Source organism: Ceratotherium simum, chromosome X (assembly GCF_057802395.1).
Source record: "Ceratotherium simum simum isolate JZ-2026a chromosome X, ASM5780239v1, whole genome shotgun sequence".
Lineage (NCBI taxonomy): Eukaryota > Metazoa > Chordata > Mammalia > Perissodactyla > Rhinocerotidae > Ceratotherium > Ceratotherium simum.
In genome coordinates, this window is record NC_141940.1 from 1,437,629 (window position 1) to 1,572,822 (window position 135,194).

The 135,194-nt window shown below is 53.6% G+C and overlaps 9 protein-coding genes across 23 annotated transcripts in view; 5 read left to right on the top strand and 4 right to left on the bottom strand.

Annotated features, from left to right (window-relative positions):
- Positions 1–17,288: 17,288 nt before the first annotated feature.
- On the bottom strand, positions 17,289–40,536 carry IKBKG (inhibitor of nuclear factor kappa B kinase regulatory subunit gamma). Of its 5 annotated transcripts, none has more exons than XM_087427451.1 (10): positions 40,253–40,536; positions 36,257–36,458; positions 32,426–32,637; positions 27,198–27,316; positions 24,406–24,558; positions 23,493–23,589; positions 22,227–22,370; positions 21,807–21,949; positions 21,535–21,596; positions 17,289–21,330 (listed from the first exon to the last, which is right to left on the bottom strand). In XM_087427451.1, exons 2-10 carry the CDS (start codon positions 36,441–36,443, stop codon positions 21,188–21,190), a joined length of 1,260 nt encoding a protein of 419 aa, XP_087283577.1. In that variant the 5' UTR covers positions 36,444–36,458; positions 40,253–40,536; the 3' UTR covers positions 17,289–21,187. The 5 variants fall into 5 exon arrangements, with proteins under 5 accessions (XP_087283577.1, XP_087283578.1, XP_004443408.1 ...); XM_087427452.1 differs by lacking the exon at positions 40,253–40,536 and adding an exon at positions 40,208–40,229; XM_004443351.3 differs by lacking the exon at positions 40,253–40,536 and adding an exon at positions 39,959–40,157.
- On the top strand, positions 40,472–56,628 carry G6PD (glucose-6-phosphate dehydrogenase). Of its 2 annotated transcripts, none has more exons than XM_014797509.2 (13): positions 40,472–40,675; positions 41,545–41,672; positions 50,652–50,689; positions 50,780–50,888; positions 51,607–51,824; positions 53,546–53,704; positions 53,825–53,950; positions 54,329–54,422; positions 54,805–54,991; positions 55,214–55,449; positions 55,527–55,603; positions 55,691–55,783; positions 55,873–56,628. In XM_014797509.2, exons 1-13 carry the CDS (start codon positions 40,564–40,566, stop codon positions 55,961–55,963), a joined length of 1,668 nt encoding a protein of 555 aa, XP_014652995.1. In that variant the 5' UTR covers positions 40,472–40,563; the 3' UTR covers positions 55,964–56,628. The 2 variants fall into 2 exon arrangements, with proteins under 2 accessions (XP_014652995.1, XP_004443407.1); XM_004443350.3 differs by lacking the exon at positions 40,472–40,675 and adding an exon at positions 40,818–40,942.
- A 5,560-nt stretch (positions 56,629–62,188) lies between these two features.
- Positions 62,189–74,462, top strand: FAM3A (FAM3 metabolism regulating signaling molecule A). 3 transcript variants are annotated; one of them, XR_015550648.1, is made up of 12 exons: positions 62,189–62,521; positions 62,619–62,688; positions 64,253–64,366; positions 64,967–64,990; positions 67,186–67,309; positions 67,439–67,497; positions 68,007–68,057; positions 68,391–68,475; positions 68,551–68,677; positions 69,559–69,822; positions 73,345–73,507; positions 73,884–74,462. XR_015550648.1 is itself a non-coding variant. In XM_014797517.2 (10 exons), exons 2-10 carry the CDS (start codon positions 62,676–62,678, stop codon positions 69,652–69,654), a joined length of 693 nt encoding a protein of 230 aa, XP_014653003.1. In that variant the 5' UTR covers positions 62,189–62,521; positions 62,619–62,675; the 3' UTR covers positions 69,655–70,344. The 3 variants fall into 3 exon arrangements, 2 of the variants coding, with proteins under 2 accessions (XP_014653003.1, XP_004443406.2); XM_014797517.2 differs by lacking the exons at positions 73,345–73,507; positions 73,884–74,462 and having other exon boundaries at positions 69,559–70,344; XM_004443349.3 differs by lacking the exons at positions 73,345–73,507; positions 73,884–74,462 and having other exon boundaries at positions 62,193–62,289; positions 69,559–70,344.
- A 1,733-nt stretch (positions 74,463–76,195) lies between these two features.
- Positions 76,196–80,315, top strand: SLC10A3 (solute carrier family 10 member 3). 4 transcript variants are annotated; one of them, XM_087427060.1, is made up of 3 exons: positions 76,245–76,552; positions 78,510–79,910; positions 80,235–80,315. In XM_087427060.1, the coding sequence occupies exons 2-3, from the start codon at positions 78,648–78,650 to the stop codon at positions 80,259–80,261; spliced, it is 1,290 nt and encodes a 429-aa protein (XP_087283186.1). In that variant the 5' UTR covers positions 76,245–76,552; positions 78,510–78,647; the 3' UTR covers positions 80,262–80,315. The 4 variants fall into 4 exon arrangements, with proteins under 4 accessions (XP_014652996.1, XP_087283186.1, XP_014652997.1 ...); XM_014797510.2 differs by lacking the exon at positions 76,245–76,552 and adding an exon at positions 76,196–76,237 and having other exon boundaries at positions 78,510–80,315; XM_014797511.2 differs by having other exon boundaries at positions 78,510–80,315.
- A 595-nt stretch (positions 80,316–80,910) lies between these two features.
- Positions 80,911–82,051, top strand: UBL4A (ubiquitin like 4A). Of its 2 annotated transcripts, none has more exons than XM_087427061.1 (4): positions 80,911–81,030; positions 81,217–81,400; positions 81,537–81,751; positions 81,867–82,051. In XM_087427061.1, exons 1-4 carry the CDS (start codon positions 80,983–80,985, stop codon positions 81,975–81,977), a joined length of 558 nt encoding a protein of 185 aa, XP_087283187.1. In that variant the 5' UTR covers positions 80,911–80,982; the 3' UTR covers positions 81,978–82,051. The 2 variants fall into 2 exon arrangements, with proteins under 2 accessions (XP_087283187.1, XP_087283188.1); XM_087427062.1 differs by having other exon boundaries at positions 81,217–81,322.
- An 8,800-nt stretch (positions 82,052–90,851) lies between these two features.
- On the top strand, positions 90,852–92,413 carry LAGE3 (L antigen family member 3). The gene is made up of 3 exons (XM_004443357.3): positions 90,852–91,396; positions 91,719–91,847; positions 92,092–92,413. The coding sequence occupies exons 1-3, from the start codon at positions 91,188–91,190 to the stop codon at positions 92,204–92,206; spliced, it is 453 nt and encodes a 150-aa protein (XP_004443414.1). The 5' UTR covers positions 90,852–91,187; the 3' UTR covers positions 92,207–92,413.
- Positions 92,414–96,189: 3,776 nt separating this feature from the next.
- Positions 96,190–111,844, bottom strand: PLXNA3 (plexin A3). 4 transcript variants are annotated; one of them, XM_087427627.1, is made up of 34 exons: positions 111,615–111,842; positions 109,210–109,833; positions 108,268–108,807; positions 107,508–107,690; positions 106,537–106,665; positions 106,366–106,466; positions 105,922–106,045; positions 105,679–105,835; positions 105,501–105,600; positions 105,222–105,336; positions 104,855–105,055; positions 104,586–104,682; positions 104,247–104,437; positions 104,021–104,166; positions 103,832–103,952; positions 103,586–103,722; positions 103,322–103,492; positions 103,074–103,167; positions 102,751–102,990; positions 102,533–102,676; positions 102,220–102,454; positions 101,984–102,126; positions 101,645–101,901; positions 101,452–101,518; positions 101,215–101,361; positions 100,971–101,130; positions 100,713–100,816; positions 100,377–100,473; positions 99,921–100,111; positions 99,445–99,614; positions 98,687–98,899; positions 98,314–98,464; positions 97,196–97,304; positions 96,191–96,556 (listed from the first exon to the last, which is right to left on the bottom strand). In XM_087427627.1, the coding sequence occupies exons 2-33, from the start codon at positions 109,804–109,806 to the stop codon at positions 97,209–97,211; spliced, it is 5,619 nt and encodes a 1,872-aa protein (XP_087283753.1). In that variant the 5' UTR covers positions 109,807–109,833; positions 111,615–111,842; the 3' UTR covers positions 96,191–96,556; positions 97,196–97,208. The 4 variants fall into 4 exon arrangements, 3 of the variants coding, with proteins under 3 accessions (XP_004443401.1, XP_087283753.1, XP_014653020.1); XM_004443344.3 differs by having other exon boundaries at positions 96,190–97,304; XM_014797534.2 differs by lacking the exons at positions 96,191–96,556; positions 97,196–97,304 and having other exon boundaries at positions 98,125–98,464.
- Positions 111,845–124,561: 12,717 nt separating this feature from the next.
- On the bottom strand, positions 124,562–131,905 carry FAM50A (family with sequence similarity 50 member A). The gene is made up of 13 exons (XM_004443343.3): positions 131,746–131,905; positions 130,207–130,291; positions 130,019–130,118; positions 129,634–129,779; positions 127,085–127,161; positions 126,907–126,973; positions 126,666–126,727; positions 126,291–126,367; positions 125,869–125,923; positions 125,604–125,652; positions 125,435–125,505; positions 125,218–125,328; positions 124,562–125,044 (listed from the first exon to the last, which is right to left on the bottom strand). Exons 1-13 carry the CDS (start codon positions 131,854–131,856, stop codon positions 125,036–125,038), a joined length of 1,020 nt encoding a protein of 339 aa, XP_004443400.1. The 5' UTR covers positions 131,857–131,905; the 3' UTR covers positions 124,562–125,035.
- Positions 131,906–132,724: 819 nt separating this feature from the next.
- The window catches only part of GDI1 (GDP dissociation inhibitor 1), a 6,083-nt gene continuing 3,613 nt past the window's right edge, over positions 132,725–135,194 (bottom strand). The window contains exons 7-11 of the mRNA XM_014797532.2: positions 135,046–135,145; positions 134,432–134,603; positions 134,006–134,150; positions 133,827–133,881; positions 132,725–133,737 (exon numbers count right to left, since the gene is read on the bottom strand). Coding sequence (XP_014653018.1) covers positions 133,585–133,737; positions 133,827–133,881; positions 134,006–134,150; positions 134,432–134,603; positions 135,046–135,145 — 625 coding nt within the window. The 3' untranslated portion in view covers positions 132,725–133,584. The remainder of the gene's footprint in view (positions 133,738–133,826; positions 133,882–134,005; positions 134,151–134,431; positions 134,604–135,045; positions 135,146–135,194) is intronic.

Sequence of the window (135,194 nt, forward strand, 5' to 3'; positions counted from 1 at the left end):
TCTCCACAGGCTTGGGTGCTGCTTCCCTCTGCACCACCTGCACTACTGCCCCCAGGTTATCTGGGGGTTCTGGCAGCACTGCTGCCGGGACCCCTGGGTTCACAGATGTCACTGCCACTGCCAGGGGACCAGGGTCTTATATTCAGCCCCCACTGCTGGTAGAGCCTGTGTAAGGGTGCCACCACTGGGGGCTGGGTCACAGGTTCTCCTGTGGCTCCTGAAGCCTCAGGTCAAAGGTGCCGCCTGTCACTGCTGGGGAAGGGGTAGAGGCTGAGCCATGAGCACCGCTGCTGCTCCTGCAGCCTCTGGTCACCAGAACATGCTGGTGTGCTTCTTGAAACCTCAGGTCTGGGCACCACCACTCCTGCCAGGAGCATCTGCCTTTTGGATTGCCACCACTGGTGGAGAGGGAGGGGGCTGCTCCCCTAGTTCCACTGCCTCCTGGAGGTCCAGTATACCCACCTCCATATTTATACATATATGGATCTCTCAGGTGTTCTTTTGTGCTGTTCAGAGAGTCCTTTGTTGGTAAATGGATGTCCTACTGGTTGTAACATAGAGGGGAGAGACAAATGGAATAACTCACTTTGCCATGACGCTGACACCACTCCCTGGAAAATTCCTACATATGGAAATTAAGCAACACACCCCTGAACAACCAATGGGTCAAAGGAGAAATCAAAAATATCTCGAGACACACAAAAGTGGAAACACAATATAGCAAAACTTATGGGATGCAACAAAAGCAGCTCTAAGAGGTAAGCTCTTAGCAATAAATGCCTACATTAAGAAAAAAGAAAGATATTAAATTAAAAAACCTAACTCTACAACTCAAGGAACTAGAAAAAGAAGAGCAAACTAAATCCAAAGTTAGCAGAAGGAAGGAAATAAAGATCAGATCAGAAATAAATGAAAAAGAGACTAGAAAAACAATAGAAAAGATCAACAAAACTAAGAGTTAGTTTTTTGGGGTTTTATTGTTTGTTTTGTTTTTTTGTTTGTTTGTTTGTTTGTTGTTGTTGTTGTTTTTGGTGAGGAAGATTCTCCCTGAGCTAACATCTGTTGCCAATCTTCCTCTTTTTGCTTGAGGAAGGTTGTCTCTGAGCTAACATCTGTGCCAATCTTCCTCCACTTTGTATATGGACACCACCACAGCATGGCTTGATGAGCAGTGTGTAGGTCCACGCCTGGAATCCAAACCCACGAACCCCAGGCCACCAAAGTGGAGCACACAAACTTAACCGCTACTCCACCGGGCCAGCCCTAAGAGTTATTTTTTTGAAAATATAAACAAAATTGACAAACCTTTAGGTAGAATTACCAAGAAAAAAATAGAGAGAGCTCAAACAAATAAAATCAGAAATGGAAGAGGAGACGTTACAACTGATATCACAGAAATACAAAAATCATAAGAGACTACTATGAACAATTATATGCCAACAAACTAGATAACCTAGAAGAAAGGGATAAATTTGTAGAAACACACAACCTACCAAGACTAGATCATGAAATAGAAAAGCCATTCAAGACCAACAATGAGTAAGGATGCAAACTGGTGCAACCTCAATGGAAAACAGTATGGAGATTCCTCAAAAATTAAAAATAGAAATACCTTATGATCCAGCTATCCCACTACTGGGTATCTACCCAAGGAACCTGAAATCAACAATCCAAAGAGGTTTATGCACCCCTATGTTCATTGCAGCATTATTCACTATAGCCAAGACATGGATGCAACCCAAGTGTCCCTCAACAGATGATTGGATAAAGAAGATGTGGTATATATACACCATGGAATACTACTCAGCCATAAAAAAGACAAAATTGTCCCATTTGCAACAACATGGATGGACCTGGAAGGTATTATGTTGAGCGAAATAAGCCAGAAAGAGAAAGACAAACACTGCATGATTTCACTCATATGCAGAAGATAAACCAACACACAGACAGATAGAACTGTTTGGTGGTTACCAGGGGCAAGGGGGATGGAGGGTGGGCACGAGGGGTGAAGGGATGCATTTATATGGTGACTGAAAAACAATAATGTACAACAAAAATTTCACAATAAAAAAAGAAAAAATAAAACAAAGACAAATAATAATAATAATAATAATAAGAGTAATGAGTAAGGAAATTGAATCGGTAATCAAAAACCTCCCAACACAGAAAAGCCCAGGACAAGATGGTTTCACTGGTGAATTTTTCCAAACATTTAAAGAAGAATTAATGTAAAGCCTTCTTAACCTCTTCCAAAAAATTTAAGAGGGCAGAACAACCCCAAACTGTTTTATGAGGCCAGAATTCCCTCGATACCAAAGCCTTATAAGGACACTACAATAAAGGAAAATTACAGGCCAATAGTGCCGATGAACATAGATGGAAAAATCCCCAATAAAATACTAGCAAACTGAATTCAATAGTGCATTAAAAGGATCATACACCATAACCTAGTGGGATTTATCCCTGGGATGCAAGGATGGTTGAACATACATAAAGCAATCAATGTGATATACCACATTAACAAATTGAAAGAAAAAACTCCATGATCATCTCAATGGATACAGAAGAAGCATTTGACAAAAATCAACATCCTTTCATGATAAAAAAATCTCAAAAATTAGATATAGATGGAATGTCGCTCAACATAATAAAGAGTATATATGGTAAGCCCACAGCTAGTATCATACTGAATGATGAAAGGTTGAAAGCTTGCCCTCTAAGATCAGGGAACAAGACAAGGATGCCCACTCCTACCATTTCTATTCCACATAGTACTGGAAGTCCTAGTCAGAGCAATTAGGCAAGAAAAAGAAATAAAAGGCATCCCAATCACAAAGGAAGAAGTAAAATTATCTCTCATTGCAGATGACATGATCTTATATATAGATAACCCTCAAGACTCCACCAAGAAACTGTTAGAACTAATAAATCAATTCAGTAATGTTGCAAGATACAAAATCAACATTAACAAATCAGTTACATTTCTATACACTAACAACATACTATCCAAAAAAGAAATTAAGTAAACAAACGCACTTACAATCACATCAGAACAATGAAATACTTAGAATTAAATTTAACTGAGGTGCAATGGTGAAAAACTGAAAGCTATCCCTCTAAGAACAGGAACCAGACAAGGATGCCCACTGTCACCACTCCTATTTAACATAGTACTGGAAGTCCTAGCCAGAGCAATCAGGCAAGAGAAAGAAATAAAAGGGATCCAAATTGGAAAGGAAGAAGTGAAACTGTCACTATTTGCAGATGACATGATTTTATATATAGAAAACCCTAAAGAATCCACCAGAAAACTTTTAGAAGTAATAAACGAATATGGTAAAGTGGCAGGATACAAAATCAACATACAAAAATCAGTGGCATTTCTATACACTAACAATGAAGTAGCAGAAAGAGAAATTAACAATACCATCCCATTTACAATTGCAACAAAAAGAATAAAATACCTGGGAATAAACTTAACCAAAGATGTGAAAGATCTGCACACCGAAAACTATAAAACATTGCTGAAAGAAATTGAAGAAGACACAAAGAAATGGAAAGATATTCCGTGATCTTGGATTGGAAGAATTAACATAGTTAAGATTTCCATACTTCCTAAAGCAATCTGTAGATTTAATGCAATCCCTATCAAAGTTCCAACAACATTTTTCACATAAATAGAACAAAGAATCCTAAAATTTATATGGAACAACAAAAGACCCCAAATAGCTAAAGCAATCCTGAGAAAAAAGAACAAAGCTGGAGGTATCACACTCCCTGATTTCAAAATATACTACAAAGCTATAGTCACCAAAACAGCATGGTACTGGCACAAAAACAGACACACAGATCAATGGAATAGAATCGAAAGCCCAGAAACAAACCCACACATCTATGGACAGCTAATCTTTGACAAAGGAGCCAAGAACATACAATGGAGAAAAGAAAGTCTCTTCAACAAATGGTGTTGGATAAACTGGATAGCCACATGCAAAAAAATGAAAGTAGACCCTTACCTTACACCATACACAAAAATTAACTCAACATGGATTAAAGACTTGAATGTAAGACCTGAAACTATGAAACTTCTAGAAGAAAACATAGGCAGTACGCTCTTCGACATCGGTCTTAACAACATCTTTTCAAGCACCATGTCTGACCGGGCAAGAGAAACAATAGAAAAAATAAACAAATGGGACTACATCAAACTAAAAAGCTTCTGCACAGCAAAGGAAACCATCAACAAAACGAAAAGACAACCTAACAATTGGGAGAAGATATTTGCAAACCATACATCTGATAAGGGCTTAATCTCCAAAATATATAAAGAACTCATGCATCTCAACAACAGAAAAACTAACAACCCAATTAAAAAATGGGCAAAAGACCTGAACAGACATTTCTCCAAAGAAGATATACAGATGGCCAACAGACACATGAAAAGATGTTCAAAATCATTAACTATCAGGGAAATGCAAATCAAAACTACAATGAGATATCACCTCACGCCCGTCAGAATGGCTATAATTAACAAGACGGGAAACAACATATGTTGGAGAGGATGTGCAGAGAAGGGAACTCTCATACACTGCTGGTGGGAGTGCAAACTGGTTCAGCCACTATGGAAAACAGTATGGAGATTCCTCAAAAAATCAAGGATAGAACTACCATATGATCCAGCTATTCCACTGCTGGGTATTTATCCAAAGAACTTGAAAACACCATTGCATAAAGATACATGCACCCCTGTGTTCATTGCAGCGTTATTCACAATAGCCAAGACTTGGAAGCAACCTAAGTGCCCATCAAGGGACGAATGGATAAAGAAGATGTGGTATATATACACAATGGAATACTACTCAGCCATAAGAAATGATGAAATCCAGCCATTTGTGACAACATGAATGGACATTTCGGGTATTATGCAAAGCGAAATAAGTCAGAGGGAGAAGGTCAAATACCATACGATTTCCTTCATTAAGTAGTAGATAATAACAACAATAAACAAACACATAGAGACAGAGATTGGATTGGTGGTTACCAGAGTGGAAGGGGGGAGGGTGAAAGGGATAATTGGGCACATGTGTGTGGTGATGGGTTGTGATTGGTATTTGGGTGGTGAACATGATGTAATCTATGCAGAAATAGAAGTATAATGATGTACACCTGAAATTTATACAATGTTATAAACCAATGTTACTGCAATAAATAAAAAAGTAAAAAATAAATAAATAAAATAATAAAAATAAATTTAACTGAGATGAAAGATCTGTACACTGAAAACTATAAAACATTGATGAAAGAAACTGAAGAAGACAAAAATAAATGGAAAGATATCCTGTGTTTATGGATTGGAAGAAGTAATATTGTTAAAATGTCCACACTACCCAAAGTGATCTACAGATTCAAAGCAATCTCTATCAAAATTCCAATGGCATTTTTCACCAAAACAGAAAAAAGCAATCCTAAAATTCATATGGAACCACAAAAGACCCCAAATAGCTAAAGCAATCTTGAGCAAGAAGAACAAAGCTGAAGGCATCACACTTCCCTATTTCAAATTATATAACAAAGCTATAGCAATCAAAATAGTATGTAGTTCTGATGTAAAAACAGGCACATAGACCCATGGAAAAGAACGGAGAGCCCAGAATAAGTTCATGCATATATGGTCAACTAATCTTTGACAAGGGTGCCAAGAATATACAATGGGGAAAGAATAGTCTTTTCAATAAATGTTGTTGGGAACTGGAGATCCACAATCAAAAGAATGAAATTAGACCCATATCTTACACCATATACAAAAATCAACTCAAAATGGATTAAAAACTTAATCTTAAGACCTGAAATTGTAAAACTCCTAGAAAAAAACTTAGAGAGAAAGCTCTTTGACATTGGTCTTGGCAATGATTTCTTGAAGATGATACCAAAAGCGCAGGCAATAAAAGGAAAAATAGACAAGTGGGACTACATTAAACTAAAAAGCTTCTGTATCGCAAAGGAAACGATCAACAAAATGAAAAGGCAACCTACAGAATAGGAGAAAATATTTACAAACCCCTATATCTGCTAAGGGGTAAATATCCAAAATATGTAAGGAACTCACACAACTCAAGATCAAACAAACAAATGACCCCATTAAAAAATTGTCAAATGACCTTAATAGACATTCCTCCAAAGAAGACATACAAATGGCCAAAAGGTACATGAAAAGGTGCTCAACATCACTAATCATCAGGGAAATGCAAATCAAAACCACAATGAGATATCACCTCACACCTGTGAGGATGGCTATTATTTCAAAAAGAAAAAATAAGTTTTGGTGATGATGTGGAGAAAAGGGAACCCTGGTACACTGTGTTGGTGGGAATGTAAATTGGTGTAGCCACTATGGTAAACAGTATGAGGTTCCTCGAAAAATTAAAACTAGAACTACCCTGCGATCTAGGTATCCCACTTCTGGTGATTTATCCAAAGGAATTGAAATCAGGGGCTCCCCTGCTCATTGCAGCATTATTCACAATAGCCAAGATACGGAAATAACCTAAATGTCCGAATGCATAAAGAAAATGTGGTATGTGTATGCAATGGAATATTATTCAGCCTTAAAAAGAAGGAAATCCTGCCGTTTGCAACAACATGGATGGACCTGGAGGTATTATGCTAAGTGAAATAAGCCACATACAGAAAGACTAATACTGTCTGATCTCACTTATATGTGGAATCTAAAATAGTCAAACTCATAGAAGCAGAGAGTAGAACGGTAGTTGCCAGGGCCTGGCAGGAGGGGGAAATGGGGAGACGATGATTAAAGGGTACAAAGTTTCAGTTATGTAAGACAAATAAATTCTGGAGATCTATACAGCACAGTGCCTATAGCTAACAATACTGTGTTGTATACTTAAAATTTGCTCAGACAGTAGATCTTATGTTAAGTGTTCTTAACACACACACACACAAATAATAACAATAATAATGATGATGATGATGAAGACAGGAGGAAATTTTATGGCATAGATGGTCGTGATGGTTTCCTGGGTGTATACTTACCCTCAAACTCACCGAGTTGTGTGCATTAAATATGGACAGCTTCTTATATGTTGGTCACACCTCAATAAGTGGTTTTTTTAAAAGGCAATAGGAGAAAGAGAAGGAGGGGGAGAAGACGACAAAGAATTGTTACACGGCAATAGGTAACTGAAACAATAGCAAAACTATAAAGAAAAGAAAAAAAATTAACATAAAAGATCAGAGTGGTGGTTACCTCTAGGGAGGAGGGAGAGAGTCATGATTTGGAAAGGATACAAGGGGCTTTCTGGAGCTATGGCAATGTTTTATTTCTTGCCTTGAGTGATGTTTACACTGGTGTTTACTTTATAATAATGTATTAAGCTGTACATTTATGTTTTGTGCCCCGGCTGTATATATGTATATTTCACAGTAAAAGGCTTAAGAAAGATTCAGCCAAGCCATTGTGTATATCTCTAGTTCATTATTTTCACTGCTGTATAATATTCCATTAAATGATAGATAACACAAGAGAAAAAACAGACAACCTGATAGCACAATTAGACCTGGCATAGCTGAAAATCAGAGATAACCCAGTTGGTTATTGCCTCCCTTCCTCTGCCCAGCCCCCATTCTCAAACAGAGGCAGGCTGAAGTTTTTACCTTCAGCAGAAAGTCATGGAGGGGAAGGTAAAGCCGGGTAAGGAAGAGGCACATGACCTTGTCTCAGGAAGCAAGACAGAGGAGGTGTCTCCCCAGTATCCTCCCAGCCCAGTCTCCCCAGATCAAGTCAGTAAAACAAGTCCCCAACTAACTGAGAGATTCCCAGAGTTACTGCCACTGTGCTGGAAGTCCCAGCCAGCCACTGGACCCAGAATCTTCTCCATCAACGCTTATGCCAGAGCAAAACCTGCCACTAGATGGCACAAAACTCCTTGCAGGATCAGGACAGGTTTGGATGGCCCAGTAGGCTTGCCCCATTCATGTCATTAATCCCACAATGACACAATTTCACATTCTACGTGAGGGAATTTCTTGGAAGCTACCTATTACTTTATGGCAGTGTTGTACTGCTCCAGCTTATCTATTCTACCGCTGATGGGCATTTGGATAGTTTCCTGCCCTTGACTATTATAAACAATACTGCTATTTCATTGTTTAATTAGATCTTTCATTTCTTTCAGCAATGTTTGGTAGTTTTCAGCACACAAGTCTTGCACCTCCTTGGCTAAATTTATTTGTTTATTTCATTTCCTCTTTTATATATACTCCAATTACATTTTAAAAAGTAGTTGGTCACCTAGAAACACAGACTGTATTACAGTTTTTCTGTCCCCCATAGTGCCTTGCTAAATACACCTTTGTTGACTGACTCTTTAAACTCACAAGTAAAGATTTAGTATGCTGTAAAATGTAAACTCACGGGTAAAAATGTTTGCTCTTTCAATCAACATAGATCATGGCAACACCACTTCATTCCTGAATGCGAACATAATGGATACTAGAGAATTTGTTTTAAAGCAGCATTTTGAACAGCATTCACTTAAATTCTTAGTGGACTCCAATCTTCTTCCACTGCGCGTCTTACAGCAGTTTGGCTCTACTTGCTCTGACACCCCAGGCTGGTAACAATTAGTGAGGAGAGCTGCAGGCAATTTCTCTTCTTCTCCAATAACAACTTCTGACAAAGGAAAGAGAAAGGATGAAAAGAGAGAGAAAAAGAGAAGAAAGTAAAAGGGGTGGAGCCCTAATGACATCTATTGATTAATAAACATAATATTTACTACTTAAAGTGCCTGTCAGGGCCGGCCCCGTGGCTTAGCGGTTAAGTGCTCGCGCTCTGCTGCTGGCGGCCCGGGTTCGGATCCTGTGCGCGCACCGACGCACCACTTCTCCGGCCATGCTGAGGCCGCATCCCACATACAGCAACTAGAGGGATGTGCAGCTATGACATGCAACTGTCTACTGGGGCTTTGGGGGAAAAATCAATAAATAAATAAAAATAATAAATTAAAAAAAAATAATAAAAGTAAAAAAAAAAAGTGCCTGTCATATAAAACAGAGCTCCAGAAATGCAAGGTAACGTTTTTAAAAGTAAGGCTCAGCTAATTACTGTCTATTCAGCTCTGTTACACCAAAGAATGATTAACGCGCTACATGAAAACATATATTCAAGTGATATACTCTATGGAATAAACTCTAAGAGGCTTTGGAACTAAGAGGAGGTACGAAAAGAATATCAGGGAATCCTAGAACAAAGCTTCTCACCCCAGGACTAACCTTCGTCAGGTTACAGCCTGTCTGAGCCTCAGTTTCTTCCCCCATGAAATGAAGAGCTCATCGACTCTATGGTCTCTAAAGTTCCCTTCCAAATCCATAATTCTTTCCACGGGTTCAACGGGAAAAGCAGGGATAAAGCAGAACGAGATGAAGAACACTTTGACTGAACACATGGTCAGTTCTGGTATAGCCCTTGTTTTGAAAATACAAATTTGTTCCAATGCAATTGACATATTAGGGAACAACTTAAGCATAATTCAATTTTCGCATTTGCTTATGAGAAACACTAGATGAATGCAGAAACCTGTACTGAGCTGAACCAGTCAGTGCAGGACCACACAGAAGGTACGAATGTCCGCCTGCTTGCCCCGTTCACCGCGTGCACTCTGAGCCCCAGCCGCCCGCGTGCTCTTAGACTTCAGATCCCCTTGCTTTCACTAATTCTCAAGCTGCAGCCCTTCCACTGCCAAGTCCACAAGCAAACTTCAGGTCTTTGTCAAGGTAAAGTGCCATCTTTGTTGGAGGATTTATGTATTTTAACCATTTAACATATGTTAAATTGTGCTACCGTTTTTATTAGGTTCCCATCTTTTTTTATGTGTCGCAGAGTTTTTGAGTATTGTCTTCCTAACCCCATTCTTCCCATAAGCCTTGTGGGTTTTACTGCAGAAGGATTTTTAGGAATGCATATATCATGCTGTAGCAGAGCTGCCTGTATTACTGTTCGGGAAAATTTAATCAATAACCAATTTATTTTTTCAAAGATCATAGATGGGCAGAATTCCAGCAAGTGTGCTTAAGCATTAAATCAAAGTCAGAGAACAGTTGTTTTTTCTCCAAGGTGTATCCGTTGAGTAGGTAGTTCCCCAACCAGAGACCAGAGCTGAAGCTGGAAGGAGATCATTCACCTTGAAAGAGTGAACAAAAACTTGGTTTTGTCAAGAAATAAAAAGGCATTAAGGTTACCTGTCTCCATGTAGCTTCTAAAATCTGACCTTGATTCTGGCAGAAAACCTCGGCATGTGTCACTGTAAGTGCCACCTTTACAATAACAGGATGTTCAACAGCTACTCGATGCCAACCAGGAAGGAATTTGCAGCAAAAAAAAACATCATTTCTGCAATATAGTATAGTCGTAACAGTGCAGTAGAAACCTTTGACGAAGTCTTTAGAAACACTCGCTCCTGATTCTTGATAAACTCACTGAAATAAAAGAGGTTATACATGTTTCCTGGTTCCCATGCACACTTTTTTTTTTATTGTGGTAAAAAGCACATATTATAAAATGTACCATCTTAATCATTTTTAAGTGTACATTCAGTACAAAGTAAGTTGGCAGCTGGGTCCTCCTGACACAACCCCATGGTCTATGCGAGTTTCTCATTTTCTTTCACAATAAGAGGTTTCAGGTTTACCCTGAGCACCTCCTGCCTCAGACTTGACATCAGCCATTTCTCCAGGGAGCCCTGTTCCTTTAAGTGGGGTGGGAGATATTGAGGGACCACAGTCTTAATCCTAGCTGCGACTGGGTTGTCATTGCTTCTAGGCTTTTTCAGGAGACAGAAAAAGGAAATCTGTCTTTTTTAGAAAGAAAAAAATAAATCAAGTTCATGCTGATATTTCCAATTCAGATCTAAAATTACCCAGTTTTTACTTCTTGGACATATATTAAGTCACTTTTTATAGTTTCCTATTCCCTGCAGATATTTTCAAGCCTTTGTTCTTTAAACTTTCTAAGTTCAGTTGCTCTGTCATCAAGGCCTGGTGGACCCCGGGTCTGGAGCCTTCCTGTCTCAGGGCACCTGTCCTGCTCAGGGCACCTCTTCTCATTGACCACTTGGTTGTTTTTTACTGCTTGTTGTCGCTAAGAAGTTTTTTGTGGGGATTTTTTGGGCCATAGGACGGCATTCTCCAGAAAAGAATTGTGTTTGCTTTTGCCAAGCACCTAATGGTACTATTATGCGGTGAGTTATGCCATAGACTGAATGTTCCTGTCCCCTTGAAATTCGTATGTTGAATCCTAACCCCCAACGTGATGGTATTTGGAGATGGGGCCTTTGGGAGGTGATTAGTTCATGAGGGTGGAACCCTCATGAATGGGATTAGTGCCCTTATGAAAGAGACCCAAGAGAGGTCCTCAACCCTCCCACCATGTGAGGACACAGTGAGAAGATGGCAGTCTATGAACCAACAAGCAGGCTCTCACCAGACACCAAATCTGTCAGCACTCTGTGAGAAATAAATGCCTGCTGTTTATAAGCCACTCCATCTGTGCTATTCTGTTACAGCAGCCCGAACAGATTAAGACAATTTGTGTCTCCCAAAAAGAGATGTTGAAGACCTAAGCCCTGTTGCCTGTAAATGTGACCTTATTTGGAAATAGAATCTCTCCAGATGTAATAAAGTTACAATGAGGTCACACTAGATTAGGGTGGCCCTAATCCACTGACTGGTGTCCTGATAAAAAAACAAAACAGAGACATAGAGACACACAGGGAGGAGAAGGCCACGTGAAGATGGAGGCAGAGATGTAGTGATGTGTCTAGAAGCCAAGGAACACCAAGGACTGCCAGCAGCACCAGAAGCTGGCAGAGAGGCCTGGGACAGCTTCTCCCTCAGAGTCTCCAGAAAAATCCAATCCTGCCCACACCTTGATCTCGGACTTCCGGCCTCCAGCACTGGGAGAGAATAAATCTCTATTGTTTTAAGCTGCCCAGTCTGTTGTTAGCGCAGCTCTAGAAAACCAGGGCTGGGGTGAGGTGGGATTACTTTGGGTTTCCCCTTCAGAGCCCAGGCTTACTTTGGGGGGCTTCCTATCCAATGGCCCACACTTCGGAAAGGCTTTGGGCCTTGACTGCTATCTTCCTTGCCTTCAGTTCCACAAGCAAACCCAAGTTTCCCCAGGTTCACCAGCATCCTTGGGACAGAAGCAGCCTCAGTGGTCTGCTTCTCAGACTGCCACTTCCTCTTCGAGTTTGTTCTTTGTTGGTTCTCAGTTGCTTTAACAGAGTTTTAAAATATTTAATCTATCATTTTAGTTATTATCAGCAGAAATATTTGTTTGAATACTACTACCCACAATTATAGAAACAGATGGCTTGTTCTGCAATACTCCCAGACACTGGGAGAAGCCTCAGTTTTGCTCTAGCAGACATTCATCCATGCGGCTCTGCAGGATGAGACATCAATCCCTACCCCGCCTCCGGGCCTGAGATGCTTGGAAGCAGTGGAACCAGTGGAATTCATGGAACAGTGTGATCCCTAAGTCCCCCTGCTCCCGGACCTGCCAGTACCTACCACACTTGCCCTGAGCTCTGTTCCTCCGAGGATGCAGTAGTGTCAGTGGCTGCCTGCCCCCTCTGAACACATGTCCCCCTCTTTGGGGGTTTGCCTCAAAATGACTCGAGAGAAAGCAGCGTCAGGGAAAGGATAGAGTGGCCTCTCCCATTCCCTCCCTCCAAGTCTGCTGCCTTGTAGTTGGTGCGAACAGCACCGGCTGCCTGTCCAAAGGCCCTGTCAAACAGAGTACTGGGAGAGGGGCAAATGTTTTTCTCTATCTATCTTCATTTGCATTTTCAAAGGAGCCTACAGGAGACTGCACAGGGCTCTTAGACAACATTTTTTATAACAGCTTTATTGAAATATAACTCACATATCATATGATTCACATCTAAAGTGTACAATTCAGTGGGTTTTAGAATATTCATAGATTTGTGCAACCATCACCACAACCAATTTCAAAACATTTTTATCATCCCTAAAAGAAACCCTGTATCCATTAGCAATCACCTCCCAATTCCCCCAATTCCTCCAGCCTAGCAACCACCAATTGACTTTCCTTAGACAAATTTTAAACCTTCATTCAGAGTAATTATCTAGGGGAAAATGCAGTTTCTGGCACAGCCTAAGCTGGAATTGTTTTTACGATTTTTCCCTTCTACCTTGGGTCAGTGTGTGGCATGCATCATCTCATTAGTAACTTTGCAGCTCAAAGATGACATTCTGCCCATTTTACAGATGAGGAAACTATGGCTCCAAGAGGTTAAGGGGCTGAGCCATGACTTTTCTGTAGGACTCCAGAGTTTGCATTCTTGCCTATACAAGAACAACATGATCTACCCATCCACGTTCCAGAAAAATAAAAAATACAGATGCTTATAAGAAGTCCCCCCACGTTAGTCACCATGGTTCCTAAAATAGGTTTTCAGTGTTATCATCTCTACCACATTAGTACAGTCATTTCTGTCAAGTACCATTTATGGTGCCGGGGTGATGTCTGCAGAAATATGGACAGAGGAACCTGATCAAGCTTTAAGGCATGCTCGTGCCTTCTATAAATGCACACTGAGCAGTGCTCTGTGCTGAGCATTGTTCTAGTAGATTCTGCCTGACTGAGATGGACAAGGCCTCTGCTCTCCCTCTAGTGGAGAGAGATAGAAAACAAACCAGGAAAGATATGGAATTCAGACAGGGCAGTGGATTTAGGATGGCAACTTGAGATGAAGGAGGTGATTTTTGTGTGAGGAAGATCAGGCCTGAGATAACATCCACTGCCAATCTTTCTCTTTTTGCTAAGGAAGATTGGCCCTGAGCTAACATCTATGCCCATCTTCCTCCATTTTGTATGTGGGACACTGCTGCAGCGTGTCTTGATGAGCAGCACATAGGTCCACATCCAGGATCCAAACCTATGAACCCCAGGCCGCTGAAATAGAGTGTGTGAACTTAACCACTACGTCAACAGGCCGGCCCCAGAGGGAGGTGATGCTTAAACTTCAAGCTGAATGACAAAAAGAAACCAGCCATGCAAAGATTCGCGTAAAGGGCATTCCCCTCAGAAGGGCCAGCAAGGACAAGGGCCTTAAGACACACGAGCAGTCTGTGTTCTAGAACTGCAAGAACTCTTGGCAGGAGAGAACTGCAGGAACACTTCATTCAACCCCTGGCACTCCGAGACTTGACCAAACTTTAACATGGCTTCTAGCAGCCTAAGGTCACGGCCCTGGGACGACCCAGCCCCCTTTTGAGTTCCTGTCTGAGAAAACAGGGCTGGCAAAAGAATTTACTGTTTGTTCCAGCCAACACTTGACACAGGGCCCCCACCTCCCTTACTTAGAGCATTTACCAAAAAGGGCTCCCACTGTGAATACTTCCTCTCCCACTTTGAGATGTCTGTGTAACTCCTACAACCCAGGAGAGTCTTGCTCAAGGACCTGAGAACCATTCCTTTGAAATGGAATCCTCAGGAAGGATAGGGCCTCAGTCTCCCAGTCTCTATGCAGGATGGAATCCTAACTTCCATAATGGCCAGCAGCAGACACGGCTGGCCTCATGCATTTACACTGACCACCCTCTGTGAGTTTTCTCTGAGCCCCTACTCACTCCCTCTGTCTGTTTAAAACTCCCGCCACCTCTGCGCAAATTGGAACGGAGCCCAGCTCTTTCCCCTGCTGTCGGGAGTTACCGAATAAACTCTGTTCTCACCACTCTAACTAACGTGCAGCTGTGTTTCTCTTTGACCACATGTCCTATGCTGCTGACACACTGAGAGAAATGAGGACTGAGGGGGGATGGGGAGTTAGTGTTTAATGGGGACAGAGTTTCACTTTGGGAAGATGAAAAGTTCTGGGAACGGATGGTGGGGATGGCTGCACAACAATGTGAATGTGCTTAATGCCACTGAATGGTACACTCAAAAATGGTTAAGGTGGTCAATTTTATGTATCATGTATTTTACTACAATTTCTTTAAAAAAACAAACATACCCACATCACAAAGTGTTTGGAGAACAGCTTTGAAAATAAAAATTTAAGATCAGCTTAAAAAATGCATTACCAGTTTGGAATTGCTTTTAGGTTTACACAGTGAGTCACAGTTATCCTTGAACTTGCTTTGGGAGCTCAAGGGCCAGCACATCATGGGTGGGCAGCAATCAAGACAACTCGACAGAGCCTTCTCTCTGGTTAGACAGGCATGGGCGTTTCACTTGGGCAGGCTAGGGATTAATGTCAGTGTGTGTGTGTGTGTGTGTGGTTTGTTTTGACCAACACAGTACAATCCCTGGGGATGTGCTCATATAAACCAAACTGTTAGGAACATAAGTTGCTGTTAGCGCCCACCAATGACTGGAAAATGGAAGCATTTATGTGACAAAAGACTGTGTTTGTCACAAATCCATAAGTTGTGTTACCACACTCAAGAATAAGGCTTAGGATCCTTTCTTTACTTCTTCCTGATTTTCTAAAGCAGCGGCTCCTCATCCCTGAATGAAACACAGGGTCGGCCACGCCTGTGGTCAGCAGAGCAGCCAATCTAGCCAAGAGCACTGAGACCTCTGCCATGGAGGACTGTGTTTGTCACACCTATGTCAGCCCGAAAGACCCCATAGAATCTTATGAAATAACTTTTGCTTGCCATCCTATGTTCAGTTGGCTGGATTTAATCGCTCCTGAACGTCAGGGCTCCTGGGGAAAGTCCAAGCATAGGTCCATGTGAGGCTGTCTGGCTGAGCATATCTTCTCATCACGTTTCTGAATATCAAGACACTCCTCCTAACCTCAATGGGACTAAAGAAGTCTTTGCAAATAAATGAGAAAACTCAGTAAAGGCCTGGGACAGCATGCCCCAAGTAATGCATACATAAATATGACCCTGTCTGGGACTGCAACTGAGTCCCGTCCACCATGGGGGCCTACCCAGACCAGGTCACGGACACTGCAATAACATGCTCGAAATTTTACACACCTTAACTTTTGGACCCCACCTCATGGTGCAGTGCATGGTTCAGATGTCTGCTTTGGGGGCTTGTGGTTTCTACCTCAGCCACTGCATTCCAGCTCTGCCTTGGGCAAGACTGTTAAAGAGCCACCTTGCCCACAGCTTCACCCTCACTACGGAATGAGAAGCTATGGTAAGTGCGGAGGCCATGGACACCATGAGGCAGCCACACCCCCATACTGCCTACATCCTGCCAAGTGCTGCTGCCACAATCCTACTTGATTTCCTCTTCCTCTTCATCCACCGTGGACGAAAAGTGAGCAAACTACAGCCAGCTCTCAGTAGCTACTCAAATGGAAGTCAAATCTTTGATGTTCCCATTTTACAGATGAGGAGACTGAGGCTCAGAAAGGTAAAGTCACCAGCCCACCATCAAACAGCAGATGGGCCCAGGAAGACCTCCTCCAGCACACCTGCCTCCTCTGCCAAGGTGTTGCCCACTGCTGCTCTCTGCACCTCGGCAAAGCATGTGCAGGGATGCCTCAGTTCTTTCCCTTCAGACTGGCTATGTCCCGCCGCAGGGCCTAGTCCTCAGCCAAGGAAGCCAGCTCAGCACTGTTGCTTTTCTAACGCAGCAATGATCAGCTGGCAATTGAAGGCCTCCTATTCAGAATGTAGGCTGGGGCTGCAGCTGTGATTTCTAGTGGAAAAGAACAGACTCACTGTTTCAGGCCTCCTGTAAAACATGGCTCGGCTACCCACGAGTTATGAATTGAAAGGGCCCCCCCATAGAAGGTATGTGAGTGTTCTACTCCCCAGTGCCTCAGAATGTGACCTTATTTGGAGACAGGGTCTTCACAGAGGTGATCAAGTTATAATGAGGTCATTAGGGTGAGCCCTAATCTAATCTGACAGATGTCCTTATCAAAAGAGGACATGTGGACACAGACACACAGAGGGAAGATGATGAGAAGACAGGGGGAAGACAGCCATCTATAAGCCAAGGAGAGAGGCCTGGAACACATCCTTCCCTCAGCCCTCAGAAGGAACCAACCCTGCCCACACCTCGATCTTGCACTTCTGGCCTCCAGAACTGGCAGACGGTCCGTTTCTGTTGCTTGAGCTGCCCAGTCTGTGGTGCCTTGTCACAGCAGCCCCAGCAAATACACCAGAGAAGCATAGAGAAGGCCCCTTGCACCCTTCATGACCAACAGTCATACAACAGTGCGGTCTTTTCCCAGCCATTAGTGCAGACAAAACCTCAGAGCTGCATTCACATCAGGCAGACTTTGCAGTAACATATATTTTCTATGTATCAAAGTAATACATGCAAATTATAGGCACTTACAAAATACATAAATACATAAGGGATACTTGTAATCACTCACATCCATCCAAATGGTAGCAGGATGTGCACCTATAGCTTTTACTTTTTTATTGGGCATCACACTTTGTACACAATTTTGTCTACTGGCTTTTTCACACCAACATGCTACAGAGGGTGTTCCATGTGACAGAGGTTCACAACACCAGCTGAGCAGGCCCACATGGTCCAGAAATGCAGCCTCTTATTTCACCATGGTCTTTGGCGGCTACAAGTGATGGTACAACGGGCTGAGGATGCCTCCCAAGTGCTTGTTCCAGCCTGCCAAACTGGCCCCCAGGAAGGGGCAATATCACAGGCCTGTCCCCTGCACCTTGCCAGCAGGCCACAGAAGTCATTTGTTGCTATCTCGACATCACTTTTTGTTCAGTTTGGGTCTGTCTGGTTTTAGTTACCAGCAAGGGAGAAATGCTTTCTTACTGTGCTTATTTTATTGGTCATCCAGATTTCTCTTAAGCATTGACCAGCAGGTAACAGAAGGGGCGCATGTGTGAGCAACCAGGAATGACACAGGTTTCGGCAGGATATGCTTCTAGCTGTCTGTCTCTACCACTCAAACCCAGGCTCATGAAGATCAAGGGGCCACAGCTAATAAGACAGGCAGGCTGCTTCCCTCATGGGAGGAATCCAACCACTTGTTCCGGAAGCCCAACCTAGGTAAAGCCTGAAAGGAAGAAAGCAGAATCCCTCACATGTGGGCGAATGGCCTGGTTTAAAATAAAGACCTTGGGGTCTTATGTACAGCTGGACCCTACAGAATGCTACAAGAAGGAAGGAGGCAGGTAGCAAGGACACCCAGACTCCAGAAAGGGAAGGTTCAAAAGAGCAGTGGTTCCCAGCCAATGCCTGGTCCCATGCCCAGACCCTGACTCAGCTGGTCCAGGGCCCAGGCAGGAACGTCTGTAAAGCTCCCGGCTGCTGCTGCTGTGTGGCCTGCATGGTGCTACTGCCAGGAGCCTGAGGAAAGTACCCCGGAAAGAGAACATCCGCTCTCTCACCACTCCTGAGTCTCACCTTCTTTCTTTCTTTCTTTTTTTTGTGAGGAAGATCGGCCCTGAGCTAACATCCATGCCAATCCTCCTCTTTCTGCTGAGGAAGACTGGCCCTAGGCTAACATCTGTGCCCATCTTCCTCCACTTTATGTGGGATGCCGCCACAGCATGGCCGGACAAGCAATGCATCGGTATGCGCCCGGGATCCGAAACCAGGCTGTCAGCAGCAGAGTGCGCACACTTAACCGCTATGCCATGGGGCCGGCCCCTTACATTCTTTCTTTCAATCTCCTTTCAGAAGAGGGAGCTAGTCAGAGACGGGCTCCTACATGCCTTTGTTCACCCTCTTAGAAGCACCAAGCCCATCCCTACACAGCCAGCAGCCGCTACGGAGGGTGCAGGTGGTCCAGTGGTTCTGTCCTACTACAACCTACCCCCTTCTCCTGCCCACATCTGCTGGCCCCGGCAGCAGTGTCCAGCTGGAGACAAGACGTCTGAAAGAACAACAGTCTCCATGCCTGCAAGGGCCTGTCCCACACCAAACTCCAGCTTTCCCCACCACAGAGCGCCATGTGCCTCTGCAGCTCAGCGGCCACCATCACCCCAGGGAACAAGCCCCTGACCAGAGCTGCACGTCCTAAAGACATCTGCCTTCGACTGCATTTGCCCTAATCTGTGGGCTCCAGAAGAGGCCCCCATGCTGGGTTAAATGGTGGCCCCAAAAGATATGCACACGTTCTAACTCCCAGGACTTGTGATTGTGACCTTATTTGGAAAAAGGGTCTTTGTGGATGTAACGAAGGTAAGAATCTCAAGATGAGCTCATCTTGGATGATACAGGTGGGCCCTAAATCCAATGACTGATGTCCTTACAAGAGACAGAAGAGAAGACAGTAAGGTGAAGAGAAACGGCCACGTAACCATGGAGGCAGAGACTGGAGTGCTGTGTCTACCAGCCAAGGAACACCAAGGACAACCACTGGAAGCTGGGAGAGAGGCCTGGAACAGATTCTCCCTCAGAGCCTCCAGAAAGAACCAACCCTGCCCACACCTTGATTTCAGACTTCTGGTCTCCAGAATCGTAAAAGAATGAATTCCTGTTGTTTTAAGCCACCAAGCTCGTGGCCATTTGTTTCAGCAGCCATAGGAAACTAATACACCCCCTAAAAACTGAAAGTGCTCTTGTAGAAAAATTGTAGGATTGGGATAGAAATGTAGCATCCATGAGCGGAGAGCCTGTCCGTGCCTTTTAACATTTTCCCGAAGTACAATCTGCAATTAGACACCTGGGCTTCAGAAAATGGAAAAGTCGCTCCCACCCTGCAGATGCCAAGAAAGCCCCCAGCCCAGGCTTGTTTTCAGTCCCAATACTAGACTTCCACCCTAATACTGCTCAGCTCTCTCACTGCCAAATAGCAGGAAGTCCCGTGACAAGACCCAGGGCTGGCTTCGCAATACCCCATTCCCAACCTGGGAAGCTGGGAGGAGGGCGGGGGGAAGGCCAGGCCACTGAGGAGTAACCAAGGGGCCTGTGTGGCCTTCTCCCTCCACTTCCAATGTCCTCTCCTCACTACAAGTGCACAGTGAATGCCCATGGCTCTGACATCCTAGGAAATATTCAGTGTCTTGCAGAACAACAAGGAAGAGTCCTCTGGTGTTTGTAATCTGCCAATTGCTGCCAAGTGGCTCCTGTTCGCAAGGCCAGGGCATCACAATCTTCTGGAATGTTATGAAGGATGGCCACCACCACTCACACTGGGCGATCACGTTCTTGCAGTGTTAGGAAGAGGAAAGGAAAAGTGTAAGTGCGGGAAGCAGCCCTCCATCACACCCCGGGGCAGTCTCAACAACTCCAACCCCAAAGCAGTTTCTCCCAAAGGTGGATAAATGTGATAACACAAAGGTAACAAACCGAGCAAGACCCAGACACCCAGCCCAAAGGCCCAGCAGGAAAAGATCATCGCAACTTCCATCACACGCAAGAGCAGATCCCACTCATGACCAAAGAGCTCCTGTAAACTGAGCAACAAAAGATGAACACTCCAATAGAAAAACGGGCAAAAAATACAAATAAGCTGTTCACACCAAAAGAACTGAAAGGATCCTTCAAGCTTTGAAAAGATGCTCAAGCTCAGTCTTCTAATAGAGAATCGCAGGGCTGGTGGATGGCAAGGCTATGGGGAGCAAGGTGGGCGGGAAACCACACATGGGGGGCAAGGGGGCCTGGCATCATCTACCCTGTTGGCAGATGCTCAATGGTGCTGTTTCTAAGAACCTAACCCAAAGATACACATGATCGATGCACAAGGATTTTCACGATAGCGTTATTAATGACAGTAAAAAGATTGGCAACAACCCACATGTCCATCAGTAACCAACTGGTTTAATCCACAGTGGTGCAGCCCCCACGTGGAAAACTACGCAGCCCATGAGAGCGCAGGCGCCGCAGTGGGGTGGGAGGAGGGGCCCCTACACATCTCGCCGGGGAGGCAGTTCTCTCTGAGAGCCCCGGCCTTGATTCTTGACTTCCCCAGTGGAGGTGGAAGAAAAGGGAGCCCCAGGGACAAGAGGTTCAAGGAGACAGAACAAACAAAAAGAGCAAAGCGTCAGGCCTAGCTGGGGCTCCACGTACCCTAAAAGAGGTGAACCAACAGACAGGGGAGCTGAAGCATAGGGCCCAGCAGCTAGTTTTTGGGGCTCAAAGAAGTGGCCTGCTCTTTGTCACTTAGCCCACTATTCAGTACTCGGTGGGTGGGAAATGAAAGCACAGATGGCACTGTCCCGGGCTGGTCACCGGCAGGCGGCCCTACTCAATGCACTCCATGACGTGTATCTGCAGAGTGTCCATGTCAGGAGCCTGGTACTGGCACTTGGGGCAACAGAAGTCGGGCGGCTCCTCAGGGGGGCTTCTCCTCTGGCTGGGCAGGGCCAGGTGAAAGGAGTGGTGAGCTGGGGAAAGAGCGCAGGCACAGAAAGAAAGTCCTGACACTGGAGGCAACTACCAGGCTCCCTGCCACGAGCTCCTCCCCTTTCCCCACACCCCTTACCGATGGGGAGGGGTGGTGAGTGCAAGCTCCCACCGAGCTCCCTCCCTCGTCACAGAATCCTTCTTCCAGCGCCCTGCCCTCCCCCCTCCTCCTGCAGCTCACTTACCTGGGGCAGGGGCCAAGGGGGGCTGGGGGACCTCTACATGCCGCTTCCTCATATCTTCAATCCTTAGAGAAGAGAAACCGTCCGATCAATATGTGTGAGTCAAGGTCTGGGTACACAAAGCTGGTGGAAGGACAGGGGCAGAAGGAGGGGAGCAAGAGGGCCAGCTCACCCTACCCGAACAAACCAGGAACACTCAGTCTCCTGTAGCTACTACTGGAAACCCCCCCAGTACCCAGCCCTGCTCCTTGTGGGGCACACACTCTGAGGCCCACCTGGCTGACTCCTGACAGCTGGCCTTCAACCTGCTGTACTCCCTCTGCAGCTGCTCCAGCTGCTCTTGCAGGCACTCCTTCTTCTCAGCCAGCTTCTCCCGGGCCTGCCTCTCTGCCTGGAAGTCCGCCTTGTAGATATCCGCCTGGCAAAGCCAAGAGAGGGGACATGCCCGCCATCCAACAGCCACTCATTAGACACTCCGTGCTGGGCACCAGAGAACAGGGCAGAGCCTGCTCCTGCCCTCCCAGAACCCACGGTGCAGAGTCACCCCACGTGCACTGAGAGCTCAAGGAACAGCACAAGGGACTCGAAAAGCTTCCAAGAAGCCACTGCAAAATGACACCAGAGACACAGCAGGTCCCAGCACCAGTGGGCCCAGTCTGCTCACCCACATGCAGGCCACAGAGGACAGCCCTCACCTGGGCCTTCAGCACCGGAACGGTCTCCATCACAATCTTGTGCTGCTCAGCCTCTTCCTTCAGTTTGTCAATCACTTCCTGTTTGGCAACCAGGGCCTCCTCGGCCTGCTGGAGCTGCTGCTTAAGATCGTCCAGCTGCATTCCCTGGAGATGGACAAGGGGGAGATGACAGACCCCAAGCTGGCGCAGAGTGGGGGTCAGGCTGCCCTCAGGTCAGCTGCCATTCCAGGTGAGAGCTGAGAAGAACGAAAGATCAACCCCGGCTGGCCAGCGCTAGGGCGATGCTGACCACAAGACATCAGTGTTTGCAGAGTACTGCAAAGGCAGAGGCTGGAGGGGACCTCTGAGGTCATGTGACACAGCCTCCCACTCAAGCTGACATGCCCTTCCCAGATTCCCCAGCTAGACAGCCCTCCTCCAACCCTTCAAGGGACAGGGGCCACACTCCCCCTGAGACCACCACTCCACTCTGAGCTGGTCTCCTGCAATAACACCGTACCACATGCCCGCTAAGCCAAGACCCATCGGTCCTTCCGCTCTGCCACCTGGTCAAAGGTCTGCTGGTCCCCCCCACACACACACAGATGTGCGCACACACAGACATTACAAACACATGCACATACAGAGACACATACAGATGCACACAAACAGACGCCCACACATGCCACCAAGTCTTCCCTCTGGAAATCAAAAGGCCGCGGTTTTGTAACTAACTTTTCCTCGTGTGACCTGTTTTCAGGCTTTACCCTTATAAGTCTCCCCTGGGTACGTTGACATTTAATGACATCCTTCTTAAAATGTGATTGCTAGAAACTGCACCCAGTACAGGTCTGATGAGGACAAACAAGAAAAGGGCTCCCAGCCACCTTCGACACTGCTGGAAACGGAAACATTCCCAGGGCTTACCTTGGCTCGGGGAAATACAAGCCAGGAGCCAAGCTGGTGATGGCTGGCAGGAAGGACCGGCCATGGAGCAAGCATGTCCCAAGCCCACAGAGGGAACATCCAGAGGCCCAGCCCAGCTGACTGTAGGCAGCAAGCAGCACAGCCCGAGCGTCCCAGCTCCCTGCAGCCTGCCCTGAGCCGTCACACTGCGGCCTTGACAAAGCTCTCGGAGAAGTCGAATACCCCTCCCCAAAAGCCAATTCTGTCAAGTCTTCAGGTAGGGCCTTGAGTCCTAACATCCCCAAATTTGGGGGAGTTAAGGAGAGGAACCAGGGCAAGATCAGTCCTAGACAGGCCCAGGGACGTCCCTGCCATACTCACTCGGTTCCGCTCACTGCTCACCATGCTGCTCTTGATGTGGTTATCATACTCTTGGAAAAGCTGGTGATAGGCCACCTGTAGCTGAGCCAGCTTCCGCCTAAGAAAAAGGAGCTTTCGCTGAAGAAACCACCTTGTCCTGGTCCAGCCACAGCTTTTCCTGCTTTCAACTCCACCCTCTTCCTGCTTGTTATGTCTACAGATAGGAGTGGTGCTTCCAGGGTGCATCTGGGCCTTAAAGGCCAGCAGTTGTGAGGCAGGCTTTGCTCAATAGTTACTATCATTTTCCTTAAAGCTAACATTTTTAAAAGTACAAAAAGAAATGTTTATAATAAAATACAACTGTCTTGCACTCTTCAAAAAAGTCAAGTTCAGGGGCTGGCCCAGTGGCGCAAGTGGTTAAGTGCGTGCGCTCCGCTGCGGCAGCCCGGGGTTCACCGGTTTGGATCCCGGGCGTACACCGACGCACCACTTGGCAAGCCATGCTGTGGTGGCGTCCCATATAAAGTGGAGGAAGATAGGCACGGATGTTAGCACAGGGCCGGTCTTCCTCAGCAAAAAGAAGAGGAGGATGGGCAGATGTTAGCACACGGCTGATCCTCCTCGCAAAAAGAAAAAAAAGTCAAGTTCATGAAAAACATTGAAAGGCAGGACGACTGTTCTACATTAGAGGAGACTCAAAAGGCACACCAATGAAAAGAATGCAGGATCCTGGACCGGATGCTGTTAACATGTGGGCCAAATGATGGAATCTGAATGTGGACTGGAGAATGGATAATATTATCATATCAAATATGGATCATTTGGGTGTGACAATGGTAAGGGACAGCCAGTCCCTAGAAGGGCTCCCCCAAACGCAGAAAGCCACTGATGGCCCCCTGGTCTCCATCCCTCCCAGTGTCAGGAACCCACTCACTTCTCCTCCGAGGCGGCCTGGCGCTCCATGCGCAGGGCGGCCTCCATGCTCTGGGTCTGCATGCGCAGCTGGTCCACCTGCACGTTGTGCTGCTGCTGCAGCGCCTCCCGCTCGCTCTCTAGCTGCCGGGCCTGCTCACTGGCTGCCCGGGCCCTGGCACAGGGGAAGAGGAAGGTCACAGCAGGGCCCAGGCAGGAGCAGGGTGTGCTAGGCACCGCCCACCGTGCTCACAGGATCCCTGCCATGCTGAGAAGGACTGGCAGCAGAAGGAAGGCAGAGCCAGAGAGCGCTAGAATCGCAGCAGTCCGCAGGAGAGGACAGGCGCGGGGAGAAGGCGTGGTTCAGAATGTCCTGTCAACGCAGAGCCAAAGCACTGTGAGAAAGGTGGAGGCCACCAGCTGTCCGGGTGGAGGCGCCGTCACCGGAGACAGGGACAACCACAGGGCACGAGGTTGGGGGTGACGTGTTCATGTCACCACAGGTGCCCGGCAGGCTACCAAGTGCAGGTGGCAAGGAGACCTGGGGCTCGGCTTCAGTCCAATGACACCCATTAGGGAAGCCCCTTCCAAGGTGAAGGAGATGGCCCCAGAAGAGGACACTGCTGGTACCAGGGGAGAGAAGCCCCCAGGAACCACCCACTGGGTTCTAAGAGGTGGTTGCTGGGGGCCCCGGCCAGAGCAGTCTCAGTGGAGGGGGTCAGGAGAGACTGGGAGGACAGGAAGTGGAGGCAGTCAACAAAGACAAGCCTTTCTAGAAGATCTGGGAATAGGAGTGGGGTCAGTGTGCTCAGGCAACTCTTTCCCTCCCGGTTGCTGTCCTAGAAGCAGAAAAGAGGCAGCTGGCCCACCTCAATGACTCAGCTGGAGTCCCAAACGCCCACACCTGAAAGAGGAGCCTCCCACCTGCCTGCCTGGGTGACAGCAATGGCCTTGGCAGGGAATTCCTCTTTCCCTCTACACTCCCGCTGAAACAGCTCATCTCTTCTCCCTCAATCTTCCGATCCAGGCCCGTAGCAGCCTACGGCCCCCATCTCCCATCTCCACACTCGTATCTCCCCACAGCTCCCTAAATCTCCAATTTCAGGCACCAGCCATGTCATCCTGCTGTCTCGAGGCCTTCCATGATCCCAACCACAGGTGTTTCTGGGTGGGGGGGTTACTGGGCATTTTCACTGGTCTCACTGTTTCTCCGCACTTGTCCAAATACGTTGAACACATATCCATCTGTGATCCGACAAAAGTTAGGTGCTGTCATCATCATCACCAGATGGAAATGCTGCCTGCCAGGGGCCCTGGAACAAGGGGAAGGGCCACTCCGACATGCCAGGTCTGGGGCTCAGAGAGCAGCCATGTGTATGGAGTTTGAAGCTGTTTAAATGGCCACACTGAATGATCTGAGATGCAAGCAAGATTTTGTGCCCCAAGCTGCCCAGCTTGGCATTACATGCTTGACCACATGGAGGAGGGATGAGAAAGGAGGTAGCCCAGGAGCCTACAACTGCCGGAGTAAACACCCGGGCAGGGTCATTAACTGACCAAAGTTGGCTGCAAAACTGCACTGACAGCACCACGCCTCCAGGAGCTTCTTTTACATGCACAGAAAAAAGATAGGCAGGAAATACACCAAATTGTCCTAAAAATTACACGTGATTTTGGAAACATGGCAGTACACAAGAGTACGCGGTGGGAAGACACCAGAATGCGACGAGCCAGAGACAACCAGGCTCAGCCTTTTGACGCCTTTCCTCGCAGTCCGTTCTCTAGATGGAAGCACGTTCGCGCCGTCTCACATATCGCTCTGATAAGGGGAAGGGGCGTCTAAAACGTTATTTAGACCCATTGGAAAACTCCTGCCTGCTCCTCTAGCCTTCTTCAGGAAGGCGTCTCTGACACCACCCAGTACACCCTGATCACCTCCTGCACTGGGGGAGCTGGTGACACCCCTTTCGGCTGGACCCATCTTTCTGGAGGGCAGCCGCTGGGCGGCATGAGAACCGCAGAAACATCCGTGCCCTTTGACCCAATGACGCCACTTCCAGGAACCCCACCTTTGCAGAAAAGAGTGACTGGCAGGCCTGAGGCTGCTAGGTTCGGAAGGGTCCGCTTGCAAGGTTGGCCCTTGGGAGTGGGTGGCACCTGGACGGTGGGCTGGTCCGAGTCCCCTACGCCACCATGACGCTTTCCTTACTGCTAAGGGTGGTCCCTGCGCCTGGACTTTTGCAGAACAGGATGGTTTACGGGGAGCACCTGCTTTCCTCCAGTAGTCGGGAAGTGTGGTGCGTGCCTGGCAGAGGGGGCCCTGCGTGACCAGCTCCCAATCAAACCCGGGGCACTGAGTCTTGAGTAGGTTCCCTGGGTCTCCAGTGACGCACATGTCACTGCTAGAGAAGGGAGAGCACTCGGTGGGCCCCCTCCTGGGAGGGGCCTAAGGCCTGGGGTTCTCCCCGCCCCGACCTGTGTCTTCTGTCCTCATGGGTCCCAGCGTGTGCCCTTTCCCTGTAGTAAATCTCAGCTGTGAGGGCACTGGGAGTGCTTCCCGAGATCACTGGGAATCACGGGTGTGCTCGTGGGGCCCCCCCGAAATGCCCCCTAAGAGAATCATCCAAATTCCAGCAAAAGGTCAGAGAGTCCAGAAGCACCGCTGGGACCCAGGTCCTAGCTGCCCAGCCCACAGCTCCTCTAAGCACCTGCTGCCCCAATGCCCCCGCGTGCTCATGCGCCACGTCCTCCAGTCTTCCCTCTCACAGAGAAACCCCCAGAGGCCTCCAGGGTGGGCTTTCTCTACCCACTCACCTGCCCTCCAAAGCCTGCCGCTCCTTGGTGGCGGCCTCCAAGCGACTCTGGCTCTCTTGGAGCTCCCCCAGCAAGGACGTCACCTGGGCTTTCACTGAGGCCTTGTCTTCGGCCATCTGCTGCATGAAAAAAAGCCACTTCCTGTCAGCAATGCTTTCTCACCAGCTGCCCACCCCTGGCAGCCGCAAGCCCCAGGACAGCCTGCAAGGGCCAAGACATGTCACCCTGAGGGCTTCTCTTCTGCCCTCAGCATCCCCACTCATCTCACCTACGGAAGCTTCCCTATCCTAGCAAGGCAACTGAGGCAGTGGAAACAAATAGAGTCCCATGAGCCCACACTCCCAAGCCCCTCCTTATCCCTGCAGATGGGACAACATGAGACCCAGGAGCACAGAGGTGCCTCAAGTCTCATGAGGCTGATGACCAGGCTGTGAGGGCTGAGCCGAACAGGAATCTCCCGGCCCCTCTGAGACTCGGTGCCAAGGGAGGCGAGACTCAAAGACAGCAACAAAAATACATGCTCCATTCCACAGGCCTGGGGCCACTAGAAGGTGAGCTAGATTGACCCTGTTTCCTGAAGACCTCCACCAGTGACAAAATTCCAGAGTTGTCCAAACTCCCCATCACCTGGTCTCCCTCATCAAACTGTCCAGACCCAGGTCCCTCACAACCTCAGGCTGCTCAACCCAGGGTTGAACCTCAGTTGCCGGCACCCCCGACCCCTCTACAGTAACCCCTCCATAGTAACTGCCACTCGTGCCCTCTACAGCCCTGCCCTGCGTTCCTGCACGCGCGTGCGCACACACACACCCGCCTGCCACTCCCTCCCCTCTCCTTTGCAACTGCTGTCCCAAGAACGCGGCTCTTCTCCATCTACGTGCACATGCATGGTGATCTGATCTGGTCTCAAGGCTTTCGATACCCCCTACAGGCTGCTATCTTCCAAATTCATACCACCAGGACAGACTTCTCTCCCGAACCCTAACTTAGCTATTCAATTGCCTGCCCAGTATCTCCACGTCTGTGCCTCACAGCAGATCCTGTCGGCTAGTGCCCACCCTGGTCAGAGCCCCATGCCAGGCCGCTGCCATGGGCTTCCACTGGGGCTCCCCCCTCCACTCCTGCACCTGTAGGAATTTCCTGGGGTTGCCATAAAGGACCACAAAGTGGGGGGCTTAAGACAACAGAAATGTACTGTCTCCCAGTTCTGGAGGCCACGAGTCCAAGAGTAAGGTGTCAGCAGGGTTGGTCCTTCTGAGGGGTCTGGGGGGAAATCTGTTCCAGGCCACTGTCCTGGATTCTGGAGGCTGCCAGCAGTCCTTGGTGTTTCTTGGCTTATAGACATGTCACCCCAATCTCTGCCTTCATCATGTTGCCATCTTCCCTGTGTGTCTGTTTCTCTTCTTATGAGGACACCAGTCATTGGATTTAGGCCCCTCCCACTCCAGTAGGACCTCATCTTTACTTGATGCCATTTGCAAAGACCCTATCTCCAACTCAGGTCCCATCCACAGGTACCGGGGGTTAGGACGTGGACATTTATTTTGGGGGGACACAATTCAACTCATAACTCCCCTCCTACACTCTGTACTCTACAGGAAGCCAGATAACGTCTCACACCAGCACAGCACCCTCCCACAGTTCCTGTCACACTCAGGACCAAAGCCAAATCCTCCCACTGGCCTATTAAGCCCACACGAGCAGCCCCTGCGACCCTGCCCTCATCAGCCCCCACCCACTCAGCCCCAGCCATGTTTGCCTCTTTGGTGTTCCCTGCACATGACAGGCATGCTCCTTCCTCTGAACCTCTGCACGTGCTTTCCCCGCCCTCAAAACGTGCCTGCCCCACATACCCACATGGCTCACCCCTCACTGTCTTCTGGTCCCTACTCAACGGCCGCTCAGGGAGGCCTTCCCCATCTAACCTTCCCTGTTAGATCAACAGCTCCACTTGGGCATCTAGTAGTCCTCTCAAAACTAAGCTCTCCAACACTGCACTCCTGCGAGTCCCCCAAAGCCAGGGCCACCCACAGCCTTCCTTATTGTCAGCTAATGGCCAATCCATCCTCCAGTTATCGGGACAAAAACCTCGGAGTCCTTCTTGACTCCTCCCTTCCCCCCCCCAGCTCATATCTAATCCATCAGGAAATCCTGTCAAAATGTATCCCAGAATCTATTTGATGACACTAAGCAATTAATGTTAACTATTTCAGGTGTGAGAGTGGTATTGTAGCTATGTTTTTTTAAATCTTTTCTATTTATTTTATTTATTTTTGTGTGTGTGTGAGGAGATCAGCCCTGTGCTAACATCTGCCAATCATCCTCTTTTTTTTTTTGCTGAGGAAGACTGGCCCTGGGCTAACATCCGTGCCCATCTTCCTCCACTTTATATGGGACGCCGCCACAGCATGGCTTGCCAAGCAGTGCGTCGGTGCACGCCCGGGATCCGAACCGGTGAACCCCAGGCAGCCACAGTGGAGCACGCTCACTTAACCGCTTGCGCCACCGGGCTGGCCCCTAAATCTTTTCTTAGAGATGCATACTGAAACATTGTCAGATGAAATTATATGGTGTCTGGGATTTGCTTCAAAATAATGGGGGAACTCCTAGGTATGTACCCAAAAGAAATGAAAACACATGTCCACACACGATGCTCACAGCAGCATCACTCCTAACAGCCAAAGAGTGGAAACGACCTAAGTGGCCATCAACTGAAGAATGGATAAACAAAGGCAGTCTCTCCCCACACAGGAACATCCTTCGGGCACGGAAAGGAATGGAGTGCTTGTACACGCTACAATAGGCACGAACCTCAAAAACATTACGCTGAGTGAAAGAAGCCAGATACGAGGGCCACACACTGTATGATTCCATTCACATCAAATGTCTGAAGAGACAAATCCAGAGATAGCAAGCAGATGAGTGGGTGCCGGGGGCTGGGGAGTGACGGCTAATGGGGATAGGGTTTCTTTTTGGGTGATGACAACGCTTGGGAACGAGATAGAGGTGATGGTTGTACAACTCTCTGAATATACTAAAAAACATTGAATTAAGGCTGACTTTACGGTATGTGACTTTTATCTCAGTAGAGCTGTTAAAAAAATTCTTCCTTGTGGCTCTCCCAGTTTCTCCAGTGATGGCATTCAGGTTGTTCCCAGGTTTCTGCTGGGGTGAGCATCTTACTCCATCTCCTGTTGTCAACGTACAAGAGTTTCTCTTAGGTACATGCCTGGGGTGAAACTGCTGAGTCGGGAGTAACCTGAATGTTCAACTTTAGGAGAAAATGCCAGTTTTCCAAAATAGTGGCACCAACTGACGTGGCCACCAGCAACATGAAGCCACTCCAATACCTGCTACTGTCAGACTTATCAGCTAGAAACAGGGCTATGGCAGTGGCCCTGATCACTCCTGTGAAACCAGCATCCCATCATGTGAGCATGGGGCAGGCAGATAGGGTACTCCCGGGACTGCGCCGGGCGGCCGCTCTGACGGCCTTCTGCAAAGAGCAGCTCTCTCCTTCTCACTTCTGCACTGAGGACACCAGTTCAGGATTGCAGTGGCTTTAATGGGGGCCCCCAAAATTTATGTCCATGTCCTAACCCCCACTACCTGGGAATGGGACCTGATTTGGAGATAGGGTCTTTGCAGATGTAATCAAGTTAAGATGAGGTCGTACTGGAGGGGGGTGGGCCCTGATCCAACGACTGGTGAGAACTACGAAAGAAATCAGCACAGAACAACTTCAGCTCAACTCCATCCAAATCCCTGCACTCCGAGACTTGACCAAACTTTAACATGGCTTCTAGGAGCCTAAGGTCACGGCCCTGGGACGACCCAGCCCCCTTTTGAGTTCCTGTCTGAGAAAACAGGGCTGGCAAAAGAATTTACTGTTTGTTCCAGCCAACACTTGACACAGGGGCCCCACCTCCCTTACTTAGAGCATTTACCAAAAAGGGCTCCCACTGTGAATACTTCCTCTCCCACTTTGAGATGTCTGTGTAACTCCTACAACCCAGGAGAGTCTTGCTCAAGGACCTGAGAACCATTCCTTTGAAATGGAATCCTCAGGAAGGATAGGGCCTCAGTCTCCCAGTCTCTATGCAGGATGGAATCCTAACTTCCATAATGGCCAGCGGCAGACACGGCTGGCCTCATGCATTTACACTGACCACCCTCTGTGAGTTTTCTCTGAGCCCCTACTCACTCCCTCTGTCTGTTTAAAACGCCCGCCACCTCTGCGCAAATTGGAACGGAGCTCAGCTCTTTCCCCTGCTGTCGGGAGTTACCGAATAAACTCTGTTCTCACCACTCTAACTAACGTGCAGCTGCGTTTCTCTTTGACACTGGCATCTTTATAAGAAGAGGGGAGACAACAGACAAATAGGGAGAAGGCAATGTGACAACAGTGGCAGAGATGGAGTGATACAGTTACAAGCCAAGAAACGCCAAGGACTGCCAGCCACCACCCGAGGCTGAGAGAGAGGCCTGGGACAGCTTCTCCCTCAGAGTCCTCAGAACGAACCAACCTTGCCAACATCTTGCTCTTGGACTTCTCGCCTCCAGAACTGGGAGATAATACATTTCTGTAGCTTAAAGCCACCCAGTTTGGAGTACTTTGTTATGGTAGCCCCAGGAACTTACAGTTCCCCGAGTGCCCTGCCAGGCATGCTGACAGCGTGATTTGTGGTGGGGCCTCGGGCCGCACACATCAGCCTGACCTCCATGGGACCAAGACTGAGTAACTAAGGTCAGGCACGCGGGCGTTCCAGGCCCACAGGACCCACCCCCAGTAAAGACCCTGGACACCGCGGCTCCAGGGGAGCTCCCCTGGTGGCAGTACTCCGTGAGTGCTGTCACACATCGCTGCTGGGAGAAATTGTGCTGCTGCACGACTCCACTGGCAGGGGACCTGGAAGATCCTGCCTCATCTCTCCCGGACCCACCCTACGGACGCTCCTTTTATCTTTGCTGATTTCAACCCGTATCCTTTCACTGTAATTAACCAGAACCACCATAACCACGAGGATAACTGCTTTTCTGAGTTCTGGGAGTCCTCCTAGTGAAGCAGCAAGCCTGAGGGTGCTCTTGGGGACCTGTGACCACGGGTTCCCTCTGGGAACACTGGTGTTCCTGTGGGTTTTCAGAACGCAGGTGGCTGGTAGCACAGGTGGCCAGAGCCCCCAGCTCACCCGCTCCTGGGAAAGGGTCCTCCTTGCCCCCCTGGCTACCTGCTGGCATCTCTTCAGGTGCTCCACCTCCTTCAGGACCTGCTCCCTCTGCCTCCTCAGGTCAAGCTTCTCCATGCTCAGTCTCTCCACCAGTTTTCTGGCCTCCTGGAATTTCTGCATGAGGAACTCCTTCTCCTCCCTCTGGCTGCTTTGGAAACGCTGCAGCTCCTCACAGCGCTCCCGCAGCATCTGGTTGCTCTGCCGGATGGCATCTGGCGGCAGAGGAGACAGCAGAGGGGAGGTGAGCCCTGGCAGCCGGCCCAACAGCCCCTCCCTGGGCCGTCATGTCGCCCTCCCCATAATACCACGAGGCCTCTTACACAGAGAGATGGCTTTGAAACACTTAATCTTATTTCAGGAAACACTTTCAAAATCAATTATGCTACTGATATGCCTCTAAATTTCTCCAACGAGATACTAAACACATCAGCTTCACTTAAAAGTGTGTGCCAAGGGGCCAGCCCAGTGGCACAAGCCGTTAAGTGCACACGCTCCGCTGTGGCGGCCCAGGGTTTGCAGGTTTGGATCCCGGGCGCGCACCGATGCACTGCTTGGCAAGCCATGCTGTGGCGGCGTCACATATCAAAAGTAAAGGAAGATGGGCACATACGTTAGCTCAGGGCCAATTTTCCTCAGCAAAAAAAGAGGAGGATTGGCATCGGATGTTAGCTCAGGACTGATCTTCCTCGCAAAAAAAAAAAAATGAGCGGCAAACGCCACTTTCTTTTTAAGTGACTCTGGAACTCATTTGTATTCTGGTCGGGTCAAAGGCTGCCTGCCCTGGGGCGCTGACTTCAAGATCAGGATGTCCTAACCTACCTGCGACTGGGAGGACAGCCACTGGGGCACACTTCCCTGTGGCATTGCTGGCTGCAGCCTGGGAGGGCCGCAAGGCTTGCAGTGAGCCAGTCAGTCACCTCTGGGAGCCTCACCATCCTAATCTGCATGTTCGACAGGGACGATCCCACCCATCTCACAGGAGGACGAGGCTTAAGCAAAAAAGCAGACAAAGGGCCAGATGCACGACACGAACTCAAGAAACAGCTGGTCCTCCTGTCACCAGGCTGAAGGCTGAGTGTTTACAAATGCCAGGCAGTCAGCAGAGGCCGAGGAAAGGAGAGCCACATGCCCAGGGGAGACCCCAGGCAGAAGACTGTCGGGGGTGACAAAACCAATCAGTGACATGCAAAGGTTCTAGCAACTACAGAGCTGCATAAGACGGGGGCAAAACCCTCACCTAGCTGACAGGGCCTGCTGCCGGCCCATTCTTTCACAAAAACTGCAGTGGTTTCTGAGCCTGGCTCCAAAGCTGCCTAAGCCACCTTATGCATTCTACCGTCCCCGTATGACTCCACCCCTGCAAGGGAGGGGTGCTGAGCGCAGGCCCTGGACAGGGGCCCTCCTGCCTCCGGCACACAGTTCCCCCACTGACCCCCACCTGTCGCAATCCTGCCCAGCCCCTGCCCAGCCCCTGCGCAACACTCAGCTCACATGCAACTTCTTTTTTTACTGAAGTTAAATTCACATAACATCAAATTCATCATTTTAACTATTTTAAAGTATACGGTCATTCAGTGGTTTTAGTGTATTTACAAAGCTAAATACCCATGACCTCTATCTAGTTCCAGAACATTTCCATCACCCCCAAAAGAAACCCCATACCCACTGGCAGTCACTTCTCCACTGCCCCCAGCCCCTGGCGTCCACTCATCTGTTTCTCTCTCTGGACTTGCCTTTCCTGGTCATGTCACATAAATGGACTCCTACACTAAGTACCTGCAACTTCTTCCATGAAGTTCCCCCACAAACATTGCAAGCAAAGTCTATGTCCTTCCTCTTGCCCCCTCCCCCATGAACAGAGTCATGAGCATTGTGGGGGCAGACACCTTCAGGGCACCAGGGTTTTGACCCAGGGCCTGACACACAGTATCCGTTTAGCAGAAACATGTGGAGCCGACAGGCTGTGCAAGCGCAGGTCAGGTGGCACAGGTGGAGGCCATGCAGCTTGAGGCCTCCACCTGCCGCTGGAGCCCAAGCCCCCTGGGGGGAGCCAGGGGTGCCATGGTCCTTGTGCAGCCGGCCTGACACCCACTTGCCCGAGTCCCCCTTGCCAGAGCACTCTCCTGGGGATGAGTGGAAGCCACATACACAGCTGTAGAGGGTAAGCTGTATCCCCACCCCCTAACCTGGCTGCCAGTCCCATGTGGCCCCAACACAGCAAGACATCTGGGGACACTGTTGGCTCTCATAACTGGAGGGGTGCTATTGGCATCCAGTGGGAAGAGGCCAAGGATGCTGCTCAACACCTTGCAAGGCCCAGGACAGCCCCAAAATGTCTGAGCATTGAAGGGAAGGATCCTGCCCTAAAGGCAGGCGGGTCTTGTGGGCTCTCTGTGCTCGATGCAGGGCCAGCCCTTCAGGAGACCAAGCACCCCCTGGTGACAAGTTGACCCCTTCCACCCTGGAAGGGAAGGTGACTCGTCTTGACAGGAAAAAGAGACACATATTCCAGGCATGGGTTTGGTCCCTGCCTGCAGAGCCTCAGCCAGCACCACTCTCTGAGGTCTACAGAGCATATGACTCATCAGTGTAGGGCCCCATGTAACATCCTGTCACACCAGGGGATACACCGTCCAGCAAAGGAGGTGAGGGAGCTGCCCCATGACTGTGGCCTCCAGTGGTTGTGTCACATGCCAACCCATCGGCCCACTAGGACAGGAGATGGCTGACTGAAAACAACTGAAGTACCAGCTTGAGGGTGAGTCCTCCAGGATACGGTGTACTCGGAGGCCGTGACCTTTGTTAAGCCCTGACTTCCTGACAGGAACCAAGGAATGAAACAAAAGGGGCCACATGCCCCACCACTCCCCAAGACCCACATGCGGAGTCTCTGCCGCCCCTCCCTGCTGGGCTCCGTGGTCTAGAAGGTCCCCACAGCAGAAATGCGAGAGTCTCACTGAATTAGAAGCTAGGAGTGCCACCTGGGCACCTGGGGCTCCTTGTACCAAAGGAGCAGCAGGCTAGAGGAGGAGCCCGGGGGGCATGATCACGAAGTGGGTTCAGCAGGGGCGGGGGCGGGGGGGCGCTGTCCCAGGTGGGGCAGGCAGGAATGTGCCACATTCCACGGCAGCCATGGGCAGGCAAAGTGCAATGGCCACTGGGACCTAGAGAAGCTGCCCTGGATCCAGGTGAGGACGTGCAGGGTGAGTGAGCAGCGCTGTGATGGAGACAGGGATGGGACGGCCAGGAAAGTACTCGACCCCCAGCCCCCTGGGGGGGGGGAGGCGCTGCTGGAGGATGGCCCTTACCTGGGGTCTCCTCAGTGAGCCACCTGGCCCAGGGTGGCCCGCACCTCCCCCTTTCCCAAAGCACCCACAGACCCTTCCCAAGGCAGGCCACGCCCTCTGCCAGGATAGCCAGGGCTTAATGACTGATCAGAGCAGAGACACGAAGGCCCGGTCGTGTTGGCCCAACTTGGGACAACTCAGAAGGGTCATTCCAGATCCAGAGCTCCCTGTAGGTCGGCCTGCACTGCAGCCCAGCTTCTCCCTCCCCCCACCCCTGGTTCTTCCCTGTCCTTCCCTTCCCTTCCCCAATGTTGGTCCTGAGCACAAACTTCCTGCATGCTAATCTGTATCTCAGGGTCCACTTCTAAGGAACACCACCAGAAACAAAGAGGGAGGGTGGACGAGTTTGAATCACTAGCTGGCGCTCAGGCACATGCCCACCCTAGACCCAAGAAACACAGAGGCGCAAGTGAGTGGAATAAGCCTTCCCTCTAGCAGGGCTAGGTCGCCTGGCTTTTTGTTGCCCATACCCCGTCCTCCTCACCTCGGAGCTCTTGATTCTCCTCCAGACAACGCTGGAAGGTCTCGGGAGTGCCCTGCTCTGAAGGCAGGTGGAGCATGGCCGGCTTCCCCAGAGAAGACTCTTCACCGAGCACGTCCTGGTCCCCTGTCGGGCCGCCACTGGGCTGCACCATCTCACACAGCTGACTCTTCCAGGGGGGCCTGCTCATCCAACAAGTCAGGGTCTGGAAGAGAAAGACAGCAGAGGTGTAACACAAGACCCATGCAGAATTCTGTTACCCTGCAGGACAAGGAGTGTAGACTGTGCAGGAGTTCTGGGGCCACACTTTAAGCAGGATGCCAAGCGTTTGGTCGAGTGTAATAGGATGCTAAAATGGGCTTTTTGGTCTAACAGGTGGCACATGCTCCCATTCCAAAGGGAGGTGCAGGCCCATACGTGGGACTCGGAAAGGCCATGGTTCAGCACTGGGTATAAACTCTGCCTAGCACCTATCTCTGGGCTGTAAGCTAAAGGTAAACATTTCACCAGAGGGAGGAGTGTGCTGATATTCCCACCTCCTACACACCTCCAAACAAGAGTGGTGAAGGTTGTTGGCCCCTCACCTAGTGTAATGTTGAATGGTGGCCCCCAACAAGATACGTCTACTTCCTAACCCCTAGAACCTGTGAATGCAACCTTATTTGGATAAACGGTCTTTGGAGATGTAATTAAATGAGGATCTTGAGATGAGACCATCCTGGAGTAGGGTGGGCCCTAAATGCAATGACAAGTGTCCTCATAAGAGATGGAAGAGGAGATCCAGACACAGAGAAGGCCACGTGAAAACAGAGGCAGATACTGGAGGGATGTGGCCACAAGCCGAGGAACACCTGGGGCCCCCAGAAGCTGGAAGAAGCAGGAAGGGTCCTCCCTTAGAGCCTCCAGAGGGAGCACAGCTCTGCCAACACCTTGATTTCAAACTTCTGGCCTCCAGCACTGGGAAAGGAGAAATTTCTATTGTTTTAAGCCCCCAGCTTGTGGTCATCTCTTACAGCAGCCCTAAGAAATTAATAGATCTAGTCAGAGGGGCTTTGAAGAGACCACGCAGAATCTGATGAGTGTTCCCTGGAACTGGGGGGCCGAAGGGGACATCTAGTATCTGACATGTGCTAAGTAATCTGAAAGTGAGAGCTGGCCTCACAGACTAAGACAGCAGAGCAGAGAGACAGGCTGAGCTGTTTGCGTTCTCTTCTGAACTAGAATAGAGGCAGCCCACGTGGGACAGCACCAGCCTAGAGCCCTTTTAAATCCCACCCAAGAAGACTAACTACCTGGAGGAGGTGGCCAATCCAAATACAAGTTTCCAGGAGCAGGCCTGAGCTGAGGAAGGAGACTTGAACACTGAATAAACTTGGACATTTGACTATGACACTGATCCTCAACACCCCACTAACCCATCAGCAGTATTTAACCAACCACTGACCCCTCCCTCAGCTTACAGAACAGCCCACTCTCCTGGTTTTCCTCCTACTTCACTGGCTGCTCCTGCAGTGGATCCTCCTCATCAACACATCCCTTCACGTTGTGGTGCTCCAGGGCTCTGTTCTGGGATCTCTTCTCTAACTACAGTCACTCCAGGACTAATTCCATCCAGCCTCACGGCTTTAACCCCCATTCTAATGCTGATGATGCCCTAAAATTAGACCTGTTTCCTGGACTCCAGACTCACGTATCAGACTCAACATCTCCACCTGGGCATCTAGTAGTCCTCTTAAAACTAACCTCTCCAACACTGCACTCCTGCAAGTCCCCCAAAGCCAGAACCACCCACAGCCTACCTTACTGTCAGCTGATGGCCAATCCATCCTCCAGTTATCAGGACAAAAACCTCGGAGTCCTTCTTGACTCCTCCCTCCCTCCCTCCGTCCATCCCCCTCTCCCTCTCTCCCTCTCTCCCTCTCTCCTTCTCTCTCAGCTCACATCTAATCCATCAGGAAATCCTGTCAAAATGTATCCCAGGGGCCAGCCCTGTGGCTTAGCGGTTAAGTGCGTGCGCTCTGCTGCTGGGCTGCTGGCAGCCCAGGTTCAGATCCCGGGGGCGCACCAACCCACCGCTTCTCCGGCCATGCTGAGGCCGAGTCCCACATGCAGCAACTAGAAGGATATGCAGCTATGACATGCAACTATCTACTGAGGATTTGGGGGGAAAAATAAAGTTTAAAAAAATGTTAAAATGTATCCCAGAATCTATTTGATGACACTAAACAATTAATGTTAACTATTTCAGGTGTGAGAGTGGTATTTTAGCTATGATTTTTTAAATATTTTCTTAGAGATGCATACTGAAACACTGTCAGGTGGTGTCTGAAATTCACTTCAAAATAATGGGGGAACTCCTAGGTATCTATGCAAAAGAAATGAAAACACATGTCTACACATGAATGCTCACAGCAGCGTTACTCATAACAGCCAAAGAGTGGAAACAACCCAAATGTCCATCAACTGAGGAATAAACAAAATCTACTACATTCACATGCTACAACATGGACAAACATTGCAAAGAGAGAAACAATTCACAAAAGACCACACAGTGTGTAATTCCATTTATATGAAATGTCCAGAATAGGAAAATTATCTATAGAGACAGAAAGATTAGTGGATGCTTAGAGCTGGGGGAGACGGGGTGATGTGGGTGATAGCTACAGGGTACGGAGTTTCTTTTTAGAGTGATGAAAATGTTCTGGAATTAGTAGTGATGGTTGCACAACTCCGTGAATACACTAAAAACCAGTGAATTGTACACTTTAAATGGGTGAATTGTGTGGTATGTGAATTATATCTCAATAAAATTATTATTGAAAATAATAATGGGAGACAATTGTGAGGGATATAAATTAAAATTAGCCATGAGTTGGTAACTGTTGAAGCCCGGAGGTGGCTCCACGGGATTTACCATACTAGTCTTTCTACTTTTGTGCATCTTTGTAAATTTTCATAATAAAATGCTCAAAGCACCATCAACTCTCACCTGGATTACTGCAATAACCTCCTAACAGGTCACCCTGCTCCTATCCTTGCCTACTACAGTCTGTTCTCCCCACCGAGGCCAGAACAATAAGCCTAAAAGGTAATTATGATCACGTCCCTCCTCTACTCAGATCCATACCATGGTTCCTCATTGTCCTCCATGTAAAAGCCAGTCTCTGACGGCCTACAAGGCCCTGCACCATCTGGTCCCCCATTGCTTCCTCTCCAAGTATTCTCCCCTTGCTCACTCTGCTCCAGCTTTTCCTCCAATGTGCCACGACGGCCCATTCATCCTCAAGTCACAGAAATGGTATGAGATTGGGTAGACATTAATCGTTTTGCAAAGTGAGCAAACTGAGGCACATGAGGTAAGATACTTAGCTGCCAACCTATATTTGAGGCCTTTCTAAAGAACTTAACAACCTCAAATACAATCAAGTTTGATGAAGAGAAAATATCTTCGAACTAGAAGAGTCACCCACGAAATAGGGGTGTGATCAGACTCCACAGCGGCGGCGGAGGGAGAGGCAGGAACAGTCCTGCTCACCGCCAAAGAAACCTGATCCTGCATCGTCCCGCCTTGGCCGGTGCTCTAGATGCGGGCGGCAGAAATGGGCGGGGGCCCAAAAGGAGAGAAAAGCGTGGACGTCCGGGAGAGTCTCAGAGGCGGTGGAACGCCCACTGATGGTACCCTGCCTTCGGGGAAGAGGACCACACCTGTCAGCAGAATCGGTCCGACGTGAGAAGGACAGAAGCGACAGGCCGCGAGCGCTCCTCGGGCCCCGTCCCTCCGAGAAAGTCCCAGTTCCGCGGTCGCCTTTCCCTCCTCCCGCTGCCGAAATCCCCACTTCCTGCTTCCGGTGTCGTACTGTGGGATCCGGAAGTAAAACAGGGAAGCCCCGCCCCCGCCCATGAGGCCCGCGAGAAGTACTAGGGAGGCTGCTCCAGAGGGAAGCCCGAGCCCACCAGTCTCGGTCGGCCCGCAGGACGCTCCCCAGTGATATCCACCACCTGCTACTTTTCGGGGCGTCACGACCCACACTGCCCCTTGTCCCTCGGTCTACAGCATCCAGCCTCCGCGTGCTCGGCTGCCTCGGCCCCGCAAGGGGAGGAGCCACGACGAGGCTGCCCAACAGGGCCGGTCTGACCCGAGCGGGCGACCGTCCAGTGCGAGGGCGGGGCTCAGATGGCCCCGCCTATAGCCTGGGTCGAGGAGGCGTGGCCACGCTGCCAGCGGAAGTGGAGCCTTCCGCGAGGGTGTAGGGCCGTCTGGGGCCTGCGAGAAAGCCGGCCTGTAGGGGCGGGGCTGAGCCGAGCCGGTGATGGGGACTCGGGCGAACGGCGCGGAGCTGCACGCGGACCCGCGACGCATCCGGGACGCGGCTCAGCGGCGGCGTGTACAGCAGGCGGCCCGCGGCCGGGCGGCCGTTGCAGGTGCCCAAGAGGCGGGGCGAGCCAAGGGCGGGGGGGCCTCGCGCGGGGGCCAGCCTGGGATGCGCGCGCACTTGCCTGCTCCCTCACCGGGCCCCGCCCCTGGAGGGAGGGACCTGTGGGGGCACCGCCCGCGCGCCTCGCCTGAGGCGGGTCGGCTGAGACCAGGCGCCCGCCCCCGCTGATTAAGTGGGCCGGCGGGGCGCAGCCCCCGGAAACGGCTGAAACTCCGGGGCTGCGAGTGCGACGGGCGGCGGCGGTAAGGTGCAGGTAAGGGAGTGGGCGGGCGCCGCGCCGGCGGAGGGAGGGGTGTGCGGCACCTTAGGCCCTTTGATTTGCCGTGCTTGGGAGCGGGGGCAAAACCGAGACGGCCTTAACCGATCCCACTGACCCCCCTGCATCCCTGCCGCTGGAGCCCTGAGGAGACTGAGACCGCGAGAGGACTTGCCAGGGTCTCAGGCTGGCAGAAAGAGAGCTGGAGATGCACTCCATCATCTGCACGGTCTAACATGCTCCAGCTCATTGTGGAGTTTCTGCCTGAGTCCGGGGTGCGATGGACCTAGGCAGGTCGTGCGATGTCCAGCAGGGTTTTGCTTGGTCCCTCAGAATTGAGGCTCTAGCTGGAATCCACTAGGGCTTTGGGCAATTTTGTATTGTACACCGTGAAAGAAGGCTGCTTGGGGAGTATGGCTGAAGCCCAGAGCCAGCAGTTTCTTACTTCCCAACCATCCTGCTCCCTGGCCATTCACAGCGAGTGGTTTCAATAATCAGGCGTTAGCTGGGTGAGAGCCCAAAGGACTCCTCGAGAAAGGGGCCATCTTCTCAATGCTCTGATGTTCTTGTGCCTTGTCAATGAGCCTTTCTTCCACCAGAGAGCATCATGGCAGAACAGGTGGCCCTGAGCCGGACCCAGGTGTGCGGGATCCTGCGGGAAGAGCTGTACCAAGGTGATGCCTTCCATCAGTCCGATACACATATCTTCATCATCATGGGTGCATCGGTGAGTCTCCCCGAGGCCCATCATCTTAAAACCCACACTTAGAGCATGACATTGCTTAAGGTCCCTTCCTGCTCAATGCCTGGGCTTTCCCAACTGACTGTTGTTGGGCCACGTGGGCTCTGCTTGGTTGGGCTCTCCGTCTTGCTCCTGCCTGTGTGCCACTATCATCCCAGCACCATACGGTATATACACGTTAGGAGGCATTTCTGAAGTCCATGCACAGCCATTGACTGTATACATTAATAGGACAGCCATTGACTGTCCTGGAGCTGGGAAGTCCTTCTCCACGGGGAACACTGAAATGCAAACAGGGAGTCTAGTCATTCTGTGAGTGTTTTTCTCAAACCTGTTTGTGACTTGACAGATGTCACACAGTGAGTTAGTTCCAGAGGCAGGTTCTGAGGCCCGATCTCCACCTTGTTTCTCTCTACCACATCAAGTTCCCTGGGGACAAACACTCGACCTTTCTTTGAGCATTGTCTCTTTGCCCCATTTTGCTCTGATAGAGTAGAAGCACAGTGACGGTTTGTGATGGCAAGTGGGCACAGGAGAGGGAGAGTGGGTCCTAGTCAAGCCATGACCCTCAGACTAAAGCGCTTCCTGGCGTACCGTGTGGAAACGAGATCTGCCAGGTGGCCAGACATGTGCAGGGGCTGCTGAGATGAGCTGCCAGGGTTTCATCTTGAAGAAAAGTGGTCTCTTCTCACTTTTAACCCTAGACATGACCAAGAACCTGCTAACCATTGTATAATCACCTCTGCCAGTAACTTACTGTGTAATCTTGAGCAAGAGTTCCACCAAAGTTAGAGAGTTCTTGACAGGGCAGGTCTTATCTCTCTGTGCCTACCACAGCACAGTCCCTTCAGCTCTGGAGGAACTTGGTTCTTTGTTCATATATCATAACCTGCCACCACCCTTTGCAGAGTCTACTCCCTGGAAACTTTGGGATTCTGATCCAAACTTGGAAAAGGAGAGCCAGAATGCAGAGCAGGAGGCAGTACAGGGTAGAAGGACTCTGCCAGTAGGAGGGAAGGGAGGGCTGCCCCAAGCAGTGTCTTCTGATGCCCTGTACCCAGGAGGAGCAGACAGGGGACACGCTTGGCCTCTACCCTGGCCTCAGCCGCATCCCCTTGGAGGAGCCATACCTCTGTTGGCCACAGACCTTAACACCTAGGACTCTGAACATTAGGTCCTTTGTCCAAGAAATAGGTTGGTAGAGAAAGTAACTCAGGATTATTTTTCCTCCTTCCCCCGTCTCCATGCCAGCCTATCACAGGATGCCCCTACAGAGCATGCCAGGCCACAAGAAATGGCATGTGACTCCAGGCCCTCAACTCTTAAGTGCCCCATTGAGAGCATCCAAGCTTGCTGTGTGACCTAGGGCAAGTGTCTTCCCTTCTCTGAACCTCAGTGTTTCCATAGCAAACCAGGGCTTTTGAAACAAGTGCCGAAGGTCCTCGGGCTCTACCAAGCTGATTCTGTGAGTCCTCACTGCCTTTGCCTGTGGCCAGCTTGGGGTTGGGCAACTTTGTTTCTTTGCAATGAGTAGGGTTTCCCTTTGCTCTCCTTTGCTCTGGAGTGACAACCGGAGGCTTCCAGAGCAGAAATGGGAAGTGCTGCTCCAGCAGGGTCGAGTGGGGGAGAGCAAGGGTTCTCTGAAGAAGAGCCTCCTTGTTTGTTTTTCCCTTCTACTCCAGGGGGCTGGAGAGGGTGGGCCGCCCACGCTCAGGCAGCACCTAGAACAGCTCCCACAGTCTGGCCTCCACTGCCTCACTGTCTCCTTCGTCTGGGTAGGAGGTGGGCAGAGTGGTGCTGGGGGCGCACTGTACCAGAACCTGCTGCTCTGGGAGACCAGTGAGGTCTCTCTTCCTCCATCCAACAAATGCTGACCAAGTGCCTCCCCTGCAGCACAGCGAGCATGGGCCCTGCCCTCTTCTTGGGGCCTCTGTGGTGGGGGCCAGGACCCAAGGTGAGTTAGCCTAAGAAGAGTTCAGAGTGGCCCATGTGACAGAAGACGCAGACAGGATCCTGTGTCCCCAGCCCCCCAGCACACAGGTCTCATGAAGAGGGCCTGCAGAGAGGCCTGCAGAGCCAAGGCCGGCGGGGAGCACACCACACAAAGGGAAGAGCAGACACAGAGCCCCAAGTGGGGCAGGCTGGGCCCACATGGCCATTCTCTGCCCCTTCCTCCTCCTCCTCCACTTACCCAACCCTCAGCGGCACGCCCAGCTTCCTTCCTCAGGGCCTCCTGATGCTGGCTCACAGAGTTACCCAATGGGCTTTGAGCTGACCTCTGTTCCCCCTGCTATGTGGCCACTTCCCCCCTCCTTAGGACTCCCACCCCCAGCCAGGAAGGGAGTGGAGGTACTTACTATCCTAGTCCAGAAAGCTTTGGAATGAAGGAAACCGGTTTCTCCTTACAGACCAGCATGGGGGGAGGAACCTTGGGCCTGGCAGATCATGTCCTCCCCCATCTGATAGGACTCGGCCAGCGGGCTCAGCGACTCTCCCCACCTCAGGGAGTGGAGAGAGGAATAGGAGTGAGAGAAAGAGAGACCAGGACTGGGAGTCCACTGGGCAGGATTGACTCCCTGCAGGGTCCTCAGTGAGCCCCTCACCTCTCTGGGCTTCAGTCTCCCCATCTGGGCCACAAGGGCTATGGGCTCGATGGGTGCTCAGGCCCCATCCTGATGATGGGCCTGTGAAGGGATGGCCTGGCAGCCCCAGGCCCTCCCTCTCCTCCGGACGTTTCTGGGCTGCCTTCCCCCTTGGGCTGATAAGATTCTTGCTGTGTCATGATGACATTGGCACTCCCCCAAAGGCCTGGTGATTCGTAAGCCCCAGGGTGTAGGAGGGAGGCCCTTTTCTTGGTTTTACACCCGAGCCTACCTCAGCAGACCCTAGGTTCTCTCGGTCCAGTGGCCGGGAGCCAGCTGGGTCCCAGCCAGGGCCTAGACTCCATCCTGGGAGGCTGGGCGGATCCTTGACACGAGTGACCCTAGGGGGACTAGGGTGGCCCACCCCTGCTGGGCCTCCAGTTGGCAGCCAGCCTCTTGAGCTCTTAGCCACATTCTCCGCCTTAAAACCCTCATAGATGTCGGCAGTGGTTTGGGCTTATAAAACTGGAGACTGAGGTCAATCCTGGGTAGCAACAGGCAGGTGGTTGCCCAGGTCCCTTTGCCCCAGCTGAGCTAGAGACTGGTGGCTGGAGATCTTAATCGGATCCTGCTTCTCACACTAGGTCACCACGTGTTCCTGGACAACTTCCCCTGCTGGTCCTCTGGCAAAAAGGGCGTTGGGAAAGATGAGAGGCTTCCAGCCACATCTCACCAAGAGCCCCTGGAATCGCCCCCACCCCCACACATGGCCTGCTTAGATTTGGTCCATGTCTTCCCACATTCCTTCTTTCAAAGAAGTCCAGCCCAGGCCAGGAGGGCAGGCTGCCCCCAGCCCCAGGAGAGCAACTCGCCCCACTTCCCCATGGGAGGGAGTGGCCGCCGAGCACCCCCCCACACTTCCTGGGTCCTACCTCGCCTCTCCCTTGGGTGACTTGGAGCCCAGCAGACTGCTGATGGCAGGGGCAGAGCTGAACGAGGCGAGCTGGTTCTATTGCTAGTTAATCCCAAAGTGAGCAGCAAGAACAAACAGCTTGAGCTGTGGGGCCCCGTGACTTGGCAGACAGGATACTAGTCCCCTGCCACCAATCCATGGCACTCAGTCTGTCCTGACCCTCACAGCCTGCTGGAATTTGACCGTAAGCAAACATTACCTGCCACAGGGAAGGCTGGGAGGTGTTTGCAGGCTGTGGTTTTGATTGTTTCTCCTGGGAGCTAGTCCCTAGCCAGCTGGTCCTCTCTGGAGCATGTAGGACCAACACTGAGCCAAGGTGACATGAGCAGAGTCCCCCTCCTGCCCCGCTGATGGAAGAAGCCAGAGGTGGGCATTGATGATTCGCCATGAGGAGTGCCTCGGTGGGGCTATTGGGCGCTGAGGGACATGGAGGGGGAGCTCGCAGCCCAGGCTGAGGGTTGGAGCTGGAACTTGAAGGACCAGTGAGGGCAGCCATCTGATGCGGCTGTTGCAGTGGTTCACGTGGAAGGTGCCAGTTACGTAGGGAGCCACTGCAGAGTGCTTGGGAGATCAGTTGTGAGCAGTGGGCAAACATGGGCGGGGTACCAACATAGGGAACCCTAGTTTGGGAACCACCCACTTTTAGTGTTTGGGGTCCCAGTGGGGCCTGGAGATGATCAGTAGACACCCATCTATATGGGCTTGATGCTCTGCGAAGTCTGGGCTGGAACAAACACTTGGAGGTTTCCGAATGCAGGTCCCCACCTGAACCTGTGGGTGGAGGTTGTGTTACCCAAGGAGATTGGAGGTGAAGCAAAGAACAGGAGGAACACAAATATTCAAGGCGCCGGGCATCCCTGAGCTCCCATGGAGCCTGCAGTCTCTGAGATGCCCACCCCCACCCAGAGTCCCGGGAGCCGTGTGTCCCACCGTGTGTGTGTGTGTGTGTGTGTGTGTGTGTGTGTGTCCTTCCTAACTGCCTGGGGAACCGGTCAGTGGCTTCCATTTTACAATGGTTCATAGAAGTGAACTTATCCAATGATTACATTGCTTCTAAAAGGTAATTTTGCATTGAATATTCAGGTCCTTATCCCCGGAGTTGGTTTTTCTGCCTGGGACAAGCTCAGATCGGGCAGCCTGGGATATTCTCTCCTCTCTGATTGGCAACACTGGGTGGCGTGTCCCCCACTCTAAATACAGGGTGGGCAGATGTAAGGCACCCTGCTCCAGGCTGCTTCTGGAGGTGCTCGAGCGGTTCTTGCCCCTTCCTCTTCCACCCGGAGTGGAGAATTTCTTTGTCAAGATGTTGTGGTGGCTCCGGCACCTGGACTGGAGCTTGAGGAGCAGGGACCCTGTGATTCTTTCTGGTGAGTCTTCTGTCACACTGGGGACTGGCCATATCACTGTTCCAAGTTGCTGGATGTTCACATCCTGGCTTTTATTTTGGAAAACGTCACACATACAAAGCCAACAGAATATCATGGTGAAGGCCCACTGCTCATCGCCCGGCCCCCACAACACCCTGCCATCTTGTTTTACCAGCTCCCCACCCTCTGCTCCATTATTGGTTTTTTCAGTCTTTTTTTATTAGGCAAAATTGGAACACTTTGAAATGCACAAATCTGAACTGTACAATTGGTTACACACCTTTATCACAATACAGGGCGTTTCCACCTCCCCAGGAAGTTTGTGGATGGCCTTCCCAGTCAATCCGCCCCTGCTCCAGGCAGCCACTCATAGTTTCTTTCACAACAGATCAGTTGTGCCTGTGCTAGAGCTTCGTTTAAATGAACTCAGAGGGCTGGCCCCATGGCTTAGCGGTTAAGTGCGCATGCTCCACTGCTGGGCGGCCCGGGGTTCAGATCCTCGGCGCGCACCGACGCACCGCTTTTCCAGCCATGCTGAGGCCGCGTCCCACATACAGCAACTAGAACGATGTGCAACTATGACATACAACTATCTACTGGGGCTTTGGGGGAAAATAAATAAATAAATAAAATTATAAATGAACTCAGAGTATTTAGTCTTGTGTCTGGGTTTTTGGCTCAGCATAGTGTTTGTGAGATTGGCCTGTGTTGGGTGGGTTGCCAGCTGAGTCCTTGATGTCACTGAATAGTATCCTGTTGTGTGAATAGACAGCTTGTCCATCCAGCTGTTGATGGTTCCAGTGTTTGGGTCGATGCCAGCCTGGGGCTGTTGTGAGCTAAGGGCCAGGAGTAGTCACACCCCACAGCCTCTCCAGCACTTGAGGTCAGTCTGTCAGATTCCAGCCATTCCAGTGGGTGTGAAGTGATACCTCATTGTGGTTTAATTTGTATTTTCCTGGCCATTGATGATCTTGAACATTTTCTCATGTGTCTTTTAGCCACTCATTTCCTTGTGAAGTATCTGGTCAAGTCCCTTACCCATTTCTAATTGGGTTGTTTTCTTATTTTGTTGTAGGAATGGCTTATGTATTCTGGATACAGAGAAATTTGGTGAATATTTTCTCCTAGTCTGTGGCTTGTCTATTCATTTTCTTAATAGTGTCTTATAATGAACAGGAGTTTTTAATTTTGATGAAGCCTTAATCAGTTTTTCTGGTTATTGCGTTCTGTGCCCTGCCTAAGAAATCTTTGCCTATTCCTATCTATTGATTTTTTTAATCTAGCAACCTTGCTAAACTCTCATTAATTGTAATAATTTGTCCGTTGCTTGGTTTGAGGTGGTTTTGTTTTTTCTTTTTTTTTTTTTTTTATTGTGAGGAGATCAGCCCTGTGCTAACATCCGCCAATCCTCCTCTTTTTTTGCTGAGGAAGACGGCCCTGGGCTAACATTTGTGCCCATCTTCCTCCACTTTATATGGGACGCTGCCACAGCATGGCTTGCCAAGCAGTGCGTCGGTGCGCACCCGGGATCCGAACCAGCGAACCCCGGGCCGCCGCAGCGGAGCGCGCACACTTAACCGCTTGCGCCACCGGGCCGGCCCCGAGGTGGTTTTCTTTTAATAGACAGACTGTCACCTACAAATAATGCTGGCTTTTTCTCTTACTTTCTGATCCTCGCACAGTTTCGGTCTCCTGCCTGCTGCGCTGGCCAGGGCCTCAGTGGAGCGTTGACTAAAGAGCCAAGAGCAGTCATTCTCCTCTTGCTCCTGAGTGTTTAGAGGGGATTCTTTGGACATTTCTCTACCGTATACGATATTAGGTGCTCTGTATCAAGTGAAGGAAGCTCCCTTTTATTCCTTATTTGATAAGAGTTTTGTTTTGTTTTTTTGGGGGAGGAAGATTGGCCCTGAGATAAAACCGGTTGCCAATCTTCCTCTTTTTGCTTGAGGAAGATTGGCCCAGAGCTAACATCTGTGCACATCATCCTCTATTTTGTATGTGGGACACCGCCACAGCATGGCTTGATGAGCGGTGTCTGTCCACACCCAGGACCCGAACCTGCAAACCCCCAGAAGCAGGGGGTGCTGAACTTTAACCACTACACCACTGGGTGCCCCCTGATAAGAGTTCTTATCATGATAGATGTTGAATTCTCTGGAACACTTTATCTACATTTGGGGAGTTTAGCAAGATTGCTAGATTTTAAAAAAATCAGTAGATAGGAGTAGACAAATATTTCTTATAGCTTTTTTCCTTTGATCTGTAAATGTGGTGAATTTCAATGATTTTTTGCTTTTTAATGTCAAACCAACTTTTTGTTTCCGGGATGATCCCAACTTGGTTCTGACATATTACATTTTTTTTTTTTAAAGATTTTATTTATTTATTTTTTCCCCCCAAAGCCCCAGTAGATAGCTGTGTGTCACAGCTGCACATCCTTCTAGTTGCTGTATGTGGGACGCGGCCTCAGCATGGCCAGAGAAGCAGCGCGTCGGTGCGAGCCCGGGATCCGAACCTGGGTCGCCAGCAGTGGAGCGCGCTCACTTAACCACCAAGCCACGGGGCCGGCCCTGACATATTACATTTTTAACATTGCAGGATTAGGTTTGCTGATGTTTTCTGCAGGAGTTTTGCATCTGCATCTCTGTATGTGAAGGAGATGGGCTGGGGGCTCCCGTGGGCCTTTCTTGTAGGTGTCAGTCCCCAGGTCCTGCAGGCCCATCAAGTGGCTTGGCAAGTGTTCCCCTTCTGTTTGCAGGCTAAGATTGCCTCAGACTGGAGCTCTCTCTTCCTGGCATTTTGATAGAACCCCCTGGCGAAGCTTTCTGTGCCGGGGTTGGGGTTGTCTTGATGAGAAGGTTTGTGGCTGCATTCCGATTTCCTTAGTGCCTGTTGCCCATTGAGTTCCCTCACTGCATTTTGGTAGGATGGATTTTTCTAGAAACTTGTCCATTTCATCTAAGTTGTCAGACGTGGAATAAGGTTGTCCATAAAACTCTCTTCTGTGTTTCCTGACAGTAATTTTGTCCACTGCACTCCTAATTCTTGGTGCCTTTTTAGAAAGCAATCTTGCCAGAGGATTGTCTGTTTTTATTAGTCTTTTTCAAACACCAACTTTTGGCTTTGTTGGTCTTTTCTTTTGGTTTGTTTTCCATTTTATTGGTTTTTATTTTTCGTTATTTCCTGCCTTGTCATTTGTTTGGCTTTAAAATTCTGCTGTCCTTTTTCTAACTTCTTTTTTTTTTGTGAGGGAGATCAGCCCTGAGCTAACATCCATGCTAATCCTCCTCTTTTTGCTGAGGAAGACCAGCTCTGAGCTAACATCTATTGCCAATCCTCCTTTTTTTTCTCCCCAAAGCCCCAGTAGATAGTTGTATGTCATAGTTGCACATCCTTCTAGTTGCTGTATGTGGGATGTGGCCTCAGCATGGCCGGAGAAGCAGTGTGTCGGTGCGGGCCCGGGATCCGAACCCGGGCTGCCAGCATTGGAGCGCGCGCACTTAACCACCAAGCCACGGAGCCAGCCCTAACTTCTTAAACTGAATGTGTAGCAGCTTCCTTTCAAGCCATTCTTGTTTGCTAATGTGAGTGTTGAAGGCCACATTTCACGAGTTTTGATCTGTGCTCCTTCCATTGCCATTCAGTTCTAGTGAAGTGAGTTCTCAGGTTTTTTTCTTTAGCCCGTGAGCTGTTCAGAAGCGAGCTTTTTGGTTTGGGTTTGGTCCCACCTGCTTGCACTGAGACCAGAGCCTGCGGGTCTGTGTGACCGTGGGGCAGGTGGGTTGCTCGCAGTGCCTCCTGGGCAGTCCGAGGTCCGCTCACCTCCAGGTGGCTCCTGCGATGCACAGGCACTGTCAGCTCAGGGTCAGGGTGAAGGGCTAGTGCAGGCTCTAGTTCAAGTTCCTCTGGCTACATACAAGGGCAAGACAGGTATGCTTCTGGCTGAGTGGTGACCCTGAGCGACTGCCCGGGACTCCAGTGGGGGTACAGTCTAGGTCATGTCCCTAGCTTCTGTTAACCCCACCTGTTCCCTCTACCACAGGGCGACCTGGCCAAGAAGAAGATCTACCCCACCCTCTGGTAAGCGCGTCCCCCCCACTGCCCCACTAGCCCTCAGCCTCCCTGTCCTCCCCACCTTGGCCACAGCCGTGCTCTGTGCTCTACCCTCAGGTGGCTGTTCCGGGATGGCCTTCTGCCTGAAGACACCTTCATCGTGGGCTATGCCCGCTCCCGCCTCACGGTGGCTGATATCCGCAAGCAGAGCGAGCCCTTCTTCAAAGTGAGTGGCTTCAAAATGGGGGGTCTCTACAGGGTACATCCCCCCATCCCATCACGGCTTGCCCTTCCCTGCTCCCGCTCTGCACTGCCTGGCCCTTCTCCCCACCATGACAACCGCCTGGGGCCACTCGCACCCCAGCACTTCTCATCCTTACCCTCCCCAAAGCCACCCACACCACCCTGCCGAACTGGCACGGAGAACTCTGCCCCTCCTGCGCCTGCCAATACCTTGATGACTGGAGGAGCGCAGGGCAGGGTGCGGGGACCCTGCCGGCCTGAAACCCCTGTTGCCCAGCACCACCCCCCTGACCTGGACTCACCAGTTCCTCCCCGCTGTACCCTGTGGCCTCTCCACCCCAGTAATCCTACAGAGCTGTGTCTCCTCAGCACACCAGTTTGTTGCAATGACTTTAGGGAGAGAGCTTTCTCCAGGGTGTTTCTCCCAGGTCACAGTTTAGCGAAATCTGACTTCTGTCTTAGGGCATGAGGTCCCGGGGGTGACCATGCCAGTCATGGGCCCAACCTGGGACTGCTGGGCTCCCTCTCCCCCAGTGCTCGTGCTGCCTCAGTCTCCCCCCATGAGTGTGCAAAACTGATGAGATGGGGGTGAACCCAGTGTGGGGCTAGGATGGCTGGCTCCCGGGGGAGCATGCCCAGGCTGTGGAGATGAGAGAGGGAAGGCGAGCAGGGCCCAACATCCCCGTGTCCGTCTTTCCCAGGCCACCCCTGAGGAGAAGCCCAAGCTGGAGGAGTTCTTTGCCCGCAACTCCTATGTGGCTGGCCAGTACGATGACTCAGCCTCCTACAAGAGCCTCAACAGCCACATGAACGCCCTCCACCAGGGACTGCAGGCCAACCGCCTCTTCTACCTGGCTTTGCCCCCCAGCGTCTATGAGGCCGTCACCAAGAACATCCACGAGACCTGCATGAGCCAGACGTAAGGCTTGTCTTTTGCCCTCCCTTCCTGTCTCCTAGGTGTGCCCAGCCCTGGGCTGACCTGCCCTGCTAGCTGTCCAGAGCCCCCAGGGCAAACTGGTCTAAGGAGTCTGAAAAAGAGGGATATCCTCTGTTTGTTCTCTATTTAAATTAGCTCTCCAAAGATGGGACTAGAGTATAAATATGGTGGCTTTCTACCAGCCTGTCCGGAAAATGCTTCCACATGTATCTACTATCCAAATCCTCGTGCAGACCTGCACTGTCTATCTCACTAGAAGGCAAACTGACCCTGCCAGCAGTCCCCACCAGCACCACAAGGTGGCAGTGTTGCTCCATGAAACTCTCCCTGCGGGTTGCTTATTCTCCGGCTTTTTTTGTTTGCTTTTTGTGAGGAAGATCCTCCCTGAGCTAACATCCATGCCAATCCTCCTCTTTTTGCTGAGGAAGACCAGCCCTGAGCTAACATCTATTGCCGATCCTCCTACCTTTTTTCCCCCTTTCTCCCCAAAGCCCCAGTAGATAGTTGTATGTCGTAGTTGCACATCCCTCTAGTTGCCTATGTGGGACGCCGCTCAGCATGGCCAGAGAAGTGGTGCGTCGGTGCGCACCCGGGATCCAAACCCAGGCTGCCAGTAGCGGAGCATGCGCACTCAACCGCTAAGCCACGGAGCCGGCCTCTCTCTGGCTTTTCAGCGTTTCCCAAGGTTCCCTCCATGACCATGAGGTGGTGGTGTTGCTCCGCGAGAATACTGCTGCCTGTGATGCAGCGGCTCTGGCACTCCGTTGTTTTCCCAAAGCCACAGCCATCCCGGTTTCACTTTGTTCTGGTTTTGAATGCAGAATGCCCTGTTAACTCTCCAGGGGGAATAGCAAAGAAAGAGACCCTTTCGGGCCGGCCCCGTGGCTTAGCGGTTAAGCGTGCGTGCTCCGCTGCTGGCGGCCCGGGTTCGGATCCCGGGCGCGCACCGATGCACCACTTCTCCGGCCATGCTGAGGCCGCGTCCCACATACAGCAGCTGGAAGCATGTGCAGCAAAGACATACAACTATCTACTGGGGCTTTGGGGGAAAAAATAAATTAATTAATTAATTTAAAAAAAAAAGAGACCTTTTCTCATTTTTATAATTTTATTTATTTATTTTTTTTTCCCCCAAAGCCCCAGTAGATAGTTGTATGTCTTTGCTGCACATGCTTCCAGCTGCTGTATGTGGGACGCGGCCTCAGCATGGCCGGAGAAGTGGTGCATCGGTGCGCGCCCGGGATCCGAACCCGGGCCGCCAGCAGCGGAGCACGCACGCTTAACCGCTAAGCCACGGGGCCGGCCCCATCTCTCATTTTTAAACCCACAGAGGTAGCTGTGCCCTGACGTCCTCTCCCTCTGCTCCCCCACTAGCTCCTAGGCCACTCCCAACCCACTGGAGACCCAGCCTTGGGCAGGAAGGGGGCGGGGCCCCTGGGGCCTGCCAGCAGTGCCTCTTCCAGTCTCCTGCCAGCGGGTCAGGCGGGAAGGCTTCCAGGGGAGTTTTGAGCATGGCATTGAGGGCTGAGGAGGACAGGCAGAGGGACGGGCCAGCAGAACTTTGCTGGGTCACTTCAGAATGCAGAGAGGGGACGGAGAGGCTCTTCCCCGACTCCCTGAGGAGGGGGCGCGGGAGGTGACGAGGTTCTGGCCCCTGCTCCCCAGGGAGGGTGTGGGGATGACATGGCTCTGGGCTCCCACAGAGGCTGGAACCGCATCATCGTGGAGAAGCCCTTCGGGAGGGACCTGCAAAGCTCTGACCAGCTGTCCAACCACATCTCTTCCCTGTTCCGTGAGGACCAGATCTACCGCATTGATCACTACCTGGGAAAGGAGATGGTCCAGAATCTCATGGTGCTGAGGTGCAGACCGGGCGATGAGGTGGAGGGGGACCAGGTCACGGGCAGACACTAGGGGGCCCAGCCTGCCCTGCTGCTGCCCCCTCGGATGCGGCACCAGCCTCTGCCCTGCCCCTCCCGCAGGTTTGCAAACAGGATCTTCGGCCCCATCTGGAACCGGGACAACATCGCCTGCGTCATCCTCACTTTCAAGGAGCCCTTTGGCACTGAGGGTCGCGGCGGCTACTTTGATGAATTTGGGATCATCCGGTGAGAGCCCATCTCCCCTTCCTGGGAGGCCAGCACGGACATGGGATGTAATCCTGCCACGCTGCAGGGTCACCCCTCTCTGTTCTGGGGGGTTCCTCCTCCCACCTCAGGGTTCAAAGTCTGTAGCTGGAGTGTCTGAGCAGTCGGTGGTGGCTATGAAGAGAGGGATCACTGGCTCCTTCCTTGCCTTGAGGGGACGTGGCAGACACTGGGGATCAGGAAGCAAGTCTTCGTAGCTTGTTGCTAGAAAGCCCTGTTTGAGGCCCTGAGCCACTAGAACCTGACCAACGGGGAGGGGGGCTAAGGTGAGCTCACTCCTTGCTCCTTCTTCCCAACCTGGAAGCCCCTGACCCGAGTTCCATCTGCTTCCCCTGTCAGGGACGTGATGCAGAACCACCTCCTGCAGATGTTGTGTCTGGTGGCCATGGAGAAGCCTGCCTCCACCGACTCGGATGACGTCCGTGATGAGAAGGTGGGTGGAGGTGTGCCTCCTGGTCCCTGCCACTAGCCACAGTGACCAGCCCTGAGCATGGGGTGCTTTGAGCTGGAAGTCAGAAGCCCAAGATGTGACATCCCAGGACTGACAGTGGCTGCTGTGTGACCAAGGGTAAACCCGTTGCCTCTCTAGGCCTCAGCTTCTCCTTCAGAAAATAATGCAGAGGGGGGCCGAGCCTTCGGCAGAGTGAGCAAAGCTCACTGCACAGCTCTTCCTGTCTGTGCAGGCCAGCCACCCCTCCAGGAAGCCCACCCTGCTGGGGCACGTGGCTTCCTCACACCCGCCGCGCTCGGCCCCACACGTGGGCCGCTCCACCTCGTTACCCAAGGGGCCCTTCCCTGCCCCGGCTCTCTCCCAGGTCAAGGTGTTGAAATGTATCTCAGAGGTGCAGGCGGACCACGTGGTCCTGGGTCAGTACGTGGGGAACCCCAGCGGAGAGGGCGAGGCCACCAAAGGGTACCTGGATGACCCCACAGTGCCCCGTGGGTCCACCACTGCCACCTTTGCGGCTGTCGTCCTCTATGTGGAGAACGAGCGGTGGGATGGTAGGTGACGCCTCCAGGCCTGGCAGGCAAGGCTGGTGTGCCCTCATGGAGCCCTTTTCCCTAGGGTCCAACCTGGGACGCTGCAGGGGGGAGGCCCAGCAGGGGTGGCATATGCACATGCATGCACGCACGCACACTTGCACACTCTCCCCTCGCTCCGTCACACACGCAGCCTGGGCCACCAGCAGAGCGGGTCCTAAGGCTACCTTGCCCCACCCCCAGGGGTGCCCTTCATCCTGCGCTGTGGCAAAGCCCTGAATGAGCGCAAGGCAGAGGTGCGGCTGCAGTTCCGCGACGTGGCTGGTGACATCTTCCAGCAGCAGTGCAAGCGCAACGAGCTGGTGATCCGTGTGCAGCCCAACGAGGCTGTGTACACCAAGATGATGACCAAGAAGCCCGGCATGTTTTTCAACCCTGAGGAGTCAGAGCTGGACCTGACGTACGGCAACAGATACAAGGTGGGCGCCGGCCCCAGGGTTGGGAGTGGCGTGGGTGGCAGCGGCATCAGTGTCAGTGACAGCCCTCCCCCCTGCAGAACGTGAAGCTCCCCGACGCCTACGAGCGCCTCATCCTGGACGTGTTCTGTGGGAGCCAGATGCACTTTGTGCGCAGGTGAGGGGCACCGCTGGGGCAGGCTCCTCCCTCCCTCCGTCCCTTCGTGTCCCCACACCCTGCCAAAGCCACATGGTGTCCCCTCAGCGACGAGCTCCGGGAGGCCTGGCGGATCTTCACACCACTGCTGCACAAGATCGAGCGTGAGAAGCTCACACCGATCCCCTACATTTATGGCAGGTGAGGGGCGGGGCAGGGTGGGCAGGATCAGGGGGGCCCTGGGATCCAGGGACTTCCTCACATCTCCCCTCTGCCTGTTACTCTCCCAGCCGAGGCCCTGCAGAGGCAGACGACCTGATGAAGAGAGTGGGCTTCCAGTATGAGGGCACCTACAAGTGGGTGAACCCCCACAAGCTCTGAGCCCTGGGCCCTTATCCCCACCCCTCTTGGCCCTGTCTGTCTCTGTCCTGCCCACCTTCCTGCCACCCAACCCCACATCAGGAGGACTTCAGGACCATAGGCCTCAGCATCACATTCCCAGCCCCAGGCTCGGGCCACCCCGCCCACCCCGTGCCACTGCTGCCCTGGGCCCGGCTACATTCCTCAACCACCAAACACTTGAGACCCGTGCCGTGACTGTCCCCAGCCACCACTGGCCCTGCCTGAGCCAGCTTCTGTCCATGGGACTGAGCCCCAACGGAAGGAAGGAGAAGAGTGGCCCTCTTGTCTGTTCTAAGGTCCTCGGCCTAGGACAGGAGTTAGGGACGACAAGGAGGAACAGTGGGTGGGCAAGCTCCTTGGAACTTGGGGGAAGGGGGTGAGCACATCGCACCAGCCTCAGTGCCACTCGACATTCCTGGTCACCTGCTGGAAGGGACTTCTGTGCTGCCAAGCAATCCCCTGTGTCTCCGGCCCCCTGAACGTCCCTCTGCCCCACCAGTTCCCCTCACCACCCCATCTGCACTCCATGCCCACCCCACCTCACCCCAAGCACAGGTGGTCCCCTCGCTGCTGGAAAAGCAGAAGCAGCCGGTGGGACACCCCACCTCAGCCCCTGCCATTAAATCCACAAAGAGACCTGCCTATCCCCTTGTTGTGTCCTTCCTGCCACCTGTGACCATGGAGGAGTGTGCCTGCACCTGAGGCCAGCTCACCTGGTGGAGGGCCTGTGGCCATCTGCCTCCCTGGGGACCCATCCCTCACGCCCTCCCCTTCACCCACTTTCCTCCACAGGGGGCCAGGAGCCAGGGTATCCTTCACTCCTCGACCTCACATCCCAGCCGCCCCGAGTGCCCCTTGCATCCGTGCCCTGCTCCATGTGATTTCATCACGAAACCAGCTTGGGGTACGAGGACAGGTCGTGTTTATTTTCGCTTTCCAGTTTATTTTCACCTTCCACCCAAATGCTTGCACTGCACTTACTGCCCACATGGGCCTCAGCTGGGTCACTTCACCGTTGACACACACTGCCAGTCCACAGAAGCGAGAAGCATTTAGGAAGGAGAGACGACAGGATTTTGTGACTGATGTTGGCTGCTGAGGAGGGCAGAGTCCAGGGTGGCACCACGGCCTGGCCCCTCCTCTGAGGCAGGCAGCTGGAGTTCTGAGGTCTCAGAGTCTGCTTGTATTCATTCCCTGGGGCTGCCGTGATGAGGCACTGCACACTGAGAGGCTCCAGAAGACAAATTGGTTCTCCTCTACCAGTTCTGGAGGCCAGAAGTCAAGGTGGGGCAGCAGTGCCCTCCCTCCGAAGGTGCTAGGGGAGGATCCTTGTCTCCCAGCTTCGGGTGGCAGCCAGCATGCTTGGCCTTCCTTGGCGTGTTAGTCACGTCACTCCAGTCTCTGTCTTCACGAGGCCTTCTCCCTGTGTGGGTCTGTCTCCCTCTGTTTTCTCTTCTTGTAAGGACACCAGTCATACTGGATTAGGGGCCCACTCTACTCCAGTGTGACCTCAACCTAACTTAGCTTGATTACCTCTACAAACACCCTATTTCCAAATAAGGCCACTTTCTGAGGTTCCAGGTGGACACAGATTTGGGGGGACACTGTTCAATCCGGTACACTCCCACCAAAGGCAGCACATCCTGAGCATCTGTCCTGCCCTCCCCAGCTCTGCTCTCAGCTGAGTGCCGGGGAGATGGCAGAACTATGGTCCCTGCACTCATGGCCTGGGTTCTCGTGTAGCCAACTGGGCACAAGATGAACACGTGGTGATACGTTTTATGGAGGGAACAAACCAGCAGTCCATCAAATGACCAGGGGAGGAAGGCTCCACTCCTGGGGAGGTGAGGACACACACTGGGCCCCTGCAGCTGGCAGGGCTTCGTGTTCCATGCTGGGGAAGGCCTGCAGCAACAAGGCCAGGCCCTCAGGCTGTTAGCAAGAGCTTGGCCACCATGACTCCTCCCTCCAGCTCAGCTGGGGCCCTTCTGTCCTACACCCCTGCTTGGGAGGGTGATTGCCCAGGGCTTGGTGCTCCAACTATCCGAGCCTCTCCTTGGCATGCCATTGAGATCCAGCTGTTCCTCCTGCATGGTGCCCCTGGGCCAGGATGGCAACAGTTTGGGGCCAGTTAGGATGAGAAAGACAGAGATGCAGCTTGACGGATGGAGTGCCGGGTCTGGAGGGTGAGCCGAGGCTCCCGCCAGGGACTGCAAGAGCAATACATAGACAAAGCAGAAACTCAAATGGTGGGCTGGCCTGTTCCCCTCCCATAAGCTAGGATGGTGCATGTGTGTGTATCCCACCACAAACTGCATGCCGGGGCACCATTCCCACTCTCCCTGTCTCCTGTGACCAGGGGGGTGTGGGAGGAGGGAGACTACCAAGTCCACCTGGACCCAGCTGAATAGGGAAGGACGAAGCTTTGTGGGATAGGGACAGGTTACAGACACTTAAGAGGTGGCTTTACTCAGCTGGGATCTGCACCTCGGGGTGGCTTCTAGCCCAGGTCCACGCAGAGCAGCCAAGGAGGCTCCATGTGCACAGGATTGGGGGGAGCCTTTGGCCAGGGGGGCAGCGGCCTTGGTCCTCTTTCTTGCTCCTTTTGGCTCCAGCGTGGCTCCAGTCTTGCCTTTGACTCTCTGAAATGTAGCCACACGAATGCGATGGGCTGATGAGGCAAGAGCGATGGGCCCCAGACAGTGGCCCAGAACGAAGGAGAGTGGGTCCCTGAAGATGCAGCCGCCCCTGCTTACCACCAGAGGATCCCGTCCTCCTGCCTGATGCCAGGGAAGAAACATTCAAGTCCCCAACTGCCTTGGCCTACTGGCCTGGAACCTCAAAACCCAAAATACGGCCCTGCAGATGACATCAAATCCTCAGGGGAAAAACCAAATAAACAAAGGCACAGGGGCCTTTCCTGACTGCGCAGAGGTCTTCGTGCTCAGAACCCTACAGATGTTTATAGACTTTGGGGCACGTAGCAGAGCTGTGTGCTGGGGGATAGTCATCCCGGGTCCCCAGGTCCCCTGGGTAACCTGCTGGCATAGCATCTCTGAAGGGGCCGCTCCAGGAAGTCTGGGAGGATTCAGGTAGGGGCAGCAGTGGGAGCTCAAGGTGGAGGAGGGACCCTCCTCCTCCCTGGCCCCCAGCACGTGATGACTACGTGTGAGCAGGGAGGGAGTGGGGAGCTCCCCATCTAATCCTGCTGAATGTCTCCACTGCGATAGGCATGAGGGCCCAGGTGAGGGCAGTCAGCTGACACCTCAGATCTGGGTGCTACAGTGGGGCATAGCTGTGAGGGCCCTGGTGAGAACACATCTCTGGGTGCCTGTGAGGGACAAAGAGACGGGGGCCCTGATGAGGACAGTCAACTGTCATCTCAGCTCTAGGAGCCTGCACTTAGGAAGAGGCCAAGGTCCCAGGTAAGAACATTCAGCTGTCCCCTCTGCTCTGGGTGCCTACAGTGAGGCACGAGCATGAGGGACAAGATGAGGACAGTCATTTGTGAGACAGTCACCTCATCTCGGGGTGAATATGTTCTGACACAGACCTTAGAGCCTCCATGATTTGAGACAAATGTCACCTCAGTTCTGGGCCCCTACAATGGGGAACAGCGATGACAGACCCAGTGAGGAGAGACATCTGTCACCTGTATGTTTACACTAGGGCAGATGCAACAAGTCCCAGGTGAGGAAAGACACCTGTCACCTCGGCTCTGAGTGGCGACATTGGTGCTGAGGTATAAGGGCCTTCAACTGGCACTGAATCTCTACAGTGGCACAGAGCAGGAGGGCCCATGTGAGGACAGCCACCAATCCCCTCAGCCCTGTGTGCCTACACTGGGGTAGAGGCATTGGGTCTGGGTTTCAGCATTCAGCAAACATTTAACTTTTGGATGCCTGGACTAAGGCGAGGCTTAAGGGCCCAGGAGTGGAGCATCACCTTTGACCTCAGCTCTCAGTGCCTAACCTCGGGGAGAGGCATGAAGGACAGTGAGGGCATTCAACTGTTACCTCAGATCTGAGTGCCTACCCTGAGGCAGATCATGAGGACCCGAGACACAATACACAAGTAGCACTTGAGCAATGGGACCTACTCTGGGGCAGAGATATGAGGCCCAGCAGAGGGAACTCAAATGCCACCTTAGCTCTGTGTAGCTACACAAGTCAGAGACATGAGGGCCCAGGTGACAGCATGCAACTGAAAGCCCACATCTTGATCTGTACACTAGAAAGGAGAGTGAGGGACTAGGTAGAGACATGAGGGCCCAGTTGGGGACCATCAGCTATCACTTCATGCTGGGTGCCTGCACTGGGGCAGGAACATGAGGGCCCAGGTACAGACAGTCAACTGAAAGCACACATCTTGGTGCCTACACTGGAAAAGAGAATGAGGGACCATTGAGGTCATTCAACTGTCACTTCAGCTCTGGGTCATTAAACGTAGGCAGAGACATGAAGGACTAGGTGGAGGGAGTCAATTGTCCACTCAGCTCTGGGTGCCTCCTCTGGGGTAGAGGCAGGAGGTGCTCACACTGGGACATAAGCATGCAGGCCTGTATGATTACCACCAACCATCACCTCAGTGCTTGGTGTAGGTCTACACTGAGGGGAATGAGGGATCTGTTGAGGGCATCAACTGTCACCTCAGCTCTGGGTGCCTGTCCTGAAGCAGGGACATGAGGACCCAAGAAAAAAACAGTTAACAGGCACCTCAGATATGGGAGCTTCACTGGGACACAGGCCAGAGGGCCCATAGGAGACATTCTCTGCCACCTCACTCTAGCTAGGTGCCTGCACTGGGGCAGGGACATGAGGGCTTATGATACGAAGGTCTAATCCTCTCTATGTCCCCATTGAAAAACAGTCCCAGAGAAAATAAGGGATTTGCACAAGGCTGCCCATGAGGAACAGAAGACCTGAAACTGAATCCCAGGCCTCTGACCCATCATTCGATGGTGTCCCTGGGGATGATGGATGTGCCTCTGAACCCTCAGGGGAGCTTATTAAACCAACATTTCCCAAATGACTGCTCTGAGCAAGATGTAAACACTGTCCTCTATGAACTACCAGTCTGGCAGATGCCCTGTGCCTGACTGACAGCCCAAGAGTATAACTGGGAGCTTCCTTTGCTGGGCACCACAACTACAAGCATTGCAGGAAAGACCAGTGAGGATGGCACGGTGCCCAAGGTTTGGTACCCACAAATATGAGAGTTTGGCAAATGGTCAACATTATCTGATCCCAAATTCCATGACAAAACCCAAACTAACACTTGACTGCAGCAGCGGAGCCCTGAAACTGATTACCTTGATCTTGCTAGGGAGAAGGAGGGAGTGTTGTGTATGCCGGTGTAGAAGCTACTGGATTCTAACCAGAGCTCTGTCATTGCCTGGCTCTATAAGCTTTCTCTGTATTTTGGATTCTTTCTTTAGGAAGGTTCCGGGAAGTGGCGTCATTGGGTCAAAGGGCATGAATGTTTCTGCGGTTCTCATGCCGCCCAGCGGCTGCCCTCCAGAAAGATGGTCCAGCCGAAAGGAGTGTCACCAGCTCTCCCAGTGCAGGAGGTGATCAGGGTGCACTGGGCGGTGTCAGGGACGCGTTCCTGAAGAAGGCTAGAGGAGCAGGCAGGAGTTTTCCAATGGGTCTAAATAACGTTTTAGACGCCCCTTCCCCTTATCAGAGCGATATGTGAGACGGCGCGAACGTGCTTCCATCTAGAGAACGGACTGCGAGGAAAGGCGTCAAAAGGCTGAGCCTGGTTGTCTCTGGCTCATCGCATTCTGGTGTCTTCCCACCGCGTACTCTTGTGTACTGCCATGTTTCCAAAAGGCACATATATCAACTTTAAAACAATTTCCAATTACGCGCCCAGATCCATCCGACTCTTCCCAGGCTTCAGAAATCTGACTACAGGGCAGGAGTGTAGCCCCAGCCCTGGAAGCCCAGGAAGGCTGGAATCTCCCACCTGGGAGGAGTCTGAGGAGAGACTTCTGGGGCGGGGCATACGTAGGAGCAGGGGCGGGGCCGGATAGGGCTCCTCCCGTTTGGCGGCCTGGCTACTCAACCTGAGCGCACGTCAGAGGCGGGGCCGGTGCGGGCCCCTCCTACCCGGCTGCCGGGAGGCTCAGCCCTAGCCGATGGCCCGGGTGGCGCTGGCGGGCTGTGGCCCCGCCCCAGGCCGCCATTGCCAGGCCTGTTGGGCCGCGCTGCGCAGCTCCTTCTCGTGCCGTCGCCGAGCAGAGCGGGGCGACCGGCCTGACAGAGCTGCCCTCGACCGAGCTCGCATCTCCCCCCCGCCAGGCAAGTCTCCGGCTGACGCAGCCCGCATCGCTGGCCCCCAGGCCCAGAGAGGCGGCCCGAGCTCGGGGCTTCCCACCGGAGGGGCCGCGTCCGGGAGAACCACTTCCACTTCCCAGCCCCAGAGGCTCCCGTGGGCACGATCGTGAGCCGACGGGTTCCCGAGCTCCCTCCTAGCCTGGCAGGGCTTCTCTCCGCGTTCCCGACGAACCTGGCCAGGTGGTTGGACGAACAAGTCAGTGTACCGATTGCACCCGCTCTACAGCAGAGGCCCAGCACAGGCTCATCCTTGACCCCTACCCAAATCTTCTCTTCTGTTTTGTTGCCCCCAGAGCGCACGGTCCCCAAACAGTGCAGTAGGCGGCGGCCCCAACCCAGCAGAAGTGGACATGAGGTTGGCAGGTGGGTCGCTTCCACAGTGAACGGAAGGAGTTGGAAAGGGGACCTGGCTGGAGGCCCAGGTATCCAGAGGTCTGCATCTAGAGGGGCCCCAGGTGGACCACTGGGTTTGGTTTTAGAAATGGAGGACTCTGCATAAACACTCATTCTATGACCTTGACTAAATCCTTTCAGCTCCACAAGCTGTGAGATGTGTATTAGGATAGTTGATTTCTTCCAACTTGGATAACTGGCCACTGTTTGGAAAATGAACAGTGGGAGAGGCTCCAGGGAGCATGGCCGCTAAGTAGAGGGGGGTGGGGTGCAGAGGTGGAGAGGCACAGTCTTAGAGGAGAAACTGACCAGAGTGGTGATGGGGTTGGGTATGAACCCAGTGTCAGCCCTGCTGTTGCCTGGGCAACTAAAATGAAGATGACTTGGGGAGGGACAGGTTGGGAGTGGAGAGCAGAACTCAAGAACTGGAGTTCAGACGTGCTGAGGTTGCAGCGTTATGAATCTGTCCCATGGGAGCTGGCCATTGAGGAACTGGCTGGGAGGGTGTGGCCTCAACGGTGGTCAGGGCTGTCCATAGGGGTTAATTCAAGGCCAGGAGTAGATGAGAGCACCTAGAGGGAGGGTAGAGCATAGGCCGAGAAGGCAGCTTGAGACAGAAGCCTGGGAAAGTCCAGCTTTTCAGGGGAGGGTAGAGGAGGACGATCTAAGCAAGGAGGATGAGGAGTGTCCAGCTAGAGTTAGGGTGTGCTGTCCTGGAAGCCAGTGCAGAAGTGTTTCCAGCAGGAGGGCCTGGGCAGCAAACTGAGAGGTCAAGGAAGATCAGGGCCGACAGGTGACACGGGGAGTTGACACCAAGAAGGTCATAGGTGGCCTTGGCAACAAGCTGTTTTGGTGGGGTGGTGGAGGCAAGGACTGGTTGGAGTAGGTTGGGAGAGAGTGGGAGGTGAGACTATGGAAAGAGCCAGCATAGATGACTTTGGGGGAGCTGACAGGGAAGAGGAAGGGAGGGGAGAGAGGTCAGTGGCTGGATGAGGGTGTGATTCTGAAGGAGGGCTTTTCCTTCTGTGCTTTCTTACCATGGGAGATGTTGAAAAGAGAGGAGAAAGGGTGAGATAGAGAGAATGATCACCATTACAAGAAACCTGAGAGGGGAGGAGAGCTGCCAGTCTACCCCACAGCAGGTGAAGGTACTGGTCTTCAGAAGGAGTAAGGACCCCCTCCTCTGTTTTAACAGGAGAAAAAGAGGACAGGATGGGTGGGACACAAATATATTGGTAACCTCAGAGGCAGGAAATTAGGGGGAGCACTGGAGCCCACTTGAGCAGTGAGTTCTGGAAGGCCCCTCCACACCTGCCACAGAGAACAGAGCCAGGAGCCTTGGAGTTAGAACTCAGTTTCCTCCTTCTACCTGCTAGGAGCTCCCCTATCAGGCCATCTGGTGGATGGTGACAGGTACCCACTTTCCTGTCCTCCAGTCACTTCTTCCCAAGTGGACAGGGCAGTCTGGTCCTAGGGTCATTTGGGAGCTCACTGGCATCTGAGGTGGCCTTGCCTGTGTCTGTCCTACCTCCAGGCCCCCTCCGCATTGTGGCCCTGGTCGTCACCGTGGGCCTCACATGGATCGTAGTCAGCATCCTCCTGGGTGGGCCCGGCAGTGGCTTTCCTCGCATCCAGCAACTCTTCACCAGTGAGTGTGGGACTCTTCCTTGCCCCACTACGGAGATCACCAGGGCGGTCACCCGGGCCTGCGGGCTGAGGCTCAGGGTGGGGGTGGTGGTGGCCTGGGTTTTCTGTCTCTTCCTGGAAGGCCACCTCTAGCTGCCCTCAGTCTGTCTCCTGGCATCCAGCACAGCCTTCCCCCACAACCCAGTTGCTTTGGCTGGGAAAGCCAGTCCCTGCTAATCAGAATTCTGTGCCCGGTTGGAGTCAGTGAGACCCGAGTCGGGGGCAGGGGGGCTTCTGCTGAACGTTGGGGATGATGTTCTGGTTGCTCCTTGCAGGCTTTCCACCAGCCTCTGACATAGGGAGGGGACTCTACACCTTGTTATTGGTGACGCTTCACCTAAGTCCTTTTTACAATTCTGAATTACCCTTTTCCTGGAGCAGGGAGCTTTGCATCTGAACATCATTTAGACTTAAGCAGGAACATGCCAAGGCAACCTGGCTTGGCCCCTGGCCCCTGAGCCTGACTGCCCCTCCACCTTGACTTCATGGTGTAGGGCCAGGCTGCCCTGCTGCAGGTCCCAGAGGACTCCAGGCTAACAGAAACAACTCTCTGTACCCACAGGCCCAGAGAACTCAGCGACTGCAGGTAAGGCTCCTGTCACCTTCCTGCTCCTCCCCTGTGTCCACCCCTCATACTACTTTTGTGATACCGCTGCCTGCCCCTAGTCCTCCAGGGTTTCTAATCTCCGTTCATCCCTCCCTAAACTTGCCATCACAGCCCCCACAGAGCTGCTTGCATGTTGTGAACCTAGAAAACAAGTTACCTGCTTCCAGAATACACTGGTGGGACAGGCATGGATTAGACATTCCCGTTCCAAAAGGGAGAACTTAGAAGGAATCAAGGGGTCACCACTCCCAAGCAAGTCCAAAACCCAGCAGGGCAAATGCCATTAGGTTTCAAGGCCTGAGAAGAATCCTCTGTGACCCGATGCTCTGTCCTCTGGCCCCCCCGGGGGTGGGGGGTACCTTCAGACCGGAGGGGACAGTCCTACCCTCTGGGCCTGTGCCATCTCTGGCCTCTGCAGCCACCACTCTACCCTCAGAGTCACCCATCCCTCCTTCTGTCCTTTCTCTGTCCCTTTCAGTCCAGGCCGGCAGTGTTTCTGCTAGTATAAAATTCTCAAAAACGTTGGTCTCCTGTGCAGTTCATGAGGGTCTAAGCTATAAGACAAGAAGGTCCTCCAGATCTTTCCTGGATAACCCCATTTCTATTCCTGGATTCTGCTGACATGGTTAAGTGGATCCATAAGTCACATGCCTCAGCTCTTTAGCAAATAGTTGTCCAGCCACATCCTTCCTGTTCTCTCCAGAGCATTCTTTCTCGTTTTTTACAATATGGCTAGGCTGAGAATTTTCCAAATCTTCATGTTCTGGTTCCTTTGCACTTAATAATTCCTTTCTCAGTTTTTCTCTCTCCTCTTACATCTTACTGTGAGCAGCAAGGAGAAACCAGGCCATGCCCTCGACACTTTGCTTGGAAATCTCCTCAGCTAAATAGCCAAGTTCAGCATTTACAAGTTCTACTTTCCACAAAACACTAGAACACAATTCGGCCAAGTTCTTTGCCACTTTATAACAAGGACCTCCTTTCCTCCAGTGTCTGATGTGTTCCTCATTTCCGTCTGAGATCTCACCAGAAGCACCTTTAACATTTATATTTCTAGCAACCTTTGGTCATGATGATATATGTGTTCTGCAGAATGATAGAAGCTTTCTCTACTGTTCTTCTCTCTTCTTTCTGAGCCCTCACCGGAATCACCTTTAACATCCATGTTTCTACCAACGGTCTCCTCAAGGCTATCTAGGCCTTTTCTGACATGCACCTCAAAATTCTACAGCCTCTACCCATTACCCAATGCCAAAGTTATTTCCACATTTTTAGGGATTTGTTACAGCAGCACCCTACTTTCTGGTATCAAAATCTCTATCAATTTCCTGGGGCAGCTGTAACTAAGTACCACAAACTGGGTGACTTAAACAACAAGGATTTCTTCTCTCACAGTTCTGGAAGCTAGAAGTGTGAAATCCGGGTGTCATCAGGGCTGTGCTCCCTCTGCAGGCTCTAGGGGAGGACCCTTCCTGCCTCTTCCAGCTTCTGGGGGCCCCAGGTGTTCCTCAGCTTGTGGCTGCATCCCTCCAGTCTCTGCCTCTGTCTTCACATGACCTTCTCCTCCATGTCTGGATCTCCTCTTCCGTCTCTTATAAGGAGACTTGTTTCATTTAGGGCCCACCCTACTCCAGGATGATCTCATCCTAACAAATTATATCTTCAACGACCCTATTTCCAAATAGAGTCACATTCGGAGGAACTTGGAGTTAGGACTTCAACACATCTTTTGTGGGGTTACAGTTCAACCTGTAGCAGAGGCCATCCTCCTCCTGCCCTCCTGCCTCTGCGCCATGGGAACCAGGTGCTCTTGGCGCCGCTGTCCTGCAGTCTGCTCTGGCCAGGCGCTCGTCTGTGCGGTTGCCCCCCCAATTGCTCCTTCTTTCCCCGCCACAGCCCAAGCCAGCCCTCCCGCCTCTTTTCTCTTCTCCCACCAGTGGCAGAAAAGCCTCCCTGGGGTCCCTGTCACCTTGCCCTGAGGGCAGCCCCAGCGGGATGCAGAGTGTCTGTGGAAGTGTCCCTGGCCTTGGCCTGAGCCATGTTCCCTCCCCGCCACTAGTCCTTTGCTCTGTGTTCACTCATTCCTCCCTGTGGGCTGGTCCTGACCTCCTTGTCTCAGATCTCGGGTAACCTCAGGGCCAGGCCCATGGGTCACCCCTGCTGTCCCCGCTCAGAGCCACGGGCCAGGAAGTACAAGTGCGGCCTGCCCCAGCCGTGTCCTGAGGAGCACCTGGCCTTCCGCATGGTCAGCGGGGCTGCCAATGTCATTGGACCCAAGATCTGCCTCGAGGACAAGATGTGAGCTCCTTGGGGTGGACGGAGGCGGGGGAGGGAATGGGGTATTGAAAGCTGGGTCTGCGAGGGCCGAGGGCCATGCAAGGAAGAGCAGAGCGGAGGTGCCACTTGAGGGCTCTGTCTCCCTGCTAGGCTCATGAGCAGTGTCAAGGACAACGTGGGCCGGGGACTGAACATTGCCCTGGTGAACGGTGAGTCCTCCATGATGTGTGGTCAGAGTTCGGACCAGAGAAGCAGAGCTGGCCGTGACCTGCCACCCTCCTTCCTCACTCTCTCATGAGGAGGCATCTGGCTGTTTGCCTTGGCCTTCCCCTCCCCTCCCTTCCGGGAATTCCTGGGGGAGGGGTCTGTGCAAGGGTCTGTGTGAGCTGAAGGCTCCACAGAAGTGACCCAATGAACAAAAACATGGTAGCAGTAAAAAACTAGAAGTTTCCTGGAAGTTGGAGGGTGCTTCATGGAGAGCCCCTGAAGGGTGTCAAATGCCAGGCAGAAGCTCCGCAGCTTTAGGTGGGCTGCCACTATCTGAAGAAGGGGCACGGTGGGCATGAATATGGGGGGATGTTTGAAAAGCTTCCGGAAGGTCTGCACCCGGTGGCCACCACCATGTCCTGAACCTGGTGATCTGGGGGGGCCGAGGTGGTAGGGTGGAGATACCCTGGTGGCTTGTGCAGCAGGACCCCCTCCTTCCCTCTCGACCCAGGGGTCAGCGGTGAGCTCATCGAGGCCCGGGCCTTCGACATGTGGGCAGGAGGTGAGTGGCGGCCATGGCCTCCTCTTTATGACTGTGCAGCAGAATGACTGGGCATCTTTCCCCTGAAATGCTGCTCTCTCTGTCCATTCGCTGGGGGCTTCTCAAGCACTTCCTTGGGTTTGGAAAAGGCGGGAGAGGGATAGGTGTATGGTCATGGGGATGGCCCTGATTTCTGATACCAGTTTGTCCCTACACTCACTTGGCAACTCTTGGTGGGACGTGTCCCCGGCCTGATCCCTACTTTAGTTTCCTTGTTTGGTGCACAGGGGTTGGTGGGGGAGGGGTGATCAGTGGTGCCTGGTGCTCTGTGTTCCATTGGACCTGTCCCCCCAGATGTCAACGATCTGCTGAAGTTTATTCGGCCACTGCATGAAGGCACACTGGTGTTCGTGGCATCCTATGATGACCCAGCCACCAAGTAAGTGGTTGCCAAGGCCAGCCTCAGCCTGGCCCTCCTACAATGACGCTCACATCTCTTCCTTCTGTGCGGCAGGATGAATGAAGAGACCAGGAAGCTTTTCAGCGATCTGGGCAGCAAGAACGTCAAGGATCTTGCCTTCCGAGACAGCTGGGTGTTTGTGGGGGCCAAGGGCGTGCAGAACAAGAGCCCCTTTGAGCAGGTACGGGTGGAGAGCATGGCACCTCTGCTTCCTGGCCCAGGGCAGTCTGCCTGCCCCTTCTGCCAGCATCCTGCCAGGTCCCCTTCTGTTCACACCACAGCCTGCCCTGAATTCTGCCCCAGCACCTGCCCCCGGGGCAGCCCTGGCCCCCTCAGCGTCTGTACAGGGAGGGGAAGTAATATGACCTTGTCTGTCTTATATGGATTTCACTCTAAAGAGTCTTTAAATGGCAAAGCTTTCACATTGGCAAGGCTCACAACTAAGCAACCTTCCTCTCAAACATCTTCAAGATGCTCAGTCGTGTCCCATCTTCCCAAGGCCCAGTACCCCAGTTCACACCGCATGCCCTTCTCCCACCAGCCCTGGTTGCCCTCTGGCCACCTGCTCCTCCAGGGCCACACGTGTCAGGCGCCATCCTTATCTTTAGGAGGCTCCCAGCCCGTGAAGAGCTACAGTGCCCCCAAGCCCTGTTCCCCACAGCAGGACAAGGCAAACAGGCTGTTCCAGTGGTTTCTGGAAGGCTCTGGCTGCCAAAAGAGCAGCTCAGCCCCCAGAGAAGAAATGCCCCCTCTGGCCTTGCTCTTTCTGCAGCTTTCAGCAGCTCCCTGCAGGCCAGGTGAGGGCGGAGACACACGCACTCCCTCATTACCTTCCTTGTGTGTGCCAGGCCCACATAAGGGCAAAGAAGTTGACCTCCCACTCCACCTGTGAGGGAGGCAGGCCAGTGCAGCTAGTGCCATTTTTAGATGAGAAAATCAAGGCACTGGGACAGAGAGTGCACAGTTGGTTGACACCAGCACAGGGGGACTGAAAGCTCTGTCTGTCCCCTGTGCCTCAGGGCTGAGGCTGTGACTTCCTGCCCCCCCCCCCCGACCCTGCAGCACGTGAAGAACAGTAAGCACACCAATAAGTATGAAGGCTGGCCCGAGGCGCTGGAGATGGAAGGCTGCATCCCCAGGAGGACCATGGCCAGCTAGCCAGCCGAGCGAGAGCACCAGGCTGAGGGAGGCTGCGTGTGCCCGGCCCAGGAGGTGGCAGTGGCGGCAGAAGCAGCAGTGGCGGCAGTGCAGGGCTGAGGCCCAACCCCATACCCAGCCAGGAGCGCTCTCTTGCCCCAGCACATTGGGGCTCCAAGGCAGTGACTGGTAAATGGAGTGTGACCAGTGGTGGGGGCTGAAGGGGCCGGCCTCATCACGATCTGTCAGGGGAGCCCAGGTACCCTTCTCCTTCTTTTCCTAAGCTGCTCCCCCTGGCTAGCCCCTACCCAATTCCCAAGTGCCCCCGTCCACAAGGACCCTGGGTGCTCACCCTGTCACCGCACAAGTCTGGTAGCAGCTGCCTGGTGAGTTGGGGCATCTTCTAGATCCTCTCAATCCCAGTGCCACTCACTGCTCTGCAGGCTAATCCTGTTTCCATTGTGATTCCTTCTGGTGAGCCACACCTGGCGGGCACTTCAGGGAACTGGCTGCCTCCTGCCTCACTCTCTGCAGGAAGGGGCTGCCTTGGAGCCAGGCCAGCCGGGCAGTAAGACAGCAAGCCTGATCACAGTCCCCAGCACGGCAGGTGGCGGCTCGTGCAGTTTGTCAGAGGGCCCACCTTCTAGATGAACTCTTAATAAATTGGTGGCCCTCAATGGAATGAAGTGCATTCGGTGGGGAGTCAGGGGTGGTGGTGTCGTGGGGGGGAGGGACATGTCCTGGAGGCTCAGCTGACCTGCCCCCACAGCCTTAGCAGACAGCCTTTGTCTCCAGGGCTCCTGCCACCGACAGGACCCATTTTGGCTGAGGTGTGACTCAGGCAGTGAGCAGAGCAGCTCCCCAGCTAGCATCCCCATAGCCTTGCCCAGGGGAGATGGTTTTACCCTCTGAGGCTGCAGGAAACTCACTCGATTCCCTCGGACACAGCACAGGCCTATAGGGACAGGGATGGAGATTAAAACTAGCCCAGGTGCCTCCCCTCTCTGCCCAGCCTCCCTCAGGAGCTAGTGTGTCTCCCCACAGCGGGATAGTGGATGCCTTGGAAATCAGGGCCACAAAGGGCCAAGTCACGTGCGCTGTTTGGCATTTCTCACAGATTACAGTTACATTTCCCTCCACTGAGCAAGAACCAGCAGGAAACTATGAGGAGTTTTGCTGGAATAGCACATCCAGGGGCACAGGAGCGGTCTGGGATTAGCAAAAGGAGAGAAGGCGGTTTGGACTTCCTAGATGGGAGGAATTGGGGCACCAACCAGGCAGCCTCGAGGGGTCCGTGGCGGGGGCGATGGACTTACAAGTCCTGCTCTGGAGAAAGGCTTCCCGAGCCTCTGCCTTCTAGGAGTTAAGTGCTGCCAGAGTGCGAACAAAACGTCAAGAAACGAAAGTATTTAAGGAGCAGGCCAAAGAGGAGTGAGAGGCCCAGGGACAGACGGGAAGGAGAGGCTGTGGTTGTGCTGCCAGGACCGCAAAGGGTTGGGGAAGCGTCAGCCCAGGAGATGGTGATCATAGACCCTGTGCCAAGCGCTTTACGTGTATTCATTTTTTTAATAGACTTTCTTTTTTAGAGCAGTTTTAGGTTCACAGCAAAGTTGAGCAGGAAGTCCAGAGAGTTCCCACATACCCAACCTCCACTGACACAGCATCATCACCCAAAACCCAGAGTTGACATTAGGGTTCCCTTTGGGTGTTGTACAGTCTGAGTTTGACAAATGTATAATGACATGTATCCACCATTATAGTATCATACATATATTCATTTTTTAAACCTTTTATTATGGAAAATTTCAAACGGCCCCCAAAGTAGAATAGTATAATGAACCCCAATGTGCCCATCGAAACTGCCACTATGATCAACATGTGGCCACTGTTTCATTGCATCCCCTCTGGCCCAATATGTTGAGGCAAATCTCACCTTAGTTCTTCCATCAGTACTTCAGTTGTACACGTGTTATGTACACGGTTCTCACAGCAACCCTAGCAAGAAAGTACTACCATTTTCCCCATTTCCAGAGAAGATAAAGGTCTCTGGTGAGCTTAGGAGAGTTTCACTGGAGCCGGGATGTTAGAAGCCAGATAAGTAGGGCTCTGCAAGGTTAGTAGCTTGCCCCAGGTAACATGGAAGCTCACGGAAGGTCCACACTGCAAGGCTGGGAGGCACTGGGGCCACTGCTGTGATTGCCCGACCTTCCCCAGACATTCACCAGGTGTCTACCCTGGGCCAGGCTCTGTGTTACATGCCGGGAACTCGGGAGTGGGCCCCGGTGATGGCCCCTAACTCCCCAGGGGGCTGTGCCCTCACTGGGGCTCAGCAGAGTCACACCAATGGAAAGAGCAGGCCAGTTTTATCCCCCACTTGGCCCAACACAGGCTAGGAAGCTGATGGTGTGGAGCACAGCCTGCCCAACTTTCCAAAGTGGAGGTAAAGCTGTATCCTCAGGCCTGCCCTTTAGGAGTTAGGATATCCTCGGTTACAAGTGCCAGAATCCCAACTCAAACTGGTGTGAGCAAAAATAAATAAGTAATGACAGGGGAAGGAGACTTATTGTTCCTGTAACAGATCCCAACCCCCATGGGTGTTCTAGCTCCAATAATGTCATCGGGATCATCAAGGCACGGACTTGCTCCATCTCTTGGCTCCGCTTTTCTCAGTATTTGCTTCGTTTTCAAACATACTGTCTCCCCCAGGTATGGGAAGCTATAGTAGAGGTCCCAGTTTAGCAACTCCAGCAAAAAAGCTCCCACCTTCCCAGTAGTTCCAGTACAAGTCGCTGGGGACTGTCGTTGGTCCAGATTGGATGATGGGCTTATCCTTGCATCAATCTGTGTGGCTCTGTTTGGCTACACCTGGGATGGGCCCACCCGAGGCCAATGCTGGGGTCCTGCACTGGGAAACCTTGTGTACCAAGAGTGGAGGAGGGATGGTTCCTCAAAGAAAATTGAGATGCTGTGACCTGATGCCAGGCAGGTAAACACAACAGTGGTCATTACACTTCCCTGCAAATACCACCTGTATCCCATACTTGTACCGCTTTATCACCAAGCACTCCTGGGGGCCCCTGCCTGGAGAGCAGGAGGTGGGCACGCTGCTCAGGGTCGCCATTGTGACCCTATTACCTACTATGGTGGCAGGTCTCCCATCGGAAGTGCATTTCTTTTTTGGCTGTCCCTATCGTTTGTTCTATCTGTTCTCTCAGTCCAGATGACTTCTCTTTTGTTTTGTTTTGGGTTTTTTTTGTGAGGAAGATCAGCCCTGAGCTAACATCCATGCCAATCCTCCTCTTTTTTGCTGAGGAAGACCAGCCCTGAGCTAACATATATTGCCGATCCTCCTCCTTCCCCTCCCCCCTTTTCTCCCCAAATCCCCAGTAGAGAGTTGTATGTCATAGTTGCACATCCCTCTAGTTGCTGTATGTGGGACGCGGCCTCAGCACGGCCGGACAAGCGGTGAGTCGGTGAGCACCCGGGATCGAACCCCAGCCGCCAGTAGCGGAGCGCGCGCACTTAACCGCTAAGCCACAGGGCTGGCCCCCAGATGACTTCTCTTTTGGAACTAGATATCCTTGACTGATTTGTAGAGCCCTTCCTCCTCTTCTGGGGTAATTTATTTTATTTTTTGTGTGTGTGTGAGGAAGATCAGCCCTGAGCTAACATCCATGCTGATCCTCCTTTTTATCCCTTTTTCTCCCCAAGGCCCCCGTAGATAGTTGTATGTCACAGTTGCACATCCTTCTAGTTGCTGTGTGTGGGACGCCGCCTCAGCATGGCGGGACAAGCAGTGCGTCGGTGTGAGCCCGGGATCCAAACCCAGGACGCCAGCAGCAGAGCATGTGCACTTAACCGCCAAGCCACTGGGGTAAATTATTAATCCCCTAACCCAACTACAAACATTCTCTTGCCTTTAATTAAGCTGTCCCTTTTTCCTGCAGAGAAGGCCTCCAAATTCCCTCATGTCAGACACCCCACCAGCCCACTCCCGCTTTTCAGGGAAGGCTGAAGTGACTGACGACAATGGGGAGCAGCCTCTCACTACACCTGCTCTCCTTGACTCCCAGCACCCATTCCCGTTCAGTTGGAATATAAAAACACAGGCTTCCTCCAGGGAGGACACCTCTTTTAGGTTTTCCTTCCCCAGCTCTTCCTGCCAACCCATTCCCCTTCTCCCTCTGGCTAGTTTTACCCCGTCCTCGGACAGCCCCACCCCCACTGCTCTTTTCTTTTGCAAATTGCAGTCTTCAACGCAGCATGTGCCAAGCCCAGCCCTCTCACCTGTGCCAGCCTGCTTCCATCAGGATCCTTCAACCCTATTTGAGAGGGACAGTGCAATAGTTCCGGGACACCAAGTCCACACACAAATGGCTTATGCCTTACTGGTCCTCTGAGGCTAATGAACAGCCTAGAGCTATGACCTCTGAATGTGTTTTTTTGTGTGTGTGATAAAGATCAGCCCTGAGCTAACATCCATGCCAATCCTGCTCTTTTTGCTGAGGAAGACTGGCCCTGGGCTAACATCCATACCCATCTTCCTCCACTTTATATGGGACACCACCATGGCCGCCACAGCATGGCCTGACAAGCAGTGCGTCGGTGTGCGCCCAGGGACCCGAACCCAGGCGGCCGGCAGCGGAGCGTGCGCACTTAACCGCACCACGTGGCCAGCTCTGACCTCTGAATGTTTTTGATCACTGACATAAATCAAGCCCTCTTAAGCATGCTCCCCCACCATGTGTATATCTGCTTAGATATCCTATGCACGTACTAATCTGAACTTTATAAAACACACCAAATTTTTTAAATAAAATGTATTTGTTTACATTTAAATAATAGATTTTTTATTAAAATTATTTATTTGAAAAATTAAAAATAGAGATGCTATGGGGTTATTTGGGACATTCTCAATGATGTGTCGTGTGCATCTCCAGGGGCAAAGTACCTGTAACTCTGGGGACCACTGGCTTCCATCACAGCCGTGACAAGAGGTTCTTCCAGAGCAGTGGGTAGCCACTGACCAGCGCGCTGGCAGACTGCAGTTGCCCAGCAGCCTTTGGGAACATGCAAATCCCCTTCCACTATGCACTTGCTTACTGTCTTCCCATGTCCTTTCTACACCCTCACCACCTTTCTGCCCATCCTTACACCATCTGTTTGCATTCCTTTTCCATGAAGCCTCTGGACCTTGCTGGTAGCGCCAAATAGTTTTGAAAGGTGGATAAGTCCACTGATGCTCCGCAGTGTGAAATAGGTGCTCGGTCAATGCTTGAACAAAGGAAGGTGGAACTGGGTCGAGCCTGGGCCCCGGAGTCCGGGTCGCTGGGACTCAGCCCTCGAGCCATAGGGCTGGGCGCCCTGAGCGGGAACGCAGAGCAGAGGCCTGGCCGGATAGCTGACAGAGGTCTCGCTCCCCTGGAAACCAGGCAAACCCCTGCATGAATTGTGAGTTACTGAGCATTGCACCCCGGGAGGAAGGGACCAAAAGAGCTGCCTGTGTCTCCACACAGGTGTACATTCTGAGGAGGCTCTTTATTCTCAACATATTTGAAATCACTTAGCTGGAGCAGTCAGTTCAGACACACCTTGTGGCACAGACTTCACAGGACAAGCAACTGCCCTAACAATCCTTGTGAAGCAGCCACTGGTTGAGTGGGAACAGCATGGTGACTTGGGAGCTCCAGGGTAACTGTCCTAGTCTGTCTGACACACCCGCCAAGCTCACTGGCATGTCACCCTTAAGTCAATGCATAGCCCATCTGCCTGGAGAGCCCCAGGACTTCAAGGCCTGTTTCTACATGTGACAGATGCTTGCTTCACAGAGGCCTGTCCCTGCAGCTCTGCCTGAGAATGATTTCTAAATAAAACAAACTGGAATGTCTATCTGTGACTTGGAACCCTCCATATCCTTGGCCCTGAAAGAGATGAAGAAGGGCTTTGGGTCTCTGCAGTCTACCTGTATGAACTCTGGAAAAACAAAACAGAGGCCCTGGCTAATTGGGACTTGGGATTTGGGGGCCCAGATGACCTTCAAGTCAGGATGGCACAGATTTTATGATGCGCAACCGTAGAAAACTCAAAAGTGGCTATGTCTTAAATATAGACAGATCCTGATCCTGGGATCCCGCCACTAGCAGCAGCCCCTGGGCGTCCCAGCTCTGCTAACGGCTAAGCCTGTGTGTCTCACTGCCCCCAGAGGTCGCAGTGTATTTGGGAATGAGTGTGGCCCCTAATCGGAGCGCGTCGCCCCGGCGGCAACCACAAAAGAGTCGGACAGGCGTCTGAACGGCCGCACAAAGCCGTACCCAGCGCCGACCAACCGCGACCCGGAAGGCGGCCCAGCCAGCGCGCCCGCGCCGGCTCGTTGCTCCCAGATACGTCACATCCGGTCGGAACCGGCCCCGGCCGCCAGAGGTGAGCCGGCCGCCGTGGGGGAAGCGGGGCGGGTGCGCGGGGCGGGGCCTCGGCTGGTCGCGGGCGGGGGCGAGGCTGGTCGCGGGCGGGGGCGAGGCTGGGCGGGGCCCTGGCCAGCCGAGCTCGCAGGCGTCCGCCGGCCCGGCAGGCCCGCTGGCTCCGAGCTCCGGGGCCGTGGCAGCAGGTGAGAGCCTCGGGCCGGAAAGAGCGGGCGGAAGGCAGCCTCTGGTCCCGGCCCGGCTCCGCGCTCGCCCGCTCGGGCGGCCGGGCCCGGCAGGGAAGGACCGCCGCCGCGAGAACGTGAGGCCTGGCGGGGCCACGGAGCCTGGGAGTGGCGTGAGGGCGCCTTCCGCGACCCAAGACCGCCAGGGCGGGTCGCTGGCCTCCCGGCTACGGGGCAGCAGCCTGAGTCCGGCGGCGGCGCCCTCCTCCTTCCCTCCGTCCCCGGTTCGCGCCCGAGCTCTGCTCGTGCCCAGTCCGACAACTTCCGGACTCCCAGGTAGGGAGGAGCCCCGAGTCAGCACTGCCAACTGCCCTAACACCGAACACTCAGCCAGTGTGGAAAAAGCAACCAGCCTGGGGTTCCCTCCCCTGCCTTGGGGTGCATCTGCTCAAACTCTTCTGGCCCCTCAAGCAGAAATGGTGTGGGATCTGGGCCAGACCCCTCTTGCAGTGACTCAAAGCTGCCAGCTGAACTGGAAGGACAGGGTGGATGACCCTTAGCCTCCTCTCCCTTCTGAACTGGTTCACACCACCGCGGTGGCTTCAGTCCCAGGTGCCTTCATCTTTTCTCTGTGACTCCCCTTCACTTTGCTTCTCATACTCCCTCTGGTTTGCCTGCCTTCCTCTTCAGCGGTGGGACACAAGGCTGGACCAAGGCCTCCAGGGTAAGTGACCCAAACTCCAAACCAGCCAAGACCATGGCATCCCAGGAGGCTGGGGGGAGACATTCCCAAGGATGAGCCTTTTGCTTAACCTGCCCTCCACCTCCTACCTCCCGCGCTCCCCAGTCTCAGATGGCTGAGTGGGGGCAGGGACAAAGACTGTCAGGATCTACAGAGGCAGGGGCCTCTTCCAGGACTGGGACACTGCAGGGCGTGAGGCAACCAACAGTAGTGATGAAAAACCAGTGTCCCCATCCTGGTTGCCCCAGTCCCAGCAGGTGATGTGGCAATTGGATGGTGGCTGCCCAAACCTCCTCCTTTCACCCTGAGGCACCCCGCCCATGAGAAACACTCATAGTCCCCCTGGGCATTCCAGGCTCTGGTAGGGTGCGTGTGGGCATGGGGAGGAGCCCCTGGACTCCGAGCAGAGCCTCTCAGGTGTGACACAGTGGCTCTGGGAGCTCAAATTCTGGGACTGCCAGAGGAGTGGAAGTTCTGACAGAAGGAGAAGAAGCCCCCCAGCAGACATGTGGTCCTATCAGACCCCCTCCTGCTGCCCCTTCTGGTGACTTCTCTGGGGAGAGGGGACCTGCTCTCCAGAGAAGAAACCCCATCTCCCCACTGTCAGCAGGTAGGGGAGGCCAGGGAACCATGGTGGCACCATTCACAACTGCACGTTGGTGGTGGACATCAGCCCCTGGGGCCTTCGGCCGGATGGTCACCCACTGCCCACGCCACTTTGCCAGCTGCTTTCTTCCTGGCAGATGATACTCAAGTGCCCTAACCTGCACTCTGATGGTCTCTCAGATCTGGCCCAAGCCAGTGTTTCTTTTTTTTTTTTTTTGTGAGGAAGATCAGCCCTGTGCTAACATCTGCCAATCCTCTTTTTTTGCTGAGGAAGACTGGCCCTGGGCTGACATCTGTGCCCATTGTCCTCCACTTTATATGGGACGCTGCCACAGCATGCCAAGCAGTGCGTCTGTGCGCACCTGGGATCCGAACCGGCGAACCCCAGGCTGCCGCAGCGGAGCGCACATACTTAACAGCTTGCGCCACCGGGTCAGCCCCAGCAAGCCAGTGTTTGTATCAGCACCCTTTGCTCTCATCAAGCTTGTCTCCTTGTCATCCCTGGGCAGCCTTTCAGAGATTTCATCGTGGTTGTGGGATTGCTGCGGCCCTGCTATAGCTGCGTCTCGAAGCTGGTGGGGAACAGGCTAGTGGTGACAGGATTGGGGGTGGCTCTCCCGAATCCCTTGGTATCAGGATGTCTCTGCATGGTCACCATGCTGGGCAAGTCCAGGGAAATGAGCGGGTAGCAGCAGCCTGAACGGGAACTGCTATCTGTGAGTGTGTCCTCTGGGTGAGGGATAGGAAGCTTGAGGCAGTTGTGCTGGGTGAGAGGACAGCCGAATGGCACTCAAGGGCCAGCACTAGGCATTGCCTTTCTGTTCCCGGGCTTGGGGCAAGGGGCCCCACTGAGTCTCCTAGCAATAGGCTTCCAGATCCCCAGGCTCCTGGGCTCACAGCTGCTCGCCCTCACCAGCCCCCTCTCTGTGTCCCTTCCCTCCTCAGGAAGAGCTCTGCCATCAAGGAAGGCAGCACAGGGCCAGGGCCCGCCTATGGACCCTTCTCAGGACAACCCAACGGTACCAGCAGGACTGCTCTCCTAAGCCACAGAGGGTCTGGGCTCGCCAGCCTTCAGGAAGAGCCATGGTGTTTAGGAGGGGCAGGGGCAGCTCCCAGCAGTGGCCTGGCCTGGGAGGGGGCAGTGGTTGCACAGGCCACCTAGTCATGCTCAGGACTGCACTGCTGCTTTTCAGCCTGCCATGGGGGGCCTGGGGAACAGCCAGTGCCAACCTCAGCACGGCTCTGGGCCATACTGTGCCACTGACAGAGGGCCGCTACTTGAGCATTGGGGATGGCTCTGTGATGGAGTTTGAGTTCCCAGAGGAGAGCGAGGGCATCATTGTGATCTCGAGCCAGTACCCAGGCCAGGGCAACAGGACGGTGCCAGGCCCCACGCTAAGAGTCACCTCCCTGGACACAGAGGTGCTGACCATCAAGAATGTGAGTGCCATAACCTGGGGTCGGGGGGGCGGCTTTGTGGTGAGCATCCACTCAGGCCTGCCTGGGCTAGCCCCACTCCACATCCAGCTCGTGGATCCCCACAAGGCCCCACCTATGCTGATTGAGGATCGGAGAGATTTCTGCATCAAGGTCTCGCCTGCTGCCGAAGACACCCCTGCCACCCTTGGCGCCGACCTGGTCCACTTCTCAGAGAACCCAATACTCTACTTGCTCCTGCCTCTTATCTTTGTCAACAAGTGTTCGTTCGGGTGCAAAGTGGAGCTCAAGGTTCTGAAGGGGCTCCTGCAGAGCCCCCAGCCCATGCTGTTGGGCCTCCTGGGTCAGTTTCTGGTCATGCCCTTCTATGCTTTCCTGATGGCCAAGGTCTTCATGCTGCCCAAGGCCCTGGCTTTGGGCCTCATCATCACCTGCTCGTCGCCTGGCGGCGGGGGGAGCTACCTCTTCAGCCTCCTCCTTGGAGGGGATGTCACTCTGGCCATCTCCATGACTTTCATCTCAACCGTGGCTGCCACTGGTTTCCTGCCACTGTCCTCAGCCATCTACAGCCACCTGCTCAGCATCCATGAAACACTCCACGTGCCCATCTCCAAGATCCTGGGGACCCTGCTGTTCATCGCCATCCCCATAGCAGCAGGCGTAGTGATCAAGTCCAAGCTCCCCAAGTTCTCCCAGCTGCTGCTGCAGGTTATCAAGCCCTTCAGCTTTGTGCTGCTCCTGGGTGGCCTCTTCCTGGCCTACCGCATGGGGGTCTTCATCCTGGCAGGCGTCAGGCTGCCCATCGTGCTGGTGGGCCTCACAGTGCCCCTGGTTGGCCTCCTGGTGGGCTACGGCCTGGCCACATGCCTGAAGCTGCCAGTGGCCCAGCGGCGGACAGTCAGCATTGAGGTAGGGGTGCAGAACAGCCTGCTGGCCTTGGCCATGCTGCAGCTGTCCCTCCGCCGCCTTCAAGCCAACTATGCCTCCCAGGCCCCCTTCATCGTGGCACTGAGTGGCACCTCAGAGATGCTGGCCTTGGTCATTGGCCACTTCATCTATAGCAGCCTGTGCCCAGTTCCCTGAGGCCCCTGGGTCAAGCTTTTGCCACCCCTAGCCCCCACCCTCCACCCACTGTCCCCACAGTTCTTGTGTACCAAAGGCCTTTAGTTCTCATGCACTATGCACTCACAAAAGTCCAGGCTGATTTTTTTTTACTGGTTTTTTATTCTCCAGCTTTCAGTGCCAAAGAGGCTATGCTGACTTAGGTAGGTAGGCACTGCCCAGAAAATATATTTCAATAAAAGAGAGAAGCAAGCTTGGGTCCCTTCCCGTCTTTGCCCTTTAAGGCCTGGGGGTGGGGGTAGGAAGGGTGTGGCTGGGTAGGTGTGGGTCGGGGTGGAGGACTGGCTTGGGTGACACGGTGACCTCTGTGCAGACTTTCTTTCTCAGCCCTCCTCCATGCACCCCCTCTGTGAGAGGTGGGCCTCTCTGTTCTAGAATGAGCCGCGGGAGCATGCGGGCAGAGGCCTGGCTCCTGCCTGCTCCCAAGCTCAGCAGGTTTTCTTCAGCCAGACTAGAAAGGAGACAGCAGGCCCGCCGCGGGCACTGGGGTAAGCTTGGCAGGGCTGGGCCGTCTGTGGATTCCTGAGAGACACAGACCGGGCGATGGCGCTGCCCTGCTCCGCCGGTGGCCCTCCCTCCTCCCCAGACGAGGCACCCATTCCTCCTCTCTGTCCCGGCGGGCTTCCCGCGCCATCGCCGTGGGGGACCTGTCGCTGGGGCGGGTCCCCGCGCGCCGGCGAGGCGGGACATCAAGGGGACTCCTCCTCCGGGGGCGGGGGGGCGGGGCCGGGGCGCCGGGCGCGCCCCTCTCGCTGCTTCCGGCGGCGGCGGGTGGTTCCGGCGCGCGCCCGGGGCGGCGGCGCGCGGCGGGGGGCGGTTGGGGTGCGCGCCGGCCGGAGTGGACGCCGCCGCGGCCGCCATGCAGGTGACGGTGAAGGCGCTCCAGGGCCGCGAGTGCAGCTTGCAGGTAGCGTCGCCGGGCCCCGTCGCCGGGCCGGCTCGCGCCCTCACCCCCAGCCCCGGGCGCAGGGCCGGGCAAGCCGAGGGCGGGGACGGGGACGGGGCGGGCGGGCCAGCGCGCCGGGGAGGCCGGGAGAGCGCCCTCGGCGGGAACGCGGGCTCAGCCCCTGCCTCCCACCCTCGGCCCGGCCAGGTGTCGGAGGATGAGCTGGTGTCCACGCTGAAACATCTGGTCTCCGAGAAGCTGAACATCCCCGTGCGCCAGCAGCGGCTGCTGTTCAAGGGCAAGGCCCTGGCAGGTAACCGGAGAGAGGAGACGCCCCAGGGGCCCCGCAGGAAGTCGGGGGACAGGATATCCAGGCCGAGCCCGGGCAGCGGTGAGGGTCTGGGCGCTGGCCACTTGAGGGGAGGTGGCTGAACCCTCCTCAGCCAGATGCGGCAGCACTCCGCCTGCTGGGGCTCCTTGAGGCCACCCCTGCCGCTGTGGGTAACAACTTAATCTCTCTTTGGCAGATGGGAAAAGACTCTCCGATTACAGCATTGGGCCCAATTCCAAGCTCAACCTAGTGGTCAAACCTCTGGAGAAGGTGTTACTGGAAGAAAGCGCTGCCCGGAGACTGGCCGAGACCCCACCCCCACCCCCACCTGCCTGGCAACTGATCTCCAAAGTCTTGGCCCGCCACTTCAGTGCTGCTGATGCCAGCAGAGTCCTGGATCAACTACAGAGGGTGAGAAGGGTAGCCTGGCCCATCCCCTTCTGCCCCTGCTGCTCCCACCCCTGACCTCTGTCACAGTGTACCGCCCGCTGGCACCCCCTGAATCCTCCTGACTTTCTCCCCTCAGGATTATGAGAGGTCCTTGAGTCGCCTGACCCTGGATGACATCGAACGCTTGGCTAGCCGCTTCCTGAACCCCGAAGTGACTGAAGCTATGGAGAAAGGGTTCTCCAAATAGGATTCTCTGAGTGTGGGGAGGAGCCCGCCAGGCTGCAAGCTGCATGTAGCATTAAATGTGTTCTCATGTTGCAATTTGGCTCATAATAGTAATAGCTGGCAAGTATCCCTCCCTGGCTCTTGCTAGGTGCCAGGCACCTCGCACAAAAGATGAGACAGCCGAGGCTCCTGGCAATGAAGTGATGGAGCCAGAACCTGAGTCCAGCCAGCTTCTAGAAGTGCCTCAGGGTGAGAAGGAGAAAGGGGCTGTTTGGAAGGGTTCCAAGGGATGGGCTTTGGCATTTTGTGTTTAGCCCACTGAGAATAAACCCTCGAGCGACTCCTTTCCAGGCCTGAAAGGAGAAGCAGCTGGCCCCTGCTGCCCAGTCCTGTCACCTGACCTCTGGCAGGTCCAGCATTGGTGGGAGGCCAAGTGGCAGCCAGCCCGGAGCCCCCTCAGCTGCTGCAGCAAGTGCACTCGACGCAAGATATGCAGGTTGGGGAATCGGGGATGAACGTCGCCCAGCTCTGCAGTATGACTTCAAGCAAGTCCCTGTGCCACGTTGGTCCCCAGCTGTTGACTCTGCACAATGAGGGCCAGTCCTTAAACCTCAGTCAATTTCCTTCATCCTTACCCCAGCCCTGGGGTGAGGAGTTGGCAGTGATCCTCCCTCTCATTTTCCATAAACAAACTAAGACCAAAAGCCAAGCGATGGCCAAATGTGGCCCAGAGATGGGGTGTCCGAGCCTTTTGTGTCACAGCTCTTATGTGGGCACCCCCTCCCCCGCTTGTATCCTCCTGGACACGGGCAGTTCTCGCCCCTTAGGAATTACAGATCACTGGCTTGAGGTCACTCAACGAGGCAGTGCAAGAGCTAGGCCTCAGCCAGGCCCCTGTACCCTGCGCTCACCCATAGCGTGGAAGGGATCCTTCCCCTGCCACGTGTGTACAAGGGCTTTCACTTTGCACACCCCTCACTGCCTGAGACGAATCCTCGGGTGCCAGGGACGGGGAAGAAGCATGGGCTAGTGGCACTGGACCTCCCACCCTCCCTGGTGTGTGGGCACTAGAGGTCATCTACGAGCCTCCTTCTTAAAGGAGGGCATCCGGGGTGGTTAAGGCTGGAAGGAAGCTGCCCTCCAGCCTGGGCCTCTTGGGGCAAACGCTGGGTCCCCGGGCTGGGAAGATGAACAGACGTCTGATGGGCAAAGGCTTTGAGGAGCAGACAGAAGCCCCTGACCCCAGTTGAGAGCTGGGAATAGCAAACAGGGCCCACTTAGGAGCCCGTGTGGTCTGGCAGCTCATGTGACAGACTTAGCAATGCTCTCATTTCTTTTGAGTCAGGAACTTGATGTTGAAATTTTAAATCGCACTCAAGGTGAATGTGAGACTTGGACTTTTATCCAAAAGGAACTATATTAGCTAGGCTGCTTTTGGTTTCCAATAATTGATTTAACCGTAAAGGAAATTGATTTAAACAATAAAGGAAACTTATTGGTTTACGAAACTGAGAAGTCCAGGGGTATTGGCAGCAGATGAACAATTTCAGCAAATGCCCAGTTTCTTCCTACCTCCCCTCTGCATTCTGCAGTGTCTGCTTCATCCCAGGCCGCTGCCTCAAGATCCAAATATGGCTGCCCTGAAGCTTCCACTGAATCCCTCGTTCACAGCCAGCAAGGTGCACCTTCTCGCCCTATAGTGTAGCTTATTTCTCAGATGCCCCCAACAAATAAACGCTGTCCTTTCATTGGTCAGAACTGGGTTGTGCCACCAATCATTTTGGCTGGGCATGAGGTGGACAGTGGGAGGCCAGCCCCCTGGACACCCATGGGCTGTGGGAGGGAGAGAGGGTTCAACAACAGCCAGGTCCTCAGGAATGGCTGGTCCACTGTAGGGGAGTGACACACGCAGATGCAAGTTTCAGACAGACCCTAGAGATGGTCATTGAGTCCCTTGTGCCAGCACCTCTCGGCTCGGAAGTGACAGAGCCATCTGGTGGTTAGGAGCCATTCACTGGGCAGTTGGACACAGGGACAGGAGCTCGGCGGGGCTGGACATGGAGACTGGAGTGGAGTCTTCAGGGTGTGTGGTGGGAGCCTTGACGGAAGAGCTGACTGGCACCCAGGCCCGGTCCGATTCCAAAGCCCTGTGCAGCCTTCGACGATGACGTTCAGGAGTTACCTGTGGACAGGGTGTCCTAGAAGCTGTGAGGACGGATGAGATGGCTTCCCCGAGAGTGTGGCATGAAAAAAGGAGAGGACTGGACCTTGAGGAACTTTACCAACTGGTAAAGGCCGAGGAGCATGCTCAGACACAAGGCCACAGGGAGAGCTCAGTGTCAGAAGCCAGGAACGCCCCTCCAGAAAGGGGGAGTTGTCCAGTGCTGCCAAGAGGCAAAGTTAGGGCAGGACAGAGCCACCTCTGGCATTAGTAACAAGAAGGTCATCCGCAATGTTGAGGGGCAAGAAGCAGTTGCAGGATGGGGAGGGGAGGAGTCAGTGATGGTGACTGACTGGGGACCCCTCATTCCAGAAGCTTGTCTGTGCAGGAGTATGTAGCTGTGGCGGGGCAGGGATGGGCAGGTCGGAGGCTGGCAAACAAGAGAGGGAGGAAATGCTGCAGGGATGAGAGATGGGAGGCCCTGGTGCCGGGGAGGCTCTGGGTCCTGGTCTCTGCTGTCATGAGAGGAGACTGAGGACTCCATGAGAAGATGGAGTGGCTGCAGACTGCACCACACCTTTGCCCCTAGAATCTGGGGGGTGGCCCCGTGTACACTTGCAGGCCCCAAATGCTGAGATCCTTCAACAGGGGTCAGAATGTTTACTGCAGGCATGGTGCTCCTCTGATCCAAGTGTCCACCTGGGTTGTGGGTGCTGACCCACCGCTACCCCTTGTCCCCTACCCACTATGGTGCCCTGAGACCTACAGCCTGCCCCTAGGCGAGGGGCCTCAGGACAGTCCCTGAGCCCCAGGGACGTGGTGCAGCTTGCAGGCCCTGTTGTGATCGCAATGATACTGGGAGACAGCAGAATGAGGGAAGGGCCCAGTTGAAGTGGCCTCTCAGACAGAAATGGTCTGGCACCTGGAATGAGATGCTTGTGGTGCCGTTTTGCAAGGGCACATGGGAGGAGGAGCAGACTCAGAGGAGAGCAGCATTTGCTTTGGGGTGGGGCTCATTGACTTGGAGGTGCCCAGGCGACAGATTAGCTGTGCCCACAATTTGCTGGCGCCTTACAGGCCTGGCCAGCTCCAATAGGTCTGACAAGGCTGCTGCTTAGCCAGGCCAGGCGCTCCCAGGAGCAGATGCGGCAGCTGTGGCTGGCCTCAGACCTCCAGGCCCTGAAAAGCCTGTGGGAGAGACAATGGCCTCTTTTCACCAAGTGGAGCAGAGCGGCCTCCGTGGGCACCTGGGGACTTGCCCCTTCCACAAGCCTCTGGCATTCCTCATTTCCCGCCCTCTTCTGCCCTCACTCTCCTGCTTTTTCTTTCACTTCACTGCTCACTCCTTCTCTGGCTCCTTTGCTGGTTCTTTCCTCCCACACACTCCACCTCTTAATGTTGGGGGGTTCCAGGGCTTTGTCCCCAGACCCCTTTTCTTCTCTCTATTATTCCCCAGGGGAGCTTGTCCACCTTCATTTCCATTTCTTTTTTTTTCGCTTGAGGAAGATTGTCCCTGAGCTAACATCTGTGCCCATCTTCCTCTATTTTGTATGTGGGACGCTGCCACAGCACGGCTTGATGAGCCGTGCATGGGTCTGTGTGTGGAATTCGAACCTGCGAACCCTGGGCCACCAAAGTGGAGCACCCAAAGTTAACTACTATGCCACTGGGCCACCCTTCATTTCCATTTCTATGCTTCACTCCCATGTCTGTGGCTTATCCAGGCCCTTCTCCTGAGCTCCAGGCCACATCTCCAGGGTGGGACTCCAAGACAGCTCTTGGCTCTCCTGCAAACACCTCACTCATTCCTTCAGCACACACTCACTGAGTGCCTGCCATGTCCCAAATGCTGGCAACACTGAGACTGAAAGACACAGTCCCTTCCCTCTTAGCACCCATGGCCAGTGCTGGGCAGCCCCTCAGCACCCACATTTTCTCCACGACCTGGCTCAATGAATGGCAATACCACTCAGCCAGGCTTTTAATGACAGGAAGTGGGAGGCCACCTTTGCCTCTCCCAACTCTCCCTTCTCCATCGGCAATCTGTCAACAATATTTTTAGAAGAGTCCAGAGCAGTTACCTTGTAGAATGTTCTAGAGTCTGGATTTGCCTGATTCCTTCCTTGTTAGATTCAGCTTAAGCACTTTGACAAGTTGCTTTCCTTCCCCCTCTCCCTCAACAGCATCAGCAGGCACTCGGGGTCAGGTGGTCCCACTGTAGGGGAGGCTCGGTTTGTTTTGATCACGTGGTCAAGGTGGTGGCTGCCAGGTCTCCCCGTTGCAAAATTGCATGTTCTCTTCTTAATGCACAAGTATTCTGGGGTAATACCTTGAGACCCTGTCCATATCTTGTGGGCAACAATCCTTATCTAATGGTTTCACCAACCAAGGATGAGCCTGACCAGAAGGAATTGCATTGGGGGCTGCAAAACGGTGGTTTTCTGATCCTTTTTTTTTTCCTGAGGAAGATTTGTCCTGAGCTAACATCTGTTGCCAATCTTCCTCTATTTTGTATGTGGATCGCTGCCACAGTATGGCTGCGGATGAGTGGTGTAGGTCCACGCCCAGGAACTGAACCTGGGCAGCTGAAACAGAGCATGCTGAATTTAACCTCTAGGCCATGGGGCTGGCCCCTCTGATGCTTTCCTTCTTTCTACAATTGTTAGTTGGCATTTCTCTATGAAGAGCTTTCCTTTTTCCCTGCTCTCTTTTCTCAATTATCATGGTGGATGCATCGTTTTTTTTTATTCAACAACTTAGAATCCAAGAGTGTCATTTTGGGGTCATTTTTATTGGTCTACTGCATTCATGCAGTACTGTGCATAAATCATATCACTGTACAGTGCAATGGACCTTTAAAGTGAACACCCTATGTATCTATCCCCTCCAGACTGAAATAGAGAATACCACCAGCACTCCAGCACCTTCCCTGGTGCCCCCTCCCAGTCATGCTCCTCTCCAAAATGGTTCATATTCTTTTAGATGCTCAAGTTGTTCTAGCTTTGCTTCTCTCGGGTTAGCTCCTGAGTCCCTTTGACATGCCTCATGCTTCTGTTGTTCAAGCACTTCCTGACTTTCTGGCACTACAAGGTGCTCCAGGCTCAGCTTGTGTATTTCTTACCCCAGCCCTAGAATCCACCATTTCTTTTTTGTTTTTTTTTCCCCCCAAAGCCCCAGTAGATAGTTGTATGTCATAGTTGCACATCCTTCTAGTTGCTGTATGTGGGACGCAGCCTCAGCATGGCCGGAGAAGTGGTGTTTCAGTGCGCGCCCGGGATCCAAACCCAGGCCGTCAGCAGCGGAGCACGCGCACTTAACCGCTAAGCCACGGGGCCGGCCCAAATCCACCATTTCTCCAGGGAGCTCTGGTCCTTTGAGTGGAGAACGATACTGAGAAACCAAGGTCTGAGTGCAGGATGTGTTCATTGCTACTGGGGTGTCACTGCTTCTAGACTTTTTCACTGGCTCAAACTAGGAAATATATATATATATATATATATATTTTTTTTTTTGGTGAGGAAGATTAGCCCTGAGCTAACATCTGTTGCCAATCCTCCTCTTTTTGCTGAGGAAGATTGGCCCTGGGCTAATATCCGTGCCCATCTTCCTCTACTTTATATGTGGGACGCCTGCCACAGCATGGCTTGATAAGCAGTGCATAGGTCTGTGCTCTGGATCCGAACCTGTGGACCCTGGGCCGCTGAAGCAGAGCACGTGAACCTAACCACTATGCCACCAGACCAGTCCCAGAAATATATATTTTTATGAGTTCATACTGCGGGGCCGGCCCAGTGGCACAAGTGGTTAAGTGCGTGTGCTCCCCTGTGGTGGTCCAGGGTTCACCGGTTTGGATCCTGGGCGTGCACCGACGCACCACTTGTCAAGCCATGCTGTGGCGGCGTCCCATATAAAGTGGAGGAAGATGGGCACGGATGTTAGCCCAGGGCAAGTCTTCCTCAGCAGAAAAAAAAGAGGAGGATTGGCAGATGTTAGCACAGAGCTGATCTCCTCACACACACACAAAAAAGAGTTCATACTGCAATCCCTAATTCCAATCCAGCATCACAGTTCTTTCTCACCTTCCCCCATTCCACAGTGAGAATTCTGGTTCTCGACATCCATATATTTACTCTTTTGCTCTACCGGGTGGAGTCTATCTTAAAGCACACCCCAAAGAGCTCCACAGTGACCTCATCACTACCATTGCCAACGACGAACATACTAAGAGGAAAGCCAATTCTTTTGGTTCTTAGAATACATCCCATGAAAGCAGTCCAGTCAGAGAGCTGAGTTGAAAGGCACCTAAATTGTTTTCTGTGTGGTTTGGTTATCAATTGGATATGCAGTTAGGCTCATTTGTTTTTGTTTTTATTCAATTTTAGCATTTGATTTTTTTCACTCTTTCAAATGTATTTTTGACCACATAAAATATTTACATGGTTCAAAGTCAAAAGTACACAAAAAGGTATATTCCAAGAAATCCCATACCCATCTGAACACCCTAGAGGTGACCATTTTCATTAGTTTTGCGTTTCTCCTTCCTATGTCTTTTCTTTTTTTCCAATAAGCATGTGTGTGTCCTTTGCACTCTGCTTTTTCCACATAACAATATATCCTGGAAATCATTTTATTTTTCATTAAAGATTTTCATTCTTTTTTACTGCTGCTTAGGACTATTGTATGAATGTAGCATAGTTTATTTCACCAGTTCCCTGCTGACGGACATGTACCTTGTGTCCAATAGTTTTCCATTACCAATTATGTTACAGTGAGTGGCTCTGTGAATGTGTTGTTTCATATTTGTGAAGTAACATCCTACATGCGGGATTGCTGGTTCCAAGGCAGTGCTCCAGTTTTGTACTTAGTTAATACTCTGTTTCATTCAACAACCAACAAACCACCTACTGCATAAACTGCACTGAACACGTACCAGTGATGATATATCAACAATACAGAAGAGAACAAAACGAAATTATAATTTCAGATTATTAGAAATGTTATGCAGCAAATTGAAATGGGCAAATGTGAAGAAGCGTGCTGGGGGTAGTATGTCAGATTGGTGATCCAGAAGCCCTCTCAGAGGTGACATTGGAGCCAAGATCCTAATGACAAAAAGGAGCTAGCCATGGGAGAGTTTGGGGACATAGTCTTCCAAATAGCAGAGTAAGTGCAAAGGGCTGAGGGCAGGCCACCCTTGGTCAGTAGCAGAGAGAAGGCCCCAGAGGCTGCAGAGAATGAGAAAGCAGGCAGGTGGGGTCGGAGGAACTGGGAGCCAGGTCACACAGGGCTTTTATAAGCTATGACAGGGAGTTTGGATTTGATTCCAAGGGCAATGGGAAATCGTTTTAGGATTTTAAGCAGGGACATGATATGATGTGATTTATATTAAAAATTAAGAACCGATTCTGTTGTGTAGAGTACAGGCTGTGGAGGTGCAAGGGTAGAAGAAAACCAGTCAGGAAGCTGTTGAAGGAGTTCAGAGAGAGACGGTGGCTCCCACAGGGGACTAGCAACGGAAAGGGAGAGAAGTTGGCTGATTTAGCATCTATTTTGAGGAGAGAGCCAACGAGATTTGATGATATAGTTCAGATTCATGTCCTTCCTTTTGATTACAAAGGAGGAAAATAGAAAAGCAACGACAATCACCACCAAAAATTTCATGTCACTTTAAAAACATATTTTTTATTAAAAATGTCATAAAAGATTACTGTCAAAAATTTTAGGGAAGGCCGGCCCCGTGGCTTAGCGTTTGAGTGCGTGTGCTCTGCTGCTGGCGGCCCAGGTTTGGATCCCGGGCACGCACTGACGCACTGCTTCTCCGGCCATGCTGAGGCCGCGTCCCACATACAGCAACTAGAAGGATGTGCAGCTATGACACACAACTATCTACTGGGGCTTTGGGGGAAAAATAAATAAACAAATAAAAAAAATTTTTTTAAAGTTTGGGAAAACACAAAAAATTTAACAACACTCACAATCCCATCACATCCAGATAACAAGTGTTTACGTTTTGCTGTATTGTTCTAGGATTTCTATGCATATAGACAGTAATTTCCCTAATTGGGATTTTAGTGATTTTAGTCTTGCATTCTGATGGTTCTCACTGCCACTACTTTATTTCAGGTCCCTATCATTTGTCTTCTTGCCTCCATGGGGGCCTCCCTGCTGGCAGGCTTGACCTCCACATGGCCCACTTAGTGATCTTTCTAAAACTCAAATCTGATGGGGTCGTTGCCCCCTTTAAATTCCCCTTTGGTTTCTCCACCTACATGGCCAATGGGGCGGGGTGCAGAGCAGTATCCCTCGGGGACTATCCAATTCCACCTCCCTCCACAAATCACTGCCAGGACATCAAGCCACATCTCTTGGGGGTATTGGGTCCGGGAAAGAGATAAGGCGGGAAACCGGCCACACATCTGGCGCCCTCACACGAGGTCTTGCGGGGCGGGGGGTGGGGGGTGGGGGGTGGGGAGCGAGGTGGTGAGGCAGGACCGGTTGCGCAGGCGCGCTGGGGTCACATGTCGTTCTAAGGGGCAGAGCTTCATGAAGGAGCATTCATTGGCTAGGTAGCCAACGGGATGTCTCGGGGTGTGGCAGGCCTGCCTGGGCGGGAACCTGTCGTCCTTCCAAGGAATCAGAAGGGGTCTGTTTGCGCAGGCGCTGTGGGGATCCCCCGTGGCACTGGGCACTAAGGTGCGGAGCTTGGTGAGGGACTGCTCATTGGCTAGGTAGCCATGGGGTCTCCCGGGGCCCGCGGGCGGCAGGGCCTGCTGGGCAGGAACCGAGGCCTCACTAGGGGCCTGTTTGTGCAGGCGCCCTGGGGTCAAGTCATGCGCGAAGGAGTGGGGCTTCTGCAGGGAGCCTCAGTTTCTCAGCAGCCAACGGAGTCTCCGAGAGCCTCCAGGACGATCGCTTTGGCGGAAATCCACCACGCGCCCGGCGGCCTCACTAGGGCCTGTTTGCGCAGGCGTGCGGGGCGGAGTCAGCGTGAGGGGACGGAGCTTTGGGAAGGAGCCACAGTTCCTTAGGCTCCCGCGGAGAGGGCGGAGTCGAAGGCGGAGCGCGGCGGCCATGCAGGCGGCAGACGCAGGCGCAGGCGGTGCGGCGGGCGGCGCCGAGGGCCAGGACCGCGAGGGTGGCCACGGCCTCCACGGCGGTGCAGGCGCGGCGACCGCTGCAGCCAGGGGAGCTCCGCGTGTCACGCGAGCACAGCACGCACCAGGGCCAGGTGGAGACGCCACATCCATAGCCAGAAGGCCAGAAAGCCGACTACACATATTGTATCCTACCGGAGGGGACAGCGGGGAATGGTCTGGGGGCTGCCTGCGGGCGGGGAATGACGTGCAGAGGGACAGATAGGTAGGTGGCAGCATGGGGGCGGAAAGGGGAGCGGGGGGGAACCGGGGACGGCTGGGGCTGGGATTGGTCTGGGGGGGAAAGAAATGAGAGTAAAGGGGAATGGGGTGGCTGGGGAGGACTAGGGCCACGGGTGGTCTGGAGGGGGTGGAAGCAGTCCTGAAAGGAGTGAGACTAGTCAGGGTGGTCTGAGAGGGGGCCCGAGGCACAGAGTCTTTATGGATGGTGCCTTAACCGAATCTCCAGCGTCCTCAGGGTGCCTTTCCCGTCCCCCTTGGAGGCGGAGATCGCCCATGGGTCCCTGACCCCAGATGCGGAACCCCACCGAGGGACGGTTCGGAAGGAGCTCACAGTGATTGGCAGCGTCCTGGCGGTGTAAATTCTCGGGGCTGGGTAGGATTAGCAGCGGGTGTCCAGGCCACCTGGGGCGCTCTATTGGAGACACGGAGACACGGGTTAGGTCTAGAGAGGGGACGTGGTCCGCTAGACCCGTCTCCGTCTGAGGGGGCGCTCTAATGCACATAGCAAAGGATTCGGTGTAATGGATGCCTGAGAGGCAGAGCAAGGAAGGGGAGGAGTTACCGCGTCCAAATTGATTTTCTTTTTCCCTCACTTTTAGCCGCTGGAAAGCTGAAGATTCTCGCCTCCTCCGAATTTCCATCATCAACTTTCTTGACCAGCTTTCCCTGGTGATGCGGACCATGCAGTGCTTTGGGCCCCCTGTTTCCCGCTAAGCCTGGGCTGGGAAAGGGGGCTAAGGTCTAACCTCCTGTCCCTTCCTAGGCAGTGCATCTTTCCTAGGCGGAAGATTGCTGCAGTCGCTGCCACTTTATTATGGGGCCCTAATGTTTTGCTTTTACTGGCCTTTGGGCACTCAGGGTCCACTTGTTTCGTTTGGTGATTCAGTGTTCATTACAGCAGAAAATAAAACTGAGCAGCTATTCCGTGTCTGAGTTCCTTTTCAGCTACTGCACCTCCTAATATTCTTGTCTTTGTCCTCATGGTGCGGGGGCGGTTCTGGGATTCAGATAGTCCAGTAGGACAAGGCAATTGAAGACAATTTAGGAAATGGAAGAAGGTGGGTCTTGTCATTCAGTATTAACTACTGTCAACATTTTGGAATATTTTCTTACTTTTATACTTGTATTTCTATAGTAAATAATAATATATAATGCATGATATTTTGCAAGTTTAGGATTTTTCCTGATATTTTTCATCTAATATGAACTTTCACTCTTTCTAAAAATTCTTCAAAAGCATTATTGAATAAATGCATAAAAGATAAATTGTAATTATTGAACATTTAAATTATTATTTTTGTGTGTGTGAGGAAGATCAGCCCTGAGCTAACATCCACGCCAACCCTCCTCTTTTTGCTGAGGAAGACAGGCGCTAAGCTAACATCTATTGCCAATCCTCCTCCTTTTTTCCCCTTTTTCTCCCCAAAGCCCCAGTAGATAGCTGTATGTCATAGTTGCACATCCTTCTAGGTGCTGTATGTGGGACACGGCCTCAGCATGGCCGGACAAGCAGTGTGTCAGTGTGCGCCCAAGATCTGAACCCCGGGCCGCCAGTAGTGGAGCGCGCGGACTTAACCACTAAGCCACGGGGCCGGCCCCTAAATTATTTTCAATTTTTGCCCTATTATAGGTAATGATTCAATGGAATTCTTGTATATAAATCTTTGCATTGGGCCGGCCCCGTGGGTTAGCAGTTAAGTGGGTGCGCTCTGCTGCTGGCGGCCAGGGTTCGATCCCGGGCACGCACCGATGCACCGCTTCTCCGGCCATGCTGAGGCTGCGTCCCACATACAGCAACTAGAAGGATGTGCAGCTATGACATACAACTATCTACTGGGGCTTTGGGGGAAAAAATAAAATTAAAAATCTTTGCATGAATGATTGTTTCCTTAAGATAGATTATAAGAGATAGGATTACTGCGTTAAATATTTACTATCTATTTTTTAAAGCTCTCAATCTACCGTGAAAAATTGCTCTCTAGCGAATGTACCCTCCCACCAGAATGCTGGTTTCCCACATCCTTGTCACCATTGGGTCGCCTCAGCAAATTTTTTTAAAAACTTAGTTTGCATGAGAACAACAAAAAAACAAAAATTCTGGAATAGGAGCTTTGTGGCTTACTGGCCTTGTCAGTAAGTGAAGAAAAAGTGAAGAACTGCTGTGACAACTGTTTAAGCCTTTTGTTGGAAGAAGTTAGTTCCCTGTACAATATGTTATATCCTGCAGCCTTGCTAAACTCACTTATTCTGGTAGCTCCTTTATAGAATCCATCAGATTGTCTATATAGGTGATCGTGTCTGCAAATAAAGGCAGTTTTTCTTCTTTCTTTCCAATCTGGATGTCTTTCTTTTATTGCTTGATTTCTCTCCTCATTATAGGTTGGGTTTTCCTGCTGCTCTGCATGCCTGGTAATTTTCGATTGGATGCCAGGCATTATGATTTTCCCTTGGGTGCTGCGTACCTTTGTATTCCTCAACATCTTTATGAGCTTTGCTCTGGGATGCTGTTAATTGACTCGGAAACAGTCGGATCCTTTTGAGTCTTGCTTTGAAGATTTGCTACGTGGGACCAGAGCAGCTTTCAGTGTCAGTCATTTTTTTCCACACTCCTGAGGCGAGACCCTTCTGAGCACCCTGCCCGATGCCTCCTGAATTATGAGGTTTGCCATTGTGGCTGGAGGGGACGGAAGCGGGGACAGCTGCTAGTCCCTGTCCTGCTTGAGTGCTGGGCATAGTTACCTTTCATCCTTTCGGGGCAGGGAGGTCTCCTTTCCCTGGCCTCCCTTGCGTAGTGTCCTCCTACACTTGTGCTCGTCAGTGGTCTGTGGAATGCTCCCTGCGGAGCATGCAGGGTACTCCCTGCGGGTATGCAAGGTTCTGTCCCTCTGCTGCTCTCTCCAGTCCTCTGTCCCCGCCAACTCTAGGTGCTCAGAATTTCAGTTCTATCTCCTAAACTCAGGGTCTCTGTTGGGCCCCATCAGGAAACTCTCTCTCCAGTCAGTCAGCTGGGGCAACTGCAGGGCTGACCTGTTTGTCCTCAGCTCCCAGAGATCACTGTCCTTCCCCGCCTGATAGCTAGTGTCTCCAAACCTGTAGTTCAGATCTGCTGTCTGGTTTTCTGGGGTGTTTCAAGTGGGAGGGTAGGTGTGGTCCCTCTTACTCTGTATGCCTGGGCGTAGTCTGCCACTGCAGAACTTGGAGAGCTCTGATGTTGTGGGTTGGAGGGAGAGAGATGTTGTTGATGGGGTTGGTGGCAGTGGTCCTGATGATGATGAAGAATCTCACCTGACAGCATGCCATAGCTATAGTGGCTACAGCAAGGGTCTCTTTCTCTTTTTTTAAAATCATTTTTAAGACAATTATAGATGGACAGATGAGAATTTAGCTCTTTTACACCAATATCCACTCTGCTTCCCCTCTTCCTTCTCCCAAAATGGTTCTATGCCATTCATTTCTTGGGGTTTCTATTTTCCCTGAGGTTAAAAATTGCCTTGTTTAGTTTTCTATTGGCTTAGCTTCTCTTATCGCACAATGGTAATGTTTAAAACCATCTTCCTTGGTGTCCTCCCTCCTCTTCCTGTCTGGGTCTCTCTAGGTCACCTGCCTGCACAGCTGTCATCCTGGGCCTTGCCTTTCTCTGGGCTGGAATCTTGAGCCTGGATCACATAGCTTTCCCTTTACTCTTGCGCCTCTTCTTTTCGTTTCCTTGTCTGTGTTGGAAGCCAACTTTAGTGAGGTCTAATTTCCACAGGCAACTTCCCTCTTTTTAGGTGTACAGGTCCAGGATTTTGGCAAACACATACAGGTGTGTAACCACCACCACAGTCCACTGCCTTGGCCCCACAGGTGGACTGCTGAAGCTGCTGGTGGCTTTAACACCTAAGTCAGGTCACGAACTGCTCTGTTCCAAACCCTCCCTGGGCTCCCCTCTCACTCAGAGACAAAGCCAAGGTCCTTACGGTGGCCTGCAGAATCCAGTGTGATCTGGACTGCTCCCTCTCTGGCCTCCTCCCCTCCCCTCTCCACCTTGCTCACTCTGATCCAGCCACATTGGCCTCCTCCCCTTTTGTGAAACGCACCAGGCCCATGTCTACCTCGGGGCCTTTGCCCTGGGCTCTTCCCTCTCTACAACTCCCTTTCCCCAGGGTTCCGCCTGGCTCACTCAGATATCATTCCTGGCCACTCCATTTAAAATTGCATTCCACTTTCTCCTCAGCCTGCATTACTTTAACAGGTGTGGGGCATAAGAGGTAAGTGGGTGCATCATGATGGAGCTACAACTGGAACAGTAAAGAATTGTCAGACATGAAGGAGTTTGGGTGCAATGAAGCCACTGGAGAGTTTTAAACAGAGTGGGACAAGATATACCTTGTATCTTACCAGGATCCAGTGCCTCCAACATTGAGACTAGGCCAGGGGGTGGAGAGGACAAGGCAGAAGCAGGGAGACTGGCACCCAGGCAAGAGTCAAGGGTGGCTTAGACCAGGCTGGGAGCAGTGGACGTGGGGAGAGGGGAGCCGATTCTGAATGTATCTTGAAGGTAGAGCCACCAGGACCTGCTGATGGATTGGACATGGACCTGGACCTCCTCAAATCCTCAGGAAGCCTGCAACGAGTTACCCTTCCTCCCACAAAGGCAGCCCAGCTGGTCTGAAGTCCAGCAGTTTCCCTGCCTGCTCCCATGTTCTCTGACCACCCATCTTCCCCAAGGACAAAGGCACACACTGACTCCATTTTCCCAACATTTAATTAGGAAAAAAAATTACATGAACAAAGAAAAACTCATGCAACAAAAGAGGGGAGAATGGGGTTTCCAGGACTGCAAGACGGGGCCAGATTCCTCAGAGGAGGCAGAGGACGGAGTAAGGCACTGCTGCCTCGGCCCCGTGGGGCGGGCGCAGGACAGGGCAGCTGAGGATGAGGGGGTCGGGGGCAAATGCAGACAACACTGAGGAAGTTTGGCAGTAGGGCCAGGAGAAGGAGAGTCCTGGAGACCCCAGGCCCAGGTCAGGCCCCGGCACCAGCCTGGTTCAAGCTCTCCAGGAGCTCAGAGAGAACAGGGCCCTGTGAGAACAGACAGTCCAACTCCCGAGAAGTTTGGAGGGGGACGCTGTGGCCCAGCTGTAGGGGAACCCCTGGGCACAGCCACAGTCTGAGGGCAGCTTCAGGTGCATCAGCCCACCCCAAGTGCTGCCGGTGCCAAGGCCCCTTCTCGGAATGGGTGGGGCCAGCCACGGCAAGGGTGAGGTGCCAGAGGCTAGGCCAAAGCTGACAATGTCACAAGGGAGCCAGGACGACTCAAGGAGAGAACGTGAGTGAGGCTGGCAACATCCCAGGGGGGACAAGTATTTACAGATGGAGAGGGTGAGGTGGAGGTAAATTAAATAAATAGGTCGTTGGGGATATAAATAGCAAGGAAGGCAGGGGCTGTCACAACACCTGGGTGCAAGGGCAGGAGGCTGGGGGTATTGCTGCTGCTGGGGTCGGGGGCTTGGTCCTGTCACCCTGTCCCCCTCCGCCCCCCACCCCCGCCCCGGCGGGGCCCAAAGCAAGGCACTAATGAAGGGGGCGCAGATGGGCCAGGGGCACATTGGCCCCGTGGCCTCCCCCGTCCCGCCCGATCCGGGCTCAGCCCCTAGACCCAGGTATGTGCCGCCCCCCTCGACGGGAGGACGGCTCAGGACTGAGAAGCCCCCTCCTCACCGGTTCACCACCCTTAGCTGTTGCTGGACAGGAGGCTGATGATCTGTTCCAGCTTCTGGCGCAACTTATGCTTCCGACAAGAGGCATCTCGGTCCAGAGCGGTGAGAACCTGGGGGAGGAGGGCCCCTCGGAGCTGGGCTCGCAGGGAGGGGCCAGCTCCTCCTGGGCAAACACCCCCTCCCCAGCCCGGAGCTCTTCCCTCCCTCACACCTCAGCACATCCCTCCTCCCAGGGGGCCCTGGGCACGTGGGATGGGCTGCAGTCTCTCACCTCTGAATACACCCTGCAGCTTCTCCTCGACCCCAAATCCTCCTCCAACTGCAGAACTTTCTTGTCGTCCTCTCCACAGCCAGAGCGCAGCCCCTCCCAAGAGTGGTCTGGACTCGCTGTCCCTGATTTCCCCTTACCCATTCAGTCCTGACACCCTCCCCTACAACCTCTCTTGTCCAGGTCTCCATGATCCTGTCGCCAAGCCCCAGTGAGCGTTTGGGGCCTCATCTCCCTTGACTGTCGGCAGCACCCGACAGAGCCGACCACCCCCTCCTCCCTGACCCCCACCCCCGGGGGGGGTCTCACTCGTGTTCCAGGACCTGCCCGGCACTCTTTGGGTCCCTCCCACCCCTCCTCAGTCTCCACTGCTGGCTCCCTGTCTTCTCAGCCACCTCTGAGCGTCCCAGGGCCCCAGGGCCCAGTGCTGGGGCCGCTTCTCCCTCTATACCCACTTGGCGGCCCTTGGTGAGCTCAGCCAGGCTCCGGGCTTTCAGGGCCATGTCCTGGCTCACAAGTTCTTGTCTCTAGGCAAGGATACATCCTGAAGTCCACACCTCTACGTCCCCCGCCTCCTGAGGTCTCCCCTCGCAAACCCCCAGGCCCTACACAGGGCTGACCCCGCCCACCTTCTGGCCCCACCTCCTTGGTCCCACCCCACCCCCCTCAAATCCAGCATCCATGGAGAGTGTCACCTGTGCTAGTCCAAGGGCCTGGTCAGAGGGAGTATTATACGCAATCTGTCCCCTCTACCTCCTTGTGGCACTCCCTGACCCACTGAGGCCCCTGCCTTTGCCAACGGCTGCACCTTCAGGGCCAAGCAAATGGGGGCTTGTGGGGGCAGTACGCACCTCCTGGCGGTACTTGGTGACATAGAAGTAGAGCTCGCTGAGTGCGCTTAGGACATTGAAGTCACTGGCATGGAGTCGGGACTGCTCCACCAAGTAGGCATCCATGTCCTGGTCGCTGATGGATGCCATCTTTGCAATGTCCCGGTAGTACCTGTTGGGACCCTGAGTAGGTCATACAGGTAGGTGCCATAAAAGCCAAAGCCCCTGCCCTGGCTGCCAGGCTGGCCCCGGGCCTTTTCCTAAAGCTGGCCCACCTAAGACAAGCCAGGGCAAGAGGGTGGCTCCTGTCCCCCTCACCAGGCAGCAGTGTGTCTGAGCAGCCTGACCCCGTCTCCCCTCCCCCCAGCACCCGGGGCTGCAGCGCAGGGCCCACCTCTCCACCCAGCTCTTATAGTTGGGGATGTCCTTGGCGTAGAGCAGCTTGTTGGAGGGCGAATCCTTGCCCAGGCGATGCTCGGATGTGGAGCAGGAGTCCATGAAGGTCTGGGCCACCACAGACAGGCAGGCGTCCGTGATGCTGCTCTTGTGGATGTCGAACACAAACTGTGGGTTCTTGATCACGTTCACCCAGAAGCGCAGGGGCAAGCTGGATGGAGGAACACACACCCACAGCTCCCTGGCCACCCAGTGAGTACTCTCCCATCACTGCTCCCCTCCACGGTTCCCATCTGGCCAGCTCCCTTCCTTCCCAGAGTGGCAAGAGGGACACATTTAGCGTTAATGGCCCTTTCTTTAAGTTTCTGCTGGCCTTCAAGCAGTGAGAAATCAGAGTAATTAGCTTTTCTGTCCCGAGTGCATCTCAACCCCCAACAGCGACCACCTGGGGCAGGCCCCCAGCATCTCTGCCCTGTGCAAGGCCCCAGAGAGCAAAGGGCCATCTCTGGGTGCTGGCCTGACTACAAACATCTCAGCCGCTCAAATGCCCAGTGAGCCCACCTCAGAAATTGCACTCCTCGCCCTCTTAGCTTGGTGGCAGCACTGACCCCAGCCCACAGTCCTCTTCTGCCTGGACGACCACTCCGGCCCGTCAGTCACCCTGGCCCCATGGTCCCTGATTCTTGGCAGAGCCACCAGCCTCTTCTGCCCACCCGTCCCTAGAGAGGCCAGCAGTGGCCCAGCACAACGCAATACCAGTTGCTCTTCCACGTGTGGCGCACGTCGGGGTCGCTGATCTGGCGCTGGTCGGCCTGCTCATCCAGGAAGTCGAACATGTACTTGATGGCCAGGGGCAGGGCTGAGCCCCTGTGTGCCGTGCTGAACACGGTCTCAAAGAGGTCGTCCACAAACTTCTGCAGTGTCCCCTGCGGAGGTGCAGCAAGGGTCCAGGCTGTGAGGGAGCCAGGTCAGGACGTCCCCACAACAGGACAGACGGGGGAGACACAGAGGCTCAGCAATGAGCAGGGCTTCCCTGCAAAGCCAACACCCCTAAGACAGGCCTGGTCTCAACTTCGGGCTGGGAATTCCCATAGCAAAGGCCTTAAGAAAGGCCCACTGGACTCAAACAACCCAGTCGCCTCCTCCCCAGGCAGCCCAGGCCAACCTCCGGGCCAAAGCCAGGCTAGAAGGCATCTGGGCTGAGGCCAGGGTGGTGCAGGGCAGGCCCACACCTTAGTGGCCAGCAGCCGTGTCAAGTAGATCTCTGAGACCATCTTGCTGCCACGGTCCCCCTCGCGGTGGTCGGCATGGTCGTGGTTCTTCACCAGGTGCCACAGCTTGGTGCCCGTCTCCTGGTCTGGTGTGATCATGGGCGCCCGAGAGCGGAGGCTATCAGGGCTGCTGGCCGTGCGGAGCAAGCTCTCTGGGACAGAGGACAAGGGTGCCCCTTAGGCCAGTGGGGCCACACCAGTATCCTCAGGGCTCTTGCCCCACTCTGTCCCGGGAGCCCAGCAGGCTGATCAGGGCCTGTCTGCTCTCACCGGCCCACCCCACTTCTAAGCCCTAAGGAACTGGAGACCTCCCAAGGGCAGGGCCCGGGGAGGCTGCCCCAGGGGGTCCCCCATGACAGCTGAAACAGCCTCGAAGGGCACAGGGCCAGCAGAGGCCACCACACTGAGAATACCTACCGTAGCGGCTGAGGGAGCGGGTGAAGGTAAAGGAGTTGGCCATGTTATAAGAGGATACTTGCTTGGGCACCAGTGCCACCAAGGAACCATCTGTCACCTGGAGACCCCAAAGACAGACAGGGGACAGTGCAGCAGGCCAAGAAGCCAAGGGGCCTGAGCCACCACCCGCTCAGACCCCGCAGTGCCCATGTAGGTCAGCACCCGAGGCTCCCTGCGGAGAGCATGTAAGCGCAGGTGCCAGAGAAGGGAGGAGCCATGGTCCCTGCTCCGGAATCCTCAGGGCAGTGCTGCAGCTCCCCGGTGGCCCTAGGGGTGACTAGGCCCCCAGGCCCTCACCTGGTAATGGGCCAGTGAGTTGACCCTCTTCCAGTCACACTCGATCTTGGTGGTGACATCCTCATCCTGGAGGATGATGCGGGCCATGCGGCCCTGGCGCCATTCTGCAGGCCACAGACAACCCTTGAGATCCTGATCTGTCCCCCAAGACCCTGGGCACTCTCCCCTCAGAGGACAGAGCCCAGGTGAGGAGTGTGAGCACCAGCCAAGGTAATGTGGCCACAGAGTCGGGGCCACGAGGAGAGGGTGGGGCCTCACCTAGGTCCATGTCCTCAGCTTTGGGGCGCTGGGAGTACGGGAGGCCCTTGTACACCACGTCCAGCAGCTTGTCTTTGGCCTGCGTGATGCTGTCACAGTTGAGAACCTTCACCGGGACCTGAGCGCTGCCCTCACTCTCCGGGCACACACAGTGCAGGGTCTGAATGTGAGGGGTACACAGGGTGGGTCCTGGGTAAGGCTTCCCCTCATGCCCAGAGCCCTGTCCACCTGCTCCCTCACTCACCAGTGTCTTGTAGTCGATCTGCTGCCGGATGAGCTTGTCCTCGCTCAGGGAGTAGCGCGCCTCGCCCGTGATGGCGTCGATGGGGCCCTTCTCCATCTGCTGCTTGATGGCACAGTACAGCAGAAAAAGCGGCTCCCCGGCGCACTCCTGCAGCCGGGCCGGCACACAGCTTGCTGCCTGCCTGACAGCCAGCTACTTCCCCACATCACCACCCCTGCGCCCGCCCGCCAAGCGCACCTTCAGAAACTTATGTAGCAGGAATGTGAACCAGTTGGTAAGCATCTTCTCAGCCACTGACTCGGTCCTAGGGTGAAAGGGGTGCTCGGCTTGGGCCTGGCAGGAGGTGGGGCCCAGGCAGAACCCGGCCTGATGGGGTGGGGCCTGTTTGGGGGTGGAGCTGGCAGAGAGCCGGGCTGGAGCGGTACAGTACCTGCGCAGTAGCAGCTTTGGGTGGTTCTTGCTCTCCAAGTTTTTCTCTATGAGATCCGCCAGCAGTTGCTTGAGCAACCCTGTAGCATAATCAAGGCGGCTCTGCAAGGCCACCATGGTGAGCGAGGCCACGGTGCCACGGTCCCGCATGGAGAAGCTGCTCTGGGCCTCTAGCGTGTGGATGAAGGTCAGCACGAAGGCCCGGCTGTGCAGCAGCTGCCCGAAGAGGCGCAGGGCCTTCTCGACATTGGGCGGGGTCTGTGGGGGACAGGGCATCTTAGAGGGTGCAGGGGTGGCCCTGGGGATGACGGAGAGTGGGCAGGCAATAGAGGAGACTCACATCCAGCTCCTTGAGCACCGGGTGGGCCTCGATGCCTGGGAAGAGCACACGCACAGCATAGGTCCGGTAGTCCAGGAAAGGGATCTGCACCCCATCCATATGGTTTGTCAGCTCGTTGATGTCTGTCTGCAGCTCGGCAAAGGCTGGGGAGGGGCAGGGAGGGAGAGTGAGCGAGAAACAGGCAAAGGCAGGCCCCCCGGCTCACCCACCCTACAGTGCACCTCCACCCCAGGCACCTTCCTTGCATTCCAGGGCCACACGGGACTCCAAGTTGTCCATCTGTAGCTGGAGCCGCTTGAGCGTGCGGTCTGCATCCTGAGTCTTGCGCTTATAGGCGACCAGCACAGCAGTGATGGCCAGCAGCAAGAGCCCGCCGCCCACCGCCAGCCCCACCACGGCTGGCAGGGTCAGCGCCCGCTCAGCCGTGATGTGCAGGGTGCCCAGCCAGAACTCCAGGCCACCCACCAGCACCTGCGGGGACAGGCCTACTGTGAGCTGACCCCCATGCCCACCCCACACTCCCCTGGTGGCCTCCCCACCCCCACCCACCATGACAGGCTGCCGGCCCGTCTGGCTGGGTGAGTCGCACAGGAGTTGCGTGTCCGAGACAGTGAGTGCGCACGGCTGGCCCCCAATCAACACTGTGTAGTTGAGGCGGGAGCTGCCAGCTGCTGCGGGGATCAGATTCTTGCCCTGCAAGTAGAGGGCACGGTCAGCCAGGTCTCCCCACCTCCCTGCCCCTCCCAACCCCTGCACCTCACCGGCACCTTCAACACTACGTGGGAGCCAGGTTTGACGTCCAGGACGCCAGAGGGCCCAAATGGCTCGAAGCTGGGGTCAGGGTAGTAGGTAAAAGAGGATCGGTTGAGGGAGCGGGCCGTCTGCACATGATCCAGCAGGAAGCCGAACTCATCAGGGTGTTCGCCCTGGGCCTGTGGCTGGGGCCGCCCCAGGAATATGCCAGGGGCCTTACACAGCATGGCAGTGTCGTTGATCACCTGGCACGTCTGTGGGGACAAGGGCAAGTAGCCCGGCACATGAGGCCACAGGAGGTAGGGTCAGGGGCGGGGCGAGGGCAGCTGGCACTCACATTGGTGGTTTCAATGCCTCGGTACTTGGCCCGGACCCGGGGCTCCTGGACTGTCAGCAGGTGGGTCCCACTCACAGTGATGGCAGTGCTTCCGCTGGGGGCAGGGGCAAGGGGCTCTGGCTCAGAGGAGGTGTAACTTGATGCCCAAGGCCCCAGTCACCAAGGGAGGCCCCAGGACAGGATCTCGAGGACCCAGTCCCCAACTCCCTCGATGCCGGCCAGGCTCCACATTTTCTCAAGGGTCTTACTTGATGATGCTCCAGGTAGGCTCAAGGCGAGTGACAGTGGGGTCCTGGGTGTAGGTGTAGAGGACTCCAGGACTGGAGATGTTGGCACGGTCAATGGCCAGGGTGATGGGGGCCTGGCTGGGGCCCAGGGTGGAGACGGGGGAGATACACACGATCGCTTCGGCATCTCTCCTGGGTCAACAAGTGGGCACTTGGAGCAGGTGTCCCAGGGCCATCACCTGCCCTGCCCTTGTGGCCCAGTGCCCTGCCCAGTGCCCTGCCCACCTCACAAACTGGCACTCGCCATCTCTCACAGTCACCGTGACCCTACTGCCAGCGTCCAGAGAGCTACCGGAAATGGTGAGCCGTGTGCCTCCTGAAGCTGGGCCCCGACTAGGACTCACACGGTCGAACGTTGGGGTCTATGAGAGAAGTAGCCCTCAGGGGAGGGAGAAGGCAGCCCAGTGCCAGGGCTTGGCCAGATGCCCCTCAGAAGGGGCGGGTGAGGGAAGGGGTGGGCGGCCCACGCACCACGAAGCTGTAGAGTTCCTCAGACTGCGTGCGGAAATCAGTTGAACAGTCGCCTACACAGAGCTCCACGGGCCCTGGCAGTGGGCTGGGCACCAGCGACTCCTCCATCTCACACACGATCCTAGGGGACAGAGAAGGTCAGGGCCAGCTGCAGTGGACGGGGCTGGGCACCCGCACAGTCACACTCACCTCTCAGTGCTGACGTACTCAGCGGGGATGGAGTTGCAGCGCACACCGGCCACCCGTAGGCCCACCTCTCGGTAGGTGAGGCCCAGGTTCTCACCCATGATGGTGACCCGGGTGCCTCCCTCCTTGGGCCCCATGAGTGGGTGGATCTGCAGAGCAGGACAGGAGGTGAGAAGATGAGCCCAGACTCGTGGGTGCCCAGTGGGTGGAAGGTGGCGAGGAGGCTGACCTGAGCAATGCGGGGGTGGCTGCAGCGGGTGCCCTTCTGGCTCAGGTGCATCCAGTTGGTCCTGGGTGCTGGGCAGTGGGCCCGCAGCTGGCACCTGTGCTCCGAGATGCACCAGCCACAGTTGAAGCGGGGGTCAGCCTTGAGGCAGAGGCCACAGCTAGGCCGCTGGGCCCAGCACTTGTACAGGAGAGCTGCGGGTACAGAGGGCACTTCTAGGGGGCAGCTACAGGGAGCCAGCGGCACTGAGGGCCCTGCCGGAGGGTCCCCTGCTGGACCCGGCCCAGCTCATGCTGACTCTGCCCCAGGAGGCGAGCTCTTCAGCCCCATCCCGCCCCTCACCTCGGAAGGTGGCAGGCTTGTCGATGGGGAAATCTCCATCCCAGACCACAGAGAAGTCCAGCTCAGTGTCACCATACTCATCGCCTTCATAGGAATACTGGGGGGAGACGGAGGGACCTGTGTGACCCCAAAGAAGGTGTGCAGACCTCCTGGCTCAGGAACCAACAGCAGGAGACTCAGAAGGCCCCCTGCCACGGCCACTTGGCCCTGCACGACCTGGACACCAATCCCCACCACCGCCCTGGGGGGTGGGGGGGGCAGGGCCTCACCGAGGCATTCTGGCACTGCACGCTGCTGCTGTTGAAGCGCACGGCAGGCACCCGCTGCTGCCGCCCCTGCACCCGGACCACGCATTCATAGTTCTTCTGGCCCGACTGGGGCTGCGGCAAGTTCTTGGCCCTCAGGGTAAGAGGCTGCATGACGCCAACCGGGATCAGGAGGTCCCCGCTGGGCAGGATCTCAGGGCAGCCCTACAGGGAGAATGCCCGTCAGCTGCACATGGACTGCTGCCGTCCGGGCCAAGCTGGGCCAGCCCCGTGTTGAGGAGACTCCAAGAAACCAACGAGATCAAAGGCAGAAAAACCAGAGGCCAGCCCACATGGAGCCCAGCCCCCTCGATCACAGCACCCGCCTCACCTCAGGGCTGTGGACCTTGCCCTCCTGGAAGGAGCACTCGTGGGGGTGGCTGGTACACACGTGGCGGTACTTACACCAGTGGCACGGGTAAGGGCTGCCGACGCAGGACATGCACCTGGGGAGGAGAGGCTTCCCAAATAACCAGGAAGGCCAGGCCTGCCCCTCATCATCCCTCCTATGGGACACACAGGGGACTGAAGGAAGAAGGCACTGGGGCCCACACAACACAGCAAGGGACGAAGAGACGTGGGGACAGCGGTCAGGAAGGCCAGTACTCACGACTGGAGAACGCTGCAGTTGTAGAAAACAAAGTCGGCCCCTGCGAAGCTCACGCCGGTCTCCTTGGAAAGCAGCTGCAGCCGCACGGTGCGGGTGGCCCCTGCAGCAAGCCCAAGGCACCGTGAGTGAGCTGGGACCAGAGTGTGCTCCCCATCCCAGGCAGCCCCAGCCCACTGACCGTGCCCCCTGGTGAGAGCCCGGAGCTCCTGGAGGGAGGGTGAGGGGCAGCGCAACTCCCCGGAGGGCAAGAGGACGGCCTCACTCTCCGTCACCTCCTCAAAGGCACAGCTCACACCTGCACTGAGGTCTGGCACGTTGCGCATGGCCACAGTCAGCTGGGGGAGGCAGAGGACTCAGAGTAGGGTGCGCCCCCCCCCAACATGCACAGGCCCACACACTCCCCTCCCACCACACCACTCACCTGCACCCCAGGCGATGTCACTGACACGTTGTTGGGCCAGACCCGCACCTGAACACACTTGCTCAGCTCCTCAGCAAAGCCATGAGGGACCGAGGCACCTGGACAGGCCCCTTCACGGCAGCATCTGCATGAAGTCAGGCCAGAGCCCGTCCCACAGCTGCCCCAGGAAGGTGCTGTCTGGGGGTGCAGTGGGGCCTGAGGACAAAGGGGACAGCCAGCCCAGCCACAGTGCCAGGCAACAGCGTGCCTCAGCCTCATTCCCTAGGGTCCAAGGGACGCCACTTAGGGTAGAGGTTCAGCTCATTAGCTGGAGAAAGTGGAAAGGGGGGGGAGGGGGAGGCCACAAGGGCATGGCTGGAGAAGTGCGCCTGTGGGCTGGCTCCTCCTGGGAGCAGGGCCTTACTGAGCCCCTTGTCACCAGCCGTCCCGCACCACCGCCCTCACCTGTGCTGCAGCACACACCAGCCACAGTGCGGGTCCCCCGAGCCCAGGCAGGCTGCACAGCTCAGGTATTGCTCGCAGGTCTCCACCGGGAGCTGGCTCACCTGGGGACAGCTGCATCAGCACCCAGCCTGCCCCCACCCCACCACCCACCACCGCCCGCCACGGGCCCACCTGCTTCTCACTCAGGAGGTAGATGTGCCGGTGGTCGGGGCTAAAGAGCAGGTCTCGGAGTATGGGGCTGCCGTCCACCACGGGTACCGTCTCATACAGATGGGCATCCTGGGAGCCATCGACCCGCACCTGAGCCACGAGACCAGAGCAAAAGGATGACAAGCCAGCCTGATGCCACAGCAGCACCCCATACACCCAGGGCAGCCTCTTCTCAAGCCAGGGACTTTCCAGGTTGCGGCCAAGCTGAAGCCAGGGCCTGGCTGCCACAGGCCCTTGGGGGTGATTCAGCCAGCCAGAAAAGGCTCCCAGAAGATAGAGGCACAGAGGTTAGTGTTGCCTAGGGATGGGAGAAAGAGGTTATAGCTAAAGGGGAAGGGATTTTTTCAGGTGATGACAATGTTCTGGAAAGAGAGAATGGTGACGCTTGTACAACTCTGCAAACTTACTAAAACAACTGAAATGGACACTTTAGATGGGAGGAGTGTATGGTACAAGACCTATACACCAATAAAGTTTTTACAAATCAAAAAAAGGGCCTAGGAGGGAAGCAGGCCAGGCCCTGAAAGCTCAGTGGCTCCGTTCATAAACTCTCCCCTGGCCACCCCCAGACCTCCTGGAGGACAGCATTTGTTCCCCCATTCTTCCGACTGATGACCCAGCAATGATGGCTCAGCCACAACCCCTGCTCTGTGGCAAGCAGGCCCTGAGATGGGTCTGGTCTCTGTCCCACAGCCAGAGGAAGCTGGCAATTCAGGCCACAACAGGCAGTGTTGCTGGTGAGGTGGATGGCTGAGGGGTCAGCCGTGGAGCCTGGCCAGGCTCCTGGGGCCCAGCCTGGTAAGCCCCACTCCCCCACAGGCCATGCCCTGTCCAGAGTCTCCAGGGGCTTGTCTGCACATTCTTGACCCCACCCCTCGTCCCCCGTCTCCAAGTCTGCCCTGATCCCCCCATGCCAAGGCTTCTGGGCCCACCTTCTTCAGGCTGCCGTTGCGAGTGCCAATGAAGACCACAGAGTGCTGGTGGTAGGTGTAGGCGGCCACACTGGCCATGCCGTCAGTGCTGTCTGCCAGCAGGGGCAGCCCCTCGATTACGTGCAGGCCACCTAGTGGCTGGTTCAACACCAGCCCACAGAAGTTGCCATTTATCTGCATGGGCTGGTGAAACAAGAGGGATGTGGATAAGAGTCAGAACTTGGAGACACCAGCTAGACAGTGGCCATGAGACCCCACATTTTGGAAAGGACTAGGATCTGGAACCGACTGCTTGCCCTGGGACCCCACAGAAAATCAGGGGCTGAGGAGGGAGATAGAGGAGGAAGAAGAGGCAGGAGCGGGGATAGGAGAGGGAGGCCTGGGCCAGCAAGATGGGGACAGGCTGGGATACTCGTGAGATGGAGCAAGGAGCAGCAACCTGGGGATGGGTGGAAGAGCAGGAAGAGGAAGGGGGTGGTCCATAAACAGCAAGCGCCCGCCAAGAGAGACAGTGAGAAGGCAGGCCAGGGAAGAAAGAGAAACAGCAGATGCAGGGAGAGAACAAGAGAGGGCGGGCAATCCCTGAGAGGGACGAACAGGTGTTCCAGGTGTAGGGTGCCAATCCCAAGGCCACACCAAGGCTGGCACAAGCCAGCCCACTAGCTGCCATACCACCATCCAGGCCAGGCCGCAAACCTGGGAAGGGGCAGAGGGCCAGGCTTGGGGGTGGGGGAGGGGGTCGGGGCAGGGGATCGCTCACGGTGTTGATGCAGGGCAGCTCCTTGTTCAGCAGCCAGGGCAGGGCCAGCGTGCCCTCCCCGCGATAGCAGGACTGGATGCGGCGCCGGATGTGGGCGTTGATGTTGCTGAGAGTAAAGAGGCAGAGGATGGTCTGCCGTGGTGGGCTGGCCCGGTTCTTCTGGCCCTGAGAGAAGATGGTGAAGAGGACGTCCTCGTCGGCCGGCACGCCCAGGGCCTGGGCCAGCAGCAGGCCAGGCTTGGCCAGGTGGGCGCTCTGCACCAAGCGGTACTCCACGCCGCGCCAGGAGCAGCCGATGGGGAACTCCACGTATGAGTAGAACTCTGAGTCACCTGCGCACATGCGCACAATCTTGGACGTGAAGAATTTCTCGCCTGCTGTGTCCAGCAACGTCTGCTGGGTGTCCAGCTGCAGCGTCAGGAAGTACACAAAAGAAGCACTCACAAAGCCATAGATGTAGTAGATGTCAAAGGCGGGGTACAGGGACAGCGTGTCTGAGGGGATCTTGATCTGCGAGGAGACAAACTCGTCCTGGTAGACCTGGGGAGCAGGGCGAGGAGAGAGCATGGGACAAGGCCTGAGTCCGTCGGCAACCTCCCAAACCCTGGCCCCTTGGATCCTGCAAACCACACTGGCCCTGCTCCCACAAAACGGTCCCCCCGGGGCTTCTCTCATGACCCCCCACCACCCGTACGGTCACAGGATCCCAGGCCAGAAAGGCCGCAGAGGGCAGGGTGAGCAGCCCCATCCTGTGCCCCCGCCGGTCCTCCTCTCCTCAGCAGCTCGTCCCCTCTTGGACCAGGGCTCTTCCAGAGGTGGAGCCAGGACAAGGTGAAGGCAGGGAACTGGGAGCTGGCTCTTGAGAGGGGTGAGAAGAGAGGTGAGGGAAGGAGGGCCCGACAAGCGGCCCAAGAGGGTGAACAGGCAGGCGAGCTCACTCACCAGACTGAACATGTCGGCACTGTCCTCGTCACCGATGAGCTTGCGGGAGCTCAGGGTGGGGAAGTACTCGGACTTGCCATCCACGGCAGTGCCCACGAACAGCTTGCTGGGCCCCTGGCCCTGCTCTACAATGACGCCGGCCATGGAGTCAGGTTCCTGTGCCCCCGACAGGTAGTGCTCCTTGCGATGGTGAGGCTCGCCAAGCTTGAAGAGGTCATCAAGGCGCAGGAACTGGCAGATGCCCTGCCAGATGCTGCCACAGGCCACCAGGCGGCGGGCTGCATAGTCTATGAGCAGCAGCTTGTTCACGTTGTCCACAGGCGCCAGGCGATGGGCACACACACGCATACTGGGGGGTGGATAGCAGCGAGCATTGTCCTCGACAGGCCCCGTGACGTGGGCCCGCAGCTCGGTCAGGTTGGGGGTCAGCTTGAAGACACGGTTCACTGCGCCCACGAACACCTCTCCAGTCACCCGGTGTACCACCAGGTGGGTGAGTGTGGTGTCTGTCACCGAGAAGGCAGGGAAGGGCCTGCTGCTGCCCAGGGGCACCCCCATGGCAAGGACGAGCAGTGAGAGGAGACAGACAGCGGGCATGGCCGGCAGCTGCACCCAGGTACGGGCCTAAGGAGAGACGGCAAGTGTCAGTCAGAGACCCTCTGGCCCAGGCTGCCTGCCCTCCTCCTGCCCTGCTTGGCCTAGGGTCCCCGGCAGGCTGAGCCACAAGCCACCGAGGGTGGAGGCCACTCTCCCAACATCACGCCAGAGCCCCAGATGGTGATGGTGACCGTGGCTGGGAGAGAGGAGGGGCCTCCACCAGGGCGCATGAGTGAGCAGCAAGCACAGGCAGGCTTGGGGGTCATCAATCATCCCCCACCCCCCACTGGAAAGGAGCCAGGAGGCCTCGCCTCAGCTGGGCCACACCCAAGGGGGCAGCAGAGCCAGATGCTGGGAAAGACAGGGTGGGATGCCCTCCCAGAACGAAACCCTGATTACCAGATCTCAGACTTGAGGGCAGCCAGCCGCACACAAGAGCCACCGTGGGCAAGCCACAGGCCACAGAGATGCCCCACACCCAAGTTGGGGGAAGGAGGAAAGGCAGGGAGAGAACAATCACAAGCCTGGGGTGGGGGGGCACCACCCCAGGGTGGCATTGCCACCAGGAGCCCCAGGACAGAGGTCTGGGTCTCAGGGATCAAGCCCTGAGATGGGACACAGCGCTGCCACATCCCCACTCCTGGCCCCAGCTGCCTCCTTGCCCGGAGGGCCTCCCTCAGCTGGCTGTCCAGGAGCCTGCTGTCTGGCCTGCCCACTGCAACACAAAGCCAAGTCGCGCCTGCCCCCACAGCCACGCACTGAGACAGACGTAAGTCAGGCTCTGCTCAGGCACAGCCTAACAGATGCCGTGCATGGCTCTCCCTCCAGGTCCAAAGGTTAGCTGGGAAAGGGGAGGTGCAGAGGGGCCCAAGGAGCCCTAAGGATGGGGAGCAACGTCCCCAAACACAGCAAGGCCTCGGGGAGATGCGGGGGCTGTAGGGACAGTGCCCAGCTTGGCTGGGTCTTCAACCCCAAGCCACACCCAGATCTCTGGCCAGCCCCAGGCAGCAAAGACAGCAGAGCAGTGTCGTGGCAGCCAATGGGGCAGGGCTCAGCGCTACCCAGTCAGTGACAAGCCCCAAGGGAGACATGAGGTACCCAGGTTGGGGGCTGCAGGGAACCAAACCAAGGAGGCGCAGGAGAGAGAAAGGAAAAAATGCATTTGCTAAAACAAGGAGCAGGCCCAGCTTGAAACGAAAGTTTCAACTCAGACTGATCATCTCTCAGAGCCTCTTTTGTCAGGTCTGCATCCTGCACCCCTAATGCAACAGCCAGAGAATAAAGGAAGGCCAGAAAGGAGACTGCATCCCACCCTCACCTCCTAGGAACAGGGATGGGGACAGGTGGGGACATCTGGAGAGTCAGGGTTTGCAGCCCAAGCCCCCATCCCAACCTCCACCTGTCAGCGGGAGCCTTGGGCATCACAGGCACACCAAGCCCCTCTGCCACAGCCCTGCCAGTAGAGAGCCCAGCCCTCCCACCCCCCCGCACCGTGCTGCTGCCCGGCTCGCCCTGCCCCCACCAGGGGCACCCCCTAGGCAGAGCCACCAGGACCCTAGTGGATGGAGGTGCTGCAGCAGTCCTTGGAGGGGTCGCTCCTCCCCCACAAAGAGTCCCCATCGGGCAGGGGGGCTGGGCTCGGACTGGCCGTCCCTACCAGTGCAGGGCACTAAGGACCAGTCACGACGGCGCCCGAGGGGCAAGAGCAGAGGCAGGACCCGACCCCCTCAACGCCCCCGAGCTTCCTGAGCCCCAGGCCGCTGAGCAGGCTAACCCCGCACGGGCGGCGGGAGATGGCGGCCACCTACCTGTGTCTCCACCGCCCCTGGCTCAGGGTGGCCGCCCTCCAGCCACGTGGACCCGCCCCCGAGCCCCACACCGGCCCCGCTCCCGGGCCACCGCCGCCGCGCCCAGGGCTCCGCGAGCCGCCGTCGCCGCCGCCGCCCACACACTGGGGCCGGCCTGCGGCCGCCAGGCCCTTTTAAATCCGGACCGTACCACCGCGCCGGGCGGGGGCGCCCAGGGAGGGCCGGGTGGCAGGGCGCGCGGGGTGGGGACTGCTCCTCCCCAGGGCCGGGGGCAGGCTCCGCGCAGCCCCGGCCCCCGTGAGCTGCCGGGATCCCCGCACAGCGAGCCGCTCGACCCCCCTCGCGCAATGGCCACATCCGCGGCGCGCGCCCCTCTCCTCCTCCCCGCCTGCTGCCTCCGGCAACCCTGGGACCCGCGCGGGCCCGCGCCACACCCCCTCGGACCCGGGGCGCGCGCGGCTGGCGCGGGCGCGCGCCGACCCCGCCCCGCCCCGCCCCGGCGCTCGTAGGCGCGCCGTGGACCACCTGCTGCCAGTGTGCGGCTTCCCCTGCTCCGCCCGTCAGGTGCCCACCAGCCGAGGACTCGCGGTCCTTGCTGAGGACACTCTCCCCAGGACGGTCCATAACCCGGAGGGCCCGCGGCTAATAACATGGAAAAGCTCAGCACAAAGACTCGAGGCAGTCAGGCATTTACACCTGGTCCCTTTCCGGACCGGCCCCCATGCTGTGAATCTGGGGTGTTCGTTCATTCCCTTGCTTTCTTTTTCCTTTTCTTTTTAAACGGCTTTATTGAAATATAATTCACCTGTCATATAAGTCACTCATTTAAAGTGTAGCATTCAATGACTTTTAGTATATTCACAGAGTTGTGCAACCATCCCCACTATCAAATTCCAGAATAGTGTAATCACCACCAAAGGAAACCCCTGTACCCATTAGCGGTCACTCCCCAGTATCATCTCCGCCTAGCCCCTGGCAACTGCTAATCTCCTTTCTGACTACAGATTTGCCTATTCCGGACGTCTCACATAAATGGATTCATACAATATGCATGTGTCTTTTGTGTCTGGGTTCTTTCACATACCATAACGTTTTCAAGGTTCATCCATGTTTTAGCATGTATCAGGACTTCATTTCTTTTTAGGGCCAAACAATATTCCATTACATGGATATGCCACATTTTATTTATCTGTTCGTCAATTAGTGGACTTTTGGGTTGTATCCATATTTTGGTTATTGTGAATAAGGCTGCTAGGAACATTCATGTACAAGTTTTTATGTGAACATTTTGTCATTTCCCTTACACTTTAGAGTAGAATTGCTGGGTCACATGATAACTCCATTTTTAACATTTTGAGAAAAAGGCCAAACTGCTTTCCAAAGTGGCTGCACCAGTTTACATTCCCATCAGCAGTATATAAGGGATCCAGCTTCTCCGAAGCCTTGAAGCGCGCCAACACTTGTTATTATTTGACTGTTTGTTTCTAGCCCTCCTAGTGAGTGTGAAATGGTATCTCATTGTTTTGATTTGCATTTCCCTGATGACTAATGATGTTAAGCATCTTTTCATGAGCTTGTTAGCCATTCCTATGTCATCTTTGACATACAAAGAAATCTGAAATGTCTATTTAAATTCTTTGCCCATTTTTAATCAGGTTTTTGTTTTTTGTTGTTGTTGAGTTGTAGTTCTTTTTTTTTTTTTTTAAATTTCAGGTGTACATCATTGTACTTCTATTTCTGCATAGATTACATCATGTTCACCACCAAAATACTAATTAAAACCCATCACCACACACATGTACCGAATTATCCCTTTCACCCTCCTCCCTCCCCCCTTCCCCTCTGGTAACCACCAATCCAATCTCTGTCCCTATGTGTTTGTTTATTGTTGTTATTATCTACTACTTAATGAAGGAAATCATACGGTATTTGACCTTCTCCCTCTGACTTATTTCACTTTGCATTATACCCTCAATGTCCATCCATGTTGTCACAAATGGCTGGATTTCATCGTTTCTTATGGCTGAGTAGTATTCCATTGTGTGTATATACCACAGCTTCTTTATCCATTCGTCCCTTGATGGGCACTTAGGTTGCTTCCAAGTCTTGGCTATTGTGAATAACGCTGCAATGAACACACGGGTGCATGTACCTGTACAAATTGGTGTTTTCAAGTTCTTTGGATAAATACCCAGCAGTGGGATGGCTGGATCATATGGTAGTTCTATCCTTGATTTTTTGAGGAATCTCCATACTGTTTTCCATAGTGGCTGCACCAGTTTGCACTCCCACCAGCACTGTATGAGAGTTCCCTTCTCTCCACATCCTCTCCAACACATGTTGTTTCCTGTCTTGTTAATTATAGCCATTCTGACGGGCGTCAGGTGATATCTCATTGTAGTTTTGATTTGCATTTCCCTGATAGTTAATGATTTTGAACATCTTTTCATGTGTCTGTTAGCCATCTGTGTATCTTCTTTGGAGAAATGTCTGTTCAGGTCCTTTGCCCATATTATAATTGGGTTGGTAGTTTTTTTGTTGGTAAGATGCATGAGTTCTTTATATATTTTGGAGATTAAGCCCTTATCAGAAGTATGGTTTGCAAATATCTTCTCCCAATTGTCTTTTCGTTTTGTTGATGGTTTCCTTTGCTGTGCAGAAGCTTTTTAGTTTGCTGTAGTCCCATTTGTTTATTTTTTCTATTGTTTCTCTTGCCCGGTCAGACGTGGTGTTTGAGAAGATGTTGCTAAGACTGATGTCGAAGAGCGTACTGCCTATGTTTTCTTCTAGAAGTTTCACAGTTTCAGGTCTTACATTCAAGTCTTTAATCCATTTGGAGTTAATTTTTGTGTATGGTGTAAGGTAAGGGTCTACTTTCTTTTTTTTGCATATGGCTATCCAGTTTTCCCAACACCATTTGTTGAAGAGACTTTCTTTTCCCCATTGTATGTTCTTGGCTCCTTTGTCAAAGATTAGCTGTACATAGATGTGTGGGTTTATTTCTGGGCTTTCGATTCTATTCCATTGATCTGTGTGTCTGTTTTTGTGCCAGTACCATGCTGTTTTGGTTACTACAGCTATGTAGTATATTTTGAAATCAGGGAGTGTGATACCTCCAGCTTTGTTCTTTTTTCTCAGGATTCCTTTAGCTATTCGGGGTCTTTTGTTGTTCCATATGAATTTTAGGATTCTTTGTTCTATTTCTGTGAAAAATGTTGTTGGAACTTTGATAGGGATTGCATTGAATCTATAGATGGCTTTAGGAAGTATGGACATCTTAACTATGTTAATTCTTCCAATCCAAGAACACGGAATATCTTTCCATTTCTTTGTGTCTTCTTCAATTTCTTTCAGAAATGTTTTATAGTTTTCGGTGTACAGATCTTTCACCTCTTTGGTTAAGTTTATTCCTAGGTATTTTATTCTTTTTGTTGCAATTGTAAATGGGATGGTATTCTTAATTTCTCTTTCTGTTACTTTGTTGTTAGTGTACAGAAATGCAACTGATTTTTGTATGTTGATTTTGTATCCTGCAACTTTACTATATTCGTTTATTACTTCTAAAAGTTTTCTGGTGGATTCTTTGGGGTTTTCTATATATAAAATCATGTCATCTGCAAATAGTGACAGTTTCACTTCTTCCTTTCCAATTTGGATCCCTTTTATTTCTTTTTCTTGCCTGATTGCTCTGGCTAGGACTTCCAGTACTATGTTAAATAGGAGTGGTGACAGTGGGCATCCTTGTCTGGTTCCTGTTCTTAGAGGGATGGCTTTCAGTTTTTCACCATTGAGGATGATATTAGCTGTGGGTTTCTCATATATGGTCTTTATTATGTTGAGGTACTTTCCTTCTATACCCATTTTATTCAGAGTTTTTATCATAAATGGATGCTGTATCTTGTCAAATGCTTTCTCTGCATCTATTGAGATGATCATGTGATTTTTATTCTTCATTTTATTAATGTGGTGTATTACGTTGATTGATTTGCGAATGTTAAACCATCCCTGCATACCTGGAATAAATCCCACTTGATCATGGTGTATAATCTTTTTAACGGATTGTTGTATGCGATTTGCTAGTATTTTATTGAGGATTTTTGCATCGATGTTCATCAGTGATATTGGCCTGTAATTTTCTTTTTTTGTGTTGTCCTTGTCTGGTTTTGGTATCAGGGTAATGTCAGCTTCGTAGAATGAGTTAGGGAGCTTCCCCCCCTCCTCAATTTTTTGGAAGAGTTTGAGAAGGATAGGTCTTAAGTCTTCTTTGAATGTTTGGTAGAATTCACCAGGGAAGCCGTCTGGTCCTGGACTTTTATTTTTGGGGAGGTTTGTGATTACTGTTTCGATCTCCTTACTGGTGATTGGTCTATTCAAATTCTCTACTTCTTTTTTTTTTTTTTAATTTTTATTTATTTTTCCCCCAAAGCCCCAGCAGATAGCTGTATGTCATAGTTGCACATCCTTCTAGTTGCTGCATGTGGGATGCGACCTCAGCATGGCCGGAGAAGTGGTGCCTCGGTGCGCACCCGGGATCTGAACCCAGGCCGCCAGCAGCGGAGCGCACGCACTTAACCACTAAGCCACGGGGCCGGCCCTCTACTTCTTCTTGATCCAGTTTTGGAAGGTTGTATGATTCTAAGAATTTATCCATTTCTTCCAGATTGTCAAATTGGTTGGCATATAGCTTTTCACAGTATTCTCTTATAATCTTTTGTATTTCTGAGGTGTCTGTTGTAACCTCTCCTCTTTCATTTCTGATTTTACTTATTTGTGCCTTCTCTCTTTTTTTCTTGGTGAGCCTAGCTAAAGATTTGTCAATTTTGTTGATCTTTTCAAAGAACCAGCTCTTGGTTTTATTAATTTTTTCTATTGTTTTTTTGGTCTCTATTTCATTTATTTCTGCTCTGATTTTTATTATTTCCCTTCTTCTACTGATTTTGGGCTTTGTTTGTTCTTCTTTTTCCAGTTCCTTCAGGTGCATTGTTAGATTGTTATATATTCTAGATAGTAATCCCTTATCACATATATATAATTTGCAAATATTTTCTCTACTTCTGTGGGTTCTCTTTTCACTTTCTTTTTCCTTTTTTTTTTTGATAAGGAAGATTGGCCCTGAGATAACACTCGTTGTCAATCTTCCTCTTTTTGCTGAGGAAGATTAGCCCTGAGCTAACATCCATGCCCATCTTCCTCTATTTTGTATATGGGATACTGCCGCATTGTTGCTTTATGAGCGATGCGTAGGTCCATGCCCGGGAGCCGAACCCAAGAAACCCGAGCGCCGAAGCAGAGCATTCGAACTTAACCACTACGCCACCGGGCCGGCCCACATTAACATTTCTGATGTTGATAGTTATACTATGGTGATGTAGGAGGCTATAGAAATTATACAGTAATCATACTGTGGTCATGAAATACAGAGAGAAGCATTTCGGGGTAAAGGGGCAAGATATATGAAACTTACTTTGAAATAGTTCAGGGGCCAGCCAGGTGGAACAGCAGTTAAGTGTGCACGCACTGCTGCGGCGGCCCAGGGTTCACAGGTTCAGATCCCGGGCGTGCACTGACGCACTGCTTGTCAAGCCGTGCTCTGGTGGCGTCCCATATAAAGTAGAGGAAGATGGGCATGGATGTTAGCCCAGGGCCAGTCTTCCTCAGCAAAAAGAGGAGGATTGGCAACAGATGTTAGCTCAGGGCTAATCTTCCTCACAAAAATAAAAGTAAAATGAAATAGTTCAGAACAATATTATTTTTATATATAATATACATATTATACATAAAATTTATGTATACATGCACATATGTGAGAGAGAGGGAATGAGAAAGCAAATGGGGCAAAATACTAACTCTGGTGACTCTGGGTTAAGGGTACGCGTGGGAGCTGCCTGTACTATGCATACAGCTTTTCTGTAGGCCTGAGATCATCTCAAGCTATAAAATCAGAAAGAAAGCAACCACTTCTATCCAACATTTGACTGGAGGGTCTAGCCAGGGCAATTAGGTGACAAAACGAAATAAAAGGCATCCAGATTGGAAAGGAAGAAGTAAAACTATCTCTGTTCTCAGATGATATAATCCTTATCCATGGGTTCCGCATCCACAGGTTCCACCAACTGTGGCTTTCTTTTTTTTGTGTGAGGAATATCAGCCCTGAGCTAACATCCATGCTAATCCTCCTCTTTTTGCTGAGGAAGACCGGCTCTGAGCTAACATCTATTGCCAATCCTCCTCCTTTTTTTCCCCAAAGCCCCAGTAGATAGTTGTATGTCATAGTCGCACATCCTTCTAGTTGCTGTATGTGGGACGCGGCCTCAGCCTGGCCGGACAAGCGGTGCGCCGGTGCGCGCCAGGGATCCGAACCCAGGCCGCCAGTAGCGGAGCGTGAGCACTTAACCGCTAAGCCATGGGGCCGGCCCTGTTTGCAGGATTTTTGTTGTTTTGTTTCTTTTGTCTTAAGACTGAGAGTATAAAGTAAAAATGCTGTACTTAAACATTGCTTGGGGCCGGCCCCGTGGCTTAGTGGTTGAGTGCGCGCGCTCCGCTGCTGGCGGCCCGGGTTCGGATCCTGGGCGTGCACGGGCGCACCGCTTCTCCGGCCACGCTGAGGCCGCGTCCCACATACAGCAACTAGAAGGATGTGAAGCTATGACATACACCTATCTACTGGGGCTTTGGGGAAAAAATAAATAAATAAATAAAATTATTTAAAAAAATAAATAAATAAAAATAAACATTGCTTGGATATTTCTTTTTAATTTCCCTTTAATATAGCTATATTTTTCATCTGAAATACACTTGGGATAATTTCTGTTTGTATTCAATTTTAGCTTTTTCCCCCATCCTGATGATTTTTATTTCTTTTAGTATGTAAAATAGTAACGTGTGTCCAGAAGTCAGAACTACACAAGAAGATACACTCAGGGAAACATCACCCCTCCGTGTCCCTCCCATCCCCTTTAGGTAACCAATTTCATTAATTGCCTTCTTTTTCTTTTTTTCGTTCTAAAATGAGCTTTGTTGGGGTATACTTTGCAGACAATAAAATTACCTCATTTTAAGTGTCCAGTTCGATGAGTTTTGACGAACATATACCTCTGTGCAGCCACCCTTCCGTCGAGATCTGAACCATTGCCACTGCCCCAGAGGCCCCTCTGAGTTCCCTCTGTAGTTAGTGCCCCTCTGCCCGGCCCCAGGGGGCTGCCGATCTGCTTGCTGTCACCATGATGATGGTGAGCATCTTTTCACGTGCTACGGCCATTCCTATATCATCTATTGTGACGTCTATTCAAATCTTTCGCCTGTTTTTAAAAATTAGGATGTTTGCCTCATTTTTATTGACTTGTAGGATTTTATATATATTACATATTCTGGATACAAGCCCTTTGTCATAAAAATTTCGTTTCTTTTCTCCAAGCCAGTGGCTGTCTTTTCATTTTCATAATAGTATCTTTTAAAGAGCAGAAGTTGGGATTTTTTATAAAGTCCGATTTATCAATTTTTCCTTCTATGATTAGTGGGTTTTGTACCCTGTCCAAGAGACCGTTGCCTAGACAAAGGTCACAGATATTTTCTCCCGTGTTCTATTTAGATGTTTTCTAGTTGTTGCTTTTACTTTCAGGTCAGCAACCCATGTCAAGTTCACTTTTCTGTATGGTATAAATAAGGTGTGTGAGTTTTCTGTGGCTCCTGTAACAAAGTACCACAAACTGAGTGGCTAAAACAACAGACATTTCGTCTCCCCCAGTTCTGGAGGCCAGAAGTCAAGATGGGGCAGGAGCACGCTCCTTTCGAAGGCGCTAGGGGAGGGTCCTTCCTTGTCTCCCAGCTTCTGGTGGCGGCTGGCATCCTTGGCCTTCCTTGGCTTGTAGACACATCACTCCATTCTCTGTTGTCACGTGCCTTTTTCCTTGTGTCTGTCTGTCCCCTTTCTTCTTAGAAGGACACCAGTCACAGTGGATCAGGGCCCATCCTCCTCCAGTATGACCTCATCTCAACTTGATACATCACCAAATTAGGTCACATTCACAGGTACTAGGGGACAGGACTCCAACTTATCTTTCTGGGGGACACAATCCAACCCATAACATCAAGGTTACAGTTCACGTTTTCCATACTGTTATCCGACTGCTCCAGCACCATTCCTTAAATACTACAAATGTAAGGATTTATTTCTGGACTCCTAATTCTGTGCCATCCACCTGTATGCCTGTCCCGTGCCTTGATTAACGTGGCTTCTTTTTGTGTGTGTGTGTGTGTGTGTGTGAGGAAGATCAGCCCTGAGCTAACATCCGTGCTAATCCTCCTCTTTTTTTTTTTTTTTTGCTGAGGAAGACTTGCTCTGAGCTAACATCCACTGCCAATCCTCCTCCTTTTTTTCCCCAAAGCCCCAGTAGATAGTTGTATGTCACAGCTGCACATCCTTCTAGTTGCTGTATGTGGGACGCGGCCTCAGCATGGCTGGAGAAGCAGTGCGTCGGTGCGCGCCCGGGATCCGAACCCGGGCCGCCAGTAGCGGAGCACGCGCACTTAACCGCTAAGCCATGGGGCCGGCCCTAACGTGGCTTCATAGTAAGTTTTGAAATCAGGTAATGTGAGCCCTCCAACTTTGTTCGTCTTTTTTAAAATTGTTTTGGATATGCTAGGTCCTTTTCATTTCTATATAATTTGAAGGTTAGCTTGTCAATTTCTACAGAAAAGCATGGTGTGATTTGGGGTAGGGATTGCATTGAATTCATAGATTACTTTGGGAAGAGTTGTCATTGTGGGGCAGAATTCTAACATGGCCCCAAGGTTCCTGCCTCCTAATGTACAAGCCAATATAATCCTCTCCCCTGAGGCAAAGCAGAACTTCCGCATAGGATACGAAATCACTCCCATGGTTAGGTTACTAATCAGCTGACTTGGAGTTCACCAAAAGGGAGATTTTTTTGGGTGGGCCTGACCTAATCAGGTGAGCCCTTAACTGAGACTGGGATTTCCTAAAAGGAGATATTCAGGGGCCAGCCCGGGGGCATAGTGCTTAAGTTCACGTGCTCCACCTCAGCGGCCTGGGGTTTGCAGGTTCGGATCCCAGGCGTGCACTGATGCACTGCTTGTCAGGCCATGCTGTGGCGGCATCCCATATAAAGTAGAGGAAGATGGGCACGGATGTTAGCCCAGGGCCAATCTTCCTCAGCAAAAAGAAGAGGATTGGTATCAGATGTTAGCTCAGGACTAATATTCCTCACACAAAAAAAATGAAATAAAAGGGGAGATTCAAGTGTGAAAGGGGCTGTGGAGGGCACCAGGTGGCAAAGAACCTCAGGGGGCCTCTAGGAGCCAAGAGCATTCCCTGGCCAATTGCCAATGAGAGAACAGAGACCTCAGTCCTACAGTCAAAAGGAACTGAATTCTACCAAGAACCATGTGGGTTTGGAAGAGGACCCTGAGCCCTGAGAAGTCAGCCCAGCTGACTCTGATTGTGGCCTTACGACACCCTGAGCAGAGCCCAGTTACGTCATGCCCGGGCTTCTGACCCACCAAAACTGTCAGGTAATAAATGAGTGTTGTTGTTTTAAAGCTTCAGTACATGGTTCTGTATCCTAGTTGTTAGTTTTTTAGTTCTCTATGTGAGCTGCTGCCACAGTACAACAACTGACAGACGAGTGGTGTGGTTCCACGACCGGGAAACAAAACCTGGGCCACGGTGGTGAGAGCGCCAAATCTTGACCACTAGACCACCAGGGCTGGCTCTAAGTGAGTGTTGTTTTAGGCCACTGAGTTTTTGTTAATTTGTTACACGGCAATAGAAACCTAATACAGTTATCCTGACAGTATTTTTTTTTTTTTTAGATTTTATTTATTCATTTTTTTCCCCCCAAAGCCCCAGTAGATAGTTGTATGTCATAGGTTCACATCCTTCTAGTTGCTGTACGTGGGACTCGGCCTCGGGTTGGACGGAGAAGTGGTGCCTTGGGGCGTGCCCGGGATCCGAACCCGGGCCGCCAGCATCAGAGCGCGCGCACTTAACCGCTAAGCCACGGAGCCGGCCCTATCCTGACAGTATTGAGTCTTTCAATCCATGAATGTGGAATGTCTTTCTGTCTATATAGATCTTCTTTAACTGTATGATTCCATTTACGTGAAACTTCTAGAAGAGGCAAATCCATACAGACAGAAAGTAGATTAGTGGTTGCCAGGGGCTGAGAGGAAGGGGGAAAGAGGAGAGACTGCTGAATGGGTATGGGGTTTCCTTTTGAGGTGATGGAAATGTTCTGGAAGTAAATAGTGGTGATGGTTGCACAACATTGTGAATGTACTAAATGCCACTGAGATGTACATTTTTAAATGGTTAGTGGTTATTTTTATGTTATGTGAATCTTCCCTCAGTTGAAAAAAATTTTTAAATAAAAAGGAAAACCCCACACTGAGAGACTACACGTCCCATCTCAGGTTGCATATGTCCCCCTGTGGGGATTGACAGTACCCTGTGGGCAAGGCTCAGGGGAGCCAGGACTGTCACCTGCTGGTGGGGCTGCAAAATGCAACAGGCCCTAGGGAGGGGAATTTGCCAGTATCTGGAAAATTAACTATGCTGCTTAAAAAAAAGAACGAGGAGTCTCTGCATGCACAGATATGGAGAGACATGTAGGATATTCAGATGTGTTGTTAAGTGACAAATGCAAGCGCTTCTCTGTTGGGGGCATTGTGGGAACTGGGCTGGGAGGACTGGGCAGGAGGGGAGGCATCTCCATGTCTGCCCTTTAGTGCTGATATGTGAACCAGGTGAGTATCTGGCCTCCACAGAACAGCTCAAGGTAAACAAGAAAAGACCAGCATCCACCACTCCCGTTCATCTGGCAGGCCCTACCTCTCTGACCTTCCCTCCCTCCCCCTCCTTCGCCTCCCTCCCTCCCTCCCTCCAATCCAACCCCAGTCAACTCCAACCTGCCCACCAATGTCTTCGCACTTGCTATTCCCTCTGCCAGGAATGCCCCCTCCCCCATTTTGGAATGGCTGACTTCTTGTCATTCTTATTAGCTTCAGTGTCACACCGGAAAGGCCTCTTCATCCCTCTTGTTCCTGTGTAGTTTCCCTATTTGTTGTTTATATCCACACACATGCACACCCACCCACCCACACAGACACACACCAGGAACGAAGCCTGGCGAGCAAGGTAGGGCCAGCCTTCCTCTCTCTGTTGTGTCCTCAGGACCTAGCCCACCCCTGGGACACACTGGTCCCCAGAAATATTGATGAGCACTCACTGACCTCAGTGACCTTGTGTAGTTCCAGAGCATCAGATAACACCTGTCCCAACAGCTCCCGAACTTCTCTCTGCAGCCACTCAACCTCTCCTCTGAGCTCCACATTCATAGAGATCCAAGGTCCCAAGCAGAGGGCCCCCAGGGCTAGACAGTCTCCTTCCTGGCAAGAAGTCTGGCTTGTGCTGGCCTCCAGGTGTGAGGCCGGATGCCCAAGATCACCCAGTGCTGGCAGCCAAGAGGAACATCTGCAAGAAGCTTGCCCTGCCGATCCTCTTCCATCTCAGCCTTCCAGATGGCCAGGCAGCCCTTGCTTAGGACAAAAGGCTCCTCCCTTGGGCCCCCAACCATGGCACAGTCTTTTCTGTCCCCTCACTGGCCACAAGGAAGTGAGCTTTCTTCCCTGGCAGTCCCCCTTGCCCCCTTGACTCTGACCCCAAAGGGTTTCCTCCTGCCCTGACCTGATCTCCCAGGGACTTAGGGCTGTTTCCAGAAACTAGGTCCTTCCCTGCCAGGACCCAAGACTAGCCCTCAAGGAGCTTGTTTTCCAGAAGCTGTGGGGCCAAAGGTAGTTCCCTCAGAAACCATCTGCCATTGGGTGAGCTGGCTGAGAGGGGCTCCCTTTCCCCCCGGGGAAGTCTGCTCCTCTGCTGGCTTCTCAAAGAAGGCAGTAGAGGGTTCGCGCAGAAGGCCCAGAGCCCAACAAAAGGCCCCATTGAGGTCCTCAGACTTGTCTCCTACGTCTGGGACCTAGGGTCAGGCCTGGCCACCCCCTCCCTGTTGTGCCCCAAGGCGCTCTGGCCTCCTCTACCTTCCTCCCTCCTCCAAGTGACCCCAGATGGCTCTGCCCCAGACACAAGGCTGGGAAGCCCAAGTGCAGCTCCCAGCTGCCAGCCAGGCCTCCTTGGGCCATGGCTGACAGGCCTTGCTGGCGGGAGGAGGGCCTAGGGGCCTCTCCACCCAGCGAAGCCCTCCACTGTCAGATCTGCACACCCAGAGCTGGGGTGCTCCCCACCAGCCAGGGGCTGTCCACTGTCCCCTCTGCTCATTCTCAGGCAAGGGGAGGAAGGGTGGGAGCAGGGAGTGGTCAGCTTGCCTTCCTCAGCCTCCTGTAGCTGGGCCTGCCTGCCTCAGTTTACCCAAGGGGAACTGGAGGAGCTGGCTACTGAGGCGGGGGTGGGCAGCAGGAACACCCACTCCCAAGCCAGATTCCTCCTTGTGGCCATGACAGCGACCAGCCCCCCGGCAGTCTAAGGCTGGCCCAGGTGGGGTGGGGAGCAGTGAGTGCAAGCGCCCATAGCAGCCTCCCTGTGTTGGGACCAAGAGGAGACACCGGTAAGGGCCCAGAGCCAGGAGGGCAAGGGCGAGTTTGCACAGCTGTGGTAGGGATGTAGGGTGGCTGGGAGCCACAGGACAGCCATGTCCCCTATGGAACAGGCAGCTAGGAGACACAAGGGGAGCTCAAGGGCCTGGGAGGGAGGCCTGAGGAGGAACGCCCCTCCCACACACAGTAAAGGACCGCAATGCCACAGAGGCACCCTGGGGAGGGTGAGCTGGCTGCAGGGACAGCGGGGCCTGCCTGGGCGCCAGTGGGTTGCAAATGTGCCCCTTCTCCTTCCACATACTCACGTTCTCACTCAGTCCCTTCCCACCCTCCCACCCCCCCCAAACACACACTTTCTCACCAGACACAAAGACCAGAAATATTGTGTGACTCCATTTATATGAAACTTCCAGAATAGGCAAATCCATACAGACAGAAAGTAGACTAGGGGGTGCCCGGGGCTGTGGGAGAAACTGCTAATGGGGATGGGGTTTCCCTTTGGGGTGATGGAAATGTTCTGGAACTAGATAGAAGTGATGGGTGTACAACATTGTGAATGTACTAAATACCGCTGAACTGTACACTTTAAAATGGTCAAAACGGTAGATTTTATGTTATGTGAATTTTACCTCAATAAAATTTTTTTTTCTTAACAAAACACAGTGCAGGTGCTGTGACTCTAACATGTGCATTTCTTTATCATAAAAGAAAAAAAAACAGTAAACAATCAGCCCCGTCCTCTCTCGGGCCGCCAAGTCACGGAAGCAGGGAGCCGGGGTGCCTGGAGTCCTGGAGACAGGGAGGTAGGGAGACTGCAGGGAGCCGGAGGAGCCAAGGCTGGGCCGCCTCCATGTTCACCGGATCTGGCGTGAGGATGACGGGGCAGAGAAGGGAAGCTGAGCTGAGCAGCAGTGGGCTGGCCCATCGCCTTTGGTCCTCTAGCAGGGCAGGGCTGTCTACCCATAGCCAGGCTGGCTCCTCCCACAGCTCAAGCTGCCTGCCCAGCACCAGGGCCACCTCAGAGGGGCTTCCTCACCGTGTACTTGTCCCACTTCTTCTCGGGGTCATAGGGCTCCCAGCGGCTGGCAGGGAAGATATGCTTGTTCTTCTCGTACCAGCTCCGCAGCACCACCTTGCCCGCGTGCGACTGAGGAAGGGAGGAGGGCCAGGCCCTGTGGCTCAGAGCACCCAGATGCCCACCTTCTTCCCTCCACTTCTCCTCCCGTCCACCCAGCACCCTGGCATCACCGCACCTCGTCCTTCTCCACGGTGGCATCACTGAGTAGCCGCACATCATCGTGAACATCGAAATTAAAGAGTGGCCCTGCAGGGGAGAAGCAGCCAGCCTACTGTCACGGTGCTGCCCTGTGGTTTGGGGACAAGTTGCTGGGGAAGGAGAGGGGCTGGGCCGGGAGCACTCACCACTCTTCCCTCGTGCCTTGGTGACGATGAAGTCGTAGAAGCTGTGGTGCTAGGAGCCGAGGGCAGGAAAGCCATAGCTGATGACTCATCTCGGCCCCTCCCGCAGGCCACATGCAGGCCCTGCTACCCACACTGTGCCCAGCAGCCCAAGCCAGAGACCCAGAGCAGAGCAGGCCCTCTCCCATGAAGCCTCCAGGCATGCCAAAGCACCACCCCCCACCACCACCACCCTGCCTGGGGCTGCGGGGAGAGAGAAGGGACTCACATGGGGTATGATTAGGTCTTCCTTGATGTACATGAGCTGCTCCACCCCGGCCGACCTGAGGGAGAAATGCAGGAAGCTGTGGACTGACCAGGAAGCAGCCAGCCAAGGCAGGCTGCAAGGTCGGTGAGCCTCGCACTAGCGCCCCGCTGTCCTCCACCTCTGGGCTCAATAACCAAGGCAGACCCTCTTGCCTAAGCTCTCTACGGTGAGAGGGATGGCAACAGGAGCCCGACCCTCTTCTCAGGAGCACAGTACCCAGCACGCCACCTTCCTATCCAGGGAGGGGTCACCCTGGTACGTGGCAAGCAGAAGCTACAGCCTGGGGGTCTCTGGTACCAGGGCTGGGACTGCAGGCTCCTCACACATGCGCACACACGCTCACGCGGGCACCCACTCAGACATGTGGACACGCACACCCTCACCTGAGCTCACTGAAGTCCTTGCGCAGGATCTCGAGCGCCTTCTGCAGGAACTGCTGCATTGTGTTGCCCTTTTTCATCTGCACAAGTGGCCCGAGAGCCGGCATCCAGGAAACCAAGGAGTTGGCAAGGGAAGACGAAAGCCCAAAGAAGGGCTCTCAAGAAGGTAGTGGACTGGAGGCCCCTGCCAGGGACCTTGGAGTCCTCACTACCCCCACAGGGGGTGAGGCTCTCTTTCCTGCTCCCCCCAGAACCCTCAGGGGCCACCCACACAAAGGTGCCTGCGGGCTTCCAAAGTCAGGATAGAAAGCTCCTTCCTGCTGAATCCGAAAGAGGCTGGGCCCAAGAGGCCCGGGGAGCAGGCCCCACACTGCCTACCTTGACTGTCCGCCGGTGCCCAGAGCCATCCCAGTAACTGAAAGTGATTTCGATCTCCTCGCCTACAAAATAGAGAATTGCCTCTTGGCCTCCAGACCCACATGTTCCCGTCCCCCGACAGCTCCCTGGGGCTCAGGGCACTGCCAAAAGAACTGTCTACAAGAGAGCCAGTTCAGCCCCAGCCCTCGCCTCTCGCTGCCCCGGTGCTGGGCCATACGCATCCCACTTGGCGACCACTCACTCTTGATCTTCTCCTGCTTGGCCTCCCACTCCTGCCGCAGCTCTTCCCGGAGCCGATTCTCCTCCTCCTGGGGGAGGAAATGGGTAAAGGAGGGAGGCCCAGGGATGGTCAGGGGGCACACAGAGCCCCGCTCCCTAAGCAAAAGCCTCTGACGGGGCCGGAGGCAGGGTGCCTTTACCTCGCGGTCTCGGTCAGGCAAGAAGCTCGTGTCCACATCTGGGTTCTTCCCCAATTTCCTCTTCTTTGTGGTGATTTCTAGAGCAAAGGATAACACAGGAGTCAGCTGCATGATGGGCCCTGATGCCGGGGCACCCTGGACTTTTGTTGCTTGGGCCTCAGCTCAAACACCACCTCCTCAGAGGCTTCCTGGACCATCCTGGCTGGCATGTACCGCCCTCTGCTCCCAGACACAGAGGCCTGCGTGTCCTCTTCACAGCACCTATGGAGACCTAAAAGATGCCCTTGCCAAGGGGCATTCCCCTTGGTCTACACTGCCAGCAGCTGGACAGGAGACTAGGGACCATGTTCTTGTCCCATCAGCTATGACCTAGAGTGCTTTGAGGGACTTAAGGCATCAGTGCCAGTGTCAGAGGGAGAGAAGGCTCCTTTGCACTGGAGGGGTACAGCATCCACAGGAGGGTGGATGCTCCGGGAGGGCCCTGCACATGCCAGGAGCTGAGCTCATCACAGTCACATTTCTGATGTCTCCTTTAATCCTCACAAGAGCCTCAAAAGGGCATGACATTCCTTTTTCCCAGGTGAGGAAACTGAAGCCCAAAGTCCCAGAGCTACTATACCTGAGCCAGCAGGGAGTAGGGAAGGCAAGGCACTACTTGGGCTGTGGCCAGGCGTGCCAACATCTTGGACTCTGGGCCTCAGTTTCCGCAATGAGGACACAGATGAACTGGACCAACAGTTCTTCAACTTGCTGGTCTCGGCACCCATGAACACTCTTACAAGTTACCAAGGACCCCAGACAGCTCTTGTCTATGGGGGTTGTAGCCATTGATATTCACCGAATTAGAAATTAAGCCTGAGAAACACTGAAGACTCAAGAACACAAAAGCACACACTCTGTTAGCTGCCGGAGCAATGACATCATCATGTCACGTGGCCTCAGGAAAACTCCACTGCACACGCTTGAGAGAATGAGAGTGCAAAAGGCCAAGAACGTCTTAACAAGATTATGAAAATGGTTTTGACCTCGCAGACCTCCCGAAAGGGTCTCAGAGACCCCCAGGGGTCCTTGGAGCACTCTCTGAGAACTGCGGGCCTAGAAGACAAGCCTCCACTCCAGCCTGCTGCCCCAGGGCAGGAGTTCCAGAGCCTGGCTGCACATTAGAATCACCCAGAAAGCTTAAAAAATACCATGCCAGTGCCCCATCACTGAGCTCCCAGAACAAAAGCTTCAGGGGGGATGGAAGCACCCACGAAGCCCCAGGGACGCACAGTGAGGCTGACAGCCTCCACTCAGTCTTGCACTGTCCGAATTAGCGGCCCTGCCACACAGACGCGTAGCCTGTGCGACAACGTGCTGATGGTAATATTTTGGATATCGAATATTACTAAACAGTACTGAAGTTAACTTCACCCATTTCTTTTCACGTGTTTTACTGTGGCTCCCGGAATACACAGAACCCAGGGAGGCTCACAGGCTCTTCCTCCTGACCACAGCGGCCATTCCTCTCAAAGCTGTCGCACCCGGCCTGTCACCACACTGTGCAGCGCCACGCCCTGCCTTGGTTCTCTCTCGCACCATTCCCTGACTGTCACGCTTTCTAAATCAGCCCAGGCCTGCCACTGCACCCTCCCAAGTCCTCAAATGTGTCCACTCCTGTCTGCTCTGCTTCTAGGCGCACTCGTCTCTTGACTCTACATGCTTCCCCACCCCCCATCTCTCTGGCTGCCAATGAAATTCCCCTCATCTTGAAGGCCCCACTCAACTGTCCCCGGATGGGAGGCTTTCCCTGAACCCTGGGCTGGCTCCGGGCCCCGGGAGGGCACACGTTGACCCGTCTGATTCCCACAAGGAGAAGGGTGGCGCCCTGCTTCTGTCCATCTGCCTCAGCCCTGGCCTGGCCCGGAACAGGTGCATGGCACATGGGGGCCTCACGCTGGGTTTGTCCTTGCTCACCAGCCTTCCCAAGTTGCCCCTGTTGTCCCTTGTTCCCTTGGCTGAGACCTGTACTGCTCAATTAGTAGCCACTGAATTTCTGTGGCTATGTCAATTTACCCTGAAATTAATCAAACAGAATTAACAATTTGGTGTCCCAGTCACAAGAACCACATGCTCTGTGGCCACCTGGTAGCGCTGACACAGACATTTCCATCATCACAGAAAGTTCTACTGGCCAACCTGGTCTAGACCATCTTCTTCCCCCCTCAGTCCATCCTTCATGGCACCTATGAAGGGCAGCTTCTGGAGCCTTCTTGGTCGGGCACCAGCCTTGCTCTGATAGCCGCTTGCCCTGAATCCCCGCATCCCTGCCCAGGGGCCACACACCTGGCTCGGACTCACTCTGCCACTGAAGGCGACCCCTTCACTCAGCTTTGCACACGGGGCACACTCAGCTCTCTCTCTCCTGCCCCGACATGTGAGGTTCAGGACCACGGACGCAGCGAGCAACCGAGGTGGGGTAGTGGATGTGCTTCTTCACTCTAGAGCCAGAAAGCCGGGACACAGCTCTGCCGGCAGGGCCCCTCCCTGGGCCCCAAGCCTGCCCTTACCTTCCCTTTCCAGCTCATCCTCATACATGGCCACCTCCTCCTCCTCCTCGCCTGCCTCTTCTTCCTCCTCTAGAGTGAAGGACAGGCTGGAGATCTTCCGCTTGGCCTCCTTCTTGCGCTCCTTCTCTCGCAGCTTCTCCAGCTTCCTGCCAAGGCATGGGTGGCTGTCATGCACCACATCCCTGCCCTGAGGCCCCTTTCCTGACCCAGAGCCACCTGTGTGCTCAGTGTCGGGGCCATATGGTGCAGGCCCGGTGGAGTCCTACTGCCCTGGGTCACTTAAAGCTCATGGGGGTCTCCCCTTCAAGGTGCAGGAACCACCTGCCCTGCCCCCAAGCACTAGCTACATCTCAAGGGGAGGGCTGCCGGCCAGGAGAGGACCCACAGCTGCAGCTCCTTCGACTGCTCCTTCTTGGCCAGCTGCTTCTCCCGCTCCTTCACCAGTGCCTCCTGCTTGGCCTTCATGTCATTCAGGGTCACAAGACCTGTGAGGAGACATGGGGGTAAGGGTCAGTCACCCGGAGCCAGGGAAGCTCTGAGTCTGGGAGAGGATGGTACACACGCCTTGCTCACCCACGGTGCTGGACTTGAGCTCTGCCTCCACCGCGTCGTAGTGCGCAGAGAACTTCTTGTCGATGTTGGATTTCATTATGTTCTCCTGTTGGGGAGGGAGAGCAACAGTGAGGGCCACCTGGGCCGGCTCCGTGGCTTAGCGGTTAAGTGCACGCGCTCTGATGCTGGCGGCCCGGGTTCGGATCCCGGGAGCGCCCCGAGGCACCACTTCTCCGTGCAACGCGAGGCCGAGTCCCACGTACAGCAACTAGAAGGATGTGAACCTATGACATACAACTATCTACTGGGGCTTTGGGGGGAAAAAACTGAATAAATAAAATCTTTAAAAAAAAAAACAAAAAAACAGCGAGGGCCACCTGCCACCCCACCGTGGAAGTGGAGACCTGAGTTCTAGTCTCAGATCTACCCCTGGACTCACTATGAAGTGACCCTGGGAAAGACATGTCCCCTTTTCCTAGCTGATGGAAGGTTCCACAAGGCTGTAAGGGGCTCTTCCAGTGCTGAGGGAGCCAAAAGGGGTCATTCCCCTGCAACCTCTGTGTTTCTCTGGCTCCTCCAGGTCTCCAGCTGGGGACCAGAGCTCCCTCAGTAGCCTGGAGCCACAGGCCCTACCCGCTTTTGGCATTTTTCATACCCAGCCTTTAAGCTGAAGTTCTGGAGACCCAAGCCAAAGGGTGACGGGAGAGAGTGAAGAGTGGCCAAGGGGCCTAGTCCCTCACTGAGCAATGTTGCTCCCTCTCGGCCCCAGATGTTGACAACGGCTTCCCATGAGGCTGCCTCACTCCAGCCCACTTGGTACCATGTAGGTCCCTCTCTAGCCAGTGGCCTCCAAAGGAGGTGGCTAGCAGAGAAATGTACCTCCAGCTGGCTGCAGAGTCTGCACTGAGACAGTGGGAGCAAGGCATGAGTGTGAACTGAGGCCGCTTCCTTGGGCTTGGCTTCCACAGTCCCTAAGGTAGGAGCCTGCTCTCCCCTCACACCCTTAGTCACTGCTCTTTGGATGAGTCTTTCCCAAAGGCCCAAGCAGAGGGCTCCTTCCTTCCTGACAGCCCACCGCCACTGGCCACTCTCTGAAGCCCTTAGTTAACCACCAGCACGCCAAACGCTCAGTGCCTGCCTTTGTTGGGGGCCAAAGGGCTTGGGAATGAGCCCCAGTGGCCAGTGGATTGGCCGAGACCTGCCCTTCCTGGTAATCACTGGGTCAGGGCAGAGGCCTCGTTCTCAGGGCTGAGAGGCCAGAGCCAGGATGCTCTGTGCCCGCGAAGGACGCCCCAATGCCACCAATGGAACCACTGACTGTGGCTCCCTCCTGTTGGAGGATTGTCAAAAGCTAGCTTGTCTCAGCCTTCGGAGCCCATTTTACAGATGAGCAGACTGTCGCCGGCTCGCTTCTCCCTCTTGCGGGAGGTCAGCGAGCAAGGGTCCCGCCCCGGCTCGCCGCCCGTGCTCCGCGCCCGCCACCCAGGGTCGCGCGGGGTCCCAGGGGGCCGGGGCGGCGGGCGGCGCGCATGCTCCGAGGCGCCCCAGCCAGGCCCGCACCTCGGCGATTCGCTGCTTCATCTGCTCCATCTGCTCGCGCTGCTTCTCCCGCTTCTTCATCAGGTGCATGGCGCGGCCCGCCTCGCTCGCGGCGCCCTTGTACTGAGCCATGGCGGCGGCGGCGGCGGCGGCGGCGGCGGCGACAGCGGCCTGGCCGAGTCTCAGCGGCTGCGGCAGCAGCCCGGCAGTCAACTGACGCTCGCGCCGTGACGTCGGTCACCAGGGGACGCGCGAGCGCCCCGCCCCGCGCCAGCCGCCCCGGCACGTGACCGCCGGCCGCCCCGCCCCGCCGGCCGCAGGAGACTGGCCTCCGGTTCCTTCCACTTCCCGCTCTGGCCCGAGGCTGGACCCTGGTCCCTCGCTTCTCCGTTAATTCCTCGACGTGAACCGCTGGCCTGACACTGCTTCCCCACTCCTACTTCCTCCTCTTGACCCCAAGGCTGGGCTCCCAGACCCTCCATTTCCTTGATTGGCGCCAGCCCAAGGCTAGACCCCCCCCCCAGTGCCTTGCTGCCTCCCTGCCTGAGGCCATCCCGGTTCCCCCTGCTTCCTCCACTTTGACCCCCACCCGAGACTGGGTCCCAGCCCCCGTTTCGCCAGGCCATGAGGCTGGGGTTGGGTTCCCTCTGCCTCCACTCCTTGACTTGGGAGCAGGGCCTCTGCCCCCTCCACTTCGACCCCCACCCAAGGCCAGATCTCTCACCCCCTTCCCCACACATTGACCCCCAAGAGCTGCAGTCTTGGTGCCAGCACTAACTTGCTGGGTGGCCTTGGGCAGGTCGATGTGACCTGTTTCCTCTGTACAGGCCCTTTTGGTTCAGAAGCTCTGTAATTCCCTGATGACGAAATTCACCTTTTACAGCCATCAGGAGTAAAGCTAAGGCAGAGTCCCAAACTCAGATCCGCCAGCATAACAGCCCAGGCAGCCCAGGCTCTGCCCCGTGCCCAGCTTTTAGGAAATAAAGCTAAAGATCTGGGCTAAGGTTTCAACACAGTTTTATTGGGAGGTTTTGTTTCCTGTGAAATACACTAGAGGTTGGGGAAGGGGACACATTCACTTTGCAAGATAAGGGTTTCCCACCACTAAAGGAAGGTGTGGGGTGGGGCGGGGCACAGTGGGGTTTGGATCAATTTTCCCACCTCCTTCTGCTTTGCTCACATTTCTTTTTTCTCTCAGCAAGTACCAGAGGACACAAATACAAAGACAAGAAATAAAAACAGCAAGATCAGCCTCCAATGGGGCCACACCCAAGCCCTCTCCCCTCTCAGGCTGCGCCAGGGCTAGGCAGGCCAGGCCACACCAGAAGGCCGTGGGTGAGAAGCCCAGCGCTCCCTTCTCAGACAGGGTGGGCTGAAGTTAATAAATTAGAATAAATTACCGGGGGGGGGGGAGGAGAATGCAACTCTGTGCTGGGAGGGCCCCTTCTCTCCAACACACTAGATGAGTTGGTGGGGGGAGGCAGGGGACATCTCCAAAGGCCACTACAGTGGGGTAAGAGCAGTGGGGGCAGAAGTCAGCTGTTCCTCCACGTTCTTCCCAAACAGAGCAGAAGAATTAGGGGTGGGGGGAAGAGACACACACAAGGAGAGGAACCTCTTTTCCCAGGATAAGGAAGGGCCAAGAAAGAGGATGCTATCCAACCCCCCATCTCCCAAACTGTCACTAAGGTTAAGGATTTGGTCAGTGAATCAATGAGGTGGGTGACAGGAATGTGGTGGGGGAAGCAGAGGATGCTGGAAACGGGTGCCCAGCCACGCCGGTCTCCCCAGCCCTCGAGGAGAACAGACTTCGGTGGGGGAAGAGGGTACCAAGGGCTGGGGGAGGGGGGGGTCCGGCAATCACTGGTCAGCTTCTCCAAACACGTCATTCTGTTTGCGCTTCATGTTCTCAAAGTCAAAGGCGGAGCCTGCCATGCGCTTGTAGATGTCTTTGATGTCGTTGCAGGTTGTCTCAAAGTGTGTGGTGGCATCATAGGAGCAGGAACAGAACACCTGCAAACAGCCAGAACACGGGCCCCAGGTGAGTCAGGCAGGTGCCCTGGGCAGGCAGCCAGGAGCCAGGGCTGGGACAGGCTGCTTACCTGGCTCTCAGAACCATCGTCAATGGGCTCATACAAGTCACTGATGGCCACAAACCTGAGGGGCAGATGGAGAGGAGGGGACAGGCCTCACAACCAGTCCTGCCCTCCCTGGTCCCCGCCCCCCAGTTCCCCAGCTCTCTTCCTTCCCCCAGTCTCGGTCCTGGTTCCCAGCCCCTCACTTCTGGTCAATGGGCTCCAACAGCTCCAGGGCCGGCTCGATCTCCTTTTCAGGCTCTGAGGTCTCCACCGTGGTGCTGGCGATGGCGATATATTTGCCCTGCGCAGCCACGTTGTGTGCGTAGGAGATCATGCACACGTAGATGTCTGCCCAGAGGAACAGCTCCATTACCGCAGGCACACAGAGGGCTCCTGGAGGCTGCCCTCCCCTCCCCAACCCCACACCGTTGGCAGCATTTAAGCTGCCACCCTCACAGAGGGGAAGAGTCCAAGCCACTCAATTCCTAGAGCCCCAAAACATGGGGACTGCGATGCAGGTCCCTGTTCTTCCACAGAGGCATCAGGCAGAGAGCTCCAAGGCTGATGGGGGAAGGAACAGCCACCCCAAAGAGAACGCACTGGAAGAATTCATGTGGGGCTTGGCTTACCTGACTTCCTGTTGACCTGGTTCTGGGGGATGATGATTTGGCAGGAGTTGGCATCATTGGTGTTCTTGATGGGGTGGCTAAGGATACAGATGATGCGGATAACCTGGCCAGCCTTCCGCACGCGGTCTGGAATGTAGCTGGGGTCACAGATGAGCTGCTTGCAGCGTGCCACCTGTGAGAGCACGGGAAGGCCTTGTCCCTATCCAGTCACTCCCCTAGATGGTCGTGGGGCTGGGCCCACAGTGAGGGCTGGCAGCTCCAGCAGGGAGGGCACTCCTCTGAGCTGTCACCACTGCCCCTCCTGTAGCATACAGTTTCATCCTGCACCTCAGGGAAGTGGGCCCCGACTCACAAGGCTGGGCAACCTCCTCTGCTAAGACACTCTGATCAGGAACACTCCCTGGACCCCTGACACAGCACGTAGGCTTGGAGAGGTACCTCTAGCCAACAGGAATGGCTATGTAGACTTTTTCTGAGCCCCAGTCCCCAGCCCAAGGCCCTCAGAGCTGAGTAGCAGCAGACCCAGCAGAGCCAGGGTTACCGGGAAGAGAGCCTTTAAGGAGAGGACCAAGCCCTGCCCAGACCATTGTGACTGCACTTTGGGGAAGGCTTACCTCTCCCTCAGACTTCACACCCACCACCTTGCCATTCTCCATGATGATGTCATCCACAGGTTTGTTCAGCATATACGTCCCCCCATAGATGGCACTCAATCTGTGGTGGGAGGAATATTGGTGAAGTCCTCCTCACAGGATAAACAGGG

Coding starts and splice junctions, on each gene's coding strand:
- IKBKG (XM_087427448.1), bottom strand. Junction 23,590..24,405: donor CAGGCCGCCTCGGAGGAGAA/GTGAGTGGGTTC, acceptor CCTTTTTCTTAG/GCGGAAGCTGGCTCAGCTAC. Junction 21,597..21,806: donor AGCTGTCAGGAGTCAGCCAG/GTGGGCCTCAGA, acceptor CTCTTCTCTAAG/GATTGAAGATATGAGGAAGC.
- FAM3A (XM_014797517.2), top strand. Junction 64,991..67,185: donor AGAGAACTCAGCGACTGCAG/GTAAGGCTCCTG, acceptor GTCCCCGCTCAG/AGCCACGGGCCAGGAAGTAC. Junction 68,058..68,390: donor CTTCGACATGTGGGCAGGAG/GTGAGTGGCGGC, acceptor CTGTCCCCCCAG/ATGTCAACGATCTGCTGAAG.
- FAM50A (XM_004443343.3), bottom strand. CDS start 131,856: ATGGCTCAGTACAAGGGCGCCGCGAGCGAGGCGGGCCGCGCCATGCAC. Junction 126,974..127,084: donor TGCCTGACCGAGACCGCGAG/GTAAAGGCACCC, acceptor TTCCTCCCCCAG/GAGGAGGAGAATCGGCTCCG. Junction 126,368..126,665: donor GGCACCGGCGGACAGTCAAG/GTAGGCAGTGTG, acceptor CCACTTGTGCAG/ATGAAAAAGGGCAACACAAT.
- SLC10A3 (XM_014797510.2), top strand. CDS start 78,648: ATGGTGTTTAGGAGGGGCAGGGGCAGCTCCCAGCAGTGGCCTGGCCTG.
- LAGE3 (XM_004443357.3), top strand. CDS start 91,188: ATGCAGGCGGCAGACGCAGGCGCAGGCGGTGCGGCGGGCGGCGCCGAG. Junction 91,397..91,718: donor GAAAGCCGACTACACATATT/GTATCCTACCGG, acceptor CCGAATCTCCAG/CGTCCTCAGGGTGCCTTTCC. Junction 91,848..92,091: donor ATTGGCAGCGTCCTGGCGGT/GTAAATTCTCGG, acceptor CCTCACTTTTAG/CCGCTGGAAAGCTGAAGATT.
- UBL4A (XM_087427061.1), top strand. CDS start 80,983: ATGCAGGTGACGGTGAAGGCGCTCCAGGGCCGCGAGTGCAGCTTGCAG. Junction 81,401..81,536: donor CAGGCCGAGCCCGGGCAGCG/GTGAGGGTCTGG, acceptor TCTCTTTGGCAG/ATGGGAAAAGACTCTCCGAT. Junction 81,752..81,866: donor TCCTGGATCAACTACAGAGG/GTGAGAAGGGTA, acceptor TTCTCCCCTCAG/GATTATGAGAGGTCCTTGAG.
- PLXNA3 (XM_014797534.2), bottom strand. CDS start 109,806: ATGCCCGCTGTCTGTCTCCTCTCACTGCTCGTCCTTGCCATGGGGGTG. Junction 104,438..104,585: donor CAAGCCTGCCACCTTCCGAG/GTGAGGGGCGGG, acceptor CTGTACCCGCAG/CTCTCCTGTACAAGTGCTGG. Junction 104,167..104,246: donor GCCACCCCCGCATTGCTCAG/GTCAGCCTCCTC, acceptor CCTGCTCTGCAG/ATCCACCCACTCATGGGGCC.
- G6PD (XM_014797509.2), top strand. CDS start 40,564: ATGGGGACTCGGGCGAACGGCGCGGAGCTGCACGCGGACCCGCGACGC. Junction 41,673..50,651: donor TCATCATCATGGGTGCATCG/GTGAGTCTCCCC, acceptor CCTCTACCACAG/GGCGACCTGGCCAAGAAGAA. Junction 53,951..54,328: donor GATGAATTTGGGATCATCCG/GTGAGAGCCCAT, acceptor TTCCCCTGTCAG/GGACGTGATGCAGAACCACC.